This window comes from Oncorhynchus mykiss, chromosome 1 (genome assembly GCF_057628025.1).
Source record: "Oncorhynchus mykiss isolate SJ-2025 chromosome 1, ASM5762802v1, whole genome shotgun sequence".
Taxonomy (NCBI): Eukaryota; Metazoa; Chordata; class Actinopteri; order Salmoniformes; family Salmonidae; genus Oncorhynchus; species Oncorhynchus mykiss.
Genome location: NC_143022.1, coordinates 75,325,530 through 75,446,439, shown reverse-complemented (window position 1 = coordinate 75,446,439; position 120,910 = coordinate 75,325,530). Strand labels below are relative to the sequence as shown.

Here is a 120,910-nt window from a genome sequence, read left to right as displayed (position 1 = left end):
ATATAAAATACAATTAAATAGAATATATAGATAATCACAGGCATTGATCTACGTGTCATAGGCATCATTTTTGTTTGCACTGTTGCGACAGAGTAGACATACTTTATGGCCTATCATATTATCACGGCAGTTAGCCTAGCGGTTAAGAGAGTTAGGCCAGTAACCGAAAGCTCCCTGGTTTGAATCGCCGAGCAAACAAGGTTAGAAAATCTTCCATTTTGCCCTTGAGCAAGGCAGTTAAACCCCAAAAACTGCTCCCCAGCAGCCGATGATGTCACCTCTCTGATTCAGAGGGATTGGGTTAAATGCGGAAGACACATTTCGGTTGAATGCATTCAGTTGTTCAGCTGTCTAGGTATCTATCCCCTTTCCCGATTAACCATACCATAATATGGAACTTGAACAGAGAAGAGAAGAAAGCCACAAATACTTATATGTGTCACAGGACACGCAAATAGATATAACCATGGGGAAGTGGTACAGTGCCTTGCGAAAGTATTCGGCACCCTTGAACTTTGCGACCTTTTGCCACGTTTCAAGCTTCAAACATAAAGATATAAAACTGTAGATATAGATATAAAGATATAAAACTGTATTTTTTTGTGAAGAATCAACAACAAGTGGGACACAATCATGAAGTGGAACGACATTTATTGGATATTTCAAACTTTTTTAACAAATTTTTAACAAATCAAATCAAAAACTGAAAAATTGGGCGTGCAAAATTATTCAGCTCCTTTACTTTCAGTGCAGCAAACTCTCTCCAGAAGTTCAGTGAGGATCTCTGAATGATCCAATGTTGACCTAAATGACTAATGATGATAAATACAATCCACCTGTGTGTAATCAAGTCTCCGTATAAATGCACCTGCACTGTGATAGTCTCAGAGGTCCGTTAAAAGCGCAGAGAGCATCATGAAGAACAAGGAACACGCCAGGCAGGTCCGAGATACTGTTGTGAAGAAGTTTAAAGTCGGATTTGGATACAAAAAGATTTCCCAAGCTTTAAACATCCCAAGGAGCACTGTGCAAGCGATAATATTGAAATGGAAGGAGTATCAGACCACTGCAAATCTACCAAGACCTGGCCGTCCCTCTAAACGTTCAGCTCATACAAGGAGAAGACTGATCAGAGATGCAGCCAAGAGGCCCATGATCACTCTGGATGAACTGCAGAGATCTACAGCTGAGGTGGGAGACTCTGTTCATAGGACAACAATCAGTCGTATATTGCACAAATCTGGCCTTTATGGAAGAGTGGCAAGAAGAAAGCCATTTCTTAAAGATATCCATAAAAAGTGTCGTTTAAAGTTTGCCACAAGCCACCTGGGAGACACACCAAACATGTGGAAGAAGGTGCTCTGGTCAGATGAAACCAAAATTGAACTTTTTGGCAACAATGCAAAATGTTATGTTTGGCGTAAAAGCAACACAGCTCATCACACTGAACACACCATCCCCACTGTCAAACATGGTGGTGGCAGCATCATGGTTTGGGCCTGCTTTTCTTCATCAGGGACAGGGAAGATGGTTAAAATTGATGGGAAGATGGATGGAGCCAAATACAGGACCATTCTGGAAGAAAACCTGATGGAGTCTGCAAAAGACCTGAGACTGGGATTTGTCTTCCAACAAGACAATGATCCAAAACATAAAGCAAAATCTACAATGGAATGGTTCAAAAATAAACATATCCAGGTGTTAGAATGGCCAAGTCAAAGTCCAGACCTGAATCCAATCGAGAATCTGTGGAAAGAACTGAAAACTGCTGTTCACAAATGCTCTCCATCCAACCTCACTGAGCTCGAGCTGTTTTGCAAGGAGGAATGGGAAAAAAATGTAGTCTCTCGATGTGCAAAACTGATAGAGACATACCCCAAGCGACTTACAGCTGTAATCGCAGCAAAAGGTGGCGCTACAAAGTATTAACTTAAGGGGGTTGAATAATTTTGCACGCCCAATTATTCAGTTTTTGATTTGTTAAAACAGTTTGAAATATCCAATAAATGTCGTTCCACATGATTGTGTCCCACTTGTTGTTGATTCTTCACAAAAAAATACAGTTTTATATCTTTATGTTTGAAGCCTGAAATGTGGCAAAAGGTCGCAAAGTTCAAGGGGGCCGAATACTTTCGCAAGGCACTGTAAATGTTTAAGCAAGACCACTTAAGTAGGTGTTTCATTTTGTATTCAATCTTCTATATCTGAAAAGGAAATATAGATATATTTGTAATTTGGAGAATTAAAAGTATTCTTGTTAACCCAGACACCTGTCTCTAGCCTTGCTAGTCACAGGCAGGGGCGGATTTAAATATTTGAAGCCACCAGGCAGAGGCCAGTCTGGGTTTTATAGTAAAGACATGTAATTTCACTGTAAACATGTTTTAATGTGCCAAGAACATGTTTTGATCTGATTGTCAAACAAATCACATCAAAACGTAGGTTACCGTCGCAAGGTTAGCGTTCCACCTTCTCCAGCATCTTAACATATGCCAACGCGCCTTCAATTCGCATGTGGCTGAAACTATCTCAATGGAGGAAGCATCCGAGCTTCCCTCTGTCTAACTATATCTACTTCATGTGCACTGTATACAGTGCCTTCGGAAAGTAGTCAGACCCCTGGACTTTTCCAGATTATGTTCCGTTACAGCCTTATTCTAAAATGTATTTAAAAATCCCATCTGGTTTGCGCTTAGTGGGACTATCATTTGTTTTTCAACAGGACAATGACCCAACACCAAGAAGGAGAATGATGGAGTGCTGCATTAGATGACCTGGCTTCCACAATCACCCACCCTCAACCTAATTGAGATGGTTTGGGATGAGTTGGACCGCTGGAAAGCAGGCAACAAGTGCTCAGCATATGTGGGAACTCATTCAAGACTGTTGGAAAAGCATTCCAGGTGAATCTGGTTGAGAGAATGCCAAGAGTGTGCAAAGCTGTCATCATGGATAAGGGTGGCTACTTTGAAGAATCCAAAATATATTTTGAATTGTTTAGCATTTTTCTGGTTACTACATGATTCCGTATGTATTATTTCATAGTGTTGATGTCTTCACTATTATTCTACTATGTAGAAAGTTCTAAAAATAAAGAAACTCTTGAATGAGTAGGTGTGTGTAATGAACATGATGGGAGACAGAGAGCTGGTTTCAAGCGCAGGGCGCAGCAGGTGTTTATTTGTAAAGTACCACAGGAGGAGGCAGGTAGTTGGGTCCAGGGGCAGGCTGAAGGTCATACACAGGGTGTCCAAAAAAGCAACAGTACAGACAGCTAGTAACGTCGTCTGGGAGATCAGGTAATAGGTTGATAACAGGAAATTCAGGAAATTCGATAGGCTAAAGTACAGGCAGGGAATAGGGAAAAGGCATGACTAGTGAGGCAGGACGAAACTATCATATGCAGGAGGATTAACTAATGGGAAAAACGGCGCTCCAAATAAAAGTGTATCACGAAACAAACAATACCTCACAATGATGGGGTACGAAGAACTGAACTAAATAGAGTGTGATAATGACAGGTGAACAGGTGATCAGAATTCAGGTGATTGGGATCTGGAGAGCGATCTGCGTTCAGGGGATCTACGTGTTTGAGAGTGTGAGTTGGAAGCAGACATAACAGTGTTACTGTATGTTTTTAATTCAGTTATGATGCCAGTGTGTGTCAGATTATTGGGGGAAATTCAGATACTAATCCACACAAATTATACAATCTATTACTAAACTCAGTAGACAGTATTTTAATGAGCAGAGAGGTGAGCAGTGTTTGGATCTTACCTGTGGTAACTGACAGATACAGATCAGATCTTTCATCTGGTCCAACATTCTCCACAGCACACCAGAAATAGTCAGAGACCCCTGGTTTCAAATTGTTCATGGTCAAAGTGAAGATACATGTTGTAACATTATCAGAGATGGACAACCAATCAGATGTACTCTTAGACTTAATACAAATTAGATTATAGCAAAACAAGAAATGAGGTCCCCTACACCAGTATTTCACATTGTTTCTATATTTCTGATCATAGGGACATGGGATGGTGATGGAGCCTCCTTGCTTTACAGACACATGTCTCACTGTGGACACACTCTGTGTACCTGTAGACAGAACAACAGAAAACAGATATATAGATGCAGTACTTTCATTTTACCCAGCTGCTCAAAAGTCCCACTAGATTGTCAGCCAAACAACTTGACAGAATGCATAAACTTTTGACCTCTGTAGAAAACTGAGTCAAACTGTGGTTGTCACAAAATGTGTTTGTGACACCAGATAGTAACTTATACTCATATTTAGCTTTGACACAAGATTTTACTCCATCCCTAAACTGTGGACACAATCTCTACTTTCAATCAATTAAAATATATGTTTTAAAATAATAAAGACAGAAGTTAATGGAATATTTATTATATACTGTATCATTGACTGGATGGTTGCGCTGATATCTACTGTAGTACAATGTTGAACAAAACATTTTGTGCTAAATATTTTACTGACATTTGCTAAAAACATGTCAATAAAAATACATTATCTATCATTTTTCATATTGATAGACACACAAGTGTGTGTTTTCTTGTTATGTTAGTTCTATTTTACTGGCAGTCTTATTTAAATGTATTGTGCAAAAACTAGAACTGTTGAAAAGTACAACTATTTTACAAATACATCATAAAACATCTCCGTAACAAATCTGAACACAACATACTTAAAATCTTTAATGTGACTACAATGTCTGTGGACAAAGTAGAAAGAACATTACAAGTGTTACGACATTCAGCACGTATTCAGTCTTAGGGTCTGACTCAGGAACTGAGTCTAATAATATCAAACAACAAAATGGCTTCCCTCACTGACCTGAAAGTCCAGTGAGGAAGAAAATAATGTGCAGGACAAGGAGGAGATGTGGAGCCATGAGTGGATGAGCGAGAAAGTCTGGTAGTATTTATGTTTGTACGGACAAACTGGTGTGTCAGGGACAAGGCACACAGGCACCTGACTACTTCCTGATCCACATAGACATCACTTCTTTAACTCATTCTGTTTTATGGACATAATGCAACCAGTGTTTAACAGGCATTGATGGGGAGTTGAGAAAAGGAGCCTTGCATATTTCTCCTTCCTCCATGTAAATTATCAATGGTTCAGTCCAGTACAATTCTTGTGGAGTTCCCAAGACCCCTACAGTTCTTACATACCAGCTGGTCATAGGTGGAGCCAGGATTTGTCCTGGTGCACCTAAGCAAGTACAGTGGGCTCCAGTGTCAATTAAGAATGGGATAGTTCTTTCATGTACCTGAAGTTTGATTATTGGGCCCTTTTCCCATCTTCAAATATGTACTGGGATACTGGAGGAAAGGGTCTGGGCCTCTTCATTGCTGTTCGTCAGGAAAATAGGAACTGTTGGTGTTCTTTTTCCTTGTTGCCAGACACCTCCTCTTCCCTCTCTCTGTGGTTGATTTCCTCCGCATCCTCCTTAGTGGCCAGGACCGGACTGGTAACCTCCTTGTGCCTGCTGGGGAGGTCCTCCATAGGTTTGGGGTTGCTGCTGATACCCACCTTGTTGTTGGTATCCTCCTGTTTCCTCCTCTGACATTTCCTCTCCCTCTTCAGTTCACTCCAGGTGTTATAGCCCATCCTTGATATTGAGGATTTTGTGGACATTGGTTCCTCATGTGTCCAAATTGTCCACACACATGCTGGGGGCATTGCATAGATGGCATTCTGGGTGATGGTGGGCCACATGGTTGTGGGTTCCCATAGGTCTGAGAGGGAAATTGTACAAAAGGCACAATGGGCTGTGGTTGCGGCGCAGGTCCACTTGGGGTTGCTGTAGGAGCATGAGTGTTCATCATCACCATGTCAGGCTCACCTCCTTTATTCCTCTTCTCCAATTGAGCCAATTGGGCCTTTTTTACTGTACCATCAAGCCCCAATTTTCCTGATTTCTTTGCTTGTTTATCACAAAGCCAGTTCTGGCAGTGGTGTCTCATATAATCCTTGTGTTCCCCACCCGCCTTTCTATCCCAGCCCACGACATCCCTCAGTTATACTGTACTTTTTCTGGAAGGATGCGGCAGGTTCTGCTATAAAACATGTTCTCTGTGGCTTCAGAATGGTCATGGCGCTCTCCCAATTCCTCAAGCCATATCTGTTTCAGGTTATCTATCCAATCTCTGAAATCTGAGTTGGGTCCAAATTTATAGTCAGAGAGTCTACTCATGTCTCACATGGTAGGGAAAATATATCTCAAGCAGTCCCATAGGTGCGGTCTGCACTGGCTTAACTCCAGCTCAACGAGTTGAGCCTATCACCTCTCTTGGTTAGGGGGCAGTATTTTGAAGCCCGGATGAAAAGCGTGCCCAAAGTAACTGCATGTTACTCAGGCCCAGAAGCTAGGATATGCATATAATTGGTAGATTTGGATAGGAAACATTCTAACACTCTTGTTTCTAAAACTGTTAAAATTATGTCTGAGTATAACAGAACTGATATGGCAGGCGGAACCCCGAGGACAAACCACACCCCCACCCCCCAAAAGAAAAAATCAGCCTACCACTGTTTTCAATGGTTATCACTTTTATTGTAAGGCCAAGTCCTCCCAGATTACAGTTCCAAGGGCTTCCACTAGATGTCAAGAGTCTTTAGAAAGAGTTTCAGGCTGTTTTTTGGAAAAATGAGCCAGAAATTGTCATTTTTCTAGGTGGCTCCCATTTTGACTGTAGCGTTTCCAAGTGCGTGGAAGAGAGCACGTTCTTTGGTATTTTCCTCCGGTAAAGACAATAACGATTCTCCGTCTTAAATTGCATCTTTTCTTTACGTATTAGGATACTTAAGGTTTGATTATAAACGTTGTTTGACTTGTTTGGAACAGTTTATTGATAACGTTTGGGATTCATTTTGTATGCATTTTGATGGAGGGAAACTGGGTAAATTATTGACTGAAGCGCGCCAGCTAAACTGAGTTTTTAGGGATATAAAGAAGGACATTATCGAACAAAAGGACCATTTATGATGTAACTGGGACCTTTTGGAGTGCCAACAGAAGAAGATCATCAAAGGTAAGGCATTTTTTATATCGCTATTTCTGACTTTCGTGTCACATCTGCCTGGTTGAAATATGCTTTTCATGTGTTTCACCGTCCCACCTGGCCAATAAGAAGTTAATCTATTACATCAACAATCATCAAAACACTTACTACTATTAATGCCTTATATATGTATTACAACAAGCAGTTAATTACCTTAGCGCAGGTTGACCTGTTTGTCCCCCAAAGAGTATGTTCTTCCACTCACAATTTCTCCAGAGGCTTATCCAATCACTTAGTATCTGTTTCTCCTACTAGAAGTTTGTATTATGATTCGCTGAATCTTGTTAAAAGGCTGTGTCGAGATCAAGACCCTTCGTATCTCTACTGATGCTGTGTATCGACTCCAGTTACGGGGTGGATTATGTAGGCAATCGGAGTATACTGGGTATGGTCTCTGTTCGTCTCTTTACAAGATCCAGAAATCAAAAGTTACAATTGTTCTAGAGTATGAAAGTCCGATATTACCTTTTAGGTTGATGATAGTTGAAGTATCACAAGCTGTCTGTCAGTGATAAATCAAGTAGCACTATCACACCTTTCCATTGAAAGCATGCTTCTTATATACTCTTTCTTCAGGACCAAGTCAACCCATGCTCTGAGGCACATTCTAATCTTGCGGCTAGCTATTCCTGTAAAGGGTCAGTTTGACATGTCGCACTGGCACATCACACCGACACATTTTTAGATGAGGCAAGCTGTCACTGTGAAATGCCACTGTGAAACTATCACCAGTGACAGTGTCTATGCATCCTTTTATCCCAAATTTTGCATCAGGTTAACCCAGTCACATTCTACTGTTGATTTAGCTTTTTCTTGTTTTGTCCATGACTCGCCTTCTTCCTCATCTGGGGGCGGTACTTGAATGTAAGGTACCTCATTGAACCACTTAAGAGGCGGAGCCGGTGGTGAAGGTGTGTGCGGACCCAGCAAAGGAGGTGTCCTCAGAGTCCTTTTTTGTGCTACTGCATCACCCTCTCCAGGGCTTTGAGGACTCCTCTCCGGGTCCCCTTTCTTTGCCTTTTTGTCATATTTGTTTGTTTCACTAATGACAACTGACCCTAACATGAATCCATCCCAATTTAACACCACTCCTATTAACCATTTTAGATCAGCTTGATAAACATATCTCTGAAGCACATGCATACTATTCTTCATTACTGTTTGTCACTGAGCGTCCCATTTTTGCTATCTCTATAAACTCTACATCTTATCTCCATGGCTCCATGGGACTACACCAAAACATTTCCCCACCTGCTCTGTGTCCAGGCAATTTACAAAAGCAAGTTGTACACAATGGTTTCCTTTCTCGAGCTCCCCCACCTGGGTGGCTAATTACTTCAGTGGTTATTCTCATACATTTACTACATGCGTTGAAGTGGTCTCCTGCCATCTCTTGGGAAGGTCGAGCCTGTATAATACACTCCTCCCGTTAAACCCTTCATACTTCATACTACTTTCCCAGTAAACGGATCCCAGGGAACTACTGCTCCATTATGTCTGAGCGTTAATTCCATGGGTATTACGTCCTTCATTAATACCCCATTTTGATTAACAAACACATTTTGCATTGGCCAGCTTTGGGCCCTGGTCAAACACCTCCAGCAACAGCTTTCTGTTGTGTTTCCTCTTAAACTAAGGTGTCCATGTAAGTATCCCGCTACCTTTATCCCACAACTACCGCACTTATCTAACCTACCCCCCCATGCTTTTCCACAACAACACTTCCCCTTGATACATATCCCCTGATGGTCTAACCCATCCTCTGCATGAGGGGTGTTCCCCGTAAAATGTCTCTAATTTGAAACAGGTTTGATCCCCTATATCCTCTAGATATTGGCAGATCTGATTTCCACTACTCCCTTCTTCATCCTCCACTCTTTCTTCTTCATGTAATGTTTTGGGGAAGCAGGGGGTTAGTCTCTACTTTTTCTCCATGTCTTCCTGTTCCTGGGGGGCGGACTGTCTTCACTAGGCCCCCTTTTTGCTTTATTTCCCTTCTGTTTCTCGGGTCTTTGGGTCTTAAAGCCTTTCTGTAGATTAAAACATACTTTACTTAGCTCTTCAGCCAGCAATACTGCTTCTTCCACTCCTTTGGACAGAACTTAATCACCCCTCTTCTTTCTCCCTCTGTGCTGGTCCTTCTCATAATCCCTAGCCTTTCTCTCTACCTTTGGATTCTGAGCCTCTCCCTCTAGGGGAGTCTCTTGCTTCTTCCCTTGTTCTGCCCTGGAGTGCTAGCAGAGGCCTCCAGCAGGTGCCATTCACCTCCCAACCATCCTTCTACCCTGAGTATCTCTGCCTTTTGCCACATTCTCGGTTCTACACAGGTCATATCCGGGGTTAGAACATGAAGCCTCACACTTGAGACAGACTGATGTCTTCTGAGTCCTTCCACTGGACATCCCTCTGTGTTTACTAACTCCCATCTGTTACAGTCTAGTCGTACCCATTCCTTCTCTCCCCTTGCCAGTGAGTGTCTGGTAAATCTGCCATCCTTTTGGTTTTTTAAAACCCTCCTGTCTAAGTAACTCCTGCTTACTTTTTTTAGACCAAAGGTTCTCTGTGTTTGACTCTAAGTCTAAGACAGCCTGTGTTGACAGGTGATTCTGATTATCACTAGTTATCTCCCGCGTCCCCCCCATCTCAAACCCTAGAGGTCCGTAATCTAAAACTGGCCTTATGTACTGGCCAATCGTCATCGGCTTGATACACTATTTGTTTTGCCGGGTCTCCCCTGAGCCATACTGTGGCTACATTCTCTCTCCCCAGTACTTGTCTCCCTGGTCCGTAGCTGGTGATTACCCCTGGGTAACTATTTCTATTGCCTATTCTATCTTGCCTATTTATCTGATACGCTTGCTCTGGTTTTATGCAGTTCAGGCACACCCAGGTGCTCTGGGATAAGACCACGCCGTCTAACCCATAGTCTTTTAACGGCTGTGGTGCCAATGATCCCCAATTTCCACAGCTCACTAACAGCTTCACAATCATCTCCTTAGTTTTGTTGACGTTGAGTGTGAGGTTATTTTCCTGACACCACACTCCGAGGGCCCTCACCTCCTCCCTGTAGGCCGTCTCGTCGTTGTTGGTAATCAAGCCTACCACTGTTGTGTCGTCCGCAAACTTGATGATTGAGTTGGAGGCGTGCGTGGCCACGCAGTCGTGGGTGAACAGGGAGTACAGGAGAGGGCTCAGAACGCACCCTTGTGGGGCCCCAGTGTTGAGGATCAGCGGGGTGGAGATGTTGTTGCCTACCCTCACCACCTGGGGGCGGCCCGTCAGGAAGTCCAGTACCCAGTTGCACAGGGCGGGGTCGAGACCCAGGGTCTCGAGCTTGATGACGAGCTTGGAGGGCACTATGGTGTTAAATGCCGAGCTGTAGTCGATGAACAGCATTCTCACATAGATATTCCTCTTGTCCAGATGGGTTAGGGCAGTGTGCAGTGTGGTTGAGATTGCATCGTCTGTGGACCTATTTGGGCGGTAAGCAAATTGGAGTGGGTCTAGGGTGTCAGGTAGGGTGGAGGTGATATGGTCCTTGACTAGTCTCTCAAAGCACTTCATGATGACGGAAGTGAGTGCTACGGGGGGGTAGTCGTTTAGCTCAGTTACCTTAGCTTTCTTGGGAACAGGAACAATGGTGGCCCTCTTGAAGCATGTGGGAACAACAGACTGGGATAGGGATAGATTGAATATGTCCGTAAACACACCAGCCAGCTGGTCTGCGCATGCTCTGAGGGCGCGGCTGGGGATTCCGTCTGGGCCTGCAGCCTTGCGAGGGTTGACACGTTTAAAAGTTTTCCTCACGTCGGCTGCAGTGAAGGAGAGTCCGCATGTTTTGGTTGCGGGCCGTGTCAGTGGCACTGTATTGTCCTCAAAGCGGGCAAAAAAGTTATTTAGTCTGCCTGGGAGCAAGACATCCTGGTCCGTGACGGGGCTGGTTTTCTTTTTGTAATCCGTGATTGACTGTAGACCCTGCCACATACCTCTTGTGTCTGAGCCGTTGAATTGAGATTCTACTTTGTCTCTATACTGACGCTTAGCTTGTCTGATTGCCTTGCGGAGGGTATAGCTACACTGTTTGTATTCGGTCTTGTTATACTTACCAGGGTCATGTTGGTGGTCACTGTCTCGTTCAGTTCCGGTTCCCCACATTGCATGGTGCCCTGACTAGTATTCCACTTTTGTAGCATAAGGCCATGGAACCAGAAAAGCGTATTTCCCCTGTAACCAATTGGGCTCAGGCTGTATCCAAAGTGATGCACGGGAGTTAGTTAATCTTTGGGCCTAATGCCCGGCCTAGACACATGGTCTGCATATTGGATCCTAGGACAAGCATTTCTTTCTCTAACTCCAGAATCTTGATATTGATATTTGCTATGCCTTATGTCTTATAAAAGCTCTAAATACCGTTAGGGAGGATTCACATTCTTGTTGAAACACCTCTAAGCCTTGTCTATCTGCTTGTTCCTCTTGTAAGTGTACTACATTTAGTACCAGTCCTAAGAAATAAAGCTAATGGTTCTAGGACTATAGTGGAAAGGGCACTTACCCACCAGCACCAGCCGATTTTACATTCTCAGTGCTTGGTCCTATATTCCCCCAGTCTCATGTTTCCTGTGGAAACAGGGGAGGCTGGGGGTTAGAACATATATTTATTATTTTTATCAGGGTGGCTGCTTTCCATATTGGTGACCTGCTCTGTCCTGTGCTCTGTTGTCTACTTGTGCCCTCTCCAGGGCCTGGTTTATTTCCCTGGGGGTCAGAGGGGGGTTTTCTAAAGAGATTTCTGATTTTCTCCTTAAACCCTCCTGACTGAGTTACATCTCCTTTTTGCTCACCCTTACCCTCTCCAGGGGATGTGACTGTCTACCATCATATGGCAGGACCAGACACATTCCACCTTGGATAGGGCATCCTGACCAATATACAATTGCCATCCCATTTTTACCGGCCACCTTTTCCTACCATCCCCCAATTCTGGAGCCTTAGTCATGTCACCTTCCAAACAGGTAACTCCATAAAACATATTTTCCTTTCTCATACTACGCCCATAGTGACGCTCCCGTACTATGTCCGCTTTACTTTCCCAAGGAAATAATACAATTTCAAAGTTGTATCAACTGCCGTCTCTTTTTGAGATGCAGAGTAGGTGAATGGATGATCTCCGCATGTGTGGTTCCCACCGTGAAGAATGGAGGAGGAGGTGTGATGATGCGGGGGTGCTTTGCTGGTGACACTGTCTGTGATTTATTTAGAATTCAAGGCACACTTAACCAGCATGGCTACCACAGCATTCTGCAGCTATAAGCCATTCCATTCAGTTTACGCTTAGGAGGACTATCATTTGTATTTCAAGAGGACAGTTACCTATCACACCTCCAGGCTGTGTAAGGGCTATTTGACCAAGAAGGAGAGAGATGGAGTGCTGCATCAGATGACCTGCCCTCACCCGACCTCAACCGAATTGAGATGGTTTGTGATGAGTTGGACAGCAGAGTGAAGGAAAAGAGGCCAACAAGTGCTCAGCATATATGGGGACTCCTTCAAAACTGTTGGAAAAGCATTCCAGATGAAGCTGGTTGAGAGAATGCCAAGAGTTTGCAAAATTGTCATCAAGGCAAAGGGTGGCTACTTTGAATAATCTAAAATCTAAAATATATTTTGGTTTGTTTAACACTTTTTTGGTTACTACATGATTCCATTGTGTTATTTCATAGTTTTGATGTCTTCACTATTATTCTACAATGTAGAAAATATGGCAAATAAAGAAAAACCCTTGAATGAGTAGGTGTGTCCAAACTTTTAACTGGTACTGTATGTGTTTAATGACAAATGGTTTATGCAGGATTCATTTTATGCAAACATTTTATGCAGGATACATGTTTTGACATGTTCAAGGTTGTACTACAGTAGTACAGTATCAGAACCACCATTCAGAGTATGTTTCAATAAAACATATTCCAATAACTTCAAATCAGTTATTTTCAAACAGCACTATTAATTACTTGAAACTAGAGATTATCTTTTTAGTCTTGGGGTGTAGTATGTCAAGGATAAGCATGATTTTAATGGTCAAAGTGTTGCCTCTGATCATGGCTAGACTTGGGTGTGACAACATCAGCACTTTCGGTTGATATCTCAGTCATTATCTGCTGTCAAAACCACATTTTGCCAAATTGTTTTTATTTTTTACATTGCAACGTCATTTGGCTGATCAGCTGGTGTGACTTGTGTAAAATATTTGTGTTGTTGTTGTATCTACAGGTGCACAGAGTGCGTCCACAGTGAGCCATGTGTCTGTGAAGCAAGGAGGCTCCATCGCTATCCCATGTCTCTCTGATCAGAGATGTAGAAACCCTGTGAAATAGTGGTGTAGGGTAGTTTGCTTTGTTGCTCTATTGTAATATGCACTGACCATCCTAAAACCAGTGGTAAGACCTCAATCTCTGATGACATCAACCGGCAAATCTTCACTGTGACATTGAAGAGTATAAGTCCTCTTGGAGATGATTATTTCTGGTGTATTGTGGAGAAGAGAAGGAAAGATGAAGGGGTTCAACTGCAGCTATCTGTTACTAGAGGTAAGATGCACTACTTGCATATCCAGTAATGGAGAATGAATAGTGCTCAGTAATGTTGCATGGACCACCTGTTGCATGTTACTTGTCCCTTTTGTATCAAAGATTTAAATCCATTTACAGTTGAATATTGCTGTTATGAGATCACAAATGTCTTTGTTATTTTATAGTGCATTCTGAAACTATTCAGACCTATTCCCTTTTTATCACGTTACAGCCTTTTTCTAAAATGGATGAAATAAAAATGGTTCCTCTTCAAACCTACAACCAATTCCCCATAATGACTAAACAGTTTAGATATTTTACAAAATGTATTAAAAATGTTAAACATAAATATCACATTTACATAAGTATTCCGACATTTTACTCATTACTTTGTTGAAGCCCTTTTAGCAGCGATTACAGCCTTGAGTCTTCTTGGGTATGACGCTACAAGCTTGGCAAACCTGTTTTTGTGGAGTTTCTCCCATTATTCTCTGCAGATCCTCTCAAGGTCTGCCAGGTTGGATGGGGAGCGGTGCTGCACAGCTATTTTCAGGTCTGTCCAGAGATGTTCGATTGGGTTCAAGTTCGGGCTCTGGTTAGGACATTCAGAGGACATTCAGAGACTTGTCTAGAAACCACTCCTGTGTTGTCCTGGCTGTGTGCTTAGGGTTGTTGTCCAGTTGGAAGGTGAACCTTTGCCCCAGTCTGAGATTTTCATCAAGGATCTCTCTATACTTTGCTCCGTTCATCTTTCTCTTGATCCTGACCAGTCTCCCAGTCCCTGCCGCTGAAAACATCCCCACAGCATGATGCTGCCACCAACTTGCTTCATCATAGGTATGATGCCTGGTTCCCTCCAGACGTGACGCTTGACATTCAGGCCAGAGAGTTCCATCTTGGTTTTATTAGACCAGAGAATCTTGAATTTTCATGGTCAGGGTCCTTTAGGTGCCTTTTGGCAAACTCCAAGCGGGCTGTCATGTGCCATTTACTCAGGAGTGGCTTCCGTCTGGCCACTCTACCATAAAGTACCGATTGGTGGAGTGCTGCATAGAGGGTTGTCCTTCTGGAAGGTTCTCTCATCTCCACAGAGGAACCATGGAGCTCTGTCAGAGTACTCTTCTCCCTGACCAAGGCCCTTCTCCACCGATTGCTTAGTTTGGCCGGGCAGCCAGATCTAGGAAGAGTCTTAGTGGTTTCCAAACTTCTTCAATTTAAGAATGATGGAAGCCACTGTGTTCTTGGGGATCTTCAATTCTGCAGACATTTTTAGTAACCTTCCCCAGATCTGTTTATCGACACAATCCTGTCTCTGAGCTCTATGGACAATTCTTTAGACCTCATGGCTTGGTTTTTACTCTGAAATGCACTGTCAACTGTGGGAGCTTATATAGACAGGTGTGTGCCTTTCCAAATCATGTCCAATCAATTTAATTGACCACAGGTGAACTCCAATCAATTGTAGAAACATCTCAAGGATGATCAATGAAAACGGGAGTCACCCGAGCTCAATTTCGAGTCTCATGGCAAAGGGTCTGAATTCTTACATAATACATTTGCTAAAAAAAACTGTTTTCACTTTTTCATTATGGGATATTGTGTGTAGATTGATGAGGAAAAAAATAATTCAATCCGTTTTAGAATAAGGTTGTAACGTAACAAAATGTGGAAAAAGTGAAGGGTTCTGAATACTTTGCGAATGCGCTGTATGTTACTCCTTGGCAGTGTCATCAGAAAGCACAACATTGATTTTCACTGCTACGCAGGCGATACACAACTTTACGTTTCTGTGTCACCAGAGGATTTTAGCTCCACAAATAAATTATTAGACTGTATTAGGGATTAAATATTTGGATTTCTCACAACTTTCTCCAGCTAAATCACGACAAGACCGTGGTACTTATTATTGGTGCCAAAGCACAGAGAGAGAATCTGGCCGCACATTTTTATTCAGAGCAATAAAGATAAAACACCAGGTCTAAAACTTAGGTGTCATTTTAGATTCCGAACTAAATTTCGAAATACACATTAGGAATTTGACCAAAATAGCTTTTTACTAACTGAAGAACATTGCAAAGGTGCGGACGTTTCTATCTCAGGCTGATACAGAGAGACTCATCCATGCATTTATTAAAAGCAGGCTTTACTACTGTAATGCTCTCGTGTCTGGTCTACCCAAGACAGCCATTGGGCAACTGCAAAACATACAGAATGCTGCAGCATGGGCACTGACCAAGCCTAGAGGGAGAGCACACACAGGTTTTAAAGTCTCTGCACTGGCTGCCTGTGAATTTTCGATTTTCATTTTAAGATTCTTCTTTTGGTTTTCAAGTCAATCCACGATTGTGCACCCCAATACATTTCAGACATGCTTTTAAGTTGTGAACCCAGTAGGTCCCTCAAGTCCTCTGGGACTGGCCTTTTAACTATCCCAAAGTCTAGGACCAAGAGGAATGGAGAGGCAGCTTTTAGTTACTATGCCCCATGCTTTTGGAATAGCCTCCAAGACAACCGGAGGGGGGACGAAACTGTGGACATATTTAAATGGGATCTTAAAACTTCTTACGGATACGTGGGACGGTGAAGTCCCACCTGGCCAACATCTGGTGAAGTTGCAGAGTACGAAATTCAAAAATACTACATTCAAATATTTAACATTCTTGAAAATATGTGTTACACATCAAAATAAAGCTGAACTTCTTGTTAATTCAAGGTGTCAGATTTCAAAAAGGCTTTATGGCGAAAGCAAACCATGCGATTATCTGAGGACAGCACCCCGCATACAAATGCATGACAAATCATATTTCAACCAGGCAGTTGCAACACGAAAGTCAGAAATAGCGATATAAAATATGCCTTACCTTTGAAGATCTTCATCTGTTGGCACTCCAAAAGGTCTCAGTTACATTACAAATTATCCTTTTCTTCAATAATGTCCTTCTGTATATCCATAAAAACTCAGTATAGCTGGCGCGCTTCAGTCAATTATCTAGCGATTTCCCTCCTTCAAAATGCATACAAAATGAAATCCAAACTTTACCAATAAACTTATCCAAACAAGTCAATCAAAGTTTATAATCAAACCCGAGGTACCCTAATACGCATATAAACGATGAAATTTAAGACAGAGAATTGTTATTGTCTTTACCGGAGATAAATAACAAAGAACGCGCTTTCCTCCACATGCTTGGAAACACTACAGCCAAAATGGGAGCCACCTAGAAAAAATACAACTTCTCCCTCATTTAAAAAAAATCAGCCTGAAACTCTTTCTAAAGACTGTTGACATCTAGTGGAAGACCTATGAACTGCAATCAGGCAGAATTTTAGAAACTTCAGAGTGTTTTCTACCCAAACCTACCAGTTATATTCATATCCTAGCTTCTGGGCCTGAGTAACAGGCAGTTTACTCTGGGCATGCTTTTCATCCGGATGTCAAAATGCCACCCCCTAGCCCAAAGAGTCTTTATAGTCTTTCAGTTATAAATTGTTATACTTCAGTTTTTTTTATCTTCATGTTTCTTGAGTAGTATATACAGTGGGGCAAAAAAAGTATTTAGTCAGCCACCATTTGTGCAAGTTCTCCCACTTAAAAAGATGAGAGAGGCCTGTAAGTTTCATCATAGGTACACTTCAACTATGACAGACAAAATGAGAATAAAAAATCCAGAAAATCACATTGTAGGATTTTTAATGAATTTATTTTCAAATTATGGTGGAAAATAAGTATTTGGTCACCTACAAACAAGCAAGATTTCTGGCTCTCACAGACCTGTAACTTCTTTTTTAAGAGACTCCTCTGTCCTCCACTCGTTACCTGTATTAATGGCACCTGTTTGAACTTGTTATCAGTATAAAAGACACCTGTCCACAACCTCAAACAGTCACACTCCAAACTCCACTATGGCCAAGACCAAAGAGCTGTCAAAGGACACCAGAAACAAAATTGTAGATCTGCACCAGGCTGGGAAGACTGAATCTGCAATAGGTAAGCAGCTTGGTTTGAAGAAATCAACTGTGGGAGCAATTATTAGGAAATGGAAGACATACAAGACCACTGATAATCTCCCTCGATCTGGGGCTCCACGCAAGATCTCACCCCGTGGGGTCAAAATGATCACAAGAACAGTGAGCAAAAATCTCAGAACCACACGGGGGGACCTAGTGAATGACCTGCAGAGAGCTGGGACCAAAGTAACACCATCAGTCTACCATCAGTAACACACTACGCCACCAGGGACTCAAATGCTGCAGTGCCAGACGTGTCCCCCTGCTTAAGCCCGTACATGTCCAGGCCCGTCCGAAGTTTGCTAGAGAGCATTTGGATGATCCAGAAGAAGATTGGGAGAATGTCATATGGTCAGATGAAACCAAAATATAACTTTTTGGTAAAAACTCAACTCGTCGTGTTTGGAGGACAAAGAATGCTGAGTTGCATCCAAAGAACACGTGGATTCCAAAAGGCTTTAAATAGACACCGATTTTTCCTGAGGACAGAAAATGCACCACAATGGTACAGATATTTTTTTATATTTTTTTTTTTACATATACATAAATTACATTTTACATATATCTGTACCATTGTAACTCATTTGATGGCTATAGCAAGGATGTAATGGGTTGAATCAAGCAATATGACATACACCATTAAAAAAGATCTGTGAGAATATGGATCAGTAATATTGACAGGTTCTTCTTAGCAGTAACACCAGTGAAGGCTGCATTCGTAGCTCAGGAACAGACCAACACAGGACTCAGGAGTTTAATACATTAGATTATCAGTGTATTGAGGATGGGGAATAAACTACAAATAATCATCATATAAACAAGCATGCTGTATGTATTAGCAGACTTTTTACAATATTTTGACCATTTCAGCTTTGGTCAGGTTTTCAACTGTTCAACATCAGTGAACACACAAGGTCTTGCACAGGGCACTGGTTGCATTATGTCTTTAAAACAAGAGAGTTGAAGAAGTGATGTCTATGTGGATAAGGAAGTTGTCAGTTGCCTGGGTGCCTTGGTCACTGACACAGCAGTTTGCCCGTACAAACATAAATACTACCAGAGTCGTTCTCTCTCATCCACTCATGGCTCCACATCTCCTCCTTGTCCTGCGCATCCTTTTCTTCCTCACCGGACTCTCAGGTAAGTGAGGGAAGACATTTTGTTGTTTGATATTATTAGGCTTAGTTCCTTCAAGTCAGACACTGAGACTGAATACATGCTGAAAGTCATAACCCTTGTAATGTTCTGTCTACTTTGCCCATAGACATTGTGGTCACATTATGGATTTCAGTATTAGGGTGGCAGTGGTTGATAGGTGCCGTTTTTAATGATTTATCTTGTGAAACAGTTATACCTTTCAACAGTTCTACATTTCTAATTGTTGCGAAACACATTTAAGTAAGACTTCAAGTAAAAGAGAACTAACATATTATTATCAATGTCAATTTTAACAAATGTGCTTGTAACTTATTTTGCACAAACATTTTTGTGGGATTCAATGTACTACAGTAGATATCAAGAACATTTCAGTCAAATGTTTTACTATATACAAATGTATTAAACAGAAATGTTAATTGAAACCATAGATTGTCTCCATAGTTTAGGGGTGTAGTAATTTCCATGTCAAAGCTACTTTAATTGCTGCCTCTGTACTCATAGCTGGACTTTGGCATGACAACATCAGCACTTACATGTATCAATTACTGTCTGTTGTCACAAACACGTGGTGTTACAACCAGAGTTTGCCAAATGTTTTAACAAAAGTCACAACTTCAAGAATTACAGTGGGGCAAAAAAAGTATTTAGTCAGCCACCAATTGTGCAAGTTCTCCCACTTAAAAAGATGAGAGATGCCTGTAATTTTCATCATAGGTACACTTCAACTATGACAGACAAAAGGAGAAAAGAAAATTCAGAAAATCACATTGTAGGGTTTTTTATGAATTTATTTGCAAATTATGGTGGAAAATAAGTATTTGGTCAATAACAAAAGTTTATCTCAATACTTTGTTATATACCCTTTGTTGGCAATGACAGAGGTCAAACGTTTTCTGTAATCCTTCACAAGGTTTTCACACACTGTTGCTGGTATTTTGGCCCATTCCTCCATGCAGATCTCCTCTAGAGCAGTGATGTTTTGGGGCTGTTGCTGGGCAACACGGACTTTCAACTCCCTCCAAAGATTTTCTATAGGGTTGAGATCTGGAGACTGGCTAGGCCACTCCAGGACCTTGAAATGCCTCTTACGAAGCCACTCCTTTGTTGCCCGGGCTGTGTGTTTGGAATCATTGTCATGCTGAAAGACCCAGCCATGTTTCATCTTCAATGCCCTTGCTGATGGAAGGAGGTTTTCACTCAAAATCTCACGATACATGGCCCCATTCATTCTTTCCTTTACACGGATCAGTCGTCCTGGTCCCTTTGCAGAAAAACAGCCCCAAAGCATGATGTTTCCACTCCCATGCTTCACAGTAGGTATCATGTTCTTTGGATGCAACTCAGCATTCTTTGTCCTCCAAACACAACGAGTTGAGTTTTTATGAAAAAGTTATATTTTGGTTTCATCTGACCATATGACATTCTCCCAATCTTCTTCTGGATAATCCAAATGCTCTCTAGCAAACTTCAGATGGGCCTGGACATGTACTGGCTTAAGCAGGGGGACACGTCTGGCACTGCAGGATTTGACTCCCTAACGGCGTAGTGGGTTACTGGTGGTAGGCTTTGTTACTTTGGTCCCAGCTCTCTGCACGTCATTCACTAGGTCCCCCCGTGTGATTCTGGGATTGTTGCTCACTGTTCTTGTGATCATTTTGACCCAACGGGGTGAGATCTTGCGTGGAGCCCCAGATCGAGGGAGATTATCAGTGGTCTTGTATGTCTTCCATTTCCTAATAATTGCTCCCACAGTTGATTTCTTCAAACCAAGCTGCTTACCAATTGCAGATTCAGTCTTCCCAGCCTGGTGCAGGTCTACAATTTTGTTTCTGGTGTCCTTTGACATCTCTTTGGTCTTGGCCATAGTGGAGTTTGGAGTGTGACTTTTTGAGGTTGTGGACAGGTGTCTTTTATACTGATAACAAGTTCAAACAGGTGCCATTAACCTGTTGCGACGACCAAACCCGGATCCGGGATTCTATTTATAGACCTAAGCTCATTACCATAACGCAACGTTAACTATTCATGAAAATCGCAAATGAAATAAATATGCTATCTCTCAAGCTTAGCCTTTTGTTAACAACACTGTCATCTCAGATTTTCAAAATATGCTTTTCAACCATAGGAAAACAATCATTTGTGTAACAGTAGCTAGCTAGCGTAGCATTTAGCGTTAGCATTAGCGTTAGCATTTAGCAGGCAACTATCACAAAAACAAGTAAAGCCTTCAAATAAAATAACTTACCTTTGAAGAACTTCTGATGTTTTCAATGAGGAGACTCTCAGTTAGATAGCAGATGCTCAGTTTTTCCAAAAAGATTATTTGTGTACTAGAAATAGCTCCGTTTTGTACATCACATTTGGCTACCAAAAAAAAAAAAAAAAAAAAAAAAAAAAAGAAAATTCAGCCCTCAAAACGCGAACTTTTTTCCAAATTAACTCCATAATATCAACTGAAACATGGCAAACGTGGTTTAGAATCAATCCTCAAGGTGTTTTTCCACATATCTCTTCAATGATATATCCTTCGTGGAAGCCTGGTTTCTCCTTGCTCTCAAATGGAAAAATAATTGCACCTGGCTTTACGCTCCAATTTCGACGCAGGGACACCAGGCGGACACTTGGAAAATGTAGTCTCTTATGGTCAATCTTCCAATGATATGCCTACAAATACGTCACAATGCTGCTAACGCCTTGGGGGAACGACAGAAAGTGTAGGCTCATTCCTTGCGCAATCACAGCCATATAAGGAGACAATGGAAAACAGAGCTTCAGAAATTCTGCTCATTTCCTGGTTGACGCATCATCTTGGTTTTGCCTGTAGAATGAGTTCACTTACAGACAATATCTTTGCAGATTCTGAAACTTCAGAGTGTTTTCTTTCAAAAACTGTCAAGAATATGCATAGTCGAGCATCTTTTCGTGACAAAATATCGCGCTTAAAACGGGAACGTTTTTTATCCAAAAATGAAATAGCGCCCCTAGAGATCAAAGAGGTTAATACAGGTAACGAGTGGAGGACAGAGGAGTCTCTTAAAAAAGAAGTTACAGGTCTGTGAGAGCCAGAAATCTTGCTTGTTTGTAGGTGACCAAATACTTATTTTCCACCATAATTTGCAAATACATTCATAAAAAATCCTACAATGTGATTTTCTGGATTTTTCTTCTCATTTTGTCTGTCATAGTTGACGTGTACCTATGATGAAAATTACAGGCCTCTCTCATCTTTTCAAGTGGGAAAACTTGCACAAATGGTGGCTGACTAAATACTTTTTTGCCCCACTGTCTGTCAAATTGTTTGGTTGATCATCTGATGGGACCTTTGAGCAGCTGGATACAATGTAAATATTTAAATGTGTTCTCTGTTGTTGTGTCTACAGATGCACAGAGTGTGTCCACAGTGAGTCATGTGTCTGTAAAGAGGGGAGGCTCCATCACCATCCCATGTCTCTATAATCAGAGATATAGAAACGATGCCAAATACTGGTGTAGGGAACATTATTGGTTAGGTTGCTCTACTGTAGTACGCACTGACCATCAAAAGACCAGCGGAAAGACCTCAATCTCTGATGACATCAACCAGCTAGTCTTCACTGTGACCATGACAAGTCTTAGTCCTAGTGATTCTGATTATTACTGGTGTATTGTGGAGAGGAATAGCAAGGCAGATGATGGGGCTAGATTGCAGTTCCTCCAGGTGAGATCCAAACACTGCTGTGTCCATTAAAGCAGAATTAACAGTAGTGCTCAGTAATATCTCATAAAGTAATGAACCATAATTGTTCTGTTGATGAGTGTGTTACTATTTCCTCTACAAAGCAGTCATACATATTTTCACCAAATTAAATCCATAGAGGATATTATTCTGGCAGATTACAAACATCTATGTGCACCTCCTGGGTCAAAACAGACTATGTGTTTGATAGAATCACAAGTTGCTGTTTCATCATCAAACACACTGTATGCTCTAGTTGACATCTGTTGTACATACTATCAGTGACTGAACCAGTGTTTCAACTTACTAGGTAGTGGCTAGGTAGTAGCCAATATATATATTGGTGTATTCTTTGTCAGACTCATCCAATCACAGCCTCTGTCATTGTGTTCAGGTACTCCAGAACTCTATGTGGACCAACAACAGATGACTGGAGTTGTAGGAGGGAGTGTCACTGTGCTCTGTTACTATAGTTCACAAGGAAGCCGTGGGAAGTGGTGCAAGATGGGAGGCCCTTGTGTGGCTGTGGGACTTTCTGGGGATTTAGATGGAACATTTGTGAAGTTAGTGCAGGAGCATAGAGAAATCACCAAAGGATATGTCTTAATGGTGACTATGAGTGGATTGATGATGGAGAACACTGGCTGGTACTGGTGCGAAAAGGGAAAACTACAGATGCCTGTTCATATCACTGTCAATCAATCAACCACAACGCAGAGCACCACCACAAGTAAGTACAGAGCAATCCCACATAACCAAGTCTGATTCTCTTTTTATTCATCCAGTACTGTTAGAGATTAAGGAACATTGAAAGACCTTTTCTGAAACAAAGTGGAAATCTCTGGACAACACATTCTCTTGAGTTTATCCGGTCATTCATGTTAAATATCATTAAGAAAATGAACATTGTTTATTCAACTTTTCATCATATCGACCACTTATATTTGACATTAATACTGAAATTTCTAAGAATTGGATTTTAATGCATGTCACATATTAGATAAGAAGGATGATAGTGATTAGTTTCAATCAACATCACAATGGCCTGGTTTTAATAATATCAATGTTAATGATACAACAGTCAGTTTATTGAAGCTACTTAATCATTTCTGCCTCTCACAGCAACACAAGCTCCATCCACTCACCAAGCATCACTAACCAGTGCTGAGTCTAACGCTTCTCCGCCCACAGTTTCCCCTTCTGTTACAAACAGGGACAATGTTGTAACTAACGAGAACACAGATGAGAAGCCCCAGAGGTCAGTATTCATTCTTCACTATTTCCCTCACTTTTACAGTCATCCAAATAGTTGGTGATAGTTTTTTATTTTTATTTTTTTATTTCACCTTTATTTAACCAGGTAGGCTAGTTGAGAACAAGTTCTCATTTGCAACTGCGACCTGGCCAAGATAAGGCATAGCAGTGTGAACAGACAACACAGAGTTACACATGGAGTAAACAATTAACAAGTCAATAACACAGTAGAAAAAAGGGGAGTCTATATATACATTGTGTGCAAAAGGCATGAGAAGGTAGGCAAATAATTACAATTATGCAGATTAACACTGGAGTGATAAATGATCAGATGGTTATGTACAGGTAGAGATTGGTGTGCAAAAGAGCAGAAAAATAAAAATAAATAAATAAAAACAGTATGGGGATGAGGTAGGTGAAAATGGGTGGGCTATTTACCAATAGACTATGTACAGCTGCAGCGATCGGTTAGCTGCTCGGATAGCAGATGTTTGAAGTTGGTGAGGGAGATAAAAGTCTCCAACTTCAGCGATTTTTGCAATTCGTTCCAGTCACAGGCAGCAGAGAACTGGAACGAAAGGCGGCCAAATGAGGTGTTGGCTTTAGGGATGATCAGTGAGATACACCTGCTGGAGCGCGTGCTACGGATGGGTGTTGCCATCGTAACCAGTGAACTGAGATAAGGCGGAGCTTTACCTAGCATGGACTTGTAGATGACCTGGAGCCAGTGGGTCTGGCGACGAATATGTAGCGAGGGCCAGCCGACTAGAGCATACAAGTCGCAGTGGTGGGTGGTATAAGGTGCTTTAGTGACAAAACGGATGGCACTGTGATAAACTGCATCCAGTTTGCTGAGTAGAGTGTTGGAAGCAATTTTGTAGATGACGTCGCCGAAGTCGAGGATCGGTAGGATAGTCAGTTTTACTAGGGTAAGTTTGGCGGCGTGAGTGAAGGAGGCTTTGTTGCGGAATAGAAAGCCGACTCTTGATTTGATTTTCGATTGGAGATGTTTGATATGGGTCTGGAAGGAGAGTTTAGAGTCTAGCCAGACACCTAGGTACTTATAGATGTCCACATATTCAAGGTCGGAACCATCCAGGGTGGTGATGCTGGTCAGGCGTGCGGGTGCAGGCAGCGAACGGTTGAAAAGCATGCATTTGGTTTTACTAGCGTTTAAGAGCAGTTGGAGGCCACGGAAGGAGTGCTGTATGGCATTGAAGCTCGTTTGGAGGTTAGATAGCACAGTGTCCAAGGACGGGCCGGAAGTATATAGAATGGTGTCGTCTGCGTAGAGGTGGATCAGGGAATCGCCCGCAGCATGAGAAACATCATTGATATATACAGAGAAAAGAGTCGGCCCGAGAATTGAACCCTGTGGCACCCCCATAGAGACTGCCAGAGGACCGGACAGCATGCCCTCCGATTTGACACACTGAACTCTGTCTGCAAAGTAATTGGTGAACCAGGCAAGGCAGTCATCCGAAAAACCGAGGCTACTGAGTCTGCCGATAAGAATACGGTGATTGACAGAGTCGAAAGCCTTGGCAAGGTCTATGAAGACGGCTGCACAGTACTGTCTTTTATCGATGGCGGTTATGATATCGTTTAGTACCTTGAGCGTGGCTGAGGTACACCCGTGACCGGCTCGGAAACCAGATTGCACAGCGGAGAAGGTACGGTGGGATTCAAGATGGTCAGTGACCTGTTTGTTGACTTGGCTTTCGAAGACCTTAGATAGGCAGGGCAGGATGGATATAGGTCTGTAACAGTTTGGGTCCAGGGTGTCGCCCCCTTTGAAGAGGGGGATGACTGCGGCAGCTTTCCAATCCTTGGGGATCTCAGACGATATGAAAGAGAGGTTGAACAGGCTGGTAATAGGGGTTGCGACAATGGCGGCGGATAGTTTCAGGAATAGAGGGTCCAGATTGTCCAGCCCAGCTGATTTGTACGGGTCCAGGTTTTGCAGCTCTTTCAGGACATCTGCTATCTGGATTTGGGTAAAGGAGAACCTGGAGAGGCTTGGGCGAGTAGCTGCGGGGGGGGGGGGAGCTGTTGTCCGAGGTTGGAGTAGCCAGGCGGAAGGCATGGCCAGCCGTTGAGAAATGCTTGTTGAAGTTTTCGATAATCATGGATTTATCGGTGGTGACCATGTTACCTAGTCTCAGTGCAGTGGGCAGCTGGGAGGAGGTGCTCTTGTTCTCCATGGACTTCACAGTGTCCCAGAACTTTTTGGAGTTGGAGCTACAGGATGCAAACTTCTGCCTGAAGAAGTTGGCTTTAGCTTTCCTGACTGACTGTGTGTATTGGTTCCTGACTTCCCTGAACAGTTGCATATCGCGGGGACTATTCGATGTTAGCGCAGTCCGCCACAGGATGTTTTTGTGCTGGTCGAGGGCAGTCAGGTCTGGAGTGAACCAGGGGCTATATCTGTTCTTAGTTCTGCATTTTTTGAACGGAGCATGCTTATCTAAAATGGTGAGGAAGTTACTTTTAAAGAATGACCAGGCATCCTCAACTGACGGGATGAGGTCAATGTCCTTCCAGGATACCCGGGCCAGGTCGATTAGAAAGGCCTGCTCACAGAAGTGTTTTAGGGAGCGTTTGACAGTGATGAGGGGTGGTCGTTTGACTGCGGCTCCGTAGCGGATACAGGCAATGAGGCAGTGATCGCTGAGATCCTGGTTGTAGACAGCGGAGGTGTATTTGGAGGGCCAGTTGGTCAGGATGACGTCAATGAGGGTGCCCTTGTTTACAGAGTTAGGGTTGTACCTGGTGGGTTCCTTGATGATTTGAGTGAGATTGAGGGCATCTAGCTTAGATTGTAGGACTGCCGGGGTGTTAAGCATATCCCAGTTTAGGTCACCTAACAGAACAAACTCTGAAGCTAGTGTAAGGGTGTTGGGGATAAGGTTATTATAGTAAATAGAAATTAATAATGAAGAAACTATTTAGTGATCTTCTGAAATAAAATAATAAACACACCTGTTTGAAAAATGTATTCTATGCTGAAACTATTTTCTTTGACTCCAAAGCGAACTAAAATATAATAGAAACCATTATGATTATGTTCAGTTTTTGTTTTGGGGCAAAAAATGTAACTGTATTTTCAATGTTGTTTTATAGCTTCTGAATCTGACGGGTCACATTGAGACTGACTTTCATTTAAAGGTATACTCAGCGAGATGTTGTTGCCACCAGCAGCAACGCAGATATCGGCCGCGTTCCCCCACTAAATTGTTGCATTTGTCAACAAACAGAGAAGTTTAGCCTCGCACTTCAACATACCTGGTTGTTGTGGCTATTGACACGCTACTACTGTTTACTTTGTGCAGCTACGTCATCTCGCTGAGTCTACCTTTAAATCCAATCTAACCTATGACCTGTCCCATCACCTTGTGCATTACTGCCCCACAGTTGCAAGAAAGGTGACATCCCCAAAAACAACAACACTATACATAAATGTCTCCTAACCTCCCATGCATTGGCTACATTTAGTCCCTAACACTAAAGCTACAAATGAAACTAAATAATAGAAAAAACGAAATATGAATGTTTTTATCAACATTAAACTAAATAAAAATAGTAAATAGTAAAACTTCCTGAAACTAAACTGAATTTCAAATAAAAAATATTAAAACCAATAGAAATAAAAAAAATATCTATCAAAACACAAAACTATAATAACCTTGGTGGAGACACCTGTGACTAGCAAGGCTGATCAAACCAGAGACCAGTGTCTGGGTTAACAATAATAACTGCAGTTCTCCACATTACAAAACTATCTGTCTGTTTCATTTTCAGATAAAGAAAAATGTATACAAAATGAAACATCTTCCTTAAATGTTCTTGCTTAAGCATTTACCACCATGCCTGTGGTTATCTATATATTCAATTTGATTGTATTTTATATTCCAGTTTGCTGGAAGTCCTGTTCATTCCTCTGAGCCTGTTGGTGGTGTTGATAGCTGGTACCTTGGTCACATTGAAGATGTTGAGAAAACATAGTAAGTCTTTTTTTAAATTATATTTAAAATGTATAATGTTTATGACTAATGTCATTTGCAGAATATTATAAATACAGAAGGGTTGTTGCATCTACAAATGAAAGGTTTGACATCAAAGATCACTAGTACCAACATCCTCTTTTGTTTATTTCAGAGGACAAGAAGGCAAAGGACCAACCAGCAAACACCTCAGTAGTAAGCCCTTGATCATGTTATCTTCTCACACATCTGTTCCTTTCTCTCCTTGATATTATAGGGCTCTCTTTGGTAAGTAGTTAGTCATAACAAGCATTTTAAATCAACCCGATCGCTTATGTGTAGTATTAAAAATAAAGAGTTTTATTTAGTCCTGCACTAAGTGTACATCATTGACCAGAACAGACTTCCTCAAATCACTCACCACAACTACTGACACTTGAACAATAACACATTTTGTGTTATCATTGGAGAAAAATGAAACATCAAAACATTTTCTAATTCATGTCACTATGCATGAGGTACAACATCCTTCTATGGCGTATTGTAAAACTGTTAAATGTTAACACGGTTTGTGTTTAATGCCTTCAGCAGCCTGCTGACCCTGAGAAGGACATTACCTACAGTACTGTGAGTTACATCAGAGGAACAGCAAAACAGGTTAAACTTAACCCTTTTGACCCAACCCCCCTTTGACCCAACCTAAACCCTCTGCAACCCAACTTAACCCACCTCAAACTCAACCCAACCCCCTCCAACCCAACCTAAACCCTCTGCAAACCAACTTAACCCACCTCAAACTCAACCCAACCCACACCAACCCAACTCAAAGTGAAAGTTAACATTGTCTGTCTCTCACTGAGTTCATGTGATCATGTTGCTCTCTCTCCTCCACCACATAGGACCTAAACCCTGAGAGACATGGTGACTTGTACAGCACTGTGATTCCTATGCAGCACAGGACAGCACAAAGGGTAAACATTAAACTAAATAAACACATAACCACAGCTAGTCTTATTGAAAACGTTTTCTGTCTTGAAAAGCAGAAAAGCAGAACTTGAATTGGCACATACATAAAAAGCTGCTCTACTGTGTTGATGATTTGACTAAGTTATTCGCGCGCGTGTGTGTGTGTGTTTATTTTCCTCCTCTTTTACAGGCAGCAGAACCAGATGATGTGGTCTACAGCACAGTGGCCCAACACCAGAGATACAGTAGGTCGCAAAGAACCAGACGAGATGTTGGGGGAAATACTGGATGATCTCAGTGAACTAGGGCATCAGAACAAAAGTCTCCAGATTGAGTAACATATAAAGTTGTTTTATTTGTCACCTGCCCCAACCCTTTGTCCTCATTACTTTATTGTTCTCTCTTGTTAATCTGCATATTTTATAGACTGAACGTCTTGTACTTGTAATAAACTGTGCCCATGTTGACACTTAACTGTACATGTGTTTTTCAATAAAGGATATCAAATAAATATGTTTATTTTTTATTCTTTATATAAATATAGAATAAGAGCCTTGTGTCAAAACTAGCCCATTAAATGCAATTGTTGCTAAATTCTGAGGGGGGCATGAGGGGGGCATTAGGACCCAAACAAAAGCAAATATCACAAAAACAAATATCACTGGATTCCTGCCGCTCTGGATTATTACACCGAATCATTACTCCAGATCATTGCCGCTAGCTAGCTGCAAACGAGTGGCTACTGTTAGCTAACGCCTTTGTCCCGACTACCGAGCAGCACCCTGACTCACCTATTGCTGCTCTTTTGACCCTATGATCACTCGGCTACACAGCTGATGCCCCCTAGACTGCTTCAATAACATGGTACCTCATTTTGTTTACCTGTCGGCCCCAGCCTCGAACTCAGGTCCTGCATGTACCTAATTGACCTGAAACCTCTCTCATCAACGCATAGGTTTACCTCCACTTTACTCACAACCTACCATACCCTTGTCTGTACATTACGCCTTGAATCTATTCTACCATGTCCAGAAATCTGCTCCTTTTATTCTCGGTCCCCAACCCACTAGACGACCAGTTCTTATCGCCGTTAGCTGTACCCTTATCCTACTCCTCCTTTGTTCCTCTGGTGATGTAGAGGTTAACCCAGGCCCTGGAGCCCCCAGTTCCACTCCTATTCCCCAGGCGTTATCATTTGTTATCTTCTGTAACCGTAAAAGCTTTGGTTTTATGCATGTTAACATCAGAAGCCTCCTCCCTAAGTTTGTTTTATTCACTGCTTTAGCACACCGCCAACCATGATGTCCTAGCTGTGTTTGAATCCTGACTTAGGAAGACCACCAAAAATTCTGAAATTCCCATCCCCAACTACAACAATTTTATCATAGATACACTTCAACTGTGAGAGATGGAATCTAAAACAAAAATCTAGAAAATGACATTGTATGATTTTTAACCTCTCTAGGGTAGGGGGCAGCATTCGGAATTTTGGATGAAAAGCATGCCCAAATTAAACGGCCTGCTACTCAGGCCCAAAATATATGATATGCATATAACTGGTAGATTTGGATAGAAAACACTCTAAAGTGTCCAAAACTGTTAAAATAGTGTCTGTGAGTATAACATAACTGATTTAGCAGGTGAAAACCTGAGAAAAATCCATTCAGGAAGTAGTTTTTTTGGGTTTTGTAGTTTTCTATTCAATGCCATTACAGTATCCATTGACTTAGGACTCCACTAGATGTCAACAGTCTTTAGAAATCGTTTCAGGCTTGTATTCTTATAAATGAGGGAGTAAGACCAGTCTGAACGAGTGGACCCAAATGTGACGCAGAGTTTTTTCAGGCGCATGTGCATTTCTTGTTTACCTTTTATATTGACAACGTTATTGTCCGGTTGAAATTATATAGATCATTTAGGCTAAAAAACAACCTGAGGAATGAATATAAACATCGTTTGACATGTTTCTATGAACTTTACAGAAACAATTTAGATTTTTTTGTCAGATTGTTTTGACTGAGTTTAAGCCTGTGGATTACTAATGAAAACGCGCTAACAAAATTGAGGTTTTTGGATATAAAGAGACTTCATCGAACAAAAGCAACATTTATTGAGTAAATGAATGTCTTCTGATTGCCACCATATGAAGATCATCAAAGGTAAAGGATACATTTTATCTCTATTTCTGAGTTTTGTAACGCTTCTGCTTGGCTGGTAACTGTTTGTAATAATTTGTCAACTGGGCTATGTTCTGGGCTAGGTATGTTCTGGGCTAGGTATGCTTTCGCCGAAAAGCATTTTATAAATATGTCACTGTGGTTGGTTTAACAAGACGTTCATCTTTAAACCTATGTAAAATATGTTTTGTTTTCTGAATTTTTATAATGAGCATTTCTGGATTTGAATTTGGCGCTCTGCAACCTCACAGGATGTTGGCCAAATGGGACGCTAGCGTCCCACATACCCTAGAGAGGTTAAGATTCCGTCTCTCACAGTTGAAGTGTACCTATGATAATAATTATAGACCTCTACATGCTGGGGAACTGACGAGATGCAACAAGAGAAGAACCAGAGGTCAGTATTCAGTGTGCTGCATATCACATAACTTTAAAATCTCTTTGGGATAGGGGGCAGCATTTTCACTTTTGGATAAATAGCGTGCCCAATTTCAACTTCCTGCTACTCATGCCAAGAATATAAGATATGCATATTATTAGTAGATTTGGATAGAAAACACTGAAGTATCTAAAACTGTTTGAATCATGTCTGTGAGTATAACACAACTTATGTAGCAGGCAAAACCCCAAGGACTAACCATTCAGAATTATTTATTTTTGAGGTCACTGTCTGTTCAATGACTTCTCATGGGGAAACGATATTTATTAGGCACTTGTTTGCAGTTCTTACCGCTTCCACTGGATGTCACCAGTCTTTGGAATTTGGTTGAGGTTATTCCTTTGTGCAATGAAGAAGTACGGTCATATTGGAATAGGGTAACACTGTTGAGAGTTGGGCAAGACTAGAAAAGTAGCGTTAGTTTCCTCTCGTCCTCTATTGAAAACAGATAGATAGACCCGTCTTCAATTTGATCGATTATTAACGTTTAAAAATACCTAAAGTTGTATTACAAAAGTATTTTGAAATGTTTTGGCAAAGTTTACAGGTAACTTTTGAGATATTTTGTAGTGACTTTGCGCAAATTGGAAGCTGTTTTTTTTTCTGGATCAAACACGCCAAATAAATTGACATTTTGGATACATTTATTTTTCCTTTATTCAACTAGGCAAGTCAGTTAAGTACAAGTTCTTATTTTCAATGACAGCCTTGAAAAAGCCTGTTCAGGGGCAGAACGACAGATTTGTACCTTGTCAGCTCGGGGATTTGAACTTGCAACCTTCCGGCTACTAGTCCAACACTCTAACCACTAGGCTACCCTGGATGGAATTATTTGAACAAAATGACCATTTGTGGTGTTTATGGGACATATTGGAGTGCCAACAAAAGAAGCTCGTCAAAGGTAAGGCATGATTTATATTTTATTTCTGCGTTTTGTGTAGCGTCTGCAGGGTTGAAATATGCTACTCTCTTTGTTTACTGTTGTGCTATCATCAGATAGTAGCATCTTATGCTTTCGCCGAAAAGCCTTTTTAAAATCGGACATGTTGGCTGGACTCACAACGAGTGTAGCTTTAATTTAGTATCTTACATGTGTGATTTAATGAAAGTTTGATTTTTATATAATTTTATTTGACTTTGCCGCTCTGCATTTTCCCTGGCTTTTGGCCAAGTGAGACGCGACTGTCCCCCTATCCTAGAGTTAATAGCCTTCCAAACAGTTGGTCATACTGTAAGGGTGTGGATCACCTGACTAGAAAGGCTGATCAGAGCAGAGACAAGTGTCTGGGTTAACAATAATACGTTTAATTGCCCAAATTACAAAGAAATCTGTATTTTTCATTTTCAGCTATAGAGTGTATGCAAAATGAAACACCTTCCTTAAATGTTCTTGCTGAAACATTTACCACTTCACCATGGTTCAATATCTTTGCGCGTGTCCTGTGACTTGCCTAAGGGAGGCCTTTGGATGACTTTACAGCAACTTTTGACACATGTGAAAACTAAGATGTTGATTGGTTAAGAAATAAATAGATATGCAAGAAGTATTCTGAAGAAGGACAGTACAGATGTTAGATGATGTTACCTCTTGTTAAATACAGGAAGTGCCCCCTGGACACCTGTCTCTGTCTGACTGCAATTTTCATAATGACATGACAAAATAATTGTATTCTTCTACAGATTGGAACACATTCTTCTACCTGGTGAAAGTTGGTAATGCACGGCTGTTCCTCCTGTGCACCATCGTTTCTGTGGTGAAGTTCAGGGAAAACCAAAATCAAGATGATACCAAGGATGCACCGAAACCAGAGACTTGTTTCTGGAGCAATCAAAGGGTCCAGTTTACCAACAGTTTGCACTAAATGCAAAGTTACTCAAACATGCAGCTGCCATTAGTTTTAAATGTATTTTTCTTTATCATAACCTTCATTCTACATTTGTGTATACGTTCAATATTTAATTCCCTCTGGGAGTAAGAGCTATACATCTTCATTCTTAGATCTACGTGCAGTATGCTATGCTGTAAATGTGGGTATCAGATTCTATTCCCAACAACACATTGTATTTTTCTATATCCAAAATGTGTCTAAATACCACACTATACCAATAACAAATACTTGATGTGTGTACTTATCTGTACATTATGTTTGTTTCATTTTATTATAATTATTCTACTCAAATATGTATGTGTTGTGAAATGAAACTCTTGAAGAATGTTTTGTGCTTGACTTACCTTTGGTGAATAACCCGTTGTTCGCCATTCCTATGGGGAAAATTAATGAGAAAATAATGTTTTTTTTATTACATAAATCCTTTAAAACATCTAAAATATTTAGATGTTGTCCACAAGAGGGGCAGCAGTGGGTGTGCAAAGTTTCAAACTGGATGAGAGCTCTACATAATATTTTGTATCAAGTCTTCCAGGTGTTCCTCACGAGTTTGCCCAAATGTACCCAAGTGGCCGAATTGGTCAATTGATACATTCCCAAGTACATAACTATAGAGAATATACAAAAATGCTATGGTAATAAAACATTTAAGTTTACATACTCCCAGGAACGCCATACATGATGGATCATTAGCTTCCCTATATAGAAGACACTGACCTTCACACACCTAGATGGCCAGGTGGGGTGGGTGTGGAGCCAGAGAAAGCCAAGGGGTCAGACTGGAGGATCCAGGTCCTATGTTTGAATAGGTGGGGGATGGTGGAGTCTACCACTATTTTTATTCAGTCAGAACTCAAGTTTACTATTACTTATTTGATTTTACCTTTATTTTAGCAGGGGGTGAGCCCTGCATTAATCATTTTATGGATGAGCCCTGCATCAATCATTTTACGGATGAACCCTGCATCAATCATTTTACGGATGAGCCCTGCATCAATCATTTTACGGATGAGCCCTGCATCAATAATTTTATGGATGAGCCCTGCATCAATCATTTTATGGATGAGCTCTGCATCAATCATTTTATGGATGAGCTCTGCATCAATCATTTTACGGATGAGCTCTGCATCAATCATTTTACGGATGAGCCCTGCATCAATCATTTTATGGATGAGCTCTGCATCAATCATTTTACGGATGAGCCCTGCATCAATCATTTTACGGATGAGCCCTGCATCAATCATTTTACGGATGAGCCCTGCATCAATCATTTTACGGATGAGCTCTGCATTAATCATTTTACGGATGAGCTCTGCATTAATCATTTTATGGATGAGCCCTGCATCAATCATTTTACGGATGAGCTCTGCATCAATCATTTTACGGATGAGCCCTGCATCAATCATTTTACGGATGAGCTCTGCATTAATCATTTTATGGATGAGCCCTGCATCAATCATTTTACGGATGAGCCCTGCATCAATCATTTTATGGATGAGCCCTGCATCAATCATTTTATGGATGAGCCCTGCATCAATCATTTTATGGATGAGCCCTGCATCAATCATTTTACGGATGAGCTCTGCATCAATCATTTTACGGATGAGCCCTGCATCAATCATTTTACGGATGAGCTCTGCATCAATCATTTTACGGATGAGCCCTGCATCAATCATTTTACGGATGAGCCCTGCATCAATAATTTTACGGATGAGCCCTGCATCAATCATTTTACGGATGAGCCCTGCATCAATAATTTTACGGATGAGCTCTGCATCAATCATTTTACGGATGAGCCCTGCATCAATCATTTTACGGATGAGCCCTGCATCAATCATTTTACGGATGAGCCCTGCATCAATCATTTTACGGATGAGCTCTGCATCAATCATTTTACGGATGAGCCCTGCATCAATCATTTTACGGATGAGCCCTGCATCAATCATTTTACGGATGAGCTCTGCATCAATCATTTTACGGATGAGCTCTGCATCAATCATTTTACGGATGAGCCCTGCATCAATACATCAAATAAACAACACATATCTACAAACATATATATTTTATAAAGTATTGGGAACACAATCAATATAATGAAATATGTGGATCAATAGTCAATAAGACATTAAAAAAATGCACAGCCACACAATGTCATAGCCAAAATAACATACACATAGGTTATACTAATATATTGTATTCCACAAAAATGTAAGGAATGATCACCGTTACACACAGCTCAAGCATAATGGCTGCTTGTCAAACAAAGGGCATTCACATTCTACAGAAAAGTTGGCTATCCAGCTAGCTTTGTTTCAAAACGATAGGTGGTCATTGGACTAAGAGACTGTCAATCAAGTGAACACAGCCCATCTCATTGGTGCGTAATGATGTCTGCCCTTCGTGGGCTAAAAGAGGTGTTGTGAAGCCAATTCGTAATATGGAATGATGAAACAAAGTTTGGTTGCCTTCCAGAGTGTCTGAGGATTGCACAGCAACTGAAATTGACTGGGTGAAACAAGGTTAAGATTGTTTTGTTGCAAGTTGCAAGTTGAAAGAGTTGGAATTCATGCAAAATGCTGTATACAACATTGATCATGTTAGGATATAAAAATGTATTTTATCAAACAAAACTACACTACATTGTATCATAGTCCATGTGTCCATCATAGTCCCTGTGTCCAAGGAAGCGAAGGTAACCTGCCTAAATTATTTCCCCGTGGCACTCACGTCAGTAGCCATGTAGTGCTTTATAAGGCAGGTCATGGCTCACATCAACAGCATCCTCCCGGACACCCTAGACCCACTCCAATTTGCATACCGCCCCAAATAGATCCACAGATGATGCAATATCAATCGCAATCCACACTGCCCTTTCTCACCTGGACTAATGGAACACCTATGTGAGAATGCTGTTCATTGACTACAGCTCAGCGTTGAACACCATAGTGCACATGAAGCTCATCATTAAACTAAGGAATCTGGGACTAAACACCTCCCTCTGCAACTGGATCCTGGACTTCCTGACGGGCCACCCCCAGGTGGTAAGAGTAGGCAACAACATGTCTGCCACGCTGATCCGTAACACTGAGGCCCCTCAGGGGTGTGGACTTAGTCCCCTCCTGTACTCCCTGTTCACGACTGCGTGGCCAAACATGACTCCAACACCATCATTAAGTTTGCTGACGACATAACAGTGATCACCGACAACGATGAGACGGCCTATATGGAGGAGGTCAGAGAACTGGCAGTGTGGTGCCAAGACAACAACCTCTCCCTCCTCAATGTGAGCAAGACTAAGGAGCTGATCGTGGACTACAGGAAAAGGCAGGCCGAACAGGCCCCCATTAACATTGACGGGGCTGTAGTGGAGCGAGTTGAGAGTTTCAAGTTCATTGGTGTCCACATCACCAATGAACTATCACGGTCCAAACGTACCAAGACAGTCGCAAGGAGGGCACGACAAAACCTTTTCCGCCTCAGGAGACTGAAAAGATTTGGCATGGGTCCTCAGATCCTCAAAAGGTTCTACAGCTGCACCATCGAGAGCATCCTGACCGGTTACATCACCGCCTGATATGGCAACTTCTCAGCGTCTGACCGTAAGGCGCTACAGAGGGTAGTGCGAACGGCCCAATACATCACTGGGAATGATCAGGACCAATATAATAGGCGGAGTCAGAGGAAAGCCCATATATTTGTCAGAGACTCCAGTCACCGAAGTTATAGACTGTTATATCTGCTACCGCACAGCAAGCGGTACTGGAGCGTCAAGTCTAGGACCAAGAGGCTCCTCAACAGCTTCTACCCCCAAGCCATAAGACCGCTGAACAATTACTGAAATCTCCACCGGACAATCTACATTGACCCCCCCCCCCCCCCCCTTTGTACAATGCTGCTACTCGCTATTTATTATCTATGTATAGTCACTTCACCCCCACCTAAATGACCTCATCTAACCTGTACCCCCACACACTGTCTCGGTAACCGTACCCCCTCATTATTGTTATTCTTATTGTGTACGTTTTTTTTATTACTTTTTCTTTTAGTTTACATGGCAAATATCTTAACTCTTCTTGAACTGCACTGTTGGTTAAGGGCCTGTAAGTAAGCATTTCACGGTAAAGTCTACACTTTTTGTATTCGGGGCATGTGAAAAATAAAGTTAGGTTCGATTCGATTTGATTTGATTTGATTGGTTGCCCAACATTCTGGGCCAGGGCTTAGCGAGGGGTCAATTCCTCATTCAACCATTGGTGAAATCCCCTCACAATGATCTGTGTTTCTAATAAACAATTAAATTAAACACAGACTGCCCTTGCTAGTCAGGAAACTCTTGGGGATGGTGTGATGGACGTAACTAATTACTTTACTTTTCATTTAACTGTAATCAGTATGGGACCTCATTAATATCAGAAAGGAATATCAGACCAACACAGGACAGGAGTTTATAAATGTATTACTTTATCAGGGTATTGAGGATGGGGAACGAACCACAAGCAATTATCATATTATTTAACCTATGTATTTACAAACCCACCTTGGTCAGGTTCAACAGCTCAACATTGACTACACAAGGTCTTGCACAGGGCACATGGTTGCAATGTCATTAAAACAGGAAGAGTTAAATAACTGATATCCATGAAGATCAGGAAGTAGAGTTAGTTGCCTGGGTGCCCTGGTCCCTGACACACACCAGTGCGCCCATTCAAACATAAAAGCTACCAGAGAATTTCTCTCTCATCCAATCATGGCTCCATATCTCCTCCTTGTCCTGCACATTCTTTTCTTCCTCACTGGACTGTCAGGTAAGTGAGGGAAGTCATTTTGTTATTTGATATTATTAGGCTCAGTTCCTCTATGTCAGACACTGAGACTGAGTACACACTGAAATGTATAACACTATAATGTTCGTTCTACTTTGTCCATAGACATTGTAGTCACATTAAAGATGTTCTTTATGTTGTGCTCAGATGTATTGATGAGTGCTGTTTTAATTTGTGGAACAGTTGTATTTTTCAGCAGCTAGTTAGTTTTTAAATAACACATTTAAATACAACTTCCAGTAATCAAGATCTAACATATTAAGAAGAGAGACAGGAATAAAGCACTTATTTGGTTACAGTTGTATACCATGAGGTGCTCTTTGATCATGGCATGAAATAATACAGAACAAAAATAAGTTGATGCTGGATATTAAACAATGCTACTAAAAAAGCCTTTTTGCAAACCAACTTCCAGAAATAAAATGTATAATCCTTTATTGTTTGCGGCTTTATAGCAACAATTTAAAAGATTACTGGCGCGTTGCCGCTACAAGAGCCTTTATCAGGGGGACAAAGAATAGGGGTAGACAGACAGCTGTACAGTGCATTCGGAAATGATTCAGGCACCTTGACCTTTTCCACATTTTGTTATGTTACATTCTTATTCTAAAATTGATTAAATTGCTCCCCCCCCCCTCATCATTCTATATTCAATACCCCATAATGACAAAGCTGTAACAGTTTCCTTGAGGTGAAGGAGAGGCGGACCAAAATGCAGCATGGTTATTATTCATGGTTCTTTAATAAAGCAACTACACATGAATAGACTAGAAAAACAAGAAATGTGAAAAACCAAAACAGCCCTATCTGGTGCAAACACAGAGACAAGAACAATCACCCACAAACACACAGTGAAACCCAGGCTACCTAAGTATGATTCTCAATCAGAGACAATTAATGACACCTGCCTCTGATTGAGAACCATACTAGGCCGAAACATAGAAATACCCAAATCATAGAAAAACAAACATAGACTGCCCACCCCAACTCACGCCCTGACCATACTAAATAATGACAAAACAAAGGAAATAAAGGTCAGAACGTGACAAAAGCAAAAATTGTTTTTTAGAATTTTTGCAAAGGTATAAAAAATAAAATACTGAAATATTACTTTTACATAAGTATTCAGACACTTTACTCAGTACTTTGCTGAAGCACCTTCGGCAGCGATTACAGCCTCAAGTCTTTTTGGGTATGACGCTACAAGCTTGGCACACCAGTATTTGGGGAGTTTCTCCCAAGCTCTGTAAGGTTGGATGGGGAGTGTTGCTGCACAGCTATTTTCAGGTTTCTCTAGAGATGTTCAATCGAGTTTAAGTCTCGTCTCTGGCTGGGCCACTCAAGGACATTCAGAGACTTGTCCCGAAGCCACTCCTGCATTGTCTTGGCTGTGTGCTTAGGGTTGTTGTCCTGTGGGTAGGTGAAACTTTGCCTCAGTCTGAGGTCCTGAGCACTCTGGAGCAGGTTTTCATCTCTTTGTACTTTGCTCCGTTCATCTTTCCCTCAATTCTGACTAGTCTCTCAGTGACAAGTCATTGTTTTTTATAAGTGTGCACCAGTTGCATTTCACACTTTAGTATCTCAATATGTTTTTTTGGTAATGTGTAATATGTCATGTGTAAATAAAAGTACAGCATTATCATCGGTGACAGGTGAGCCAGATACACCGGAACCTATGCAACTGGGCAGAGCTAGATTGTTGCCTAGGAAACGTTCACCTAGACTAAGTTCTAACAGTTGTCTGTACTGTGGGGCTGCGGGACATTATATAGCCACCTGCCCGGTTAAGAGAAATATTTTGTTAGTAGGTACAAGCACTCTGGTGAGCCAGACTGAGAATCCTCCAATTCCCATCAACCGCACTCCTTTTTTTATGAAACTGCTGTGGGGAGACCAGTCTAAGTCTCTTCGGGTGCTCATTGACTCTGGGGCGGATGAGAGTTTTATGGCCGCTCCCCTTGTTTCTGAATTAGGTATCCCCACTCAACTCCGATCCATTGGTAGAGTTACCCACAGCACTGTTCCTGTTAGTCTGTGGGTTTCAGGAAATCACAGTGAGGCTATACAGCTTCTCTTCATTGAGTCCCCCCTTGTTCCTGTTGTGTAGGGATTTTCTTGGCTCCAAAAACACAACCCATTATTGACAGGACCATGAGTTCAATCCTGGGTTGGAGTCCGTTCTGGCATTCTCATTGCCTCAAAGCAGCGCAGCCTTCCCCGAGATGGTCTCCTCAGGGCTTAAATCAAGCCTCGGATTTATCTGCCATCCCCGCAGAGTACCATGTCCTCCTGGATGTCTTCAGCAAGGCACGGGCTACTTCTCTTCCCCCACATCGTCCCTACGATTGTGCCACTGACTTTCTCCCAGGCACCACACCGCCTCGTGGTCGGCTATATTCCCTATCTGGCCCGGCGACCAAGGCCATTGAGGACTCTCTGGCTGCTGGAGGCCTCTGTCCGTCTGCATCCTCTGCCAGCGTGGGCTTTTTCTTTGTGGAAAAGAAGGACAAGACCCTGTGTCCGTGCATTGATCAAGAATCGTTACACCTTACCATTCCTCTCCTCGGCTTTCGAACCTCTCCAGGGGGCTACCATACCATCATGCTGGACCTTCGGAATGCCTATCACCTGGTTCGGATATGCGAAGGGGATGAGTGGAAGACAGCCTTCAACACTGCCAACGCTCCCGTGGTCTTCCAGGCCCTGGTAAACAATGTGCTCCGGGACATGTTAAAACATTTTGTGTTCGTCTACCTTGACAACATCCTGTTTTTTTCCCATTCTGCCCAAGAACACATCCTCCATGTTCGACAAGTCCTTCAGCACCTCCTGGAGAAGCAGTTATTTGTGAAAGCGGAGAAATGCGAGTTCTACCCTCTCCTTTCTGGGATATGTCATCGCTGAAGTAAATGTCCAGATGGACCCGGAAAAGGTGAAATTAGTAGTGGATTGGCCCCAACCTACGTCCAGGGTGCAGCTACAACGTTTCCTGGGATTTGCCAATTTCTACTAGCGTTTCATTCGAGGCTACAGCACCCTGGCGGCCCCCCTCTCGGCACTCACTTCTCCCAAGGTACCGTTCACATGGTCCCCAGAGGTTGAAAGAGCCTTTGTGGACCTGAAGTGCCGGTTCACTATGGCTCCCATCCTCATCCATCTGGACCCGTCCCGTCAGTTTGTGGTTGAGGTCGATGCTTCTGACATTGGAATGGGGACTATCCTGTCCCAGCATTCCGTCCAGGACCAAAAGCTCCAGGACCTGCGCCTTCCTGTCCCATCGTCTCAGAAAGAAACTACGACGTGGGTAACCGAGAACTCCTGGTGGTAAAGATGGCACTGGAGGAGTGGAGAAACTGGCTGGGAGGAGCAGAACATACGTTTTTGGTTTGGACCGGCCACAAGAATTTGGAATATCTCCGCACAGCCAAGCGCCTTAACTCCAGGCAGGCCCGGTGGGCTCTGTTATTCAACAGGTTCAACTTGACCATTTCCTATCACCTGAGCCCAATAATGTTAAACCCAACACCCTCTCTCACCTGTACAGTCACGCTGCCACATCCTCTGACTCCGAGACCATCCTCTCTACCACATTCCTTGCGGCTGCTGTGGGCTGAGGTATTGAGACCCTGGTCCGCAAGGCACAATGTTCCCATCCTGCCCCTGGAGGGGGAACGGCTAACCATTTGTTCATCCCTAATTTAGTCCGGTACTGGAATGGGCTCATGTCATCTGGCTTACCTGTCATCCGGGTTACCGTCAAACCCTGGCCTTCCTTCGACACGTTTCTGGTGGCCCACAATGGTTCCTGACGCATCTGCCTTCGTCGTCGCATGCACTGTTTGTGCTTAAGTAAGTCTCCGCGGCAAGCCCCTTCCGGCCTCCTTCAGCCACTGCCTGTCCCTGGTCCCACATCTCCCTGGACTTTGTCACTGGGCTCCCTCCGTCTGATGGAGGGAGCCCGGTTTTCCAAGGCTGCCCATTTCATCTCTCTCCCCAACTACCCTCTGCCAAAGAGATGGACCAGCTCATGGTGCAGCACGTCTTCAGGATCCACTGTTATCAGGATCCACTGTCCACAGTTATGTGCTGTCATGACGTTGCCCTCTTTGGGTACAGCGAACACCATCCCCGCTCTCTGCTTCTACAACCAGACTGCTGTGGTCAGATTGAGGTCGTAAATTCCTAGGGAAGACCTTGCCTCATGGCCACACAGTATAGAAATAAAGTGAAGATTCATAGAGAACAAAGGAATTTCTTCCACCTCACAGAACTTGAGGTCCGAACAACGTTTAGGTTCCGGAGAAGGTATAAAAGATCGGTGAAGAATCCAGCTACGAACTGGTCCGTTTGTTACAACTTGGGGAAGCTCATGGGAGACGGTGTGGCCGCATTACCATAATGCTGTTTATATAATAGCCTCAGATATGAGGTTTACATCTAATTGCTGTATAATATGAATGAGTGAGGATGATACTGTTTGTAAAATTGTGTAATGTGATTTTGGACTGTTTAATGAAGGAAACTCCAATTCCCTTTTGAGTTGAACTAAATCAGAGGACCGCCCATGAGCCCAGTTAGGGTTAGGCATCCTGGGACAGCCTCTTTTTTGCAATTCCGAATAAAACCCAACTTTGAGAAATTCTAAGTAGACCATGTTTCTCTCAATCACGGGAGGACAAAGGTTGCAGACCATTGCTGAATCTTTTAACCATACCACGTGGTTAAACTCTTAGACTATCAATACCGACAGAATAAGAGCAAGTCTTTGATATTAATTACTACTGTCTGCAGCTAAGAATTCGGTATCTTTGAACGCGAAGAACGACAACCGCCGAAACATCCAATCTACAACAACATGAATGAATGTCGCTCTGAACAATTCACTTTAACAGAGAGAGAGAGAGCGAGAGAGGAGTTTAGGGGTGTCAAAGCTAAATATGTTATGTGTTACGTTATGTTCTCATGGCAGGATTTGGGTGTGACAACATCAGCACTAACATGTCTCAGTCTTCTCTGGTGTCACAAGCACATAGTGTGACAATGTGTATCACTCATTTTTCTCTAGAGGTCACAAATGTGTAGATTTTGTCAAGTGGTTTGGCTGATCATCTGGTGGGACTCTTGAGCAGCTGGGTGAAATTAAAGTATCTATATATGTATTTTCTGTTGTGTCTACAGGTATTCACGGTGTGTCCACAGTGAGTCATGTGTCTGTAAGTGAAGGAGGCTCCATCACCATCCCATGTCTCTATCATCATGGCTCTGAAGAACATGTGAAATACTGGTGTAGTGGATATTTTTTCAATTTTTGCTCCACTCTAATGCGTACTGACTCTCAGAGTGCATCTAATTGGTTGTCCATCGCTGATAATGTTACTACAAGAGTCTTCACTGTGACCATGAAGAATCTGCAACTAGGATCTGGATATTACTGGTGTGCTGTGGAGAAAGGTGGCACCACACATCTATATCTGTCAGTTGCCACAGGTGAGATCCTTACCTTTCTGATCATTAAAATACCATCTAATGAGTTTAGTAATACCATGTAAAATTGAATAGTTTAGATGAGCATCTGGCCTCATAATTCTGTTTAAACCATTTGTGTTTTCTGATCTAGATGTACCTTTTTAAAATGACCGAACATGTACTCTGTGTGGGGATTATTTGACATTCACACCAATGTTGACCTTTCAAATCCATTCATGTGCAGGTACTGCAAGACTCTATGTGGACCAACAACATGTGACTGGAGTTGAAGGACAGAGTGTCACTGTCAATTGTAACTATAGTAACTCTGGAGATTTCTGCTGGTGCAGGCTGGGTGGCTCTTGCGTGGTGAGGACTGTTGGGAATTTAGATGGAGCATCAGTAGAATTAAAGCGGATTCTTGCCAATGGAAAAAAAGTCATGATCGTAACGATGAGTCAACTAAAAATGAAGAACACTGGCTGGTACTGGTGTGCAGTTGGAGATCTACAGATGCCTGTTCATATCACTGTTAACCAACCAACCACAACACAGAGTAACACAACCACCACAAGTAAGTACAGAGCAATCCCATATAACAATGTATGAGTCCCGTTTATTCATCCAGTGTTAGAGATTAAGGAACATTTCTGAAGCAAAGTGGAAATATATATATATATTTTTTACATTTTTCTTCACAATTTCGATCTTGTCTCATCGCTGCAACTCCCCAAAGGGCTCGAATGTGGAGGTGAATGTAGAGTCATGCGTCCTCCGAAACATGACCCGCCTAACCGCGCTTCTTAACACCCGCCAGCTTAACCCGGAAGCCAGCCGCACCAATGTGTTGGTGGAAACACCGCTCATCTGGCGACCGGGGTCAGCCTGCAGGCACCCGGCCCGCCACAAGGAGTTGCTAAGGTGCGATGAGCCAAGTAAAGCCCCCCTGGACAAACCCTTACCTAACCCGGATGATGCTAGGTCAATTGTGCACCGTCCTATGGGACTTCCGGCCACGGTTGGTTGTGGCACAGCCAGGGAATAAACCTGGGTCTGTATCATCGCCTCTAGCAGTGCCTTAGACCGCTGCACCACTCAGGAGAAATCTTTTGACCACACATTCTCTTGATATTGTCCTGTCAGTCATTTCATTAAGAAATTGAACAATCTTTATAAAACTGTTCATCATATCTACCACCTAGATTTGAAATTAATACTGAAAATTGAAGGAATTAAATTTTAACGCATGTGTGAAACACAAGCTAAGAAAGCATGATATAGATTAGCTAATCAACATTCCAGTTACCTGGTTTTAATCATATAAATCTACATTGTACACCAGTCAGTTTATTGGAGCTACTTATTGTAGCTTCTCACAGCGACAAAAGCTCCAACCACTTACTAAACTTCCCTAACAGGTGCTGAGTAACACTTCTCAGGCAACATTCACCCCTTCTGTTACAGACCAGAACAATGGGGGAACTGACGAGAAGCGACAGGAAAGGATCCAGAGGTCAGTATTCAGTCTCCTCACTTTAACAGGGGCAGCAGGAAATGTTCCCTCTAAAAATGTTTAAGCACTGAGAAAATGTCAGGTCTGCTGAGTGCAAACTTGAACTTTGTGAAATTTCTGTGCTACTTCCGGCGGTTTACTGTGAACACTGAGGCCGTACCTGCTTTCATTTACTGTTTAAACAGGGGCCACGTAGGTTACTGTGGCTATTTGATCATACTGTAGGCCTACCAGAGTGGCCTACCATCAAAAACTATGGCTCAGATAACATTTTAACATGGAAATAGCGGTTATTTCCTTCAGCCTACAGTAGCATCCAATGTGTGGTGTTCAATGTAGGCCTACATTCCATGAGACTTTTGAAAAAAAAAACATGCAGGGCTTGACATGAATTATCCATCTGTCCTTCAGACAAGGAAGTGACTGATCATTTTGTTGTGTTGTTTGATGCAAGAAACCCCTTTACAAAATACAATTCGTTATTATTCCCATACCATTATTACAGAGAATCAGACAAATGATGCTACCCTCTGCATATTGGCAACTTAGCACATTCAAGTCTCTCTCAAAATACAATACTGCTCCTTTAAGACATAAAAAAAGGTCTTTACCTGACTTGTTTTTCAAAGATGGCTAGAAATGTAAACGTTTTGTGCTATTGTAGGAAGCAGTCACTCCCACATTGCCGAATACAAATTATCTATAGCTAGGCTAGTAGTAACTCACTTACTAGAAAATAATTTGAACAAATGTGAACACATGGCTACATGCAGCTCTTGGTCTGATCTCAAAACACATAATAATAGCTCATGCTGTACAGTCCAGTTCAAAGTGAATGGCACAAATCTATATATGGCAATGGTCTATTTGCATATAGGCCTACTGCAGATCTACTGCAGATCTTATTGGTTATGGTGCACCGGTCTGTAGAGTATGGGCCTGACTTCTGCCTACATGAAAATCTCTTGCATAGTTAGTTTTGCATACTAAGTATTGCATAGTTCGTTTTGTTCGTTTGTTGCAATGAAATTGGCTAATATTGCATTGATTCGATTTAATTCCCACAGTGAAGGGAAACGTTTATAGTGTTAGCTAACAAAGAAAACTTGTGAAAGTTGAGTGAAGTTCAACCTCGTGCTTCTCTGTGGAGGCTGATATTTCTTCTGCGGGGGAGCTGTGCGCAGCTTATAAGGAATATTGGTGGCAGGTAGCCTAATGGTTAAGAGCTTTGGGCCAGTACAAACGGAAGGACGGCGGTTCAAATCCCCTAGTCAGAATAATCTGTTGATGTGCCCTTGAGCAAGGCACTTAACCCTAATTGCTTCTGTAAGTCGCTCTGGATAAGAGCGTCTGCTAAATGACAAACATGTAATAGTCATCCAAATGGTTGGTGATACTGTAAGGGTGTGGGGGCAATGGATGAAAGTGGATACAAAATGAAATACACCTTCCTTTACCACTTCCCCATGGTTAGACATCCTTGTGTGTGTATTGTGACATACTTAAGCATTTGTGGCATTCTCTTCTCCTCCCTCTTTTGGTAAAGTTCCTTATTCCTTACTTCCTAAAGCGAATGTGTTCGGACCATGATAGGCTATAAAGTATTTCTACTCTGTCGCAACAGTGCAACAAAAATTATGCCTATGACATGTAGATCAATGACTGTGATTTTCTATATATTCTATTTGCTAAATTCTAATTGCATTTTAAATTCCAGTTTGCTGGTTGTCCTGCTCATTCCTCTGAGCCTGTTGGTGGTGGTGATAGCTGGTACCTTGGTCACATTGAAGAAGTTGAGAAAACAAAGTAAGTATTTGTTTTAATAAAAATGGATTAAAACAATAATAATAATGACTAATGTAATTTGCAGAATATAATAAATACAGGACAGTTGATACTATAAGTGAAAGGTTTGACATCAAAGATCACTAGTACCAACATCCTCTTTTGTTTATTTCAGAGGACAAGAAGGCAAAGGACCAACCAGCAAACACCACAGTAGTAAGCTATGATCATGTTATCTTCTCACACATCTGTTCCTTTCACTTCTTGATACTCTAGGGCTCTCTTTGGTTGATAGTCATAAAAGGTATCAATTATCAACCCGACATCTTAGGTTTACTGGACTCAAGAATATTAAGTTAAACAGTTTAAAGAGAACTGGGTTTCTCAATGTAGTCATGCACTGAGTATGCATATTTGACTTCCTCAAATCCCTCACCACAACTCCTGACACTTGAATGATAACACATGTTGTACATTCATTAGAATACATGTGTCAATATACATGTGTACAACATCCTTATGTCGTAAAAAAAAAACGTTTGATGTTAACAAGGTTTGTGTTTCATTCTTTCAGCAGTCTGCAGACTCTGAGCCGAACATTACCTACAGTACTGTGAGTCACACCAGAGGAACAGCACAACAGGTAAAAACGTAATCTCTTTGACCCAACCACCCCTCCAACCCAGCCTAAACCCTCTGCAACCCAACTAAATCCCCATCAAACTCAACCCAACCCCCTCCAACCCAACATAACCCCTCTGCAACCCAACGAACCCCCTCTCTGAGTGGATGAGATCATGTTGCTCTCTCTCCTCCATCCCACAGGGCCTAAACCCTGAGAGCCACGGTGACTTATACAGCACTGTGATTCCTAAGCAGCACAGGACAGCACAAAGGGTCAACTTTAAACTAAATAAACACATACACACTGCTGGTCTTGTATAGTATTTTTCTGTCTTGAGAAGCACGTGAATTGACAGCCCTGATGTACTGTAGAATGTACAATAAATACAAAATGGATGTAAATGTTATCTGAATAACTCTATGTAACCGCCTACCATCAGGACCCATTACCTGATGATGCAGTGACATACAACACCGTGGTCACCAAGACCAAAGCCTGCATAAAAAGCTGCTCTACTGTGTTGATGACTTGCTTAACTTATTCATGCCTGTATGTGTTTGTACTGGCAGAAGCTTTTATGTATATAGGCTCTGTAAATCACCATTATAGCTATCAATCTGTCTGTGTTCCTCCTCTCTTACAGGAAGCAGAACCAGGTGATGTGGTCTACAGCACAGTGGCCGCACACCAGAGATAGGTCAGTGTGATCACTGCCAACCTTCATGTTTGCTATTTCCTTTCCGTTGGTGCACTTGACATTTTATCTGCACCTTCTGACTAACTGATCGTTGTCCATTAGTAACTTATGCGACTAGTATGTTCACCGATAACTGAAGGTTCACTTTCTGTCCAGCAGGAGGCAACAGAACAACAGAGACTGAGTGAAGTCCCTCCAAATTGCAAATAGGCCTTGTTCCATTTTACTCCCTAGCTCTCACCTCTTTGGGGGTTACTGATCTGGAAGGACTGAATAAGACTAATGCTTGTCTATCACAGTCTTGTTCTTTTCCATTGTGCAGGCTCTGCTGGCTTAATTATGCCAGTGATTGGGTATTCTAGACAAAGACAGATTAATTGAGTGTAATTTTAGATTTTCTGTTGTTTAATGTACACACTGATCATGTGTATTTCAATGCTGCATATCTGAAATAAACTACCTTAACGAGAAACTTACCTGAAATGAATGCATGTACAACATCATTAACAGGAGATTAAAATACTTACATACAGTATTTTCCTAGATGCAGAGCACAATTTCATTTCACAACAAGAGGGTAGGCTAAATTCTAATGCCAAGAAACATAATTATCAGGGACCGTACCGAGTGTCTCAGAGTAGCAGTGCTGATCTAGGATCAGGTCCCCCCTGGCCCTGTAATCTTATTCATTGTCATCTAAAAGGCTAAACTTATCCTAAATCAGCACTTCTACTCCTACTCTGAGGCTCTTGATACATATGGCCCAGGTCTACGAGACACAGTCACAGCCATTACTATGTGATATATTATTTTTTGGAGGACCACATTTTTTGTTGTTTTGTTGGTTTTTGTTGGGGGGGGGGGGGTACAGGTACATTATCCATTTCAAACGTACATGTAAGCTGCCACTCAAAAAAAAACAGTAAGAAATACATATAGAGTTTAAATGATAATAAATGCAATGTAATGAGGAACAGAAGACAAAAAAGAAGTGGGCCTTACAGCCCCAACCATGTATGTATTGTTTACTTGTATGTGTTGGGCTTTAGCTGAGATGATTCTCTTCTGAGTATATTTGTCCAGAGCCTCAATTGTTCCTTGACTAGCACCATTCAGTCTCGCTGTTGATAATTCTAATGTTATAACTTCTAACAGTAACTGTATCCACTGGTGAATTGGCAGAGAGTGAGGTAAGTGCCATCTAAGAGCCAGCATCTTTTTTTTTAGGAAATGATGCCTGCCAGCAGTAATCGTTGCTTGATTGAGAGATTCGAGGAGCTATCATCGTTAAGTAACATAATAGATGCAAAGCATTGAATATTTAGATTCATGCACTTCAAAAGGAATTTTGTAACTTTGCCCCAAAAGTATTTAACTGTAGGGCACTTCCACATCATATGGAGGAATGTGCCTACCTGATTTAGGAGACATAATGAACAGCTGGGAGTTGGGGATAACTTCATCGTAAAATGTTTCCTTGGTGTTAAATGCAGTCTGTCAACTGACTTAAAATGTATAAATTGATGCTCGGATTACCGGATGCTAAGGTCATATTTTTTCATATTCTGTTCCAGTTAAAGGGTTTTCAGATGAAATTAGATCTGTGGACAATACTCTTTTAATTCCTAGCTCAGAATATTAGTTTTCCAAAAGTTGTTGATATATATAATAGAGATAAGTCATTTCTGAAGCTAAGATAATTTATTTATACTGTATATCCCATCATTGGATGGTTCGGTAGTTGGGTTTCCCAAGGGACTCCATAGGCCAGCATAGCTGACCTAAGTTGTAAATATACCGTTGAAAAAAGGATTTCAAATCAAAGTTTATTTGTCACGTGCACCGAATACAACAGGTTACACCTTACAGTGAAATGCTTACATACAGGCTCTAACCAATAGTGCAAAAAAGGTGTTAGGTGAACAGCAGGTAAGTAAAGAAAAAAAAAACAGTAAAAATACAGGCTATATACAGTAGCGAGGCTATAAAAGTAGCGATGCTACATACAGATACCAGTTAGTCAGGCTGATTGAGGTAGTATGTACATGTAGATATGGTTAAAGTGACTATGCAAATATGATGAACAGAGAGTAGCAGTGGCGTAAAAGAGGGGTTGGCGGGTGGTGGGTGGCGGGACACAATGAATATAGCCCGGTTAGCCAATGTGCGGGAGCACTGGTTGGTTGGCCCAATTGAGGTAGTATGTACATGAATGTATAGTTAAAGTGACTATGCATATATGATAAACAGAGAGTAGCAGCAGCGTAAAAAGAGGGGTTGGGGGAGGGGGGCAAACAATGCAAATAGTCCGGGTAGCCATTTGATTACCTGTTCAGGAGTCTAATGGCTTGGGGGTAAAAACTGTTGAGAAGTCTTTTTGTCCTAGACTTGGCACTCCGTTACCGCTTGCCATGCGGTAGTAGTGAGGACAGTCTATGACTGGGGTGGCTGGGGTCTGACAATTTTTAGGGCCTTCCTCTGACACCGCCTGGTGTAGAGGTCCTGGATGGCAGGCAGCTTAGCGTCAATGATGTACTGGGCCGTACGCACTACCCTCTATAGTGCCTTGCGGTCGGAGGCCGAGCAATTGCCGTACCAAGCAGTGATGCAACCAGCTGCTCTCGATGTTGCAGCTGTAGAACCTTTTGAGGATATCAGGACCCATGCCAAATCTTATTTGTTTCCTGAGGGGGAATAGGCTTTGTTGTGCCCTCTTCACGACTGTCTTGGTGTGTTTGGGCCATTCTAGTTTGTTGAACAATATTCTCTGGTCTGATGAAATCAAGATTGAACTCTTTGGCCTGAATGCCAAGCGTCACGTCTGGAGGAAACCTGGCACCATCCCTACGGTGAAGCATGGTGGTGGCAGCATCATGCTGTGGGGATGTTTTTCAGCGGTAGGGATTTGGAAACTAGCCACGATCGAGGCAAAGATGAATGGAGCAAAGTACATAGAGATCCTTGATGAAAACCTGCTCCAGAGTGCTCAGGACCTCAGACTGGGAGGAAGGTTAAACTTCCAACAGGATCACGACCCTAAGCATTCAGCCAAGACAATGCAGGAGTGGCTTTGGGACAAGTCTTTGAATGTCATTGAGGGGCCCAGCCAGGGCCTGGACTTGAACCTAATCGAACATCTTTGGAGAGACCTAAAAATAGCTGTGCAGCAACGCTCCCCATCCAACCTGACAGAGCTTGAGAGGATCTACAGAGAAGAATGTGAGAAGCTCCCCAAATACAGGTGTGCCAAGCTTGTAGTGTCATACCCAAGAAGACTCGAGGCTGTAATCACTGCCAAAGGTGCTTCAACAAAGCACTGAGTAAAGGATCTGAATACTTATGTAAATGTGATATTTCCATGTTTAATACATTTGCAAACATTTCTAACAACCTGTTTTTGCTTTGTCATTATGGGGTATTGTGTGTAGATTTATGAGGGGAAAAAAACATTTAATGCAGTTTAGAATAAGGTTGTAACGTAACAACACGTGGAAAAAGTCAAGGGGTCTGAATACATTCCTAATGCACTGTACGTCAGTGAAGACCATCTCTTCCCATAGAAGACACCCTATTTCTCTCTATACTCAACCAAGGACCTCCAACATATACTATCTGAATACAACCTCATTAATACTAGACTAGTTGTTCTCTGGCTTACTACTTAGCTACATCAACCTTGGTGGTTGACTAGCTAGGCTAGTTAGGTTGCTAGCCTTGCTAGCAGGCAAACATAACTAACTTTAGCTGGCTGGCTGGCTGGCTGGCTGGCTGGCTGGCTATGATAACTGCATGTGCCGGTGACATTCTTTGATAATTTGATAGCATTATGTATTTCCAAAATGTTGGTTTATTTTAACGTAGTGGTAAACTAGGTGTTGAAAGCAACTGGCTGACTCATGCAGTGCTAACGTAACGTTAGCATGCTCGTAGAGATAACGCTGGCAGGCTAGTTTGCTAGCAACCTTGCAAGCTGATTTGTAACAATAAATTCATAAATTATTTGCTTGTAAATTGGCTGAAAATTGAAACCAGTAGTCATGAGTGCAAAAGTCATACATTCAAAGCTTTTTCTGGTGGAGTTTACATTATAAGGAATAGGCTGGCTTTCTGGGTCTTCCCTATTACGTCCCAAACGACAATGTTTTTTCTGCTATGACTCCGGCATTCTGACCAGTTTTATGTAATAACTCAAAAAATAGAAAAGTGAGGTGTATTTTTGCATTGGGACTTTCTAATGCAAATCCACATGTTACATGTCGTTAGGTTTATGCTACCTACCCTTTAAGGAAAGTGATTCTGCTTTTTTGGTCTTCGGCCTATACCAAGGACGGTGATTTTGAGTTTCTTATGTTTCATTATGATTACACCCTTAGTTTTGTTTGGGGCTGATGAAAAAACAGCCATTTTGTACAAATTATTCTCTTTTCTATGTGTGTCCTTTTGGAGTAGGTGTGATTATTGGAACACTGCTATATCAATATGGTTCTTTCTAGAATATCAAGACAGCTGGAACGCTTGATAGGAATACTAAGGCCTTTCAAACTCCATGAGAGAACAGCTAGTGTTGCCATAGTTTTTCTAAAACGCAATTGTTATCTTTAGAGTTGATAAGCCCATGGATGTTAAATAAAAAGCCGGACCCACAGGGAAATCTACCCATTAGTCGCTCCACACCCAGAAGACCATCTCTATAAATCGCTCCCCCTTCCCTAGCCCCAAGCCGTCTCTCCCTGGTTCCCCCTGCCCAGCACTATAAATACTGGGGTGTAGCATAACAGTGAGTGACAGCCGTACATAAGAAATCTCTTAAACAGCATATTTTTGGTCTTAAAACCTGTTAGGGATGATGCGAATTCTCGCAGCGTTTCGCAACTTTTTGTTAAAAATCGTGCAACATTTCAACGTCCTGCTACTCATGCCAGGAATATAGTATATGCATATAATAATAACAAAAGTAAAACAAAATAAGTAACCAATTCAGACCTTAACAATTATGTTAGCAGACTTGAAGAGTACGGGTGGGTAATGAAAAAAAAAAAGATATGACATATGTACGCCTTAATGCCTAAACAGTCAAAAATAGGAGCTGCAGGATCCATATATTGTCCATTGTTCATTAATTGGCATTGTGTCGTCACTATGTAAATGTCCTGCACCATAGTCAATATAATTAATTATAAGTTCAATGCTCAACAAAAACAGTAATATTGTTCCTTGTACACAAACATGAGTTTGTAATCTCATCATTGTCTTATGCTGAGGGCAGCATCATAGCTACAGGCTCGGCTGCATGATTGTGAATAATGAGCCTGTGAACCACACATTGAATCTATGGGAATGATTTTCGATAGGTGGTCTTTTCCAGTTTTTCCACTTTGGTTGAATAGGTATCCACTTAAGCAATGAGCACTGCCAATTATTAATTTACCGGTTTTAATTATAAATCGGGGGCAGAGGTAATCTCCTCACAAACAATATCTCGTATAGTAGCAGCTTTTTTAAAATATTTATTTTTAAAAATGGGGGGGGGGGGGGTGTAGATCAGCTTTAATACTGGCTTCCATCAACGTAATTGTCTGCATCATTTCCAATAACCAACATATTTTCTTGTAAATATACACTATCGTTCAAAAGTTTGGGGTCTAACTGGCAACTTCATTAAATAGTACCCGATAAACACCAATCTCAGTGTCAACAGCGAAGAGGGAAATCCGCGATGCTGGCCTTCTAGGCAGAGTTCCTCTGCCCAGTGTCTGTGTTTTTTTGCCAATCTTAATCTTTTATTTTTGTTGGCCAGTCGGAGATATGGCTTTTTCTTTGCAACTCTGCCTAGAAGGCTAGCATCCTGGAGTCGCCTCTTCACTGTTGACATTGAGACTGGTGAGACTATTTAATGAAGCTGCCAGTTGAGGACATATAAGGCGTCTGTTTCTCAAACTAGACACTATAATGTACTTGTCCTATTACTCAGTTGTGCACCGGGGCCTCCCACTTCTCTTTCTATTCTGGTTAGGGCCAGTTTGCGCTGTTCTGTGAAGGGAGTAGGTCACAGCGTTGTACGAGATCTTCAGTTTCTTGGCAATTTCTCGCATGGAATAGCCTTCATTATTCAGAACAAGAATAGACTGTCAAGTTTCAGGAGAAAGGTCTTTGTTTTTGGCCATTTTGAGCCTGTAATCGAACAAAGAAATTATGAGGCTCCAGGATACTCAACTTGTCTAAAGAAGGTCAGTTTTATTGCTCTTTTAATCAGAAAAACAGTTTTCATATGTGCTAACATAATTGCGAAAGGGTTTTATAATGATCAATTAGACTTTTAAAATGATAAACCTGGATTAGTTAACACAACGTGCCACTGGAACACAGGAGTGATGGTTGCTGATAATGGGCCTCTGTACGCCTACGTAGATATCCCATTAAAAATCAGCTGTTTCCAGCTACAATAGAAATGTACAACCTTAACAATGTCTACATTGTATTTCTGATCAAATTTATGTTATTTTAATGGACAAGGACATTTCTAATTGACCCCAAACTTTTGAACGGTGTTGTATATATATATATTTTTAAATACATTTTCCTTTATTTTCCCCTAACCCTACCACCCCTCCTCTAATTGGAGTAAACTAATGGACAACAACACTTAGGCTTCTACTTCAAGCTTATACATTTTACGGAAATATTATATTTGACAATAGTTACCTTTTGTTTGTTTTTAGTCCCAGCCTTCAGCTACCCTCAACCCCTCCCATCTATCTCTTTAGACCATCCAGTTTTGATTTCTATTTGCCATATATTTTCCAACTGTGCTGTTTTGCAAAAGTTCTCAACCTGCAGTTGAAGTCAGAAGTTTACATACACCTGAGCCAAATAAATTTAAACTCAACTCCTGACTTTTAATCCTAGAAAAAAATTCCCTGTCAGTTAGGATCACCACTTTATGATTGATTTGCACTTTTCGCACCAAAGTATGTTCATCTCTAGGAGACAGAACGTGTCTCCTTCCTGAGCGGTATGACGGCTGCGTGATCCCATAGTGTTTATACTTGCATACTATTGTTTCTACAGATGAGCGTGTTACCTTCTGGCATTTGGAAATTTCTTCCAAGGATGAATCAGACTTGTGGAGGTCTACAATTGTTTTGGCTGATTTATTTGGATTTTCCCATGATGTCAAGCAAAGAGGCACTGAGATTGAAGGTAGGCATTGAAAAACATCCACAGGTACACCTCCAATTGACTCAAATGATGTCAATTAGCCTATCAGAAGCTTCTAAAGCCATGACATCATTTTCTGGCATTTTCCAAGCTGTTAAAAGGCACAGTCAACTTAGTTTATGTAAACTTCTGACCAACTGGAATTGTGATACAGTGAATTATAAGTCAAATAATCCATCTGTAAACAATTGTTGGAAAGATTATTTGGTTGAAAAACAAGTTTTAATGACTCCAACCTAAGTGTATGTAAACTTCCGACAACTGTATACACATTTTATGGACACAGTATAGTTTACATTAGTTATTTTATTTTATTTTCATTGACACACTTCAACTGCACTCTACCCCTCCCATTCTATTGGTTGCAAGGATTTTGTAGAATACATTAAAATAGAAAAACTTTTCTGTATCAGTTGGTAAACCATGCACCATGGTCTGGTGTTGAGAGCCACCGTGTTCCCAGAGTTGAATTGGGGAAGAACCATTTCCAGCTGCTGGAGCGTCATAGACCTGCTACTTATTTCTAGTCACACAATGAATGTCCCACACCTAATAGGATGTTTTGTATTGACAAGTTTTAGGAAATACAGTGCCTTGCGAAAGTATTCGGCCCCCTTGAACTTTGCGACCTTTTGCCACATTTCAGGCTTCAAACATAAAGATATAAAACTATTTTTTTGTGAAGAATCAACAACAAGTGGGACACAATCATGAAGTGGAACAACATTTATTGGATATTTCAAACTTTAACAAATCAAAAACTGAAAAATTGGGCGTGCAAAATTATTCAGCCCCTTTACTTTCAGTGCAGCAAACTCTCCAGAAGTTCAGTGAGGATCTCTGAATGATCCAATGTTGACCTAAATGACTAATGATGATAAATACAATCCACCTGTGTGTAATCAAGTCTCCGTATAAATGCACCTGCACTGTGATAGTCTCAGAGGTCCGTTAAAAGCGCAGAGAGCATCATGAAGAACAAGGAACACACCAGGCAGGTCCGAGATACTGTTGTGAAGAAGTTTAAAGCCGGATTTGGATACAAAAAGATTTCCCAAGCTTTAAACATCCCAAGGAGCACTGTGCAAGCGATAATATTGAAATGGAAGGAGTATCAGACCACTGCAAATCTACCAAGACCTGGCCGTCCCTCTAAACTTTCAGCTCATACAAGGAGAAGACTGATCAGAGATGCAGCCAAGAGGCCCATGATCACTCTGGATGAACTGCAGAGATCTACAGCTGAGGTGGGAGACTCTGTCCATAGGACAACAATCAGTCGTATATTGCACAAATCTGGCCTTTATGGAAGAGTGGCAAGAAGAAAGCCATTTCTTAAAGATATCCATAAAAAGTGTTGTTTAAAGTTTGCCACAAGCCACCTGGGAGACACACCAAACATGTGGAAGAAGGTGCTCTGGTCAGATGAAACCAAAATTTAACTTTTTGGCAACAATGCAAAACGTTATGTTTGGCGTAAAAGCAACACAGCTCATCACCCTGAACATACCATCCCCACGGTCAAACATGGTGGTGGCAGCATCATGGTTTGGGCCTGCTTTTCTTCAGCAGGGACAGGGAAGATGGTTAAAATTGATGGGAAGATGGATGGAGCCAAATACAGGACCATTCTGGAAGAAAACCTGATGGAGTCTGCAAAAGACCTGAGACTGGGACGGAGATTTGTCTTCCAACAAGACAATGATCCAAAACATAAAGCAAAATCTACAATGGAATGTTTCAAAAATAAACATATCCAGGTGTTAGAATGGCCAAGTCAAAGTCCAGACCTGAATCCAATCGAGAATCTGTGGAAAGAACTGAAAACTGCTGTTCAAATGCTCTCCATCCAACCTCACTGAGCTCGAGCTGTTTTGCAAGGAGGAATGGGAAAAAATTTCAGTCTCTCGATGTGCAAAACTGATAGACATACCCCAAGCGACTTACAGCTGTAATCGCAGCAAAAGGTGGCGCTACAAAGTATTAACTTAAGGGGGCTGAATAATTTTGCACGCCCAATTTTTCAGTTTTTTAATTCTTAAAAAAGTTTGAAATATCCAATAAATGTCATTCCACTTCATGATTGTGTCCCACTTGTTGTTGATTCTTCACAAAAAAATACAGTTTTATATCTTTATGTTTGAAGCCTGAAATATGGCAAAAGGTCGCAAAGTTCAAGGGGTCCGAATACTTTCGCAAGGCACTGTAAGTCTGTTAGTCATTATAATTTGCAAAAGAAAGCCGCGAAAAGACCACACGTTTCAATGCATGCCACCGGATCCAGAAGGTTTGTCTTTTATTGCAAATGTTTACAATTCTACATGTGAGGTTATAGTTGGACAAAACAAAAAAAAGAACAATAATAAAATGTAACAAAAATAATCTGACGAGTTGATGCAGAATTCCTTACTATGAATGAGCTGATTGAGTTTTCATTAAACTTGCTTTAGAGATTTTAAGGAAAGACACCTAGTCTGACATTATAAGCATTCATCTCTACCATCTCTTACTCTTCAAGCCAAGCTACATAGCGTGTGAATAAGGTTCCTTGAAGTTAACCCCCTCATCCTTCCTACATGGCTAAATGGTCCATTTTAATGCAGGGACGCCATTTTAGAAACAGATGGCACGTGGATTTCACTAGTGATGTCATAGTTTCCGAGGAATGTCCATTGTGACAATAGCACAACTGTAGTACTTTTCTGTTTGTCATATCTCCACCATTAAGCCAGTGTAGAGACATATAACGAGTGCTGCTTATATCTGCTCACTTAGCCTGTGGTTCAGTATATTTTCTATCTTAGCATCATCGAAGAACAAGAGTCAAAAGCAATAGCTCATTCAACAGTGGTATAGGCTACATTTCACCAACCAAACATACGTTTCATAATTTCATTCCCAGTTTGATAAGTTGAACAGTGGTACACACTCAGACATTAACCCTTGCCAGTACAGTAGGGTCAATGCTGAAACATGGGCTTATATTGTAGTTATACTGAGTGGGCCACAGTCACTAAAAACAGGAAATGACATAAGGTAACAGAATACCTGTTCATACAAAATTCATCACATTCATCATGTATTACACTCATTCATTCACTCAACTAACACATTGTTCAGCTCCAGCTCTTTCTGACGAGGTTAAAATGAAAGAAAAACAGTTTTAAAAACTATGTAAAAGTGTAAAAATCACCTTTCAACATAAAAATACTGTTTGTTCCATTTTACATTTATCCCCAGACATTCTGATCAATATCCATAAATGCAGATACTTGATCGGAAAACAATACGACAAACATGTAGAGAAACATAATGCCTTTAGTGTCTTATACACACACAGTGGTCTGGGAAAATAAGTGTGGAAAACCTCTTCTCCTGGTATACAAAAGTGCCTCAGATGGGCCAAAGTCAGTGGTCATAGGCCCGTCTGTAGTGTTTTTAAAATCCTTCATGTGGTTTGGTCTCAACGTTTCTTCACGTGATTGTTGGCCTCTCCTTGTACGGTCCTATTAAATAAAGCCTGTGTGGATCTGCATCTCAATCTTCCCCAATATTACTTCACAGATCAGAGCAGATGAAGGAGAGAAGATGAGGAGAGGTATTGGACCAATGAGATGCAGCCAGTGTCCATGCCTCCTGATATATTTACAGTTCAGGATTGACAAGGGGTCTAAGCCAGGCTTCTCTGTCTGGGCTTAATTCTTGGGTAAAGCTGTTGAGAAAGCAGACACACAAACACCTTTATAGATACATTGGAACACTAGCAACCAGTCAACATCTTAATGGAAAGTTATTCAGTAAAAATGTTAACTTGACGAAACGCAGTTCTGACACAGTGCAACTCACCCCCAGAAGGTTCCGAGGGATGTACCCCTCCGTGTCGCCCGTGCCCGCCCACCACCACTCGGTCTCGTCCTCGTCTTCTCGGCGGACGATGGTCATGCAGTCTCCCTCATGGAACGCCAGCTCATCAGAATTGTCATTGCTGTAGTCCCACAGGCCGTACACCACGCCCCTGTTCATGATGCCCATCTTCTCCTGCACACCTGGAGGAAAGAGGAGACCGGGTGTTAGCGGAGCAAGAACACGCACAGAAATATACACACAAACGCCAAATGCAGATGACACCTACAGGTGTGCATCCAAATACACCATCACTAGTACAGTATCATCAACAACCACACTGCCCACTGTCTCTTCAATGCAAAGAGAAACAGAGACTTTCCCCTGACATAACACTCGAGGCTATTTTTACCAGTAGCTGTTGAACTACTGACCGTAGAGGAACTGGGAGCACTGGGTGTATCCCTCCTCCATCTCCTCACACTTATCCGCTGCCGTCTGCATGTCACTGTAGGTCATAGCAAACACCGCCGCTCCGGACTCCACCAGGAACTTACACACCTGCACGTTATTACAGGAGGCCGCGCAGTGCAGCGGAGTCCTGAGAGAGAGAGGTAGAAAGAGAAAGGAAGAAAAAAACAAAGCATACATTCAAAAATACTTTCAAGTTCGACGTGTCAGACTCCCTCGCTGGCTTGAGTCAGAATCAGAGCTGTTGGTAGCGTCCACTCACCAGCCATCGCTGTCGGCTGCGTTGACGTTGACACCAAACTGGACCAGGAACTTGACGATCTCTGTGTGTCCGGCACAGACTGCGTTGTGGAGGGCTGTGATCCCCTCATCATTGGGCAGACTAGGGTCCTCCACCTGAGACAGGAGAGAGAGGTGGATCTTTACAACTCACTTCACAAACACATTATTTTACACAATACACACTCGGTACAAATTATCATCAGCTAACAGCTAAGACTACAAAACGTTAAGACTAAACTTTTTGAGTACGATGGTTTACCAGCTACCATGCTAACCTGCCATTACACTCTTCACTACACACAAGCACTTGTAAACACTGTTCCTCTGTAAAAGTCTTAAAAAAAAGAAATAAAAATAACTTAGAGGTCCAGGAAATATGATACGGTATTCACTACAGTATCTATACATCCAGAAATGTTACCTCGTAGATGATCCTCTGGACCAGATCAAACTCTCCCTCCAGAGAGGAGTCCAGGAGCAGGGCCAAGGGGTTAAACTTCACCCTCATGCTGTGGTCGATCCTCTCGGAGCCGGTCTTACGCAGGTTGGTCCTCTTCCCCTAGTACAGACACACGGAGAGGAGTACACTTTTTACACAACATCACACCTAGGTGATATCACACAGCCACGATGACACGCCCTCACGAGGAAGTGTCTGAGGGTGTTCGCTAGTGCTCTGTCTGGATGGATTTGATTTGTGCACGTCTGTGTTTGTCGCATAGAACAATCTACTCGCTGGTCATATAAATGGGTTCCAATCCACAAAATATTAAGAAACTGGATGCAATGCATAAACGATTCGAATGAACATCCAGAGTATCTTTTGAATGAATACAGTATCTACTCAAGATTGAAGGGACCTGTTCCCTCTGCAACTAGACCAATACTGACCTGACTAACAGAGCCAAACCAGTCATGAAACAAACTGAGGTTTTCCTAAACATCCCGATTATTACACAACCAGATGATAAGCTATTACTGGCCACATGAAAGAAATGGCCCTTTTTTGGGTCTTAACAGCTGTCCATTGGGTTTAGCGGCAGAGAGCAAGGACTGGGAGGCAAAAATGGGTCAGACCACTCATCAACACTCCAAAGGGTAGGACCCCACTGACAAACCTGCCTGTATGGGATCAACAATGGAATGCAGCTTGTTGTTTACTTACAGGGCAGAAAATAACCAAAGCTCATTTCAATGTCAGCTTTGGACGAGGGAATGTGAATGCTTACTGAAATGCAGCCATTTCAATGTCAGCTTTGGACGAGGGAATGTGAATGCTTACTGAAATGCAGCCATTTTATGTCAGATTAGGACATAATGAACAGGTTCCACTTTCTACAAAACTTGATCAGGATTACTGTGCTTATATAACCTGTGAGAGGGTGGAGGGTAGCTAGCCAGGGCGAGATGAGGTCAACGGAGGTGAACTTGTACTGTACAACCTGAACAGTCAGGACAACCCCATGAGACAACCCCAAGTGAGGCACATACAGTACTGTAGAGTACAGTACAGTTGGCTATTGTTAATATGGCTTAGGACTGTGATGTTAAAGCTATTTGCAGCAAGTAGAAAGGTTGTGTCTGATTGTGGGCTGGTGTTTATGGGTGTCATGGAAGGTACTTAAAATGAGGTTCCTTACCGGTGGCAATGTGACCTGTCCTGTGACCTCCGGTGCCTGCATGCTGAAGGTGTCCTCCCCCAGGATCTCCTGCTCAGCCCCGCTGGGGTAAGGTGGTGGAGGGTAGGGGGGGAATTCTTCCATGAAACTCTCTGGAGGAGGTTGCAGGCTGGGTGGGCTGGGCTCCTCCATGCCTGGAGCAGCAGGGGGCGGTGGGGGGAACCAGGGCTGGTCAGGTCGAGGGGCAGGGTGGGGTGGATGGGGAGGGGGCGTGAACTCCTCTCTGTCTCCCTCTGGGATGGCTGGTGGGGTAGTCTGCTCTGTTGGGGGTGGGAGGTGGTGGTTAGGGGTGGGAGGAGGGACGTCACGCACCTCCAGTTTCACACTTCCCGGTTGGCTGCTCTCCCCAACAATCTGGGCACCTGGAACACCAGGCAACGCCCCTCCCGCATCCTTTACAGCCTCGGGTGTGGTGGGCGTGGTGAGGATGGTCTCCATGGCAGCCAGCGTGGTCTTCTGATAAAGCAGCTTCTGGATGTTGGGCCCTGCGGGGCCCTCGGGCTCTGTGATGGAGCTGCGTTTCTTCAGGGGCCGTGGGGCGTTGTACAGCTTCTTCCTGAGGGCCTCCAGGTCACCGTCACTCTGATGGCGGTAGGGGTTGGAGATGAAGGGCAGCAGCTTGGTGGGGCTGAGGGGACGGGGGGTGCGCTCTGTCTCCCCCTGCTGGCCCTCGGTGGGGGGGCCCTGTTGTGCCCCGTGGTCCACCTCAGAAGGCTGGTCTGGGGAGTGCCGCTGCTCGCTGTATGGGTTCTCTGGTTGCTGGGGGCCACCACCGGAGATCACAGGCTTACCGTACACTACACACAGAGAGTAGGTCAGACTTTAAAGTGGTCTTTGAAGATACCATCAACTAGACAACCTATTTTCCTGCTGGTACACAACACTCCAGGACAAGGATTGGAGAAAATATAACGTTTCAATCTATTGTTGTTGAGGCAGGCAACACACAGCTTAGAATGTTTATAGTGGGAGTAGCCTACGTGAGGATGTGTGTTTGAGGATGAGAGCTGTAACAGAAGGTGGTTCTCCTGACTGCATGGCTGAGCACTGGTGTGTCACCATGCGTCAGCCAGGTCAGGTTGGTGGATTTGACTTGAGGGAGATCCACAGGGCAGGGATGACACGTGCACCCTGGCCTTATGGACTCTTAGTGAAGTCTCTAAGTACACTAAATACCTCACTTTTACAAATTAGGACACAGCCACTGTCAGAAAGACCCAAGAGCTTCTTCTGATCATGTGACCTGACCAGGAAAAACTAGGGAAAACTCTTGTTATATCATATCATCTTATCATAACTAGGACCACACATTTTTCCTGGCCACTGCAGACTCCAGAGAGTTCATGTCCTCTGCTTCACTTTAGTCAGACATATCTGCGTATGTGCAACCCGTTAACACTAACAGGGTGACGAGGAGGATTGCTTTAATGATTCATTTATCGGTTGCCATGCCTCAGGGATTATTATCTTTAATTAGATTCACTAACTGCAGCTTGTTCTGAGTCAGGACCCTCTCCGCTGGCTAAATGAATCACTGTACTCTCCTAGGTACATAGCATAGGACTGACGTCAGCCTGCTTTAAAGTCTCTGTTAGGAGTTCATCTACCAGTCAGTGTAGAACTAAGAAAATAACAAGAGCAGACAACACTGTTTCTAGTACACTGGTATTCAGTGAAATGCTTTGGAGCCATGGTTCACATACTGGCCTTGATTGGCAAAGTCACATTGCGAAATCAATCCTCTTCATTCATTCTTTAGAGAAATAGACAAATGTCTCCAGACAGACGGTAGTCCAGATACAGTCAACAGGAAATGAAGAGGAACCAGAAGGTAGTCTTACCACTGACAAATCCGTTGCCTCGGCTCTGGCTCCTGTTGAGAGACCCCTGTATGGCCGGTGGGTAGGGCTTGCCTGGGGTGGGCTGCTGAGTGTACATGGAGTAGATGGAGCTGGCTGCCAGGGTCTGGGGCTTGCTCAGGTCCTTAGGCAGCTCTGGTGTGAAGGGTCTTACGGTGGCTGCCAGAGGGGGGTCCTGCTTGGAGGGCAGGGGCAGGGTCTGGCTCTGGGAGGGGGGCAGTGGGACGCGGGCCTTGGCCGCCTCCTGGGGGTGCTGTTGCTGGCTGGGGGGCTTGGCCTTGGGGAAGGTACCGGTGTTGAGGCCTGGCTTGCCATAGGGGGCGCAACTGGGGGCTTTGGGTTTGCTGGCGACAGGTGGGGGCACCTTGACTGCAGCTTTAGGAGCAGACTGGAGAAAGGAGTAGACAGAGGAGCTGGTTAGATGAAAGATAGGTACTCACACCGTACACACACACACACACACCGTACACACACCGTACACACACACACACACACACACACACACACCATACACACACACACACTCCTAATGTCAAGAGCTAATGTTCATGATAATTACATTACAGTTAACCCATTACAATACAACTTCTAATTTAACCCCATTACTCACAGGCTTCCACTCAAAGTTCTGCATGGAAAACCCCATTGGGGATCAAATGTCCTGTTGAAGGTGTACTGTGTACATGTGTTTGTATGATAGGTACATACAGTGCCTTCGTAAAGTATTCAGACCCCTTAAAGTTTTCCACATTGTTACGTTAGCCTGATTCTAAAATTGATTGAATTGTTTTCCCCCCTCAATCTACACATAATACCAGATAATGACAAGGCAAAAACAGTTTGAAATGTTTGCTAATTTATATATATATATATAGAAAATAAATATCACATTTACATATGTTTTCCGACCCTTTACTCAGTACTTTGTTGAAGCACCTTTGGAAGTTATTACAGCATCGAGTCTTCTTGGGTATGACGCTACATGCTTGGTACACCTGTATTTGGGGAGTTTCTCCCATTCCTCTCTTCAGATCCTCTCAAGCTCTGTCGGGTTGGATGGGAAGCGTTGCTGTACAGCTATTTTCAGGTCTCTACAGAGATGTTCGATCAGGATCAAGTCCGGACTCTTATTCAAGGACATTCAGCCACTCCTGCGTTGTCTTGGCTGTGTGCTTAGGGTCGTTGTCCTGTTGGAAGGTGAACCGTCGCCCGAGTCTGAGGACCTGAGCGCTCTGGAGCAGGTTTTCATACTTTGCTCCGTTCATCTTTGCCGCGATCCTGACTAGTCTCCCAGTCCCTGCCGCTGAAAAACATCCCCACATCATGATGATGATGCGGCCACCACTATGCTTCAGCGTAGGGATGGTGCCAGGTTTCCTCCAGACGTGATGCTTGGCATTCAGGCCAAATAGTTCAATCTTGGTTTCATCAGACTAGAGAATCTTGTTTCTCAATCTTGTTTCTCATGCCTTTTGGCAAACTCCACGCGGGCGGTCATGTGCCTTTTACTGAGGATTGACTTCCGTCTGGCCACTCTACCATGAAGGCCTGATTGGTGGTGCTGCAGAAATGGTTGGCCTTCTGAAAGGTTCTCCCATCTCCGTAGAGGAACTCTAGAGCTCTGTCAGAGTGAACATGGGGTTCTTGGTCAGCCCCCTGACCACGGCCCTTCTCCCCCGATTGCTCAGTTTGGCCGGGCGGGCAGCTCTAGGAAGAGTCTTGGTGGTTCCAAACGTCTTCCATTTAAGAATGATGGAGGCCACTGTGTTGTTGGGGATCTTCAATGTTGCAGAACTTTTTTGGTACCATTCCCCTGATCTGTGCTTCGACACAATCCTGTCTCGGAGCACTACGGACAATTCCTTCGACCTCATGGCTTGGTTTTTGCTCTAACATGCACTGTCAACTGAAGGGCCTTACATAGCCAGGTGTGTGCCATTCTGAATCATGTCCAATCAATTGAATTTACCACAGGTGGATTCCAGTCAAGTTGTAGAAACATCTCAAGGATGATCAATGGAAACATGATGCACTTGAGCTCAATTTCGAGTCTCATAGCAAAGGATCTGAATACTTATGTAAATAAGGTCTGTTTTTTAATGTTAATACATTTTACATTTGCAAAAAATGATTGCTTTGTCATTAAGGGGTGTTGTGTGTAGATTGCTGAGGATTATTTTATTTCTATTTAATCCATTTTAGAATAAGGCTGTAACGTAACAAAATGTGGAACAAGACATTGGAGAAACTACTCTAAGCTGTTGGTAGGAAGGTCGGCAGGTATTCGATTCAGTTCAATTAAAGTTCACGTTTTCAACTTCCTGGACACCAGCTATTTTGGGTCCGCAGTAAAAGCAGCTAAGCGACCATTTTGGTTCAGTTGCACTGTTCTTACCTGGGCGTCTCTGACCAGGTCGTCACTGCTCTGGTTCTTGCGGAGGGAGGAGGCGGGCACCTCAGTGGGCTCAAACATAGAGAACGGACGCACCCGCCGGTCCCTCTTCATGCCCTCCGTCTCACCTACACACAACACCACCGCAGGTGTTACCATAACATAACAACTAGACACAAACAGGGAAAACAATGGCACAACCCTATCTGGACTGTGTATCTAATTCAAAGATAGCCATGTTTGTGTGGACAGGCGGATATGATTTGGCCACTAAATACCTAGTCATTGTGTGGTCGAGTCTTGCAGTAACATTTATGTGTGGTTGGGCTGAGGTGGTGGTTACCTTGCTCTGTGTTAGCGCTGGAGTCAGAGGTCATTCTGGGCAGTATGGAGGATGACCCATGACTACTGCTGTTGGACTCTGGTCCAGAAGTGCCCCACTCTGCCAGCTTACCTGAGAGAGGGGGTGGTAAGGGAGGTGTGGTTTTAGGGGTGTTTTCTAACAATACTTTCAATTCAAACCAATGGTAAGTCAAATATGTTTAGACAAGGTCTGGCCGAAGCTGGGCTATAATATACAGGAAAACCCCTGTGATTGGGACTTCCCTTTTCTCAGAAAAATGAAGACCGTACAGTAGGGTTTCCTAAACTCGGTCCTGTGTCTCCCCTTGGGTGCACGTTTTGGTTTGTTGCCGTTGCACTGCACAGCTGATTCAAATAGCAAAGTCGTCGGCAAGCTTTCATTATTTGAATCCACCGTGTCGTGCCGGGGCAAAAACCAAAACGTGCACTGCAGTACAGGAGTGCAAAATGTGGTAGATCTAGCTAGTTCTTCCTATCTTCCACATTTCCTCAATAACTGATTTAGAGCTGACTGGGCCAGTCTGAAACCACATGGCTGTCAGACCGTCAGTTCTGCTGGAGGTAATGTGTTTGTTCCAACTGACCCAGTTAGAAACGCAGCGGAATCCAGCGTGGAAAGAAAATGGGAACGGGCACAGTTAAATTCAACAAACAGGCAGTATCGCCTCACAGCAACACAAACAGAGATCTGGCAGAAAAAGAGATGACAATGAAAACATTAAATAAGAATGTCTTTTCGTGTTCTCCCACAACAAACATACCCCATGTGCGCACACACACACTCTCTCCCTCCCTCTCTCTAACATGCACACACAACTAAGCCCATATTGCATCCACTGAAAGGGTAACACACAGCAAGCTCAAGCTGACACACACACACACACACACACACACACACACACACAGAGCACAGCACCAGAGGGAGTGTGTACCTTTTCTCTTAGCCCGCAAGTCTTTCAGAGGCTTAAGCAAGAACATGGCTTCTAAAATAAACAAAAAAGCAAACAAGACAGAAAGGGTAGGAGCCTTAGATATCCAGAGGTCCGGTCCGTTATAGGCCCAAGCAGGGGGCCCAGTGTGGGCATGGTGAGGGGTGCAGAAGGCCTGGCTGGATCTGGGACCAGGCAGGGACCCTCCCCGTCAGTCTACAACTCGATGGAGAAGAGCTCTGGAGGGGTTTAGACAGGCTGCAGATTCCCCTCTTCCCTTTCCAATCTGTCCCCCTCTTCTTTCCCACTGCATATTGGCTCATCACGCAGAAGTGATCGCATGCAACATCACAGCAGACTGGGGAAAATCTGGTACTTTAACTCCTACGTTTCCCTGGCTTCCAATGGAGACTACGTGTAAAGGAAAAGATGGACTGAAGAGGAAAAGGAGGATAGATAAAAAGGGAAGGAGGTCCCTTGTGGTGCTGTGTTGTTTAGCAGTTGAAATCACCAGCTTTGGTGTCATATCATTGATTTTTAATGTCACCCCCTCCTTCTACTTCTACTAGTTATTTTAGGCAGACTGAACGAGTGAGTGAACAAGTGCGTGAGTAGAGAATAATAACAGGCCAACGTCTGTGCATGGCCTTTCACTGGTTGTGTGTGTGTGTGTGTGTGTGTGTGTGTGTGTGTGTGTGTGTGTGTGTGATTAGTGTTGTATTTATGCAATCTGACTGAATCAAAGACCGTAGTGTAAGCATTTTAGCGGCGTTCCCCCGTGACAGTGAAGATAACATTTTTTTTAGTTTTAAAGTTAATTTCCTGCAATTCTACTCATGTTGCCTTGAGGCGGAGAGACATTTCTGCAATTTTTTATATGATAACTGATGATCAATGGGCCCCACACCGGTAACTACAAGTTTAGATAGCTGGCCCGCTAGACTAACTTACCAATAAATAAATAGCTGGCATGGGCTAATTGAGTGACTGCATATGAACAACCAAATTTCAAAATTGCACCTTGTGTATTATTTAATCTAACACTCAACAGTAAATTGAGACCCCGGCTGAGTTCCTATACGTACAGCATATACAGTTCTATTCAAAAATGTACACCTACTCATTCAAGGGTTTTTATTTATTTTTAATATTTTCTACATTGTAGTATAATAGTGACGACATCAAAACTATGAAATAACACCTGGAATCAGGTGTTAAACAAGTCAAAATACATGTTATATTTGACATTCTTCAAAGTAGCCACCCTTTGCCTTGATGACAGCTTTACACACTCTTGGCATTCTCTCAACCAGCTTCATGAGGTAGTCACCTGGAATGCATTTCAATTAACAGGTGTGCCTTGTTAAAAGCTCATTTGTGGAATTTCTTTCCATCTTAATGCGTTTGAGCCAATCAGTTGTGTTGTAACAAGGTAGGGTTGGTATACAGAAGATAGCCCTATTTGGTAGAATACCAGGTCCATATTATGGCAAGAACAGCTCAAATAAGCAAAGATAAACGACAGTCCATCATTACTTTAAGACATGAAGGTCAGTCAATACGGAAAATTAAGAACTTTGAACATTTATTCAAGTAGAGTCGCAAAAATCATAAAGCGCTATGATGAAACTGGGTCTCATGGGGACTGTCATAGGAAAGGAAGACCAAGAGTTACCGCTGCCTCAGAGGAAAAGCTTGTTAGTTACCAGCCTCGTAAATTTCAGCCAAAATAAATGCTTTACAGAGTTCAAGTAACAGACATCTCAACATACACTGTTCAGAGGAGACTGTGTGAATCAGTCCTTCATGGTCAAATTGCTGCAAAAGAAACCACTACTAAATAATAATAACCAATAATAAGAAGAGACTTGCTTGGGCCAAGCAAGCAACAGACATTAGACTGGTGGAAATCTGTCCTTTGGTCTGATGAGTTCAAATGTGAGATTTTGTTCCAATCTCTGTCTTTTTGTGAGACGCAGAACAGGTGAAGGGATGATCTCCGCGTGTGTGGTTCCCACCATGAAGCATGGAGGAGGAGGTGTGATGGTGCTTTGCTGGCGACACATTATTTACTTAGAATTCAAGATACATTTAACCAGCATGGCTACCACAGCATTCTGCAGCAATACGCCATCCCATCTGGTTTGCACTTATTGGGACTATCATTTGTTTTTCAACAGGACAATGTCCCAACACATCTCCAGGCTGTGTGAGGGCTATTTGACAAGTAAGGAAAGTGTTGGAGTGCTGCATCAGATGACCTGGCCTCCACAATCACCTGACCTCAAACCAATTGAGATGGTTTGGGATGAGTTGCACCGCAGAGTGAAGGAAAAGCAGCCAACAAGTGCTCAGCATATGTGGGAACTCCTTCAAGACTGTTGGGAAAGCATTCCAGGTGAAGCTGGTTGAGAGAAGGCCAAGAACTGAAAAGTTGTCATCAAGGCAAAGGGTGGCTACTTCGAAGAATCTCAAATAGAGTATATTTTGATTTATTTAACACTTTTTTGCTTACTACATGATTAAATATGTGTTATTTCATAGTTTTGATGTCTTCATTATTATTCTACAATGTAGAAAATAGCAAAATAAAGAAAAACCGTGGAATGAGTAGGTGTGTGCAAACTTTTGACTGGTACTGTTTAAAGCCAAGTTATCGTTTCTCATTGTGTATTTATTCCTTGTGTTTTAATTTTTCTCATATTTTTAAAAATCAATCTCTGGGAAATATGCGTAAGTACGCATTTCACTGTTAGTCTACACCTGTTGTTTACGAAGCATGTGATAAAGGGCAAAATGATCATTCTACCTCAAGGCAAACTGCACAATACCCCCTCTGGTGGATAAAATATGTTATTACAGAATGAAATGAACACTACTGAGTGCCAATGTACAGTAGATTAGGTAAATTGATAGTAGCTATGTTACCAAACTGAAGAGGATACCACTGAGCTTTCCCTGGTTCAACCTCTGACTGCATAATGACACAGCAACATGAGGGCTGGAATTCCACCCTGGCAAAATTAAGTCTCCATTGAGTGGAGGAAAAACACAGCATGGCTGATTCAATCGCAGCACAATATATGTGTCACGGCTGCCAAGAGACCTCATTAGCCGTTAACCACTTATTCAAGGTCAGGTATTTTTTCAACTCCTTAAATGTTTTAGGTTCAAATTAGCAGTAGGGTAAACTGATCCTAGATCTCTGGTTAGGGGCATTGGTAGAAGAAATAGCCCCACCAGAGGACACAGGCAGTAGGCTACCTTCTGAGCTTAGAGTCACGTCACAACCAGAGCCCGTCTGTACTAACAGGGGTATCCCAGAAACCTTGGCTCCTGCCGAGGGTGGGGAACTCAGTCACATGTCAAACCTCTCACAAGCTCGTCATCGTGACTTTGTTAATCACTCAACTGAGGTATAGAGTACCCACCATGGTTAAGAGACTGAGCAAAAGAGGTGAAGTGGAGACTTCAGCAGAGTAGTTGGCGGGCTCACTTTGCCCGGGCTAAGAGGGAAGAAGAGAGATGGGAAAGGTGAAAGGTCGAGGTCACCGTCTCACCTGTGTTAGCTTTGTCCTGGGGTTCTGGGTGTGCAGGCAGGGTGGCGGTGCCATCGGGGTAGGCAGCAGGTTTGACCAGCAGCTCGTGTCTCACTGGGCCACGAGGCATGGTGGACGACTGGATGTAAGGGCCGACAGCCGCCACACGAGACGGACCCTGCTGCTGCTGCTGACCCACCGGACCATCAGAGGGCAGCTAGAGGAGGCAAGAGAGATGGAGGGAGAGGATGAATGGGAGAGAGTTAGACAGACAGTACAGAGTGAGACAAACACACAGATCAAGCTGGTTATGAGTGGGGGAGCATCAGTGGGAAAGAATAACAGGGTCACTCACAGATGTACATAAACAGTGAAAAGTACAGCACAAAGACCAAAATAATATATTTCTTATGCATCTCCCTCAGCTTAGTAGTAGATTAGACAGTTACTATAACTTCCATTTGCCACTAGTCCAAAAGACAGTGGTTGACGTTATGGATGAATTTAAAGTTCAATCCTTTTCACTTTATTCTTCACCCGATTTACTTAACCAAAGATCTCTTAATTTAGTATGTGTACTTTACTGAATTTATACTTGGGATATCGCTTTTCAACAGTAAAACTTTATTTTTAAATAAATAAATATATATATTTATATATGTATTTGTATGGGGATTTCCTCCAGCGATTAAATATATATATATTTTTTTAATCGCTGGAGGAAATCTTTAAGGGAAATAAACAATGTTGAAAAATACTCCACAACTACCCCACATAAAGCCTGATCAAGTCTAACGCTAAAACATTTGGACCAAGCCAGCTCGATTTACTTTCTAACACGGCCAGAGCCTTGATCTGAAAGTTCTTCTGTTTCGGGAAAAAATAACTTTAGCAGCTGTGTGAAACAAGGCCTTTACGCAACAGAGCAGATTAAATAAGTCAAGCCGTGCCGTTTAAAAACAGATCAACTGCACTCCGGTACTGGAAACAAAATGGGGGGGGGGGGGGGGGCAGTAAATCCTACGCCTGTTGCTGCTCTGCCAAGTCATGCAGAAGAGATCAGTGCGTGTCTATGTCAGGTTCGGCTCTGTCATCAGTTACTGTACCTGCGGATGAGTGTCTTTAGTAGCCCTCTCCTTACCAGGGAAGCCATTCTTGAGAAACAAAAACACAAAAGGCAACAGCAGTTTGAACACACTGGTAGCCAATCCCCATACAGGTACATAAGTCACTATTGATCAGTTCCTCCCATATGTTTAGACAGAGCAAGGCGAGGTGATTCTAGGCTGGTATCTCTCAGGCTAGCCTTTCCAGACCAGTGTGGTTGAAACATGCCTGCCGGGTGACATCATTGTGATTCCAGGGAGACTGTCACTAAACCACCTCCTCAGCGAGTCCTGCTCTACTCAGCCTTCAGATCCTCTGCTTCCACATGTTACACCTTTACCTCTTCAGCAGTCTCCTTTCTTCATCTTAGCTCTTCCCTTCGTCAAACGAGAGAGGTCGACTTCTTCAATATTGGACAAAATCCTTTTTCCATTTGTGACGTGTGGTTTTCATTTATATAAAAGGATTAAGTATGGATATTAAAGGAAGGATTCATTCCACGACTTTATTATTAATTCAGTGAGTTTTAGCGCTGCAGATCGGAGAGGGATCTCGTGGTATAGAATGCCTTTTGCTTAGTAGACACTTTCATTTGCTCATAAACAGCTGATACACAGCATTGCACGTTATGGCATTCTCTCTGCAAATATATTAACCAGGGAACATTGTGATCACAGTGGCATACACACATTAAACGGAAAATGTACAACATTTTCAAATTCCTATTAAATCATCTCCAGCAACACCCCCAACATCAACATAAGTGAAAGTGGCTGGTGTCTATGTTTGAAGTCAAAAGGAAACAGGTAGATAAGTGTTTCCGATGACACCATACGGCGACACTTACGACAATCTGGTGGGCATCATGTGACTTTAACCAACTATGAGTAGTCAAAGCTTAGTAGCAGGTAGTCTAGTGGTTAGAGCGTTGGGCTAGTAACCAAAAGGTTGCTGGATCAAATCCCTGAGCCGACGAGGTAAAAACCTGTTGTTCTGCCCCTGACCCACTGTTCCTAGGCCGTCATCGTAAATGAGAATTTGTTCTTAACTGACTTTCCTAGTTAAATAAAAGGTTACTTTTTAAGTAGTTGGTTAAAAATCACATGATTACACTCCAGATGTCAAAAGTGTTTTGTGATGACATCATCCGGAAACAATTATAAAAAAAAATCATAATCTGATGAGCATCTTTTTGATAAAAAGAAAAAATTTAAACCTGCCATTTTCACATAATATGTTGATGTTGGGGTGGTGCTGGAGATTAATATGAAGTAGAAGAATGTTGGATATGTCCCATTAAAATGATACAACTTGGATTAGTAAGCACAAAGTTACTTAAATGGAGAGATGTATCCCAACTCCCCACATTAAGTTAGTTTCAAAATGAAAGAAAAGGGTGTCAGAATCAATAAGACCACCAAATCACCAGGGATTTTCTATTCGTTTGACAGAGGTTCGGTTTTTCTATTAAAATACCTCTGATCGAGAAAATATTTTGCCGACCATGTGTAACGTGAAATGATAATAAATCATAAATCATTCAGTAATAGTTTCAGTGCCAGAGCAAATTCTCCACAACCTCAACCACTTGAGTTTCCATTTTAAACACTCCTCACCCATAAATGTTGTTCTTGTCCACTTATGGCTACAGCACATCTCACATGTCCTGACAATTTCCTCACAAAATCTTTCAAAGACAGAACCCAAGTATTTTTTACATAGATTATGAAAGTGCCATAGAAACCACAGAAGTCAAAAACAACTCAGGGGAAGAGGGGCAGAGGGATATCAGGCAGTGATGTCAGAGCTCAGGCCTGAAACCATCTCCTCTGGAATTCCTGTCTGCCTGCCTGTGCTCTAGTCTCCACTCCTCTCCTGGAGTTGTTTTGCCAAGCTGGGCTGAAGAGAGGGAGTGTTGAGTGTAAACTGAGATAGCAAATCAACTCTGTGACATCAACTCCTTCAATCCTGATCTTTGGGAGCCACCAGGTGCGCAGGCTTTTGCTCCAGACAGGTACTAAAATAACTGAATCAAGTGTTATAGTAGTGGGCTGGGGGGGAAATCTCCCCACTCTGTGAGTCCCAGGGACCAGGATTGAAGAACGCTAAATAGACAGAGATAGAACAAGTGAACTGTGGAAGGAGAGATCAGAGGGTATTTCAGTCCTGTGAGACAGTGATTTGTTTGTCAGTGCAGAAAGGCAGTGAGAGACAGGGTTGAGGAGTCTTACTTTTTTGATAGGGGCCGGCTCAGAGGGCCAGGGCATCTGTGGCTTTCAGAGGTAAACAGAGATACAGTGTGTTTATACTCTCCAGCCCATAGGGGGCGCTCAGGTTATCACTTTTGATTGGGTATGCGTCACTATGTAAATATTTACATTTCTCTGACCAAGTCTTGAAATGTCAAAGTAAGTGTTCTGCATCCGTGTGTGTGTGTGTGTGTGTGTGTGTGTGTGTGTGTGTGTGTGTGTGTGTGTGTGTGTGTGTGTGTGTGTGTGTGTACACACTCACCGGCAGGTTCTCTTTCTGCTGCAGAGCGGCCTTCTTCTTCCAGAGGCGGTCTCGGAGCTCACTGACGCGTTTGTCCATAGAGGCCACCTCCAGGTTGCGCTTGTTCAGACTGTCTCTCTGATGCTGCAGCTTGGCGTTCTGCTCCTGGTTCAGCTTGTTACGCAGCTAAAGGGGACAAGAGACGACATGCCAGACAGCTGAGCTAGGATGGAGGACAGGGTAAAGGACATATGAGGCTTTGAACTAGTTGTTCTGACGGCTCAGTTGATTGGTTAGGTCACGGTGGTAGGAATATTTAAGGGTTTGAGTCCCACACGAGCCACATGCTAAACGTATGTGATTTGAAAATACAGACATGGGTCAAATTGTACGCATATGTAAAATACTTTCAAACAATTGAGCACCTGGGATTGAGTTTTCCAGGTACAATGGAATTGTCAATAGTCCCAAAAGTGCAAACTCGAAGAAAACACACCTGCAGCTCCTTGTAGAGGTGGTCCAGCTCAGCCACAGAGCTCTGGTTGTCTTTGAAGCCGTCCATCTTGCCATTCTTGAGCATCTCCAGCTGTCTGTTGAGCTCTTCAACCTTGGACACTGCCACCACCAGCTCTCTCTGCTTCTGTTGGAACAGACCATTCATCTGCTCTATCTCCTCCACTACAGAGAGAGAGAGAGAGGGAGAAAGATAAAGATACACAGGTTAGAACCAATCAATTAGTCAGTCATCCAACACAAATCTACCAATCAATTCACCACTCAATCAATAGACCGAACAACCAATTCCTTTCCCATTCATTGCAACACTTCGCTCACCCAGCTTGCCGTTGCTGAGGCGTTTCTGCTCCACGTGGCCCTTGAGGGCCCGGACCTTCTTGAGCCTGGTCTCCTGGTTCTCCACGTTCTCCCTGAGACGACGCAGCTTCTCCTGGTCTGATGCCTGCTGCTGCTGCTGCCTCTCCTCCTGCTGCTGCTGCCTCTCCTCCTGCTGCTTCAGGTAGTGCAGGCGCTGCTCCTAACGAGGGAGAGAGGAGAGGGGTAGGGGAGAAAGACGATGGGATGGTTACGGAGCCCTGCATGCTTCAGAAACCACCACTGCACAGAGTGAATAACTATAATTTCATACACTGCATAATGGATTATTTTAACTGCTCATTTTAATAGGCCAATGGGGTACAACTACTGTGCGTCAATTGTGATTTGTCTGCAATGTCTATGAAGTTTTTTTTAGTTGAATGTGCTTTCAGTCCATATCATTAGTTAGAACTGAACATTTGACAAACCGAATACCACTGCGGTAAGAAAGTCGAACAATGATCTACTCGTTGCGCCATAAACGTGACAGGAATCTACTAAAATAGTGTCTTTATTAAGCTCCCTTACAGGTGAACTGTGGTGATGGGACGGCATGTTTATAAGGCTGCTCTCTCAGGGCTACACTCCGAATCCTGTTGTGCTATCCTCTGGCTTCCCCTGACAAACACAGTTACGATGAGTAGAGACAGGCAGGCAGCACAGGTGGGCAGGCAGCACAGGTGGGCACGCAGCGCGGAACCGACTGTGTTGATCCAAGCAAAGGCAGAACAGTAAAAAAAAAAAAATTCTCAGCCAGAGACTGTAAGGAAGAGAGAGAGAGAGAGCAGACAGGTCTCTCTTGAAACAAGAGCATTGATCTCCATGAAACTTGAGCCTTGATAAATAAGTGTAAGCAAAAAATATACCAGCGGAAACAGACTATGGTTCATGATGCTTCAGCAGCTACAGACCCCTTGAGGGAAAGAAACCCATCAAATCAACCAAACTGTAATGTGTCAGCTTATTGCCCTCATCCAGCCAATACATCTTCTGTATATGAAAAAAGTCCTTTGTTTGAACCGTGGTTATAGTGATTGATGACCAGAATCTCATGTTAATGAGATGGGGAAAACACAACTCAAAGACTTACTGCACTACATCCTACACTAATGTTCTGTCATGACATGGCCCTTTCTGGGTAAAGATCATGGCTTCTCACTCTCTCCAACACCCAGGTTCTGTTATCTCACGTCATAAATTCCTGGCAGAGACTATCTCCCCCTTTTCATGTTGTATGGAGAGAGAGAGTTCAACAGTAGAACAAAGGAACTCCCGCCAAATTCCACCATATTACAGAATTTGAGACTGCAACAATATCCATATTTTGGTCGGTGGAGAAGCCAGCTACGACCCGGTCCGTTTTGTTTCATGTTTGTGACTTCATGAAAGACAACACAGTCACATTACCCTAACTATGTTTATATAGGTGCCTCCTTTATGAGGTTTGCATCTAATTATTGTCTAAAATGAATGAGTAAAGATTAAACTACTTGTGAAATTATGTAATGTGATGTTACACCTTTAATGGGAAAGAATTGTAATTCCCTTTAAAGTTTAAATAAGTCATTTACCCTCCCCCGTGAGCACAGACATGAACAGGCATCATAGAACCACCTTTTCTATTGTTACGAATAAAATCCTCTTCAAGACCACGCGTACCTCGGTGTAAACTGCGGTGGCACAGGTTTGAGTACCAAGATTGAGCAAACCCACAGCGTGTTCTGTGATTGCGAATGGTTTAGACTTCCTAACCATACCACGTGGAACATTGGCTACACGGCTGGAAATGGTTCAACTCAAGACTATCGATCCCAACAGAATAAGAGCAAATCTTAGATATTAATTACTAGTCTGCAGCTAGAAATTCTGGAAACCTGGGATGCGAAGACCGACAACCGCCGAAACATCTATTCTATGAGAACATTTCTGATGGTACTCTGAAGTAACCATTCTAACCACGAAGACTTTGATCTTCAGGGAAAGACAGACAGACAGACGTACTCTCCAGCAGACGGATTCCAACAGAAAACATCACGACACATGGGCATAAATATATATATTGTTTGCAATTATTCCCGAATGAGTGAGCGTTCATGTGCAAAGGATTAGCATTTAAATGAATATAATTATAGTAGTATAGTGTGTAGTGATCCCTCTGGTCTTTCCCGCTCTTGCTCAGTCCACACCCATTTCCCTTTGTCCACCAAGCTGTTATATCGGCTTAGCCCTCTAGGCAATCTTCCATATAATTTGTTAGTAACAGATCTGTTTGTTTGTTTATGCATTTCTGTGATTATTTAGTTAGTTACTAAATAAATGTTTAAGCCAATAGGTGTATGGATGATTTATAGTAAAGGCTGGGTTTGTGCAGATAACCAACAATTTACGACGTTTGGAATGAGACTGACGTAAATAATAATTCATTAATAAGAAGACTAATTGATAAGATATTAAAATATCTGAAGAGTTATATTAGGAAAATTGTAACTTTGTAATCTGAAGATTTTCCTTGGTGCCCCGACTTCCTAGTTAATTACATTTACATGAATAGTTTAATCACGTAATAATAATTACAGATAATTGATTTGATAAAATAACAGCCTTCACTTTTAATGATGCCAAAGACACGACAGTTCTTACATGTGCCACAATTCATCTACACAACTCTCTCTTATTTTCCACCTCATGTGTGTAGTGCCGAGCGATTAGTGCTCTTTGAGGCCTGTTCATTTTCGGTTTGATTATTAAAAAATAATCACGGTTTTCAATTTTGGTTTTGGAGGAATTCTGGTGTTTTATTGCAAATATGCAGACGGAGTTGAAAAGAGAACACACAGAAGGCTGTTGTATAAAACACCTCTCTGGATAATATCTTCAAACTAAGCGCAACCATGGCATCTGTGACAGCGAGGGAGAAGCGTCCATCCATGTATACTGGTAAGAGAGTCTAGCTATCTACATATTCAGATATCACACGTTTCTAATTCTGTCAGAAAGTCATTTTCATTTAAAGTTAAAGTGTACTGTTAGCTAGCTAACGTTACGTGTATAATCTCTGTAGTAATATTATTCGTATCTCAGAGCCATTTGCATTGATGATCTTCATCAGATGGCACTCATAGGACTTCATGTATGTTTTGTTGAATAAAGTTCATATTTATATCCAAAAATCTCTGTTTACATTGGCGCGTTGTTATGTTTTGCCTCCAAAACATCCGGTGAAAGTGCAGAGTTACATAAATACTCATCATAAATGTTGATGAAAATACAACTGCTATGCATGGAATTAAAGATATACTTCTCCTTAATGCAACCGCTGATTTAAAAAAAGCTTTATGGAAAAAGCACACCATGGAATAATCTGAGTACAGCGCTCAGAGACCAAAACAAGCAATACAGATACCTGCCATGTTATGGAGTCAACAAAAGTCAGAAAAAGCATTATAAATATTCACTTACCTTTGATGATCTTCATCGGAATGCACTCCCAGGCATCCCAGTTCCACAATAAATGTTAGTTTGGTTCGATAAAGTCCATCATATGTCCAAATACCTCCTTTTTGTTTGCGCATTTAGTACAGTAATCCAAATGCGCATGCACTAGGTCCAGACAAAGTCAAAAAAGTTATATTACAGTTCGTAGAAACATGTCAAACGATGTATATAATCAATCTTTAGGATGTTATCATAAATCTTCGATAATGTTTCAACCGGAGAATTCCTTTTTCTTAAGAAATTAAAGGGAACGAAGATAACTCTCACGGGCGCACGCCTGACTGAGCACATGGCCTTCTGGCAGACCCATGACTCAATCAGCTCTCATGGATAGGCTAAAGCTTGAAAACCTACAAACCTCAGATTTCCCACTTCCTGGTTGGATTTTTTTCTCAGGTTTTTGCCTGCCATATGAGTTATGTTATACGCACAGACATCATTCAACGTTTTAGAAACTGAGTGTTTTATATCCAAATCTACTAATATTATGCATATCCTAGCATCTGGGCCTGAGTAGCAGGCAGTTTACTCTGGGCACGCTTTTCAACAGAACGTGAAAATATTGCCCCCTACCCCAAAGAAGATAACATTGAAACTGGTTGGTTAGTTACCTGCAGATTCATGCAGGGTAGTAACAAAAAAGACTCCACTATGCAAGTAACTATTTCAATAGAATGTCACTGCGACAACTGTCGATTGACGTAGCTGGTAAATTCGCTCTGGCTATCTACTCCGATTTCAGAGCACTCGTCTGTGTGCCAGAGTGCAGAATAATTTACGAACCCTCAACACCCGTTAAATATGTCTGGTGTCAGTAAACGTTGGCAAAAAAAGCGTAATTCAATAGCTCTGCTAGGGCGAGTAAAATGGTTAGAGTGAGCTGTTCTCTCATTTGTGTCTGGAAGTAGCTAGCAAGCTACCCAACATTAGTCAGTCAGTTAGACTGGGTGCTTGACTGCTGCTGTTAGGTCAGAACACTCGGATCAACCCCACTCCTCGGCCAGAGCGTCCAGCATGCACTCTGATTGCTCCGAGAGCGATTTATGAACAAACAATCTGACAATGCTCTGAGTTTACCAATGCCCAGAGCACACTCTGGCACTCTAGGTTACATTTACCAACACACCCATAGTATAAGCCAGCCTTTAGTCTTGAAATCTTTGGTTGTTTTCATACAAAGCCTCACCAGTAAATCCTTAAAAGAAATGGGTGGGGCTAAAGCTTAAGATGGTGTGGGGCCAGTGTTGGGCCAGTAACCGAAAGGTTGCTGGATCGAATCCCCGAACTGACAAGGTAAAAATCTGTCGTTCTGCCTTTGAACAAGGCAGTAAACCCACTGTTCACCAGTAGGCCATCATTCCAAATAAGAATTGGTTCTTAACTGACTTGCCTAGTTAAATAAAAAGGTTACAACGATGCTGAATGGGTGTAGACAAAGAACTCTCCCCTGTAGGTACCAAAACATTCAAGGGCCATTTCCTCAAGTTAATCAACTTTCAAAGCAGAATTACTTCTCCATTGTTCCTCTACTTTTATCCAATGTAAAAAACACAATTTCAAATGTTGCTACATAAGACCGGATCGAGCCGGTCGGTCACATATTACATTTGCTTTATTTGAGGACTATTATTTAATTCCAAGTCATCTGTATAGAGCTGCTGCCTATGCTGTCTGACAGAGTCACTATTTGTGTAGTTCTTCAAAGTAAATACGGCATACTATCATGATTGCTGAATATTACCTAACAATCACAATTTTCAGGTTGCGATACCTCGCGAAGCAACCGCGAGCTCTGTATATCACCTCACGATCATGCATTCTTCTCTCGTCTGTAGCAGTTGTAATAGAAACACAGACCGGGCAAGTAGATACACATTGGTCATTGCACACTGAACAAAAATATAAACATAAAATGTAAAGTATTTGTCCCCTGTTTTATGTGCTGAAACAAAAGATCTCAGAAATGTTCCATTTGCACAAAAAGAGCATTTCTCTAAACTTGTGGACAAATTTGTTAACATCCCTGTCAGTGAGCATTTCTGTTTTGCCAATATCATCCATCCACCTGACAGGTGTGACATATCAAGAAGCTGATTAAACATGATCATTACACAGGTGGGGGACAATACAAGGCCACTCTAAAATGTGCAGTTTTGTCACACAACACAGTGCCAGATGTCTCAAGTTCAGGGAACGTGCAATTGGCATGCTGACTTTAGGAATGTCCACCACAGCTGCTGCCAGAGAATTGAATGCTAATTTCTTTACTATAAGCCGCCTCCAACGTCATTTTAGAGAATTTGGCAGAACATCCAACAGGCCTCACAACCCCAGATCACGTGTATGGCGTTGGTTTGCAGATGTCAACGATGTGAACAGAGTGTCCTATTGTGGCGGTGGGGTTATGGTATGGGCAGGCATAAGTTAAGGACAACGAACACAATTGCATTTTATCAATAGCAATTTGAGCCCACAGAGATATTGTAACGAGATCCTGAGGCCCATTGTCGTGCCAGTCATCCTCCTCCATTACCTCATGTTTTAGCATGATAATGCAAGGCCCCACGTCGCAAGGATCGGTACACAATTCCTGGAAGCTGAAAATGTCCCAGTTCTTCCATGGCCTGCAAAATCACCAGATATGTCACCCATTGAGCATGTTTGGGATGCTCTGTATCAGCGTGTACAACAGCGTGTTCCAGTTCCCGCCAATATCCAGCAACTTCGCACAGCCATTGAAAAGGAGTGGGACAACATTCCACAGGCCACAATCAACAACATGCAAAGGAGATGTGTCGCATTGCATGAGGCAAATGGTGGTCACACCAGATCCTGAATGGTTTTCTGATCCACACCACTACCTATTTGCGGTATCTGTGACTAACAGATTCCCAGTCATGTGAAATCCACAGATTAGGGCCAAATACATTTATTTCAATCGACTGATATCCTTATATGAACTGTAACTCAGTCAAATCTTTGAAATTGTTGCATTTATATTTTTGTTCAGTATAGTTAATTACCACGTTTTATGCACTAAACTATATAGAATATTGGCCCGTTGGAAACTACAGCTCCCTACTACATCGCACAGTTCAGGCTGGATCTGATTTATTTCTAGAGAAACTGTGTGATGTTCGCATTGACCTCATGGAAGAACAACATACAAAACGGAAATCAAATAATTGAACCAACGTCAGTCAATTAGTTGTTTAAAAAACTAAAAATAACCGACATTTCGGTTAATTGCTTAGCACCACCTGTGTGTTTCCTCTCCTGTGTATTACCTTCACCCTTAAGTCACCCGCTCAAGACCACTACATCAACAGGGTTCTCTTTCTATTCCATAAAATATTTTTTTCTCCCCGATAACTCACCTGTCCTCCTTGCCTCCCCTTTTCACCATTACTTTGCCCTCGCCTTTAATCTTCCCCTCTCTCATCCCCCCTCGTCTCTGTTTTCCATCCTCTCCATTTATTTCCATCACTTTACCTGCACTCTTTCATCTTCCTCTCACTTTCTCTTGCTCTTAGCAACTCCCTCTCGCTTTCATCCCACCCCCTCACCCCCCCTTTCCCTCACTTTCTTTCTTCCTCCATGTCTCATCTACTCCTTTCCACTGCCCCCACCTCCATCTTTCTACCCTCCCTCCCTTGTTACCTTGGAGGCGAGGAGATGTTGCTGTGCGTCTATCTGCTGCTGCTGTCTGGCAGCCATCTCCTGCAGCTCAGCCAGAGTCATGTCCATCCGTGGGGCCGACACCTGAGCAGGGAGAGACGGTCAGACACACACAGAAAAAGAGTTGGCAAAGTAAGACACACATACATATTGTACATATACAAACACATCATCTCTCACTCCAAGGCAAATGTTGTGTGTTTTGCATCTGTGTCAAGACAGGCCTGAAGCTATGTAGGACAAGCACAGTCTCTGCATGTGGGTAAATAGCACACACTCGTGTTCAAATATGGGGACGTTTTTTGCGTCATTGGTGACACAGGAGTAACTGAACTCGTTTTTCCCCTCTCTCCCTCTCCTTCTCTTCGGAAGCTTTAGATGTTACGGGTTTAAAAGTTTACTAATACGAAGAGCAGCAGAGGAAATGGTAAAACAAGTTTTAAAAAAAGAGCTAGATCAATGAGTCACAACAATTCAGAGGGAAAGTTAATGTTTGATTCATTGACTAATCCAATGACTCATAGGACAGGAAAAGTAGAGGGGGTTCAGCAATCAGCAGTGTAGCAACTATACTACACAGTGACTGAATGAAAAACTGCGTTTCAAAAGGCAAACAAGCGGACGTTTGTCTAAAGTCACTGGTTTCTGAACTCACCCCGTTCTCCATCCGTCTATCCCAGGTGCTCTTCACTCCGTTCCTCTTGGAGTCTGATCCTCGTGAGCCACCTGAAACATACATCCAAAACCTCAGCAAAAACAGTCCGAGAGAAGGTTAAAGCATAAAAAGTTGTTCTGACTATCATTAAAAGCCACCAAGCCTGTTAGGAAACTATGAGAAACTCACGCAAAGTGTTCATTGGAACTAAAGCTGATATGAGTGAAGCAAACGTCTCTCGCTCTCGCCCTTATATACACCACACACTGACACACCACATACAGTAGACACACACGTTCTGCAATAGGCTCCTTCGGCTGGAGGGGAGGAGTCACAAGCAGGTTACACAAACACAGACGGGCTAGCGTTAGCGACGAGCTAAGCCACTCAGCCAGCACAAAGACATCAGTGTCGCCCAGAGACCGGTCATAATCCCAGGATTTACTACAGTACCCCGGGTCTCTGAGGGGCTGATCATTGACTGTGTGTGTGTATTTGTGTCTGTGTGTTGAGGGTGTCTTAGGGAGCCAGTGGAACTGATTTCATCCCTCGAGCAAAGGCCCGTGACCAAGCAACTTACATAATAGTTTTGGACAAAATCTGCTACAAACATTGGCTAGGCCTGGGGGACTACTCAGGGGCACAATAACATGCTAAGCTAACTCTGAATGAATATTTAGTCTATAAGGTAATGCTATGACAAATGAACTGAATAGCCTACTTAGCTAACTTAATAGTGATGGGGGGAACTGTTTTGATAGTTACATATCGCAATATTTTTGGACAATATTATATTAATACATCGATTTGTAAAAACACCACATAACTAAACCCTTGAATGAGTAGGTATTATTTTATATAATCATGTAGTAACCAAAAAAGTGTTAAACAAAAATCTAAAACAGATTCTTCAAAGTAGCCACCCTTTGCCTCGATGCCAAGTGTGCAAAGCTGTCATCAAGGCAAAGGGTGGCTACTTTGAAGAATCTAAATTTTTTTTTATTTGTTTAACACTTCTTTTGGTGACTACATGATTCCATGTGTTTTTTCATAGTGTTGATGTCTTCACTATTATTCTACAATGTAGAAAGTAGTAAAAATAAAGAAAAACCCTTGAATGAGTATACATGCATGTATGCATGTATGTATGTATGTATGTATGTATGTATGTATGTATGTTGAGGTTGAGTGTGTAAAGAACTGCAAAACTGCTGGGTTTTCCACGATCAACAGTTTCCTGTGTGCATCAATAAATGGTCCACCACCAAAGGACATTTAGCCAACTTGACACAACTGTGGGAAGCATTGGGGTCAACATGGGCCAGCATCCTTGTGGATTGCTTTTGACCCTTTGTAGTGTCCATGCCCTGATGAATTGAGGCTGTTGAGGGCAAAAGGGGGTGCAGCTCAAAATTAGGAAGGTATTTCTAATGTTTTGTACACCCATTGTGTGTGTGTGCATGTATGTATGTATGTATGTATGTATGTACAGTGCCTTGCGAAAGTATTCGGCCCCCTTGAACTTTGCGACCTTTTGCCACATTTCAGGCTTCAAACATAAAGATATAAAACTGTATTTTTTTTGTGAAGAATCAACAACAAGTGGGACACAATCATGAAGTGGAATGACATTTATTGGATATTTCAAACTTTTTTAACAAATCAAAAACTGAAAAATTGGGCGTGCAAAATTATTCAGCCCCTTTACTTTCAGTGCAGCAAACTCTCTCCAGAAGTTCAGTGAGGATCTCTGAATGATCCAATGCTGACCTAAATGACTAATGATGATAAATACAATCCACCTGTGTGTAACCAAGTCTCCGTATAAATGCACCTGCACTGTGATAGTCTCAAAGGTCCGTTAAAAGCGCAGAGAGCATCATGAAGAACAAGGAACACACCAGGCAGGTCCGAGATACTGTTGTGAAAAAGTTTAAAGCCGGATTTGGATACAAAAAGATTTCCCAAGCTTTAAACATCCCAAGGAGCACTGTGCAAGCGATAATATTGAAATGGAAGGAGTATCAGACCACTGCAAATCTACCAAGACTCTGTCCATAGGACAACAATCAGTCGTATATTGTACAAATCTGGCCTTTATGGAAGAGTGGCAAGAAGAAAGCCATTTCTTAAAGATATCCATAAAAAGTGTCGTTTAAAGTTTGCCACAAGCCACCTGGGAGACACACCAAACATGTGGAAGAAGGTGCTCTGGTCAGATGAAACCAAAATTGAACTTTTTGGCAACAATGCAAAACGTTATGTTTGGCGTAAAAGCAACACAGCTGAACACACCATCCCCACTGTCAAACATGGTGGTGGCAGCATCATGGTTTGGGCCTGCTTTTCTTCAGCAGGGACAGGGAAGATGGTTAAAATTGATGGGAAGATGGATGGAGCCAAATACAGGACCATTCTGGAAGAAAACCTGATGGAGTCTGCAAAAGACCTGAGACTGGGACGGAGATTTGTCTTCCAACAAGACAATGATCCAAAACATAAAGCAAAATCTACAATGGAATGGTTCAAAAATAAACATATGCAGGTGTTAGAATGGCCAAGTCAAAGTCCAGACCTGAATCCAATCGAGAATCTGTGGAAAGAACTGAAAACTGCTGTTCACAAATGCTCTCCATCCAAACTCACTGAGCTCGAGCTGTTTTGCAAGGAGGAATGGGAAACAATTTCAGTCTCTAGATGTGCAAAACTGATAGAGACATACCCCAAGCGACTTACAGCTGTAATCGCAGCAAAAGGTGGCGCTACAAAGTATTAAGTATTAAGGGGGCTGAATAATTTTGCACGGCCAATTTTTCAGTTTTTGATTTGTTAAAAAGGTTTGAAATATCCAATAAATGTCGTTCCACTTCATGATTGTGTCCCACTTGTTGTTGATTCTTCACAAAAAAATACAGTTTTATATCTTTATGTTTGAAGCCTGAAATGTGGCAAAAGGTCGCAAAGTTCAAGGGGGCCGAATACTTTCGCAAGGCACTGTATGTATGTGTGTGTGTGTGTGTGTGTGTGTGTGTGTCTTTGCAGCAGACACATAGTGAGCAATATGTTTGGAACATCAATCGCAATACATATAGCATTGTGACAATCACGGTAAATATCGTATCAGCACCTAACTTTTGTGATAATATCGTATTGTGAAGTCCCTGGCAATTCCTAGCACTATAACTTAATATAGTCTGTATAGTTAGCTAGCAAAGCAAGCTTTATGAGAAAGAAGAAAGGAGAGACAGGACAGAAAAAAGCTAAGCCATCATTGGGAGAGAAAACACTGCTTAGCTAGCTAATTGTACCACAAGGCTAACTAACTCTGTGGGAAAGAACACAATGCTAAGCTAATCCATTTTAGTCCTTCACAAGGCAACTAACTACAAAGACATGGCCTCAGAACAAACAAGCGAACTGTACGGGAAAACAAGTGCAGGCTAAAATGTCCAGAAAGGAAAACGACCATCTAATCCCAGACACAAACTGTGAATGGTAGAGGGTTTAGGAATTATGCAACGAGGGACAGAGGATCCACACCGCCTCGTGGACAAAAATTCTAGTTTTTATGTCCCTGAAGAAAAATTAAGTAGTAACAACCTTATGGGGATGTGATTTGAACATCCCTTCGGTGACAGCTCTAGAGCAGTATGCTAATTAAGGCGGGTCTGGAATTTGAAGTCTGGTAATAGAAATCCATAGGCATACGAGGATCAAAGGGGTTTTAGGCTTCTGTTGCTCAACCCCTGTCCTGTGGGGAGGGCTGTCTGGGTTTCTCCTTTCTAACAACTTGTTACGTGTCTGAGATTGTCTTTACACTGTCTGATGTATGTACAGTTCATTTGAGAAAATCAATCAATTGAAATTCCAAATGTATCTGTGTGGTGTGCTTGTGTTCTTCTGTACGCACTTTGTCAATGTCAGGTCATTGGGAACTCACCAGATTCTCTGCTGGGCGCTCGGTCATGGCGCAGGTAGAAGCGCACCTCTGCCCTGTGCTGCCCCCAATGCTGGAGCACGTCCAGCATCCTCTCCCCGACTCCTACAGGTCGCTCTGATGTGGAGGGGGGCGGGTTAGAAAAGAGAACACACAGGTTTAGGATGTTAGAGAACAGAAGCAGTGCACCCCCCAGGCTTCAGAAATATTGACATGGACACCCCCTGTAAAATGTGTTTTGACCCACCTATCAGTATTCATGCATTTTTACATACAAGGACTAACGTGACAAGCGCAGCAAAAATGAAGGAAAACTCAAGGTGTGTGTCGTATGACGCGTTGTGTGGTTTGTTAATCCGGTCAGACCACACTGACTGACTGGACTAGGCTACAGTCTAAGGAGAGGCATTTAAATCAAGATTTCCGTTTTCACTTCATCTTTCTGAGAGGTGCTGCCTCAGGGAAGGACAATGACCTGTTGTTGATGTTTTCAGCTGACCAGTTACACAACCACTCCAACCGCTACACATCTTGCGTCTTCTCTTCATTACACAGAAGTACTAAAACACATGGTTGATTAGTGCACCAATGTATTTAAAACTTTCCAACCACGTTGTTCATGCCTTGGTGGTTGAAGATATCCCTCTAGTGGTGTGGGGGCTGTGCTTTGGCAAAGTGGGTGGGGTTATATCCTGCCTGTTAGGCCCTGTCCGGGGGTATCATCGGATGGGGCCACAGTGTCTCCTGACCCCTCCTGTCTCAGCCTCCAGTATTTATGCTGCAGTAGTTTGTGTCGGGGGTCTAGGGTCAGTCTGTTATATCTGGAGTATTTCTTCTGTCTTATCCGGTGTCCTGTGTGAATTGAAGTATGCTCTCTCTAATTCTCTCTTTCTTTCGCTCTCTCAGAGGACCTGAGCCAAAGGACCATGCCTCAGGACTACCTGGCATGATGACTCCGTGCTGTCCCCAGTCCACCTGGCTGTGCTGCTGCTCCAGTTTTAACTGTTCTGCCTGCAGCTATGGAACCCTGAACTGTTCACCGGACGTGCTACCTGTCCCAGACCTGCCGTTTTCAACACCCTAGAAACAGCAGGAGCGGTAGAGATACTCTTAATGATCGGCTATGAAAAGCGGAAACTGACATTTACTCCTGAGGTGCTGACTTGTTGCACCCTCAACAACTACTGTGATTATTATTATTTGACCATGCTGGTCATTTATGAACATTTGAACATCTTGGCCATGTTCTGTTATAATCTCCACCCGGCACAGCCAGAAGGGGACTGGCCACCCCTCATAGCCTGGTTCCTCTCTATGTTTCTTCCTAGGTTTTGGCCTTTCTAGGGAGTTTTTCCTAGCCACCGTGCTTCTACACCTGCATTGCTTGCTGTTTGGGATTTTAGATTGTTTGGGGTTTCTGTACAGCACTTTGAGATATCAGCTGATGTAAGAAGGGCTATATAAATACATTTGATTTGATTTGATTCTCTTATCACAAAGAAGTTTGTGAAATAATCAGGACAGTAATAATGCACTGCCTGTTTTTTCTTGTTGGAATGATCTAAACCTAAAGAATAAAACAGCTTTGTAAAAAGAGGTGCAAAATAAATCTGATTCCACTTGAGCACTTATAAAATCTTCCCCTCAAGGACACAGAGGTACTCCAGCCTGAACACAGGCACCCAGTCTCGTCTCTCATGGCAACCACACACAACCATGGAAACGGTCCACTTCTAACCACAGGTACTTGAGTTCTAAGAATTCTTGGAGAGCAGCTGTGGGGATTGTGCAAGGCTGAAGTCGTATTTCTCCACTTGAGAGAGACTTGTGAGAGATGTGTTATCTCTGTGGTGGGCTACAAAGATAATACACCCAGCTTGTCAGCGTCAGAGACAACACAGACAAAGATCTGGCCAGTTGGCACACAGCCAGCCTTTATTCTGTGTCCCTTCCAAAATAGTATGTTCTCTCAAAACTCTCCCTATGTTCTATATAATCTTGGCGTTTGTTTAGAAGACAAGATGTGTTTTTCCCAAGTAACCAGTAGATCATAGACATTGGTACTAGTCCAGGTGCCTAAATAACAGGCATAGGGGTGGTAATTGTCAGGCATATACGCGCGTGAAGGGGGAGAAGGCTCACCAGATCCACGCCACATCTCAGCCAGGTGGCATTCAGTCTCTCCGGGCTCCTTACATAGCTCCACCACGTCCCGGCACAGCGTCTCTGGGGTAACGGGCACCTCTGTAAAATGCTGGTCATTGTTACTGAGGTACACTGTCAGGAACATCTGAGGGACAAAGAAGAGACAAACCATGGGATATTAGAATGAGGACATCCTTCAACATTTGAAAATCGCACCATATTGTAATGTCTACTGTTCACATAAACCACTTCACAAATGTTATGATCAGAGTTGATGAAGGCTAGAGATGCCCACTGAGGCATAAGACACATGGCAAACATAGTTATCCTAAAAACACAATCAATATTGTAAGACAGTGACAACTTCAAGGCTAGAAAAACCTGCATATGCAACTCTCAGTGATGGTTATCTAAAAGCCCCGCACCTGCCTGCACGACACTGATAGCAACATGCTGCGGAGAACACGGACGGAATCACGGAAACCATACATTAACACGGAATTCAACAATATTCTAAAATGTGCTGAACTTAGTAGGAAATGAACTAAATGTATTGAACTTAAGTAGGAAATTAACTAAAATATTTTGATATTATTAGAAAATGCTTTCATTTGTCCAAGATGATCATATGACATGAATAAACTGTATCAATGATTTGCATTTCCCTTCACTTTCTGGGAGGCATCAGCACAAGACTGCATGTCTGTGTGTCTGTTTTTGTCTACCACTTTGGGTAGTCGTCAGCGATGCTAATGTAATGATAACCGTCTTCTGGTAGATGGAAAGGCTTTGCCAAAAACCTTCTCAATTAAATGTTAACTACAAGGTAGCCTGTGCCGACCTGGCAGAATTGTATCGTGATTATTTGCATTAATCCAGTAGCCATTTGGTTTGCAAACTCTGCAATCACATGAGCGCTACAGAAACGTAGCTAACCAAATAATGGTCTCTGGCTGGAGCACAGTTTAATTAAAGAGCAACTACACCCAAGACTCTACATTTCTTTGATTTTTCACAAACCTCAAAAGTGGTCTCCTGATGTGGTTTAAGCATCAGGAACATCCATTTGTGTTGTTTTTCTATAAATAATAAATTGTGATTTTGAGATTGAAAACTTGAAACTAGAAAAAACAGAAACCTGGAAAAACAAAACTGGAAAAAAAGGCATTTGGGAAAAGACAAAATGGAATCAGACAAAAAATAAAACAGATATTGTCTGTGCCCTCGTTCCTCTGTATCCACATGGAAACCGGAGTAGAGTATCTAGCATTTTTCCCTGCTGATGGCCTGCTTATGTTAACCAAGGCTGTCGGCACGATGACAGCCCTACTGCTAACAAGCAGAGCACTTTAAAGGGTAGAAATACTGTAGCTCTGGCTGAAGGGCTGTCTATTCAGCCAAAATCACTTATCTGCCAAATTTCACTGAATTTGAAAATTTGAAGTTGTTGCCGAGGCTGCCCCTGCATTGGCCTCAAGACGGTGAGATCTAACACTGAGAATGACTGCGAGATGGGACTCAAGTCTTTGATAGTTTACTAGAAAGCATGCCACTAAAAACCCATTGGATTCATCTAAAAACACACGCCACTGAATGAATAGAGAACCCAGCCTCAATCCCATAGTAATGTTTCAGTGAACTTGCTTCAATAAGCCCTTTACAGATGCTGACCCTCCACGCTGAAAACCCCCTGTTGTCATAAACAGATGCGCGTTTCAGAAGCTTTGGGCCACTCGTGGAATATGCGCTCTGCAGTAATCTGCACAGATATTGGCGTGACAGATTGAAATGAAACTGTTATAAAATAAACAACGGATTCCGAGGTCTCCTGTGGATAAACCTATGGTACAAGGTGAACTAAATACACTCAGTGTGTGTGTGTGTGTGTGTGTGTACGTCATCCCTCGTTGACCCAACCCGGCCCAAGGAACATCATTCTATCATTCCCGTCGACTTTAGTACTGTTATGTCAGCTAACTTAAATAGAATAACATCCTTTATAGATCCAGTTTGTTCAGAAGCAGTATACTATTCCCTTTACCACAGTAAAGAATACGCAGCCCAGCCATGCCTAGGAGGGCTACATTAGGGACATTGGGTCATTCAGGTCACCCAGGCACAAAGGCTGAGGGCAGTGCAGCTAAAGCCCTCTCAGTGAAAACAAAAGACAGGCTATAGTATAGGTTCAGCACAGTGGGCTCCACATCACTGCATCTCAATGGTCTAAAGTGGATTCCCCTCCTTGTCGCTTGGATGTGAGAGCGCCAGAAAGGTTAGAGCTGATTCCAAAATGGCATCAACTACACTGCATTCACCTAACCTGTATTTTCAGGACACTGACATTGTCCTAACTAGGTAGCCAGTAGGGTCTGGATGATACCCGCATTGTTAAATAAAGGTTCAATTTAAAAAAATGTAATACATTTTGTTAGTTATACTTGTTAGTTTTGTGACAAGGAAACAAAACACAAAGCTGATTTAACTTCTTCAGTTAAACAGCCCTAATGTTGGGAACCAAATTTTGTTGCCATCCAGAGTCACATGTATTTATTTTCCAAGCTATACTATACAATATTTTACATACAGCAGGTTTTTAAAGGACAATTTTTTTGCCATGGAAAAAAATAATTGTCACAGCCCTAGTAGCCATCCTTCTAAGAGTCCGTTCTAACCATAAAACTGTTCTCTTCTGGCCTTTTTTTTAAATGCTCAGGTTTAAGAAATCAAAAGCGATCTCACAATACACACAGTTAATATCACCGCCGATAATGCAATCTAGGTGGTCCAGACCTAACCAGTAGTTTGGTTAAATACGGACGCAAATGGCCACTTTATTGAATGATTAAGTAATTAGCCATAGATCATGCTTGGTAAGTAAGCCAATCATGATCGCCCTGTGATTTGATGTATTTAACCAGGCAAGACAGTTAAGAACAAATTATTATTTTACAATGAAGGCCTACCCCGCCCAAACCCTGCTCTAACCTGGACAACGCTGGGCCAAATTGTGCTCTGGGACTCCCAATCACGGCTGGTTGTGATACAGCCCGGGATCGAACCATGGTTGTAGTGACGCCTCTAGCACCGAGATGCAGTGCCTTAGACCGCTGCGCCACTCGGGAGTCCTATGATGATGGGGGATTGTATATGAAAGGGTCACAGTGGTTCACGCCACACCCTCTAAAAGGACCACCCGAGATGAAGGGAAAGGGTTTTAAGAACGACAGATCCATCATTCACAAATTTCCACCTCAGAAAGGGACATCCCACCTAATGAAGTTCCTAAATACAGAATTGTTATGGGTTCAAACAGAAAATCTGGATGAAATTCATATTTGTTGCCGTTATTATTCCAGTTCTCCGCAGATTTGGCCCGATTGGCAAATTCCTGTGAGATGTTAAGACCCAGGAGGGTGCAACTTGACGTGATGGTAAAAGCCCATGGGCCACATCCTCTCATGCAATGCCATGTCAATTGGGCACATTGTGGCGCTATAACAAGCAATTGAAAACAAGCAATTGAAAATGCAAACTTTGAAAGGTCCCACCCCTCACCCCTTTTGACCTAGTCATGAAATTTGGTACATACAGTGGGGAGAAGCATGTAGAGGTCTGTAATTTTTATCATAGTTACACTTCAACTGTGAGAGACGGAATCTAAAACAAAAATCCAGAAAGTCACATTGTATGATTTTTAAGTAATTCATTTGCATTTTATTGACTTTATTGACATAAGTATTTGATCACCTACCAACCAGTAAGAATTCCATCTCTCACAGATCTGTTAGTTTTTCTTTAAGAAGTCCTCCTGTTCTCCACTCGTTACCTGTATAAAAGACACCTGTCCACACACTCAATCAAACAGACTCCAACCTCTCCACAATGGTCAAGACCAGAGAGCTGTGTAAGGACATCAGGGATAAAATTGTAGACCTGCACAAGGCTGGGATGGGCTACAGGACAATAGGCAAGCAGCTTGGTGAGAAGGCAACAACTGTTGGCGCAATTATTAGAAAATGGAAGAAGTTCAAGATGACGGTCAATCACCCTCGGTCTGGGGCTTCATGCAAGATCTCACCTCGTGGGGCATCAATGAGGAAGGTGAGGGATCAGCCCAGAACTACACGGCAGGACCTGGTCAATGACCTGAAGAGAGCTGGGACCACAGTCTCAAAGAAAACCATTAGTAACACACAACGCCGCCATTGATTAAAATCCTGCACGGTCCCCTTGCTCAAGCCAGCGCAGGTACTGGCACGTCTGAAGTTTGTCAATGACCATCTGGATGATCCAGAGGAGGAATGGGAGAAGGTCATGTGGTCTGATGAGACAAAAATAGAGCTTTTTGGTCTAAACTCCACTCGCCGTGTTTGGAGGAAGAAGGATGAGTACAACCCCAAGAACACCATCCCGACCGTGAAGCATGGAGGTGGAAACATCATTCTTTGGGGATGCTTTTCTGCAAAGGAGACAGGACGACTGCACCGTATTGAGGGGAGGATGGATGGGGCCATGTATCGCAAGATCTTGGCCAACAACCTCCTTCCCTCAGTAAGAGCATTGAAGATGGGTCGTGGCTGGGCCTTCCAGCATGACAACGACCCGAAACACACAGCCAGGGCAACTAAGGAGTGGCTCCGTAAGAAGCATTTCAAGGTCCTGGAGTGGCCTAGCTAGTCTCCAGACCTGAACCCAATAGAAAATATTTGGAGGGAGCTGAAAGTCTGTTTTGCCCAGCGACAGCCCCGAAACCTGAAGGATCTAGAGAAGGTCTGTATGGAGGAGTGGGCCAAAATCCCTGCTGCAGTGTGTGCAAACCTGGTCAAGAACTACAGGAAACGTATGATCTCTGTAATTGCAAACAAAGGTTTCTGTGCCAAATATTAAGTTCTGCTTTTCAGATGTATCAAATACTTTTGTCATGCAAAAAAATGCAAATTAATTACCTTAAAATCATACAATGTGATTTTCTGGATTTTTGTTTTAGATTCCGTCTCTCACAGTCGAAGTGTACCTATGATAAAAATTACAGACCTCTACATACTTTGTAAGTAGGAAACACTGCCGATTTTGCAGGTTATCAAATACTTGTTCTCCCCACTGCATGTCCCTCTCCTCAAAAGGAACAAATGTCTCAATTTCCCATAACGACCGCCATGTAGAATTTTCCGGCATTTAGGATTTTGTGAAAAAAAAACACACCGCTACTCCTCTGGCACCGAATGACAACGCTACACAAAACTTGATATTTAGCATCTATGGACACTATTTTCCAGGGTAGCGTCTCAAACATGTATGCTACTGACCAATAAACATTAATGTGGGTGTGGTGTTGCATAAACATAAATATATGCATATAAATCATGTTCTGATGCTGATTGGGTTTTTTGGGGCAGTTACAAAACAAGTGTTATTTTCTTCTCAGGAAGGCCAAGTCTGAATATTTTATGTCCGTTACCACTGATGGTAACAGACAAAACTGTTACCAGTTTTGGAAGGCTGTTAAGTCTACGTCTGGAAACAGTAATGTTAAGGAATTACCGTCATGTGTACTGAAGGACTTTGTTGCTGTATCTGACAAAACTGAAATGCTGAATTTTTTTCAATGAGCACTTTGTATCATCTGGTAGGCTGTTTGATTCAGTGTCCTCGGTCTCTATACAACCTTGTGGATTAACCAGCGAGAGCTGGTCAAACATTTAGCTTTTTGCCATTCTCAGTGCAGGAGGTACATAAAGCCCTGAAATCCTTAGATCAGAGAAAGCCTGCAGGTCCTGATCTTCTTGATCCCTGTATTTTAAATCTGGCAGCTGATTTCATAGCAGAACCCCTCTGTTCCATCTAACCCTGGAATGTAATGAAATTCCAAAGATCTGGAAATCAGCATTTGTCCTACCACTTTTAAAAGGGGGAGATCCAACTCTTTCAAATAATTATAGGCCAATCTCAAAGCTGTCACCCCTGGTGAAAATACTCTAAACCCTTGTGAGTTAACAGCTAAAATAGTATATAAAAACTCTATTTTATCAATGTACCAATCGGGCTTCAGGAAGAAGCATAGCGCAATTACAGCAGCCATGAAGGTTTTAAATGATTTCACTGACGCCTTTGACAAAACAGCACTGTCTCACACTTTTTACAGATCTCTCTAAGGTGTTTCATACAGTTGATCATGCTACACTGAGGCAGAGATTGTCAAGTGGAGGTCTTTTGGAGCATGCAGTTGCATGGTTTGCTAACTATCTGTCTGATAGAACTCAGTGCACTCAATTTGATGGGCTCATGTCTGTTAAAAGTATCTGTCTGTAATGGTGTGCCCCAGGGCTCTGTACTTGTCCCCTCTTATTCACTATTTATATAAATAATTTAGACAAAAATGTCCAATGCACAACTTCACTTTTATGCTGATGATACTGTTTATTGTTGTGCCTTGTCTCTTACAAAAGCTTACCAGAACTTGCAAACTGCTTTTTATACTGTTCAACATACCTTGTGTCAATTGAAGCGTATCCTCAATACTGACAAAACTAAACTAATGGTGTTTCTAAAGCAAGAAATAGACCTCTGAACTTTTCACCTATTACTACCTGTCAGGGCAATGAGATTGACTGTAACCTCATATAAATATCTTGGCATTTTAGTGAATGACGACCTCTTTTAAATTGCATATTCAACAACTTACAAAAAATTTAAGCTGAAGTTGGGATTTTATTTTAGGAATAAGGCCAGTTTTTCTTTTGAAGCCAGGAGTCGGCTAGTATCAGCTACATTTATGCCTTTACTAGACTATGGGGATATTGGATATATGAATGCTTCCGCTCAGTGTTTGAGATCAATTGACACCCTTTACCATGGCGCATTGAGATTTATTTTAAACTGCAAAACCCTTACGCACCACTGCACATTGTAAACCAGGGTTGGCTGGCCTTTTCTAGTCACTCGCAGGCTCAGTCACTAGTATACTTTTACTTACAAGGTCATTTTGGGTTTACTTCCATTTTATTAGGACATATGTATTGTTCAGAAATGTGGTGAGTACTCTCTTCGTTCGCAGGACTTTATCCTACTAACTGTTCCAAATGTCCGAACTGAATTTGGTAAAAGGGCTTTTATGTACTCTGCGCCATCGTCTTGGAACGCCTTACAAAATACTTTTAAACTGGAAGAACTTGTCCTGATTGGTGTTTTTAAATCCCTGATGAAGGATTTTGAGACTGATTCCCTGACCTGTCAATGTTTTTAATTTGCCGTTTTATGATTTTGTTATACTCTTGTGAATTCTATGGTTTTTACTAGATTACTTATATATTTTCATGTTGTCTGTCTGTAATTGTGTAATGACTGTGTAATGAAAAAGATTTCAAATCTCAAATGAGCCCTTCCTGGTTAAATTAAATAAAATATTCACATTGTAAAATAAAACACTCAACATTTCCAAGCACATTCAGATTGACCACACAGTGGCACTACAATGGATACATGTTAATATCTGTTGATCTGTTTGACTCAGAGTGAATGAATTTGACAGAGGCACACATGCTCTAGTTAACATGTAGAGTTTGTCAGTTTGGCTGCATAGTGGCGCTGTTGGACATGAAAAAACTGTCATACAAAATGAGTGTATTGCGTTCAAAGACGTGCATCCATAGATGCAACATGCCAAAGTTGATTGCTCGAGCGGTTCTGGAGAAGATGTTTATTGGTTGCGCTATGGGGCCAAAGCTTGAAACCTGCCATGGCTGCTGGCATCAATATTTTTTTAGTTGTTTTTATTTGTCCTGGTCCCATATCTGTGCCTAAAGCTGAACCCAGAACTGTGCCTAATAGAGAAACCTCAACCCCCGAGCCAGAACTCCACTCCTTTATATACCACTGGACTACAGTGTGTGTGGCTCATTCAACTGATTCAGCAGAGTATAAGCTTTATCTTTTGCAGGAGAGGTTGGTCAGATCTGGTCAGCAAGGTTTCAAATAACAGTGACCCAGATACTTAAGCTTTTTATGGACGGCGGCTGCTTGGTTGTAGTGGGGCAACAAATCATGTAAGACAAGCATATAGTTCTCAGACGCTTCAATATGGAGCTTTAATGCATTAGATTAGCCTCTTTTTTTTCCAGGAGGGCAAATATGCTTTAAATCCCAGCAGGACAAGAAAAGTCACTCAGAAATAGGCACAGCAGCTGACATCTCTGTTATCGCTCTTCGACGGAAAGTAGGACATCCAGGGGACCCTGTTCATGTTAGGAGTGAGAGAAAGGAGACAATAGAGAAATAACGAGAAGAGATGAGAGAATGAGAAAGAGAGCGAGAGAGATGATCAAGTTGGAGGTTGTGACATATGGTAAAACCCTCTGGGGCTCAGCATTGAAGTCGACCATCAGGTCCTAAATGGGGCTCTATTGTCCCTCTAACCCCTCTGACATCAATGCAAATGAAATTCATATCAAACACTTATCACCAAAACAGTATCATGCTTTTAACTCACCTCATTGCGATGATCAATTTTAAAACAATAAGTTCAACAGCAGGTTGAAACAGAGTAAAACGTGGTAGTTGTGGATGTTGTTTAAAAGCCTAATGTAACAAAATGAACAGCGCTTTCGAAGGTGATGATTCATTCAATGCAATTTGTAGCTCCCCTCTGCAGCTTGCTTTTTGACTGCATGTAGATTTATGAACACAAAGCTTTGCTTTTCATACCTGGACACGGCCCTCTTGATTCCTTCAACCTTGTCCGCCTCATCCTTTAACTTTTCCCCCATGTCTCGTTTCAAAATAATGCCGTACACTTCATGTCCAACAAATCAACCGTTTTATAACAGAGTGCGCAAACAGACCGGTCCTTCAGTAAAACTAATCCATAGTCCTTTGTCTAAGTGGCAATAAATGAGCGTCTTACCTTATTTCCTTGCTGATGACATTTTGCAGCCTGAACTTTTTTAATTAACAAAAAAAGACTTGCTAGCTACCTGAAAACAAATCTCTCATCTTCGGTGCTGCCTTGGTTTTGAATTAATAATATGAAACTCCTGCAAAATCATGAAAGCCTATTGGCTAATCAGGGTTGACATACGTTGGGAACTACAACATTACAGTGAATACCAACGCAATTTCGAAACTAATGCATGCAATTTCAATTATTTTCTCCAGTTTATAAAATCAAACTGTAGAATAATAGTAAAATACATCAAAACTATGAAATAACACATATGAAATCAGGTAGTAAAACAAGTGTTCAAACAATTATTTATATTTAAGATTCTTCAAAGTAGCCACCCTTTGCTTTGATGACAGCTTTGCGCACGCTTGGCATTCTCTCAACCAGCTTCACCTGGAATTTTTTCCCAACAGTCTCATGAGGCATTTATAAGTTTATTTGAGCAATAAGGCCCGAGGGGGTGTGGTATATGGCCAACGCGGAGTGCCTGGATACAGCCCTTAACTGTGGTATATTGGCCATATACCACAAACCCCCGAGGTGTCGTATTGCAAATATAAACTGGTTAGGAACGTATAGTACCAGTCAAAAGTTTGGACAAGCCTACTCATTCAAGGGTTTTCCTTTATTTGGACTATGTTCTACATTTTAGAATAATAGTGAAGACATCAAATATATGAAATAACACATATGGAATCATGTAGTAACCAAAAAAGTATTAAACAAATCAAAATATATTTCATATTTTAGATTCTTCAACGTAGCCACCATTTGCCTTGACAGATTTGCAGACTCTTGGCATTCTCTCAACCAGCTTCATGAGTAATGTATTTCCAACAGTCTTGGAGTTCCCACATGTGCTGAGCACTTGTTGGCTAATTCTCCTTCACTCTGCAGTCCAACTCATCCCAAACCCTCTCATTTGGGTTGAGGTCGGGTGATTGTGGAGGCCAGGTCATCTGATGCAGCACTCCATTACTCTCCTTCTTGGTCAAATAGCCCTCACACTGCCTGGAGGTGTGTTGGGACATTGTACTGTTGAAAAACAAATGAGTGGGACTAAGCGCAAACCAGATGGGATGGCATATTGCTGCAGTATGCCGTGGAAGCCATGCTGGTTAAGTGTGCCTTGAATTTAAAAAAAAAGTTTTTTTTAAATCACAGACATTGTCACCAGCAAAGCATCTCAACAGCATCCCACCTCCTAATCCATGATTCATGGTGAGACCAAGCATGCGGAGATCATCCCTTTACCTACTCTGCGTCTCACAAAGACATGGCGGTTGGAACCAAAAATCTAAAATTTGGACTCATTAAACCAAAGGACAGATTTACACCGGTCTAATGTCCATTGCTCGTGTTTCTTGACCAAAGCAAGTCTCTTCTTATCGGTGTCCTTTAGTAGTGGTTTCTTTGCTGCAATTCGACCATGAAGGCCTGTTTTACAGTCTCCTCTGAACAGTTGATATTGAAATGTGTGTTACTTGAACTCTGTGGAGCATTTATTTAGGCTGCAATTTCTGAGGCTAGTAACTCTAATGAACTTATCCTCTAAAGCAGAGGTAACTCTGGGTCTTCCTTTCATATGGCAGTCCTCAAGGGAGCCAGTTTCATCATTGCGCTTGGTTTTTGCGACTGCACTTGAAGAAACGTTCATAGTTCTTGACCTTTTCCGGATTGATTGACCTTCATGTCTTAAAGTAATGATGGACTGTCGTTTCTTTTTGCTTATTTGAGCTGTTCTTGCTTTTTTGGTTACTACATGATTTCATGTGTTATTTCATAGTTTTGAAGTCTTCACTATTATTCTACAATGTAGCAAATAGTACAAATAAAGAAATACCCTGGAATGAGTAGGTGTCCAAACTTTTGACTGCTACTCTATAGATCGTTTTTTTTTGCGTTAGGTTGCCGACCCCTGCAGTAGGCCAACTCATACTCTGTTCTTTTGAAATACATGTTCTTCCTATCATAATGTTTCTTTAGACCTGACTAAAATCAATAACGGATTTATTGTGACGGTGTATATTAAATTAGACCTTTTTAAATGTAGATGTTCCAAATGCGCGCATCAGAGGCTTGTATGCAGCTTTTGCGTGTGTAAGCCTGGAGATACTACCGTGAGACCAGCAGTCTTTTCCATGACAATAACCAGCTGAGAAAACGTCATGTCCTCCACAGCCGTAAAGGAGAGGTGTGAGAGATGATAGAGAGGAGGGGTGAGTCGTAGAAATATACTGTACTGGCATAAAATGTCTAGTAAATTGCCCATTTGTTGTAATGGGAAAGCCGTTACCAACAGCTAGCACATATTCAATTTATGTACCTTAATATCATAAAACTATTTTCTATTATGCTCATTTCTCTTTTATACAACATTGCCTATAATAATGTTCAAGTTCATACAAACGCTAGAGGAGAATGTTAAACTAAAGTACGAAGGAGAGTGGTGTTGAGACTACCCTAGAGTGTATTAAATATTCATTGTCCTGTGTAGCTCAGTTGGTAGAGCATGGCGGTTGTAACGCCAGGGTTGTGGGTTTGATTGCCAAGGGGGACCAGTATGAAAATGTATGGACTCAAAATTGTAAGTCATAAACACCACAGCCAGAGAAACAAACACAGGTCAATAAAAACCTGATAAGACTATTAAGCAACAATAACTCCAGCTGTATGACAAAGCACAGGAAAAAGATCTAAGACAAGTCGGCCAAAGTCAACTGATATGCCTATTCAGTAAGAAAACAATTTTACCCAAGCCATCTAAAAGCACGCCACAAAATCCTTGCTATATACTAGTCTAAACCTTGACACCTTCACCCAAGATAGAGAGCGTAGCAGCGTCAGCATTACCCAGACCACATGCTGTGCTGCATTCCCCGCTTGAGGTAAAAGGGTCGTTTCTAAGAGTGCCAGCTGCCAGTCAAATAGATAGCAGGTGCACCCAACATCCTGTTGTGATTAGACAGGCATGGGTCTGCCTGATGAAAGCCAATGGTAGCAAAACAACATCAAACCCTGTCCGTCTGGGATTCATTCTATGAAAGCACTTCTGAGAGCAACCACAGCTGATGACACTAATGTAACCCTTTAAACATGACCCTGGGGTGTGTGTGTGTGTGTGCAAACGTTCAACTACATTGAGCTTGTCATGTTGCCTAGACCAAGGGGCTTGAGGTACGGAGTGCCCTGCTCTAACATCAGATTGACTCACCCCCAATCCTAACATTAACCATTAAGGGTTGGGAAATGAGTTGAACCTGCACCAGTGGTTTTGGGCAGGTTCCTGGGTGGGAACAGGCTTATCAGGCCTCTCCAGTTGTTTAGGCATGCTGTTTAAACATAAACACAACACAGACAATTACAGGAAGTAGGAGGTTAGTGCGTGTGCATGCCACTCAAACAGATAACGCACACGTGCTCTACTACATAGAAGCGTGGGAGAGAGACAGACAGACAGACAGACAGACAGACAGACAGAGACAGAGACAGAGACAGAGACAGAGAGAGAGATAGAGATAGAAACAAACTCAATTTGTAATCTACAACATGATTTGTAAAAAGGTGAGGGTAGCCTAACCGCATTCGCAAGAAAATGTGATATCATTATAACAGTCCATTTTTAACCTTTCCTCACACACACTACCATCTACCTGTAGGGGCCAATACCAGTGCATGTCATTCTCCTCTAGTACAAAATTAAATGTCTCTTTTATTGAGTTAGCATGAGAGAGAGAGCGAGCGAGATGGGGGTATCAAAACTGTCCCCTTGGCAGTTTTCATTATAAGATCCTCAGGGCTAAACATGAGGCACAGTAATAGAGTTAGACTTCAATGTCAAAGTAACTAGCAAAATGAAAGGCTTGCATAAAGAGCAAACGTCAATACCACTGTGTGTGCATAAATACACTATACAGTGCATTCGGAAAGCATTCAAATCCCTTCCCCTATGCCACATTGTTACGTTACAGCCTTATTCTAAAATGGATTAACAATTTTTGTTCCCTCAATCTACACACAACACCCCATGACAAAGCAAAAACAGGGTTTCAGAGATCTTTGCAAAAAAACAAACAAAAAAATAAATATCTGATTTACATAAGTAATCAGACCCTTTGCAAAGAAACTTGAAATTGATCTCAGGTGCATCCTGTTTCCATTGATCATCCTTGAGATGTTTCTACAACTTGATTGGAGTTCACTTGTGCTAAATTCAAATGATTGGACATGATTTGGAAAGGCACACACTTGTCTATAGGAGATCCCATAGTTGACAGTGCATGTCAGAGAAAAAAAAACGAAGCCATGAGGTCGAAAGAATTGTCCTTAGAGCTCAGAGACAGGATTGTGTTGAGGCACAGATCTGGGGAAGGGTACCAAAACAATTGTACACGATTGAAGGCCCCCATGAAAACAGTGGCCTCCATCATTCTCAAATTTAAGAAGTTTGGAACCACAAAGACTCTTCCTAGAGCTGGCCAACCAGCCAAATGGGGGAGAAGGGCCTTGGTCAGGGAGGTGACCAACAACCCGATGGTCACTCTGACAGAGCTCTACAGTTCATCTGTGGAGATGTGAGAACCTTCCGGAAGGACAACCATCTCTGCAGCACTCCACCAAACAGGCCTTTGTGGTAGAGTGGCCAGACGGAAGCCACTCCTCAGGAAAAAAGGCACATGACAGTCCACTTCGAGTTTGCCAAAAGGCACCTAAAGGTCTGATGAAACCAAGACTGAACTCTTTGGCCTGAATGCCAAGCATCACGTCTGGAGTAAGCCTGGCACCATCCCTACGGTGAAGCATAGCGGTGGCCGCATCATCATCATGATGTGGGGATGTTTTACAGCAGCAGGGACTGGGAGACTAGTCAGGATCAAGGGGAAAAATGAACGGAGCAAAGTACAGAGAGGTCTATGATGAAAACCTGCTCCAGAGTGCTCAGGTCCTCAGACTGGGACGACAGTTCACCTTCCAACATGACAACGACCCTAAGCATTCAGCCAAGACAACGCAGGAGTGGCTTTGGGACAAGTCTCTGAATGTCCTTGAGTGGACCAGCCAGAACCCGATCAAACATCTCTGGAGAGCCCTGAAAATAGCAGTGCAGCGACACTCCCTATCCAACCTGACAGAGCTTGAGAGGATCTGAAGAAAATAATGGAAGAAACCCCCCCCAAATACAGGGGTACCAAGCTTGTGGCATCATACCCAAAAATACTTGAGGCTGTAATCACTGCAAAAGTGCTTCAACAAAGTACTGAGTGAAGGGTCTGAATACTTATGTAAACGTGATATTTCAGATTATTTTTAATACATTTGCAAAAAAAATTAAAAAGTTACAAAGTTTTTGCTTGTCATTGGGGTATTGTGTGTAGATTGATGAGGGGAAAAACTATATATTCTAAAATTGATTAAGGCTGTAACGTAACAAAATGGGGAAAAAGTCAAGGGATCTGAATACTTTCACACTGTTGCTGACAGGTGTTAAGAATCGAGCACACAGCCATGCAATCTCCATAGACAAACATTGGCAGTAGAAAGGCCTTACTGAAGACCTCAGTGACTTTCAACCTGGCACCGTCAAAGGACGCCACCTTTCCAACAAGTCTGTTTGTCAAATTTCTGCCCTGCTGCCTCGGTCAACTGTTAAGTGCTGTTTTTGTGAAGTGGAAACATCTACGAGCAACAACGACTCACCCGCCAAGGGGAAAGCCACACAAGCTCACAGAACGGGATCGCAGAGTGCCCTAGTGTTACAAATATCGCAAAACTCGGTTGCAAAACTCACTACCAAGTTCCAAACTGCCTCTGGAAGCAACGTCAGCACAAGAAATGTTCAATCAGGAGCTCCATGAAAAGGATTTCCATGGCCGAGCAGCCGCACACAAGCCTAAGATCAAAATGCGCAATGCCAAGCGCACCGCCATTGGACTCTGTAGCAGTGGAAATGCGTTCTCTGGAGTGATGAATCACGCTTCACCATCTGGCAGTCCGGCGGACTAATCTGGGTTTGGCGTATGCCAGGAGAACACTACCTGCCCGAATGCAGCGTGTCAACTGTAAAGTTTGGTGGAGGAGGAAAAATGGTCTGGGGCTGTTTTTCATGGTTCGGGCTAGGGCCCTTAGTTCCAGTGAAGGGAAATCTTAAAGTTACAGCATACAATGACATTCTAGACGAATTCTGTGCTTCCAACTTTGTGGCAACAGTTTGGGGAAGGGCCTTTCCTGTTCCAACATGACAATACCCCCATGTACAAAGCGAGGTCCATACAGAAAGTATTTGTTGAGACCGGTGTGGAAGAACTTGACTGGCCTGCACAGAGCCCTGACCTCAACTTCATCTTACACCTTTGGGATGAATTGAAACACCAACTGCGAGACAGGCCTAATCGCCCAACAACAGTGCTCGACCTCACTCATTGCTCATGGCTGAATGGAAGCAAGTCCCCGCAGCAATGTTCCGACATCAAGCGGAAAGCCTTCCCAGGAGAGTGGGGGCTGTTATAACAGCAAAGGGAGGGCAAACTCCATATTACTGCCTAAGATTCTGGATTGAGATGTTAGACGAGCAGGCGTCCACATACTTTTGGTCATGTAGTGTAGTCAGAGGTACCTATGGAGTGCTGCCAGGCCTCACACACATGCAAGCGCACAGACACACACACACACCCTTCTCTGTCCATTACAGATATTGCTGGGGTAAGCAAGTGAGCCAACTAGGTCTTGTTGAGCGAGCCCCCTCTAAGGAACTCAAGAGACTGCATCAAGACAGACTGCATCTCCGTGCCTTTGTCTGTCTGTCCGTCTTACCTTCCATCCTCTCTGCAGAACTCTGGGCCTGAAGACTTGACTCCGCTCCAGCCGGGCAGTACTTCAAAAACACAAGGCAGAATCCTCTATACATTATTCCTTTTAATCTACCTCCACTACAGGGGAAGACGGAGGAGAAAATGTCATTGGTGAGAGCGGTAGCCTGTGGTACACAACTCCGCTGCAACAGCTTGTGCTGTAGTCTGCAGTAGGCTACATCCCTCCCTACTTAAATTCAGCATAACCTCCCATCCAGGTCTGCACTGCACCATGTTTCCCTCTAAACTCGTCCTTTCCTGGTCTCTCCATCCTGCATATTGTATTGTGATGAGAGATCCAACTATGAGCTTCCTGTGAGAAATGAGAGAAATGGGGGCCACATTAAGCAGAATGAGCCAACTTCTATCCATAATCTTCCCTTTCCTATCCTTGACAAACTGGTTTTAAGCTGAGCAACAAACACAATCCCATGTTTTAGAAGGGACACTTTATAATGTATTTATTAGGGCCAATTTGGAATGAGCAGGGGCAAGTTTAAAGAGATCACTGGCGCAGGTGAGTGAGCGAGGGACACAATGCGTTTCCCAGAAGCGTAGGCCTAGTTTCAGGTAAATCCTCTGACCACCCCTGGCTGCTACAGTGCTCTACTCTGACCTCTCTCATCCCTATGGGTGGCCTAGGATTACTGCCCCTGACATTACACAATATCCTCACTGTCTCTCAAATCGCTCTACAGTGCAGCCACTCTAAACATCCTTACCCCTTTTCACCTGGATCCACCAAGGACATCAAGTCAATCAACTCTGGATTCTAGCGCAGGTAAGAGGACGCCAGGTCAGGTGATTCTATGGTGCTTGTGCCTTCGCTCTTCCTCTAACGGGTCTGCTTCAGAAGTTACACCCATATCCGCTCTCAATAAGCCACTACAAAGAGGACACCCGCTCAGAACATATCTCAGTGTGTCATGTACTGTACAGCTGGAGACTTTAGATTTGAATATCCGCATATAAGGCCTAATAAACTCACTCCTCTACAAACCACATCCATCCAGCACTAGGCCCATTTTTTTAAATTAAAAGGCATTTCTTACCACTAGCCGTAAGGAGTTGATTTGTTACGGTCCAGCGATCATTCCAAGCGAGGTCCTTGTGTACACATGGACATACTGCGTGTCCTTGGATCTCCCTCATATAACTGAGCCAACCTCCACCTGACTGGTGTGAATGTCAGGTGTTGCGTAAGAAGGGGCCCTCCCAGAGAGTCAACACAAAGCCAGCCAGTGGTCACACAGAGAGAAAATCTCTTCAGGTCTCTGTTGACACACAGCAAAGTCAAGCAGGGCTGCCCACAACGTCACCCCATTAGTCTTGTGTGGTTGCTATTGATTAAGACAATATGTTTAGGTCAACATTGAACACATTACTGTTAAGGAACAAATGTGTATAGGTCTAAGAAGTCATTGTGACAAAATACTTGTCCCTTTAAAAAAAAAAAAAATAAGACATTTGGCCATTAAAGGATAGACCTATAGCCTAACCAGAGTTTCACCTCAATGGCCTCCAAAACTGTCATAGGTTGGTTGTAATCAATTCACATCACACCAACCCCCCTAACAGAAACCCTACAACAACAAAAAAAAAAACATTAGCTTTGATCACAACACTTTGTAAACATCGGCTCAAGACCAAATGTGTAAATCACTGCTAGCTGTACACAGAGCTTGGCTGGACAGGAGATAAGGAAACCTCATAGTAAAACCGTCGTCTACAACTAGCCTGCATCCACAATCGTACAAGAAAAGAAAAAAAACGGAGAGCATCTCTTATCATAGAGAGACAGGACACGCACAATGTCCTCTTCTACACCGTGCCATAAAGAGTCCCTGGGCCCATTGTCCTCCGAAAACAGGGAGCCTTCTTTACCGCCCTCCCCCATCCCCAGCCACCCATGACGCTGCTACATTATATCTACAACAGAGCACTGAACAGTACATACAGGTCCAGGGGACATTCATTGTGAAAGCACAGACAATGCTTCATGTTCCAATGTGGTTCTATTGTGATGGGGATTGTGCCGATTGTGCTAAACGTACTGATAAAATCAAATGTTATTTGACACATGCTCGACTAACTGGGAAATGCTTACTTACAAGCCCTTCTCAACAATGCAGAGAGAAAAATATTTAAAAAAGAATAGAAACATGATAATAACACGAGGAATAAATACACAATGAGTAACGATTACTTGGCTATATACAGTACCAGTCAAAAGTTTGGACACAACCGCTCATTCCAGGGAATGCTAAGATTGTGCAAATCTGTCAAAGGCAAAGTGGTGGCTACTTTCAAGAATCTAAAACACTTTTTGGTTACTACATGATCCCATGTGTAATTTCATAGTTGTTACGTCTATGTTATTATTCTACAATGTAGAAAATTGTTTTAAAAAAAGAAAAGAAAAACCCTTGAAAGAGTAGGTGTGTCCAAACTTTTGACTGTGACTGTACATAGGGTACCGGTACCGAGTCGATGTGCAGGTGGAAGAGGTAATAGCACAGAGTAGACACGTTAAAGAACTAGATAACACACCACACACACAGCAACAGGGCAAAGGTCTCCGCCATGGAAACATGGCATGGTAAGGATAAGGATTTATATTGATGTCCATGTGAATGGAGGTTGGCGATAACAAATGGCTGGGTGTGAATTGTGGAGCTAGGTCATATCTCCCAGACAGGAGTCATTCTGAGAGCACTCGGTCACTGCCACCTGAGAACATGACTCATCCAGTCATCCAGATAAGTTACTGGAAAATGAGGGGGAGAGAAGCACACACTGTAGGCTACCAATATGTACAGTCATACTAAGATAAACACAGTAGTGTTTGTACGCGTGTTAGGTACACACACACACACAGATCCACACTCACATGATTACACACAAATGATGACAAAGTGATTCGGTGAAACATCTTAATCACAGTAACATTTTACTTCTGGCATTGACATCCACGTACGTATTTTTGCAGTGGATTTCAGGGAAAACCCATCAGAAAACAAGCATTCCTAAGACTACAGGTCCTGACAACTCCTGGGGGACAATCAAGCACAACCTGAAGAACTTTCCTTTCATCCTGAATGTTTACCTGCTGGTGCCATCCAGAGTAGTGCACAGCACACTGACTGGTCACAGACATGCGTGGACCTGGCACCAGAACCTAGGTACCTATACAGTCAGTGTCAGTTCGGAACTTAGCCTGGCATTTAAATATACAACAGTCCCAGACATAATTTCAAGATGTTTTCTATACCGCCTCCTGCCCCTAGCTCTGCGCCTCTTTTTTTCCTCTAGATTTAAAAGAAGTACTGAGAGATGGAGCTCAGCACTGCAGCAAAAGGACTAGACCTCTCATTATGTTGGCAGGGGTCCAGGTTCAAAGCTGCTGGGTGCATTGTTTAAGGAAAAACAGTAACCACAATATTCAAATTCTGTGTCAAAACTATCTGATTTTAGGATATTATGATATTTTGAAAAAAAAGATTTTGCACATGGACATATATATATTACATGTAGACATTGGGGTGATTGGGCATAAAATTAGACTACTTTGCAAATCCTCAGAGCTGTGTAGGGTGGGTTACAATGCGAACAACAACAACTACTACCTAGTGAATACAACATTTAAAAAGGTTTGCTGCATAAAATATTTTAGCTTATTAGAGGCTATACGAAAAAAAACATCAATACTCCGTTTCTTAGAGATGAAACAATATTTGATAATCTGTTGAAATTCTATAGTTTCCTTCATGAGTCTTTGGTAGCCAAACATTAGGTTGCATCATCCCCAAGTGTAAATTGTAGTGTAACTTGAGTATTCCTTTATGGCTGAAAACACATTTATTGAAAATGGGATTTCGCAAAAAAAGTAACCAGCAAGTACATCAATGTAATGCCTGCAACCGGAGTGCGCTACAATGTTGCGTAGTCTATCAACTAGCCTATGTTGCTGTAGAAACTCAACGTATGACAAGCAAATAGCCCTGTAATACAGTGTCACGACTTTTTTTAACCAAGCAATTAAAAGCAGAAACTCTCACCGGCATCATTTTAGCCTCGTACCGCATTTAACCAGATTTGGAATTCCTTGGCTCGTAGTATCGAGGAAAACTGAAGGCGTTCGATTGCTTTTTAATCCTGATCCTGTCCGGTAGCCAGTCCGATAAACCAGTCGATGAGTTGTCTCTTCTTGTTATTGAAAGTAACTTAAGTAACTTTGGCTGTAAAATAAACCAAAGATAACTACATGTATTTCGTAGGCTGTATAGCCTAATCAGTCTCCTCTCCGCATATGCCGTGGACCTGTTGTAACAAAAAAAATACAAGGCCTCCTTGAAATGAAAGTTTTCAGTGGCGATTGCATCGCTTGGAAGTTGGTAGTCGCATTCGGAAACGCGTTGCGTTCAAAACTCTATTAAATTATTGACATTACCCAAACCGATCAAATAAGACGATAATGTACGATGTATTTGATATACTATTTTTTTGCGATAGGCACCTACAGCTTCAGGAAACTATCAGCCCTGAAACACCGCTAACAGCGTAGTTCGAATGAGTGATCGCAGTTTTCCCAGGAGTGACGTAGGGGGGATGTAACTCATCCCATTGGAATGTAAGCTCCGCCTGGTTTCGGACTGTGAATCTATCCCCACCTACTGGGTTGAGAGTGTAATGAATCTCACCTTTCCATGGCCAGTCAACATGACATGACATCTTCTCAGCCCAGGAGTCAGCTGAGTTGGACCTCTATGGTTGGACCACCTTGACCTCCCCGCTTGATCATTCCTGCCGAACAGAACCTTCCTTTGTCCACCTGTTTCACAGACAGCCAGACAGAGATTTAAATGATATTGCATAGGCCTATTTTGAAGCTACTGATGTTTTTAAATGACACAAACATAAACTATACAACCTCATAATGTATGTTTTTGTCATTAAAACAAATCAGTAGCTTCAAAATAGGCCTATGTAATATTTCTAAAATGTTATTTTGGATTGTGTTGTGGTAATAGACAAATAGTACGTGCTACCTGGGGGGGCAGGTAGCCTAGTGGTTAGAGTGTTGGGCCAGTAAGGTAAAAATCTGTCATTCTGCCCCTGAACAAGGCAGTTAACCTGTTGTTCCTAGGCCGTCATTGTAAATAAAAATTTGTTCTGACTTGCCTAGTTAAATTAAATAATGGCATCTTTTTGTAGGCACTAACTTTTTTAAATGTTATTTTATTTAACCTTTATTTAACTAGGCAAGTCAGTTAAGAACAAATTCGTATTTACAATGACGGCCTACTAAAAGGCAAAAAGCCTCCTGTGGGGACAGGGCCTGCAATAAAAAATGTTTTTAAATTAATAAATAAATATAGGACAAAACGCACATCACGACAAGAGAGACAACACAACACTACATAAAGCGAGACCTAAGACAACATAGCATGACAGCAACACATGACAACACAGCATGGTAGCAACACAACATGACAACAACATGGTAGCAACACGACATGGCAGCAGTACAACATGGAAGCAGCACAAAACATTGTACAAACATTATTGGGCACAGACAACAGAACAACGGGCAAGAAGGTAGAGACAATACGTCACGCAAAACAGCCACAACTGTCAGTAAGAGTGTCCATGATTGAGAAATTGAGATAAAACTGTCAAGTTTGAGTGTTTGTCGCAGCTCGTTCCAGTCGCTAACTCCGCCATGGTTCGTTGGACAAAGCCTATGTAGGAATTAATGGGTTTTTTGGAAGATTTTGGAATAATCACCGAAAACAATGTCTGTGGTAAACACAGGCTTATGAAATCTTATACGTTTTGTTCTATGAGATCATCTTCATCAGCTAACATCACTTTTTGTAAACATTTTGAAGCATTTATGTAATTTTAAAAAGCACATAAAGGCTTTATAACATAAGGTCATGTTAACTGACTGATATTATCTCATAGAACAAAACGTATAAGATCTCCTAAGCTTGTATTAACCTCATACCTTATTTTCAGTGTTTATCTCAAGACCCTATTATTTTCCCATTCATTTTCCCCATAGAAATGGCTGAACGAACCAGAGGTCATTTCCGGCTTTTAAGACTACAAGTTGGCACGCTCTATATTGTTGTACTATGGTCATGAGGCTTCAATAATAATAATTCTTCAATAATCAATTATACGTGAATGTCAAGAAATATTTCAGATTGTGCCGTGGAATGTTTTTAATGGAGGATGCCTAATTACAAAAGGAGGCTACTGCATTTGTTTGAATTTGCAGTAGAAATGAATGGAAACTGATTTTTTACATTGACACATCAGATAGAAACTGTTGAAAGGAGCGGAATAGGAATAGCTAGTGTCATCGTAAAGTCAGACGCCTAGTGGTGAGAAAAAAATTATTTGTATATTAGACAGGTTGGTTAGCAACCAAAACGAGTAGCACGCAAACATGGGGCAAAACAGATGGGGTTGGCTTAGATTGTTGACAACATGAAAGCTGTATTCCGTCTTGTATGTTTATTGAAAACATACATAAATGAAACTTTGAAAATACATCATTACAAGTTGTTGGTAAGCTAGCGAAATTTAGCCATATTAGCATTGACGGGAAATCAGTCAAAACACCTCAAAACAAGACATGCTATCAATAACAAGATAAAACTAGCCATTTACGATGCCCACATGGCAGTTTCTTGTCATTCTATTCATTGCTAGCAATCTGGCCATCCAGAATCACAACAACACACTGACTTCTGCCCCATGGAAGTACGTACATCGTGTTTGTGATGTTGTCAACCCATCTATGGAGAGTTGGATATATCCACACAAGTTAAACATCCTGCATAGCATAAGCATAGCATACAAATCACTGATTAACAGGTATCTCTAACCTCATCTTTGACCAATTTTCAACATAGACCTTTTTCAGACCTCAAACTGTTGTCTATCATTTGCAGCCAGAGATAGCAGTATATATTATTAAATTAATGATATATACCCATTGTTTCTTAAAGATTATAAACTGGGTGGTTCGATCCCTGAATGCTGATTGGCTGAGAGCCGTGGTATATCAGACCGTATACCACAGGAATGACAAAATATTTATTTTTACTGCTTTAATTACAATTTCAATGTTTTTTCTTTATTTTACTATTCTTTACATTGTAGAATAATGAAAAAACACATATGGAATCATGTAGTAACCAAAAAAGTGTTAAACAAATGAAAATATATTTTATATTTGAGATTCTTCAAAGTGGCGGCGCTCCTAGTGTCCCGGGGACTTTAGTGCCAGGAAAACTTAAATCAGTTTTACCTAATTTCTATCAGCATGTTAAATGTGTAACCAGAGAGAAAATCATTCTAGACCACCTTCACACCACACACAGAGACACATACAAAGCTCTCCCTCGCCCTCCATTTGGCAAATCTGACTATAATCCTATCCTCCTGATTCATGCTTACAAGCACAAATTAAAGCAGGAAGCACCAGTGACTCAGTCTATAAAAAAGTGGTCAGATGAAGCAGATGCTACACTACAGGACTGTTTTGCTATCACAGACTGGAATATGTTCTGGGATTCTTCTGATGGCATTGAGGAGTACACCACATCAGTCACTGGCTTTATCAATAAGTGCATTGAGGACGTTGTCCCCACAGTGACTGTACGTGCATACCCCAACCACAAGCCATGGATTACAGGCAACATTCGCACTGAGCTAAAGGGTAGAGCTGCCACTTTCAAGGCTCTAACCCGGAAGCTTATAAGAAATCCCGCTATGCCCTCCAACGAATGATCAAACAGGCAAAGTGTCAATACAGGTCCAAGATCGAATCGTACTACACCGGCTCTGATGCTCATCGGATGTGGCAGGTCTCACAAATTGTTACAGACTACTAAGTGAAGCACAGCCGAGAGCTGCTCAGTGACACGAGCGTACCAGACAAGCTAACTTACTTCTATGCTCGCTTCAAGGCAAGAAACACTGAAACATGCATGAGAGCATCAGCAGTTCCATGCATGCGCTGACCAACTGGCAAGTGTCTTCACTGACATTTTCAACCTCACCATCATTTAGTTTGCTGATGACACAGTCTATAGGGAGGAGGTCAGAGACCTGACCGTGTGGTGCAAGGACAACAACCTCTCCCTCAACGTGATCAAGACATTGGAGATGATTGTGGACTACAGGAAAAGGGGGACCGAGCATGCCCCCATTCTCATCGATGGGGCTGTAGTGGAGCAGGTTGAGACCTTCAAGTTCCTTGGTGTCCACATCACCAACAAACTAACATGGTCCAAGCACACCAAGACAGTCGTGAAGAGGGCACGGCAAAACCTATTCCCCCTCAGGAGACTTAAAATATTTGGCATGGGTCCTCAGATCCTGAAAATGTTTTACAGCTGCAGCATCGAGAGCATCCTGACGGGTTGCATCACTGCCTGGTATGGCGACTGCTCGGCCTCCTATCACAAGGCACTACAGAGGGTAGTGCGTATGCTCCAGTACATCACCGGGGCCAAGCTTCCATCCAGGACCACTATACCAGGCTGTGTCAGAGGAAGGCCCTAAAAATTGTCAACGACTCCAGCCACCCGAGTCATAGACTGTTCTCACTGCTACCGCATGGCAAGCGGTACCGGAGTGCCAAGTCTAGGTTCAAGAGGCTTCTAAACAGCTTCTACCCCAAAGCCATAAAACTCCTCAACAGCTAATCAAATGGCTACCCAGACTATTTGCATTGCCCCCCCCCCCCCCCTTCTACGCTGCTGCTACTCCCTGTAATTATCTATGCATAGTCACTTTAATAACTCTACCTACATGTACATATTACCTCAATTACCTCGACACCGGTACCCTCGCACATTGACTCTGTACTGGTACCCCCTGTATATAGCTCCGCTATTGTAATTTACTGCTGCTCTTTAATTCTTTGTTATTCTTATCTCTTATTTAAAAAATACATATATTTTTGTATTTTCTTAAAACCACGTTTTTGGTTAAGGGCTTGTAAGTAAGCATTTCACTGTAAGGTTGTATTCGGCGCATGTGGCAAATTACATTTGATTCGATTTTGGCCTTGATGACAGCTTTGTACATTCTTGGCAGCTTCATAAGGAAGTCACCTGTAATGCATTTAAATTAACAGGTGTGCCTTGTTAAAAATTCATTTGTGGAATTTCTTTCCTTCTTAATGCATTTGAGCCAATCAGTTGTGTTGTGGACAAGGCCGCAGTTGTCTACAGAAGATAGCCCTATTTGGTAAAAGGCCAAGTCCATATTATGGCAAGAACAGCTCAAGGAAGCAAAGAGAAACAACATTTCATCGTTACTTTAAGACATGAAGGTCAGTCAATCCGGAAAATTTCAAGAACTTTGAACATTTCTTCAAGTGCAATCGCAAAAACCATCTGAAACTGTCTCTCATGAGGACCGCCACAGGAAAGGAAGACGCAGAGTTACCTCTGCTGCAGAGGATAAGTTCATTAGAGTTACCAGCCTCAGAAGTTGCAGCTAAAACAAATGCTTTCCAGAGTTCAAGTAACAGACTCATCACAACATCAACTGTTCAGTTGAGACTGGTTGCATCAGGCCTTCATGGTCGAATTGCTGCAAAGAAACCACTACTAAATGACAGCAATAAGAAGACTTGCTTGGGCCAAGAAACAAGCAATGGACATTAGACTGGTGTAAGTCTGTCCTTTGGTCTAATGATTCCAAATATGAGAATGTTGGTTCCAACCGCCGTGTCTTTGTGAGACACAGAGTAGGTGAACGGATTATCTCTGCATGTGTGGGTCCCACCGTGAAGCATGGAGGAGGAGGTGTGATGGTGCTTTGTTGGGGACACTGTCAATAATTTATTTAGAATTCAAGGAGAACTTAACCAGCATGGCTACCACAGCATTCTGCAGCGATACGCCATCCCATCTGGTTTGCACTTAGTGGGACTATAGTTTGTATGTCAACAGGACAATGACCTAACACACCTCCAGGCTGTGTAAGGGCTATTTGACTAAGAAGGAGAGTGATGGAGTGCTGAATCAGATCAACTGGCCTCCACAATCGCCCGACCTCAACCCAATTGAGATGGTTTGAAATGAGTCGGACCGCAGAATGAAGGAAAAGCAGCCAACAAGTGCTCCTTCAAGCCTGTTGGAAATACATTACTCATGAAGTTGGTTGAGAGAATGCCAAGAGTGTGCAAATCTGTCATCAAGGCAAAGGGTGGCTACTTTGAAGAATCTAAAATATGAAATATATTGTGGCAGATGGCAGGGAGAAGTGAGGGGAGTGGTTATTGAAGGGAGATGTTTTTCAGCCCGCTGGCTCCACCCCCGAGCCTTATATGGACTTCCTACCCCAACGAGGCGAGCCTGTGGGCCTTTAAGCCAGGGAGTACTTGGGAATAAAAGAGGAAACGGCCTGCACAAAGGGGCAAAGAATGGATCGTGAAGAGTGAGTCGTGAAGAGTGAGTCGTGAAGAGTGAGTCGTGAAGAGTGAGACGTGAAGAGTGAGACGTGAAGAGTGAGACGTGAAGAGTGAGACGTGAAGAGTGAGAGAAATATCTGTGTGATTTCCTGTTGTGACCTGGACTGTCTGCTTACCCCCACTGTCTACTAAACCGGTTTGGCTTAGGACCTGAGTTTTAGGATTACCCCTGGAGAACGGCACAGACAACGAGAACTGATTGGTCATATACCACACCCCCTTGTGCCTTATTGCTTAAATATAACTTATAAATGCCTAATGAGCTTAGTTCAACTGTCGTGACCCATCAGAAACCTTTTTTTTTTATACCAATGTTTGTTTACGAACTCTGTATAGGCTTTTCATCTTATGGCTGGTCAGTCCTTGCATCCATAGCTATGCAGATGAATTTGAAAGTGGTAATGTTTCTCCAGCCCCATTCCTCAGCTGTTTTAATTGTCAAGAATTGATTGACAGGGAAGAGTTTGTGATTGATCCCGACTTGACAAGAGTTTACCTGACACATTCAGCTGTAATGTTAAGAAAAAAAAGTGCATTCATTGTCATGAAATAAAGAGGAACCAGTTTGGTCATTGTTACTTTCTTTATTGTACCTCACCACTGCCTTGCCACTGCCTATCGAACAGAGAGGGTATATACACTGCTCAAAAAATAAAGGGAACACTTAAACAACACAATGTAACTCCAAGTCAATCACACTTCTGTGAAATCAAACTATCCACTTAGGAAGCAACACTGATTGACAATAAATGTCACATGCTGTTGTGCAAATGGAATAGACAACAGGTGGAAATTATAGGCAATTAGCAAGACACCCCCAATAAAGGAGTGGTTCTGCAGGTGGGGACCACAGACCACTTCTCAGTTCCTATGCTTCCTGGCTGATGTTTTGGTCACTTCTGAATGCTGGCGGTGCTTTCACTCTAGTGGTAGCATGAGACAGAGTCTACAACCCACACAAGTGGCTCAGGTAGTGCAGCTCATCCAGGATGGCACATCAATGCGAGCTGTGGCAAGAAGGTTTGCTGTGTCTGTCAGCGTAGTGTCCAGAGCATGGAGGCGCTACCAGGAGACAGGCCAGTACATCAGGAGACGTGGAGGAGGCCGTAGGAGGGAAACAACCCAGCAGCAGGACCGCTACCTCCGCCTTTGTGTGTTGGAGGAGCAGGAGGAGCACTGCCAGAGCCCTGCAAAATGACCTCCAGCAGGCCACAAATGTGCATGTGTCTGCTCAAACGGTCAGAAACAGACTCCATGAGGGTGGTATGAGGGCCCGATGTCCACAGGTGGGGGTTGTGCTTACAGCCCAACACCGTGCAGGACGTTTGGCATTTGCCAGAGAACACCAAGATTGGCAAATTCGCCACTGGCGCAGTGTGCTCTTCACAGATGAAAGCAGGTTCACACTGAGCACGTGACAGACGTGACAGAGTCTGGAGACGCCGTGGAGAATGTTCTGCTGCCTGCAACATCCTCCAGCATGACCAGTTTGGCGGTGGGTCAGTCATGGTGTGGGGTGGCATTTCTTTGGGGGGCCGCACAGCCCTCAATGTGCTCGCCAGAGGTAGCCTGACTGCCATTAGGTACCGAGATGAGAACCTGAGACCCCTTGTGAGACCATATGCTGGTGCGGTTGGCCTTGGGTTCCTCCTAATGCAAGACAATGCTAGACATCTTGTGGCTGGAGTGTGTCAGCAGTTCCTGCAAGAGGAAGGGATTGATGCTATGGACTGGCCCGCCCGTTCCCCAGACCTGAATCCAATTGAGCACATCTGGGACATCATGTCTCACTCCATCCACCAACGCCACGTTGCACCACAGACTGTCCAGGAGTTGGTGGATGCTTTAGTCCAGGTCTGGGAGGATATCCCTCAGGAGACCATCCGCCACCTCATCAGGAGCATGCCCAGGTGTTGTAGGGAGGTCATACAGACACGTGGAGGCCACACACACTACTGAGCCTCATTTTGACTTGTTTTAAGGACATTACATCAAAGTTGGATCAGCCTGTAGTGTGGATTTCCACATAAATTTTGAGTGTGACTCCAAATCCAGACCTCCATGGGTTGATAAATTTGATTTCCATTGATCATTTTTGTGTGATTTTGTTGTCAGCACATTCAACTATGTAAAGAAAAAAGTATTTAATAAGAATATTTCATTCATTCAGATCTAGGATGTGTTATTTTAGTGTTCCCTTTATTTTTTTGAGCAGTGTATTATTACCCTGTGTGTATGTGGCACAGGCTTGCCCTGATAATATTTATACCCTACAGTATCTCTGTGTTTACCCTACAGTATATCTGTCGGTGTGTGCTATTTTGGAAACCGATGCATCCTGAGCCATATTCTACGAATGTAGTTTGAGGAGTAAGCAAAGTAACCTTGGTCGACTGAGTTCAACTTGGGATAACCGGTTCCACAAAAGTGGCTCACCTTTGAGCCAGGTACATTTATATGGCAATGAATCCTTCAGATCTAACCTGCTCCAGGGCAGGCTAACTCAGGGCTTATGGTGCTTTCAAGATGAGGTCAAATTGATACCACGTCAAAGCACACCAAAGTAATAAAATGAAGATGGCACTTCTAAAAGTCAACTTCACATAATAGCCTGCTACATTTTCAAGATAACTTTAATTTAGGCACAAATGTGTCACTGACTTGCCCACGGATTCACGTTTCATCATTGTCTTAATAAAGAGTTCCGCATTCGACGAGCCATGTGCGACATTCATGCGCAGTTGCAAGCATGCTAACGAGTCATGTCCAGTTTCAACTGTTCTACCTTATTATTATTCGACCATGCTGGTCATTTATGAACATTTGAACATCTTGGCCATGTTCTGTTATAATCTCCACCCGGCACAGCCAGAAGAGGACTGGCCACCCCACATAGCCTGGTTCCTCTCTAGGTTTCTTCCTAGGTTTTGGCCTTTCTAGGGAGTTTTTCCTAGCCACCGTGCTTCTACACCGGCATTGCTTGCTGTTTGGGGTTTTAGGCTGGGTTTCTGTACAGCACTTTGAGATATCAACTGATGTACGAAGGGCTATATAAATACATTTGATTTGATTTGATTTGATGTCCACCGTCATCGTACGGATGAAGCCTGAGCTGGAATGCGAACTGAAGCCGCCTAGCTTTAGATAACCCTGAGTAGATCTTGCTCATTTTAGGCCCTTTGTAGACTTCTAGTTACGTTTAAAGTTTTTATTAGACTTATATAGCATATACACATGGTATACACTGTCCAAAGAAATGCTTACTTGCAGGTTCCTTCTCGACAATGAAAACAACAACAGGAAATAATAAAAGATGAGAATACGAACATAAAGTAAATGGCTCAATAGAATAAAAGAAACATTTTATTCTGATATGATCTGTGACACAGACAATATCTTGGTGTCATTATACTCTTTATATTGTGCTTTAAATATGGACTATGTCTAGATTCTGAAATTAAATGGCACATTCATTTATTCAAAATAATAAATATGAATATCTCAAAGTTTGAATTGGAGAAACCTGAAGGATGGTTTCTTTGCTGTCATCTTATCAATTATCTGAATTCCTGGAGAGGAAATATTTTTATGTTATTGAACAGGGGGGCTCTTGTCAGCTGTCTCGGAACCATTACTGTGATTGGGTCCGATAGTTGGAAACGGTCCTTTGATGCTGTGTTTTGCAAGCAGCATTTGGGAGCACTGGCTACCTCAAAAAAAAGAGAGGGGTCCAGCTGCATACGGTGCCTTCGGAAAGTATTCAGACCCCTTGACTTTTTCCAAATGTTGTTACATTGCAGCCTTATTCTAAAATGGATTAAATAAATGAAAATCTTCAGCAATCTACACACAACACCCCATAATGACGAAGCAAAAACTGTTTTTTTGAATTTTTGCAAATGTATTACAAATTAAAAACAGAAACACCTTATTTATATTAGTATTCAGCCCCATTGCAATGAGACTCGAAATTCAGCTTAGGTGCATCCTGTTTCCATTGATCATCCTTGAGATGTTTCTACAACTTGATTGGAGTCCACCTGTGGTAAATTCTATTGATTGGACATGATTTGGAAAGGCACACAACTGTCTATATAAGGTCCCACAGTTGACAGTGCATGTCAGAGAAAAAACCAAGCCATGAGGAAGAAGAAATTGTCCGTAGAGCTCCGAGACAGGATTGTGTCGAGGCACAGATCTGGGGAAGGGTACCAAAACATTTCTGCAATATTGTAGGTCGCCAAGAGCACAGTGCCCTCCATCATTCTTAAATGGAAGATGTTTGGAACCACCAAAACTCTTCCTAGACCTGGTCGCCCGTCCAAACTGAGCAATTGGGGGAGAATGGCCTTGCTCAGGGAGGTGACCAAGAACCTGATGGTCACTCTGACTGAGCTCTAGAGTTCCTCTGTGGAGATGGGAGAACCTTCCAGAAGGACAACCCTCTCTGCAGAACTCCACCAATCAGGCATTTATGGTAGAGTGGCCAGATGGAAACCACTCCTCAGTAAAAGGTACATGACAGCCAGCTTGGAGTTTGCCAAAAGGCACCTAAAGACTCTCAGACCATGAGAAACCAGATTTCCTGGTCTGATGAAAGCAAGATTAAACTCTTTGGCCTGAATGCCAAGCATCACGTCTGGAGGAAACCTTGCACTATCCCTACGGTGAAGCATGGTGGTGGCAGCATCATGCTGTTGGGATGTTGTTCAGCGGCAGGAACTGGGAGACTAGTCAGGATCGAGGCAAAGATTAACGGAGCAAAGTACAGAGAGATCCTTGATGGAATCCTGCTCCAGAGTGCTCAGGACCTCAGACTGGGGCAAAGGTTCACCTTCCAACAGGACAACGCCCCTAAGCATTTGGCCAAGAGAACGCAGGAGTGGCTTTGGGAAAAGTCTCAATGTTCTTGAGTGGCACAGCCAGAGCCTGGACCCGATCGAACATCTCTGGAGAAACCTGGAAATAGCTGTGGAGCAACGCTCCCCATCCGACCTGACAGAGCTTGAGAGGATCTGCAGAGAAGAATGGGAGAAACTCCCCAAATACAGGTGTGCCAAGCTTGTAGCGTCACACCCAAGAAGAATCCATGCTTTAATCGCTGCCAAAGGTGCTTCAACAAAGTACTGAGGAAAGGGTCTGAATACTTATGTAAATGTGATATTTCAGGGTTTTTTTTAAATATAAATTTGCAAAAATGTCTAAAAACCTGTTTTTGCTTTGTCATTATAGGGTATTGTGTGTAGATTTACGAGGGGGGGGGGGGGGGGGGGGGGGGAAACAATTCAATCCGTTTTAGAGTAAGGCTGTAACGTAACAAAATCTGGAAAAAAGTCAAGTGGTCTGAATACTTCTATGTATTCAGACCACTCTATGGCCCATCATCTCTCAGGCCCCTCTCCAAAGCCAGGATCGTCACTTCTGGGCCTGACACATGAAGTGGATACTTTTTTCTCTTTACCTCAGAGAGGATCGTGTCCAAACGACTGACAACACACAAGATCTAAACTAA

The 120,910-nt window shown here is 42.5% G+C and overlaps 3 protein-coding genes across 19 annotated transcripts; 2 read left to right on the top strand and 1 right to left on the bottom strand.

The window, feature by feature from the left end:
• Window positions 1-18,634: 18,634 nt before the first annotated feature.
• On the top strand, window positions 18,635-29,250 carry LOC110528794 (uncharacterized). 7 transcript variants are annotated; one of them, XM_090240189.1, is made up of 9 exons: window positions 18,635-18,803; window positions 22,202-22,518; window positions 22,912-23,266; window positions 23,659-23,794; window positions 27,706-27,794; window positions 27,949-27,989; window positions 28,362-28,430; window positions 28,673-28,744; window positions 28,930-29,213. In XM_090240189.1, the coding sequence occupies exons 1-9, from the start codon at window positions 18,635-18,637 to the stop codon at window positions 29,029-29,031; spliced, it is 1,350 nt and encodes a 449-aa protein (XP_090096315.1). In that variant the 3' UTR covers window positions 29,032-29,213. The 7 variants fall into 7 exon arrangements, with proteins under 7 accessions (XP_090096315.1, XP_090096300.1, XP_090096308.1 ...); XM_090240174.1 differs by lacking the exons at window positions 18,635-18,803; window positions 22,202-22,518 and having other exon boundaries at window positions 22,851-23,266; window positions 23,728-23,794; window positions 28,365-28,430; window positions 28,930-29,250; XM_090240182.1 differs by lacking the exons at window positions 18,635-18,803; window positions 22,202-22,518 and having other exon boundaries at window positions 22,851-23,266; window positions 23,728-23,794; window positions 28,362-28,400; window positions 28,930-29,250.
• An 8,612-nt stretch (window positions 29,251-37,862) lies between these two features.
• On the top strand, window positions 37,863-48,625 carry LOC110528822 (polymeric immunoglobulin receptor). Of its 6 annotated transcripts, none has more exons than XM_021610957.3 (10): window positions 37,879-38,049; window positions 43,246-43,554; window positions 43,778-44,107; window positions 44,998-45,046; window positions 46,764-46,852; window positions 47,007-47,047; window positions 47,406-47,474; window positions 47,657-47,728; window positions 48,100-48,153; window positions 48,313-48,625. In XM_021610957.3, exons 1-9 carry the CDS (start codon window positions 37,992-37,994, stop codon window positions 48,151-48,153), a joined length of 1,071 nt encoding a protein of 356 aa, XP_021466632.3. In that variant the 5' UTR covers window positions 37,879-37,991; the 3' UTR covers window positions 48,313-48,625. The 6 variants fall into 6 exon arrangements, 4 of the variants coding, with proteins under 4 accessions (XP_021466648.3, XP_021466632.3, XP_021466639.3 ...); XR_016497059.1 differs by having other exon boundaries at window positions 37,893-38,049; window positions 44,952-45,046; window positions 48,310-48,625; XM_090240129.1 differs by having other exon boundaries at window positions 37,893-38,049; window positions 48,310-48,625.
• Window positions 48,626-57,643: 9,018 nt separating this feature from the next.
• Window positions 57,644-109,519, bottom strand: tp53bp2a (tumor protein p53 binding protein, 2a). 6 transcript variants are annotated; one of them, XM_021610856.3, is made up of 20 exons: window positions 108,953-109,507; window positions 89,106-89,253; window positions 86,967-87,080; window positions 83,027-83,097; window positions 82,354-82,455; window positions 75,160-75,358; window positions 74,822-75,003; window positions 74,347-74,511; window positions 74,067-74,108; window positions 71,835-71,882; window positions 70,750-70,945; window positions 66,241-66,351; window positions 65,901-66,025; window positions 63,488-63,893; window positions 61,608-62,443; window positions 60,389-60,526; window positions 59,948-60,081; window positions 59,649-59,815; window positions 59,218-59,417; window positions 57,644-59,083 (listed from the first exon to the last, which is right to left on the bottom strand). In XM_021610856.3, exons 1-20 carry the CDS (start codon window positions 108,977-108,979, stop codon window positions 59,042-59,044), a joined length of 3,453 nt encoding a protein of 1,150 aa, XP_021466531.3. In that variant the 5' UTR covers window positions 108,980-109,507; the 3' UTR covers window positions 57,644-59,041. The 6 variants fall into 6 exon arrangements, with proteins under 6 accessions (XP_021466531.3, XP_021466546.3, XP_021466554.3 ...); XM_021610871.3 differs by lacking the exon at window positions 74,067-74,108 and having other exon boundaries at window positions 108,953-109,519; XM_021610879.3 differs by lacking the exons at window positions 71,835-71,882; window positions 74,067-74,108 and having other exon boundaries at window positions 108,953-109,495.
• Between the last annotated feature and the right edge of the window lie 11,391 nt (window positions 109,520-120,910).

What these genes read in the sequence shown, in the direction of transcription:
- LOC110528822 (XM_021610957.3), top strand. Translation starts at nt 37,992, where the DNA reads ATGGCTCCATATCTCCTCCTTGTCCTGCACATTCTTTTCTTCCTCACT. An exon ending in CGACAGGAAAGGATCCAGAG is followed by an intron (nt 45,047 to 46,763) that starts GTCAGTATTCAG and finishes TTTAAATTCCAG; the next exon opens with TTTGCTGGTTGTCCTGCTCA. An exon ending in AGCACAGGACAGCACAAAGG is followed by an intron (nt 47,729 to 48,099) that starts GTCAACTTTAAA and finishes CCTCTCTTACAG; the next exon opens with GAAGCAGAACCAGGTGATGT.
- tp53bp2a (XM_021610856.3), bottom strand. Translation starts at nt 108,979, where the DNA reads ATGCGGTACGAGGCTAAAATGATGCCG. An exon ending in AACATCTCCTCGCCTCCAAG is followed by an intron (nt 75,359 to 82,353) that starts GTAACAAGGGAG and finishes CTCCCTCGTTAG; the next exon opens with GAGCAGCGCCTGCACTACCT. An exon ending in AGCAGAAAGAGAACCTGCCG is followed by an intron (nt 74,109 to 74,346) that starts GTGAGTGTGTAC and finishes TACCTCTGAAAG; the next exon opens with CCACAGATGCCCTGGCCCTC.
- LOC110528794 (XM_090240189.1), top strand. Translation starts at nt 18,635, where the DNA reads ATGTCTATGTGGATAAGGAAGTTGTCAGTTGCCTGGGTGCCTTGGTCA. An exon ending in AACGCAGAGCACCACCACAA is followed by an intron (nt 23,267 to 23,658) that starts GTAAGTACAGAG and finishes TGCCTCTCACAG; the next exon opens with CAACACAAGCTCCATCCACT. An exon ending in AACCAGCAAACACCTCAGTA is followed by an intron (nt 27,990 to 28,361) that starts GTAAGCCCTTGA and finishes TAATGCCTTCAG; the next exon opens with CAGCCTGCTGACCCTGAGAA.